A 137,694-nucleotide genomic window follows, 5' to 3' on the forward strand; every position below is an offset into this window, starting at 1 on the left:
CATTCCTCCACCATGTGCTGCATCCTCCCCCCTCCTCCCCCCTCCCAGCCTCCTGCAGACTGCAAAACAGCTGTTAGTGGCGGGCAGGAGAAGTGCAGGGAGGGAGTGGGAGGTGCTGATCCATGGGGCCTGCCGGGGGGCACAAGGCACTGGGGGGGAGAGTTGATGGGGGGCTGCCAGTGGGTGCTCAGCACCCACCATTTTTCCCCCCATGGGTGCTCCAGCCCCAGAGCACCCACGGAGTTGGTGCCTGTGGTCCAGGGTCTTCATAGAGGAAACATGTAAAATATTTGTTCTTTTATGACACCAGAATTTAATTCTATGAAAGTAGAATGAATTATATTGTAAAAATAAAATTGATTAAAGAAATGCTGTATGTACCTTTAAGCAGAAATAAGGAATGTTGAAATACAGGTGTCAGGAAAAGAAACATTAAGGCATAAACAGTGAGTCCACTTAAGCAAATGGTGGAACATTAACAAGAGAGCAGTAATAGTTAGTAAGGAAATAAGATATGCATGTCTAGCCTGGGTAAACTTATCAGATTCTGCTTCCTTTGTTATCTTGTTAAGTTCACGCCCTTTTATCTGTATAAATAAGATAATGTGAGTACCATGCAAGACACAAACTATCTGGGTGTATTAGCAAAGCGCTGTGCTAATAATACAGAGTGGTCTGACAAATTGTGAGTCCTGAGTCTGTCTTTGACAATTCCTAGGATGAAATAGCCTAAATATCTTAAATTGTAGCTTCCAAAAATTCTGTTGGGGTGTGTGTGTGTAGTTTTTCCTTCAAAGGTATCAGAGCAGAATGCACCAAACTAATACCAACTTTGCCCAAACTAAAATGAACAGCAATATACATCCCAGTATTATATCCTTATTGACTGGTCATGCTATAACCATGTGTTGATACACACCACCGCATCTGTACTAAAAGTGTTTTTGCCATGTGTAATAATGCAAAGTAGTTAAAGTTACATCTTATTTGTTTCTCTCTTAGGGCTGCAAAGTTTTACATGCTGTAGTGACATAAGTGCGACAAGCCTTTATTCTACAACAGTATTCAGAAAGCATGGGATACATACTCTAAGGAGACCATCTAACCGATGCAGTCATGCACAGATCTAGGTGAACACTACTAAATGTTTTCTGCAAACATTCATATGTTGAAAGCCAGTTCATTTTGACTGCATCCATGCCTCTTTGTGGTTCACTTTCCATGCACAGCTATGTGAACATATTAGCTGCCAGAATGGTTGCAGAAATTTTTAATGAAAAGAAAGTGTGATGTGAAGCATTTCCTGTTTTTATTTTAACCGGTTTATGCTTCTCTGGTGTTCAGGAACTGCTTTCCAGAGGGCCTGCAGGTGTTCAGGGACATACTGGAATTGTTTAGCCTTGCCAAACAGAAAACAACTGAAGGAGTTTTGAATTTGTAAGGCCTGGTCTACACTTGAAACTTTTACAAGGACAACTATGTTGGTTAGGGATGAGATTTTTTGCCAACAGCTATACCAGTAAAAACCCTAGTGTAGACAGTTTTACTGGTATACAATGGCTATATAGTTTATTTCATTCCACAAATGAGAATAAGCTATACCACTATAAAACTGTACCGTACATAATTGCAGACAAGTGCAAAAGTGAATATTTTGTAAACCAGAATCTGAGAATTACACTCATCCAGTCAGAGAACAGGGAACAGAAACACTCCTTGTGACTCATGTGCAATCAAAACTGACCACCACAAAGTCCAAATACTGAAAATTGGCAACAAATGGCTCACAAGCAGTCTATAGATCAAGAAGTTATTCAATGAGTAGTTTTATCAAATTCTGGAAAGTCAGTCTGCTTGTAGACAATTCATGGAGAGGTAAAAGTCAAATAAATTATTACAAATTATTTGCTCAGCTCTACTGTAATATTTAACTGCTATGCTAACTCAAGCCAGATCTATCTAGCCACACTAGACAGGAAGAGTGCTAGCCACAGCAGACCCACAAAACAGCAGCTTTTAGTAGAATGATAACTGACAACTAAATATTTACTCTAGTAGTTTCTTGTATTGTTTGAGAGGGAGATTAAGAGGATTGCCTCATAATTAGGATTCACCATTGACATGTTATTATATACAAAAAGTTACCTTAAAAGATTATTAAAGTTGCAAAGTCAAATGCTTAAAAATTAGGAAATACCGGAACTAAGGTTGCCTGGGCAACCCCCGTACAGCCCTTGTGCAGTATGTATGCATTATGACAGAGTCTTTAATTACATGGTCACATACTACTTTGCATAGAACCTCTGCCTCACCTAGTGCACAGGAATGAAAATATCAGATTGTGATGAGGTGTCCACCCCACACAGGACTGGAAGGGGTTAAGATGGCCTGGGGAGTGACTGACTCCACAAGCTGTACCTGGAGGAGAAGCTAGGGAGCAGGGAATTGATTGGAAGCAGGATCAGCTGGAGGGCCCTATGAGCCAGAAATCTGGCAAAAGAAGGAGCTGGAGGAGGGAAGGCATCCCTGGAAGAAAGGGAGGTGTGTCTGGGGCTAGAGGCAAGTAGTCTACAGTTACTCCCTGGGAGGAGGGAGTGTAGCTTGGCAAGCCCAGAGAAGTGGGAGAGCCAGAGGTGGGCAAGTATCAGGGGAAAAGCAGCCATGTATGAAGTAGGTCAAACCTTGGGTGCCGATGAGAGGAGCCCTGAGCTGGGACCCAGGGTAGAGGGTGGGCCCAGGTGAGCAGGAAGACAGCCTGAGCCCATTTGATACCCAGGAAGGAGGGAACACATATGGTGACTCAGTTTTGAAGAGGAGGCTGCGGTTTCTAGAGTGAGAGGGGCCACAAAGTGAGACAGAATGGGAGGGACATCACCAACGGAGGGTGCAACACCGGGACAGAACTAGTACTCAGGACAACCAGGAGGAGGCGCCCCCAGCATCACACAAATGATCAACTATTCAGTATTTTGTTTTCCCATTGTTCAGTGTGTGGCCCCAGCCCTTATTCACTGCACACTATTCAACTGATGCTCTGAAGAGACAATTATTAATTTCCTCACAGGCTTTTCTATGGTGCTCATGACTGCAGTATCTGAGTGCTTCGCAAACATTAATGATGTCTTCATAACACCCTGTGAGATATGGGAATAATAGCACTGGCCCTTTTACAGTCAGGGAACCAAGGCACACAGAAGCTAAGGGACTTGCCCAAGGTCACACAGCAAGTTTGTGTAGAGAAGGGAATCTCAAATCCTAGACTAGTGTCTTAAGCACTGTGTCATCCTGCCTTTCAGTCCCATTTCCCCCCTTCCCCTTCTTCTGCCCCAACTCCTTGTCCAGCCACTCAGAGTTCCCTCCTCCTGTCTCCAACCCATCTCTTCCTCTCCCCGCCACTGGTTCCCAGTAATGTCTCCCTTCCCAGGCTCTTCCTCCAATCTTGGTCTCTCCCTGTGATGGGGTTTGCTCTACTCACCACTGGATGGTGCTACTTGATGATGGTCCTGGGGATTAGTGCGGTCAAGGCCAATGCATCTTCTAGCCATTACACCCCATCTGTTTCTCCTCTGCAGTCCCTCTTGGGCTCTCAGGAGCCACAGCTGACTTCTTTGTGATTCCAGCTAGGTCACGATCACGGTTCCCCTTCCAAGGGGGAGTATCAAGGTTCCTGCTCTCCAGCAGTCTCAGGAAGTCTTCTGCTTCACTGCCTCACAGTGTCACTCTCTCAGTGGAGGTAACCCAGGTCTACTTTCTACTCTGGGTTCCAGCTCAGGGACTTTCTACACAGCAGCACAGGTCCATTCCCTGCACCTTGCTGCCTTTCCTTGAGCCACTACCATACCTCCTGACCTTCCCCACTCCTCTGGGTTTGCCAGTCTCTTCATTCCCTCCTCCCAGGGAGTAACTTTAGGCAACTCAGCTCTGCAGTCTCCAGGCATTCCTCCCTCTTTCTAGGGAATGACTGTAGCCCCTTCTGTTGCCAGCCTCCTGACTTATATAGATCCCGCCTGTCACCCACGGGTGAGGGTCTCTCTAATTAGCTGCCTCCAGCCTGTTTGCAGCCTAATTAGCTTATTAGGACCACTTGGCCCAATTCAGGCTCTTGCAGGACCAGTGTGCAAAGTGTGATTTTTTTCAAAGGTCAGATATGGGTGGATTTTCATGAGGGTTTGCAAAAGGACATACCTGACAAGACATGACTTTCACCCCATTCCTAATTTTAAGTGCCTACTCCACAGCATGAGGATGCTAGAGCATTTATTACAAAGTCTCAAGAATTTTTTTATTATAGGCAAAACGTATTTTCCCTGAGCCTTGTCCTGAGAAACAAATTACATTTTCCAGAAGAATTTAGCCTGGGGCAGACACTAGCATATCAGCCCAAACAGTTAAAGTTTGGCAAAGTTATAAGAACTGAATACAGGGACTTATAATGGGAAGTGTCAGGCAACCTTAACAATAGGCAGTGCTATAGCTCTGCCTATAATAATGCTTCGAAATGATCTATATAATGTAACATTTTTTAAAGGAGTTACTGCACATGGGATTCAAAATTAACGATTTAACTGAGGAAGCCATATAAGAATCTATTCTGTTTTCAGTAGCCACAGGGGATCCCTTCAGTTTTCCTATAGACTTCCACCAAGATTAGATTGACTTCAAGAACAGCTCTGAGCTAACTGAACAGCTATAAAGTGACAGTCTACCGGTGTTTCATATGGGTTTCTGCTGAAATTGGATCACTAGATTTACATTTTGTACTAATTGTATAATGTATCAACTAAAAATAATCCACGGATTCAAACAAGGTGACAACAAAAATCCCCACAAATCAGGTTTTTTGCTATACGAATAACTAATTTAAAAACACTGGTCCAGGTTTAGAAACAGAGCAGTGGGTGTTTGGTAAAGGTGAACCACTGGTTTGACAGGGATATTTTCTAGGCCACAATATGTTTCTCTTTGCCTGTTTTTCTCTTTATAAGGGCTAAATTTCCAAAGCTGGGTGCTTAAAACCAGAATCCATTGTTAAATCCCATGCGTACTGATTTAGGTGCCTGACGTTAGTTCTGCTTGAAACTTTAGCCACCAAAATGAGGTCTCTGGTTTTCTGACTTATCCTCATTTCAGCTCCTTTGGATCTATTTTGTTGTATCTATTTTTCACTGATGTCTGTTTTCCCTAAAGCCTCTCTCTCATTGCAGAGAGATGGGCTCTCTGAAGTGACCTGGCACAGAGCTTTAAAATAATAGCAACTGATCCATTGAAAGAAAGACCCGGCTAGAACTAAGGGCACAAGTTCTTCTGATCTTAGGGAGAGGGACCTGGTCATAATGGAAATTCATTTCATGCAAATAAAAGCCACGCAGAAAACTCTCCACTTAATTCAGTTTTGAAAAAAGGCAATTAGAGGCATCTTGAGGAGCATGGTGAAGAATCTGATCCAAATCCCATTGGAGCCAATGGGATTCAAAGCCCTTCTCTCTTGTTTTTCAATGCCATATCTCACCAAGTCATGACTGGCTTTTGTATTTACATTGGGTCTGATGCTGCCCTATGTGGGTGTAACATGCACAGGGAATGGAGGCAGAAACTGCACTCAGTTTCCTTACAAATCTTCCGTTAAGCAGTGTGTGATTGGTCTTCTGTGGAAGAGGCCTGGGGTTACAATCCCTAAACCTGCAGCCCTCCAGGATCTGTTGGACGGAAAGGACATGTGCACAGAGACCCTTGGCCACTCCCTACCTCTCAGCAGCCTCGCTACAGTAGCAGGGGCTCACCCTACTTAAAGGAACCCTGGGAAGCCCCAATTTGGGGTCGTGAGAAGGGGAGGGGAGTTCCAGAGTACCGAGGTGGGCAGGGATGGTAAGCGATGGACGTTTGATTCTGCAGTAACTACTTTTCCCAAACCAGTGGGGAACAGCTGTGGGAGAAATTGGGCGAAGTAAAGCCCCACTTCCTCCATGTCTATGGAACAGCTAGCAAAGGGTTTCTGTGCCATCAGGGTCTGTGTCTGTGGGGACAGGGGAATGCTGTGCATTTGGCACTACTCAGCTGCCATCCCTCCAGACTCAATCCACGGCTTCAAGTTGCTCACTAGAAGCCTGCTCTGGAATCCATTGACGTCAGTGGGAGTCTTTCCATTGACTCCAGCAGGCGCTGGCTCTCATCTGTTTGTGTTTTAAACCAGTGGCTCTCAACCTTTCCAGGCTACTGTACCCCTTTCAGGAGTCTGGTTTGTCTTGCGTACCCCAAGTTTCACCTCACATAAAAACTACTTGCTTACAAAATCAGACATAAAAATACAAAAGTGTCACAACACACTCACTGAAAAATTGCTGACTTTCTTATTTTTACTATATAATTCTAAAATAAATCAACTGGAATATAAATATTGTACTTACATTTCAGTGTATAGTATATAGAGCAGTATAAATAAGTCATTCTCTGCATGACATTTTAGTTTGTACTGACTTCACTAGTGCTTTTTATGTAGCTTGTTGTAAAACTAGGCAAATATCTAGATGAGGTGACATACCCCCTGGAAGACTTTTGTGTACCCCAGGGGTACACGTATCCCAAGTTGAGAATCACTGCACTAGAGGATCACTGAATTAGACGGCCTTTGAATCTGAAAGATTAAGGCCAACATTTTCAAAGCTGGGTGCATAAAGGTAAGCACCCAACTACGTGGTGATTCTCAGAGGTGCTGAGCACCCACAGCCAATGAGAGCCACAGTGTCCAGCACCTGTGTAGTCTCAACAGGTGGCATATCCTTAGAGGAGAGGAAGGTGCCTGTAATCTGCACCAAGGTAAGTGGCAGGCTCTTGGCATATTGCCCAAGAGAGGGGTCCCTATGTGCAAAAATGTGGGTGCCCAGCCTTTACTACACACCCAGGTGCAGATAAGTCACAGCACACTTCTCACTGGTACAGCAGCTCCCAGAGAGGACTGAGCACAGCTACGTTAGAACATGTCTTACGCAATGTGGTGTGTTTCCTGCTGATTTGTGGTTTGTACAGAGTTAGCAGTTTCAAGTGTTGTCCAATGGGCTGTGAGTGAGATGACCTCAATAATGTAAACATCTGCTCAACTCATGTAATGCTCTCACTATCGATGGATGGAAGAGACCTATCAAGGCACCTAGCCCACCTCCCTGCCAGTTCAGGAATAAGGAGACATTTTGCCTTCTAGAAAGGCGTGGAAACGGCTTTTTCAAGAAATAAAGATGCAGAGCAAGGAAAAAACACCTATAATAATATGTTGCAGTGTAGTGGTCCCTTGCTCCCAAGTGGGGAGGGAGACTACCCCTGCCTCACTACAGACAGCCAGTAATCAGTAGTCCGTGGGGAAGCGCTGGCCCTCTGAGGGGAGGAGGAAGAGCACAAACAGTCTTCGGCCCACAGCCTCCTGGCTGGGGCAGACAGAACACAACAGTCTATAAAGGAAAGCTCCGGCCCTCTGGGTGGGACAGAGCCACAAATGGTCTTTACCCCACAGCCTTCTGGCAGGGGCAGACACCAATTAACAGTCTATGGCTCCACAGCCTTCTGGTGGGGGTAAGCCAACAACACAGCACAGATTTTTGGGCCAAAAGGGGGAGTTTGTCACCCCAGGAGCGGGATCAGCAGCAGGGGGTTAGGGGAACCCAGCCCCACCCAACTCCACAGGTCCCAGCCCAGGGCCCTAACAGTGGCAGATGGGTCCACCACTGGGTCAGTGGGGATCTTACTGAAACACACTGGACTTATTCTTTGGCAGCAAAACCAGACTAAAGTCTTGTTCCCCAGGGCTACTCCAACCACAGTCTGGGTGTAGGGCCCCGCAGTCCAGAGGTTCTCCATCTCCTCGGGGTACTCGGCAACCAGCAGTCCCCACAGCTCCCCAGGGCATTTGTCTGGAGGCAGTTCTGGCAGCTCCTCAGGGTACTCGTCTGCCTCCTCTGACCACAGGGTGCACCTCCAATCAGGGCCTAGTCCAGGATCCTGTCGAGATCTCAGCTTCCTGGAAGAAACATCTGCTCCTTCTGGTGCTTCATCACCGAGCTCCAGGGTTCTCCTAGTCCGGTGAAGAGGACGGGGTGGATTTAGCTCCTCCCACCAGAGGGAGTGTCGTGGTCCCTCATTCTCCAGTTCGGAGAGACCACTCCGCCTCACTACATGGACTATATAGTATCTTCTCACCTGTAGCTCTCAAAATGCTTTCAAAGGTGGAGTTTATTTCTGTTTTGCAGATGGGAAAAACAGAAGTACAGAAAGCTTAAGTAACTAGCATAAAGTTACAAAGTCAGTGAAGCATCAGAGTCCAGAAATAATCTGCATGGGACTGGGGGAGTGAGGTCATTTATACTCCTGAATCCTTGGAATAGGTGGATGGAAATAAAGCTGTGTGGAACATTCCAACCTCTCCTCTCTTCCCCTCCCAACACAACTACTGCTGGGTTTGCTACAGATGTGACACCCGGGACAAATTTGCTGAGTTCACAAACTTCTTAGCCAGTTTAGGGACAAATTTTGAGAAAACCTGGATTAAGTTAGAGAGCCAGCTGGAAACGAGGCAAAACTTGGTGATCCTGACAAAGTTTCGCTCTGTTTTCTGATAATTCAAAGAGAAATGTAAAGGAAAATTTAAAGGGATGAGTGAGACTAGAGAAATTCAGATTCCACAGAGCACAGTGATGGACAAGGAACTCCATGCTTACGTCATTCATGTCTGTTGGGGCTCCAAACTACCTCACGGGGCCGCTCCTCCCTTGAAAGATATGTGCCCAAGCTCCAGCTCTCCTCCTCCAGATGAGTGACCCCACAATCAGACTGACATACAACAGTCCCTTTTCCAGCTACTCTCTAGACACCCTGATTCCCACAGCCATGGAAAATAAGTGCATTCAGCTGAACGTCACCATATTTACCTCCTAACTGCCTGAGATTTCTTGCTTTTAAACAATCACCTTCAGTTTATTTCCTATACAAGCTTCTAGTGCCACATTTGCCTACCCCAAACAGGATTCAGCTGCAGAGGGAGAAGATTCTCATTGTGGAGTTATTGGAATGCTAATGGGGGCCTATGTCACGTTCTCAAGGCTGAGGTGAGTTTTGGTGGGTGGGAGAGGAGGGAACCCTGGATTCCCCATGTTACTGACTATGATACAACATTACATTTGGGGAGATGACAACAAGGTCTGGGTAACCCAAACCTTGAAGGCCCTCAGTGTCTTGGTTCACTGCCCTTCAAGTGTTGATACTCAGAGGAGGCCAAATGGGCTTATCCAGAGTGGAATTTCTCCAGGATACAGGAGCTGCCACTTCCAACCTTGTGAAAAGTGCTCTAGGATCTAGGCAGTAGATACCATAGTCAGGACTTCAGTTTTATGTCTCTTTCAAAAGATGGCACCCCCAGTTAACATGGGCACTGCCACATCCTCACCTAACTGCCCCTGCCAGCATGATTTGTGTGCGAGGTCACGCTGGCGGGGGCAGAGAGGCATGCGCTTCAAAATGGTGTCCTCCACCCATGATACCAGACAAAGCCATGTCTGGTTTTGCCTCAGTACCACATAGAGGACAAAACCTCAGAAAAAGAGGACTGTCCAGCTTCAAACTGGACAAATGGCTTGCCTACCTCCAGTACAAGTAGTACATGACATCAGGCAGAAGGCCAGGGCTGGCCTTAGGGAAAATGGCACCCTGAGCAAACTTACATTTTGGCACCCCTGATCCCTGCTGCCTCCCCATCCATCTCCTGATCGCCTTTGGCCCCTGCTGCTGCCTCCCCAGGCTTCCCACTCTCCTGCCCGCTCCCGCTGCCTCCCCTGTGCTCCCCACTCCCCTCATTGCCCCTGGCCACACTTCTACCTCCAGCCCCCACATCCATCCTCCCATCGGCCCTGGCCCCCGCTGCTGCCCCCAGCCCCTCACCATTCTCCACTGTCCCTGGTCCCCTCTGCCCTCCTGGCCTCCCACCCATCGCCCTGGCACCTGCTGCTTCCCCAGGCTTCCCACCCCCTATTGCCCCTGGGCCCTGCTGCCTCCCCCCATTGCTTAATTTGTAATGAAAGAGGTGCCAGGACTCAGCCCTGGCAAGCCCGAGCACTGGCTGGGCGCCCAGCTCTGAAGGCAGTGCTGCCGCCAGCAGCAGTGCAGAAGTAAGGGCGGCACGGCATTAGGGTTGTTAGTGTTCCCGGATTGTCCTGGAGTCTCCATTAAAGATTGTGTCATGCGATGAAACCTCCAGGAATACGTCCAACCAAAATTGGTACAGCCACCCTTACTTCTGCACTGCTGCTGGCGGCGGCACTGCCTTCAGAGCTGGGCAGCTGGAAAGTGGCAGCTGTTGGCCAGGAGCCCAGAGGTGCTGGGGCTATGAACTGCCAAGCCTAAAGGTGCCAGGACTCAGCCCTGGCAAGCCCCAGCACAAATTAAGCACAGTCTCCCCCTAACATTGCCCCGAGCTCCCTTCCGTGGCCTTGCACCCCAGGCCCACTCTGCTCCTTGCCTCTTGACCACAGCGCCTCCCGACCACAGTGCCCACCCATAAGGCTGGCTCTGGCCAGTCCTCTGGCCATCGACACCAATTCCTGCATCACCAGGTTTTTGCTATTTCTCCCGTCCATTAAGTCTCCCTGTGGGAGAAAACACTGTGGGTCTCCTTTGGGGTTGAGCAGTGCTGAGAATAAAATGGCTGCAATCTCTGCAACAGGCAGAGCTCTTAGAAACTGAAAGGCACAGGATGCAGAAAAGAAAGGCATCCCAGTTGCATTACTACAAACAGCATATCAGGTTTCCCCCAGGAGTCCCAAGATCTGCCCTTGCTCATTTTCTGAAAACCCACAAGACCTCAACACAAGGTGTGCAGATAGTCCATTTATTGAAACTTCCTCTCCCTGTCCCCCTCGCCCAGGACATGTCATTCTCACTTTGAAGGTATACAAGTTTTCCCGGATCGCTTTGGCTCACCGCTGTTACAATACTTCTTTAAACATCAGCCCATTGGATACAGGACAATACTAATTACACCCACATGAACAGCTTCTACGTGTACCAGGGACTTTCTGTACTTTTTGCACATGCCGACACCTTGCAGCGATTAGACGTTCTCGGCAGCTATTTCCTTGCCAGGCCTAGCACAGTGCTGTGTGACTGAACTCTGTGTGAAATCAAACTCTCCGGCAGCTGCTTTTAATCACTAAAATCGGCAACATCTTAAAGTGTGTGAGAGTAATCATGTGAGGAAAGAGGGACAAGGTTAAGCAAAATCAAAAATTTCCTTGTCAGCATGTACATCACTCAAGTGAGTCAATCTTCTCCCACCTGCAGGAAGGTGCTCTGCCCATCTGCAGGGAAGCACAGAACCAGGGGTAACAGAAAGAACCTCACTCTGGAGAATACCTTCTGGAAATGTAGAAGAGTTCAGGCGCTTAAGAACTTGATTATACCTGAGTACTTCCATCATCCATCCAGCAGGTGGTGCTGTTGTCAAGCCTTTCCTGCCTCAGTCTTTCTCCACATTTATGAAAGGATGACCCACAGGTCAGATGGAGCAGGAAATGTGCATAGGTGGCTGAACAGCTACATTGTACTTGGCAAGAGCTTTTAATCAATCCATCTTTCCCCCAAATTTATTGGCATATATTTCTTAAACATAGTCATGATGAACCTTGCTGCACCGGTGAGGAAAACAGGGTGTATTCTTTGCATGAAGAATTGCACAGAAAGCAAAATTAGCCAATTGGAGAACCTTGCCCTCCTAGACATCCTGGTTCCATGGAACTGGGCAAATACATAAATACAAGAATGTATCTATCAGCAGGATAACAACACCACCATTATGATTTCATTCAGTCATACCTAGAAAACCAACACCCAAGCACAGGGAAGCTGGACTTTGCTCCTGCCCCTTCCATGCTTATACTGCACTGGAGCTCCTGCCACTTGGCATTATATGCACATCTATATGTATCCAATCTGACTTAAGCAATTGCAGACCCACCAAGTGAGCTACTTTGTGCATTTTCACTCTGCTCGTACTTCAGGGAGACGTTATGCAAATACAACCCTGATGACAGACAGTGCAGAATAGAGACAGGTATTTGAGATACAAATATCAATCACAGCCTTATCTTTATTTATAACCTAGCCATGTTAGCAAGAAACTGAATGAAAGACCTCTGCTTCCAAAAAACAGCTGAGGTCAGACGATGGCCCATTTACGCTGCTTCTGCAGTATAAAGACTTATAGAATCATAGAACTGTAGGGCCGGAAGGGACTCACAGAGATCATCTAATCCAGCCCCCCATGCTGAGGCAGGACCAAGTATACTTAGATCATTCCTGACAGGTGTTTGTCTAAAACTTGTTCTTAAAATCTCCAATGATGGGGATGCCACAATTTCCCTTGGAAGCCTATTGCAGTGCTTAACTATCCTTATAGTTACAATTCCCGCCCCCACCCCGATAGCTAAATCTCCCTTGCCGCAGATTAAGATCATTATTTCTTGACTTTCCTGCAGTGGCCATAGAGAATAATTGATCACTGTTCTCTTTATTACAGCCCTTAATGCATTTGAAGACTGTTGGCAGCTCCCTGCTCTGTCTTCTTTTCTCATGACTAAACACACCCAATTTTTTTAACTCTTTCCTTATAGGTCAAGTTTTCTTAATCTTTTAGCGTGTTTGCTGCTCTCCTCTGGACACTCTCCAATTAGTCCACATCTTTCTTAAAGTGTGGTACCCAGAATTGGACATAGTACTCCAGCTGGGGCCTCACCCGTGCTGAGAACAGGACAATTACCTCCTTTGTCTTACATATCACACTGCTATTAATACATCCCCAAAAGATATTAGCCTTTTTCTCAGCTGCATCACAGTGTTAACTCATATTCAATTTATGATCCCCTATAATTCCCAGATCCTTGTCCTTTGTCTATCCAGTTATTCCTCATTTTGTATTTGCACATTTGATTTTTTCTTCTTAAGTGTAGTACTTTGTCTTTGAAGACAAACCTCTCCCAGCTGGGTGTTTTCCACATGTTTTATAAGCATACTCTCCTCTCCATTATACAAATCATTCATGGAAATATTGAATAGTATCGGATCCAGGACTGACTGCCATGGGACTCCACTAGACATTTCCTACCAGTGTGACAATGAACCATTGATAACTACTCTTTGAGTACAGTCTTTTAACCAGTTGTGCACCTTATAGTAATTTAATCTAGACCACATTTCCCTAATTTACTTATGAGAATGTCATGTGGGACTGTGTGAAAAGCCCTACTGAAATCAAGATATATCACGTCTGCTTCTTCCCCAATATCCACTAGGCCAGTAACCTTGTCAAAGAAAGAAATTAAGTTGGTTTGACATGATTTGTTCTTGACAAATTCATGTTGGCTATTACTTATAATCGATTATCCTTTAGATGCTTGCAAATTGATTGCTTAATAATTCATTCCAGTATCTTTCCAGGTATCAGAATTAGACAGACTGGTCTATATTTCCCTAGATCCTTTTTGTTCCCTTTTTAAAAGATAGGCACTATGTTTGCTCTTCTCCAGGCCTCTGGCTCCTCTTCTCTCCTTAAAGGTTCCAAGATTGCTTCAGCTTGTTCCTTCAGGATGAATTTTGTCAGTCCCTGCTGACGTGAATACATCTAGCTTATCTAATAGTCTTAGATGTGTTTTTCCCTATTCTGGCTTGTGTTCCTTCCCCTTGTTGTTAATATTAATTGTGTTAAGGATCTGGTCACAATTACCCTTTTTAGTGAAGACTGAAGCACAATGGGCATTAAACACCACAGCCTTCTTCAAGTCATCTCTCCTTAGTTCCTCTTCCCTGCTCAATAATGGACCTACACTTTCCTCCCTCTTTCTCTTGCTCCTATGTATTTATAGAACTGCTAAATGGAACTCAGCCGTTTGATTTTGGAGGGCAGAATGGTGTATGGGGGAATTCCCCTAGCGCAGAAGCCGCACAGGAGCAGTATACGAGACCCTACACTTCCCCCCCACGTCAGCCCCGGTGTAAGGGCAAGCTCTGGGGAACAGGCGAGGGGGTGGCTGAAGTCCTTAGTGCTCTATTTTAGACTGCAGAGTAATTCACATGCAGCTATAAGTTAGAGTAACCCAATATTCTTAAGCCACCTTTGACTCCCCATGTCTGGGCTGTGCCTCCTCAGACATGCCGTAGAGAATCAGGCCCTGGGCTAACTACTGAGCTAAAGGAGGACCAAGGTTTGAGAGCACGTCTAGTGCGCAAGAGATACTGAGTCCATGAACTGCTCTTTCCCTGGGATGTCTCTTTACTAGGCTTAGCTGTATTAGGCATTTGAAGCCAAATAAGATCAGACATGCTTAAGCCAGCAGTAGCTTGTTTTAGGCCTGGTCTACATTGGGGGAGGGGGGTTCGATCTAAGGTACGCAACTTCAGCTACACGAATAGCGTAGCTGAAGTCGAAGTACCTTAGTTCGAATTACTTACCCGTCCTCACGGCGCGGGATCAACGTCCGCAGCTCCCCCGTCGACTCCGCCACTGCCGTTCGTGGTGGTGGAGTTCCGGAGTCGACGGGAGCGCGTTTGGAGTTTGATATATCGCATCTAGATGAGACGCGATATATCGAACTCCGAGAAATCGATTGCTACCCGCCGATATGGCGGGTAGTGAAGACGTACCCTTAGAAATACTTCCATCACCACAGCCCTGGCTTCCTGAGACAGGTGCTACTATCTTAGAAGCCCTGACTCAAGAAATTCCACATGTGGCTTCAAAAGTCATCGTTTACCAACGGTTGTTGCCCCACCATGTCTGAGACACCCTCCTCATGCCCTGTGATGGATCTAGGAAGACACAGCAGCATGTCAGACAGCACAGTAGCTCCACTTCACAATAGAGCCTGCTGTACCAGGGGTTAGAGGACAGAAGGAATAATTAGTGGTTTTAAAAGCTCAACAGAGATATCCCAGAGCTATGCCTAGTCAGTAGGCCTCCCTCCAAGGGACAAATAGTCTGTGGACTCAGTCTCTCTTGCTAGGTTTTCCCCTACACAAAGAACAAAGGCCCATGTCACTTTCAGTCTAGAGCAATGGTGGGCACATGCGGCTCATGGGCCACATGCAGCCCATCAGGGTAATCCGCTGGCGGGCCTCCAGACAGTTTGTTTACATTTGCATGGCCGCCCGCAGCTCCCAGTGGCCATGATTCGCTGTTTCTGGCCAATGGGAACTGCAGGAAGCAGCGGCCAGCATGTCCCTGCGGAATGTGCCACTTCCCGCAGCTCCAATTGGCTGGGAATGGCAAATTGTGGCCACTGGGAGCTGCGAGCGGCTGTGCAAATGTAAACGAACTGCGTGGCGGCCCGCCAGTGGATTACCCTGACGGGCCACGTGCAGCCCACGGGCTGCAGGTTGCCCACCACTAGCCTAGAGGACTTATTTCCAATTAAGGAAAACAAAAGGGAAAGAAAGAACACCTACAAAGTCTCCATGCAACAGAGAACAGCGCGCCAGTGCCTCAGTCTGACATCCGGCACCTGAACTGACGCACAAAGCAGCAGCTGCCTCTATAGCAGGCAGAGCAACTCCTCCACATGTAAAGGTGCCGTGTATAGAAACAGATTGATATTTCCTTTCGGTTACATCCATGCATACAACTGGAATCAGGGAGTCTCCAGGCACTCTGTGCAGAGGGGTGGGGCTGGTTAGTTGACATTCGTATGGCACTTAGAAAATATAACGTGGTCTATTAGCTCAAAACCTCTTGCCGCCTTACCTGCTGTGTTTCAAGAGTTCTGAAGGGCTTAGTAAACTGGAATTTCCAATAAATGGGGGAGTGGTAATTCCCTCTTCTCTCTGGGTTTCTTGCATAAGGAGAAGTGGAGAAACACACAGTAACATTACTGAAGGAATAGTGGGCACCGCTAGGACTGGCTGAACAACACATGAAGTTATCTAGCGTCTCTTTTCACACTGGGGTTGTCACTAAGGAGACACAAATTGAGGTCAGTTGGTGATACACTGTGTAAAATTAGTGTAAGTGAGAGGGGCATCAGGGCCAGAGCTTAGGAGAGATATTAGGGACACTCTGTAGCTAGGATTTCCTCTCATCAGACAAACTAGCTGTTTTTCTTTTCCCAGCAGCGGCAGCCATCAGTGGAAGGGGCTCTTTGGCTCCTCTGTTTCCTGTTGGATATTAGGGAGCAGCTAGGGAAAGCCAATCAGCTTTCTTGCCCATGACATTTTTCCATATAAGGGCACAAACCCTGTGGCTGGTTAGATCAAACCTGTGGCAGTGGGGAGGGGTGGCTGCAGGAGATGGGAATAAGCAAGCAACCAAAAACACTTTTCAGCCCATGTATTGAGGGGATTGGCCAAGAAGGGAAGGAGAATAAGAGGCAGCTCCTGAAGTCCATGGCGCTATGATGTTGTACAGCTGCTGAGGATCGGCACCTCAGAGTTTATTCTTCTTTCCTGTGCTGTGGGTGTTGTCAGAGCCCTTTGCAAGGGGATATTATCGCTCTCTCCCAGACACAAAGCCTACATCCATCCTTTGACCCACATCCTGAGAACTAGAGACCTCCTGTCTTACGCCATCCGGGATATTTATAGTCTGACCAGCCACTTGGAGAACAGAGCATTTCCTTTCCACTGTAAACGTTGCGCTACGGTAATAAGGAGCTGCTAGGATGAAACACAAATCTTCCTGTCTTCAGGATTTCCCAGCTCTGCTACTTCTTCAAATGACACTGGCTGGCCAGTTTGCTGCCCAGCAATTCGTTGTATGGAGCTATTATTATTTGTATTACGGTGAGGCCTACGTGCTCCAAACAACCAACCAGGAGAAGACACTTCCTGCCCTGAAGAACTTACAATCTAAATAAAGAAGACAGAGCAAGGGGAAACAGAGGCACAGCCAAATTAAGTGACTTACCCAAGGTCACATTGTAGGTCACTGACAGATCTTGGATTAGAATCCAGGCCTGCTGATTGCCAGGCCAGTGCCTTATTCAGTGGGACACAGTGCCTCCCATGTACAGCTAGTTTGAGTGAAACGTGCTTTGCCAAATGATGTTGCCTCCCTCTTTGGTCATGATTATGAGACAATGTTTTTATTTCAAGGGGAAAGCACAGGGGCAGAGGCCCAGCTCTTCAGAAGCATTTAGGTCCTTAACGCCCACTGACATCAATGGGAGTTAGGTTCCTACATACCTTCAAGGATCTGGGCCAGACTCTCTGGTCAGCCACCCTTCCCTTTGTGCAGCATGTACGGCCTGGGACACCGGCTTTATCCCAGGGCCACAGAGCACCATTCTGTGGGCTAGTGCTAGCACATCATTGAATGAGCTCTGCTGAGGGATTGCCAGTGGCCGGGTTTTCGCTCTCCACAAGAAAACAGCAGCCCACTGCAAGGTGTTGGAAGAACTGGAATGGGTTGAGTGAGCCTGAGCCACAGTGAGCTAGGCTCAGTAAGAGACAATGTTTGTGCTGGGCCTGGAAGAGCTCAGCAAGAGAGAACTAATGAAGTTAATGTGGTAAAAGGTAAGAGTGGTGTGGGACAAAGTGGGCCCGGTGATAGAGTTGCCAACTTTCTACTCGCACAAAACCAAACACCCTTGCACCGTCCCCTTCTCTGAGTGTCCCCCCCGACTCACTCCATCTCCCACCCCCGTTGCTCGCTCTTCCCACCTTCACTCACCTGCTCATTTTCACCATGCTGGCTCAGGGGTTTGGGGTGTGTGTGTGTGTGTGTGCGGGGAGGGGTTGCACGTGTGGTGAGGGCTATGGCTGGGGGTGTGGGCTTTGGTGTTGGGCTGAGGATGAGGGATTTGGTGTGCAGGAGGGGGCTTCAGCTTTGGGCTGATGGGTTCAGCGTGCAGCAGAGGACTCCAGCTGGGGGGTGCAGGCTCTGGGGTGGGGCTGGAGATGAAGGGGTTGGGGTGCAGGAGGTTGCCCCGGGCTGGGATCAAGGGGTTTGGGGAAGGGAGGGGGATCAGGGCTGGGGTAGGTGGTTGAGGCACAGGAGGGAGTCAGGGTTGCAGGCTCCAGGCCGTGCTTACCTCAAGCAACTCCTGGAAGCAGTGGCATGTCCCCTTTCTGGCTCCTACGCAGAGGCACGGCCAGGCAGCTCTCCATGCTGCCCTCTCTGCAAGTGCTGCCCCTGCAATTCCAATTGGCCGCAGTTCCTGGCCAATGGGAGCAGCAGAACTGGTGCACTGGGTGGGGGCAGCATGCAGAGCCCCCTGGCTGCCCTACATGTAGGAGCCAGAGTGGGGAGATGCTGCTGCTTCTGGGAGCCGTGCAGAGCCACGGCAGGCAAGGAGCCTGCCTTAGTGCTACTGTGCTGCCGACTAGACTTTTAACGGCCAGGTGAGCAGTGCTGACCGGAGCCGTCAGGGTCCCTTTTCGTCCGGGTGTTCCAGTTGAAAATTGGACACCTGGAATTCTACCCGCTGACTACGTGCCTAGAGAACGGCCATGTGTGAGTGCTCAGGCACCAGCAGCATGTGCTAGAGATCACGCAGGGAGGCCATGGAGCATTCAGAGTCTCAGCTAGAAATCCTCCTGGGCAGCACTGCATGGCAGGAAAACTACACACAGGATACGCCCCTTCTGGGCCCAAGTAGTTTGCTGGCTGGCCAGTGTGCCCACAAAATTGCTAGGTGGGAGCAGGGACTGTGTTCCACAAGAGGAGGGTGGCCAGCTCCTGTTAGCATGTGATTGCTCTCTGTGCCCTGTCCCTCACATGCTGACAGGGGCTGGTCAGAATCTAGCCCTGTGTAAGGCAGAAATAGGAGGAAAGGTGTGTACAGGGCTTTGTACTGAATAGGGTGACCAGACAGCAAGTGTGAAAAATCGGGACAGGGGGTGGGAGGCAATAAGCACCTATATAAGACAAAGCCCCAAAAAATCAGGACTGTCCCTATAAAATCAGGACATCTGGTCACCCTAGTACTGAATTTCTTGGACTCTCACGGCATATTGAGTTAGGGCCAGATTTTCAGATGTGCTGATTCCCTACATCTCGTGCTGACTGACTGGAGCTATGGGCACTTAGCCCTTCTGGAACTCAGCACGCACCTGAAATGATGCTGTGAATGTGTTTGTTGTATAAGCTCAGATACCAAACACAAGGGCAAACTAAGAACCAGCCCAGTCAGTGTTCAGTGCTGAGCCTGGCACTCGCCTCTTTTAAAAGGGTTTTTGGTGCTCAGGAACGAGTCCAAGCAGGGAGAGCCCTGGGCACTCCCATCCTCTAATCGTCCCACATGGGCACCGTAAACTTCCCCACACCACCCTGCCAGGGGTCTCACCTTTGCTTCGAAGACTCAGTTCTTAGGATGAAAGTTCAGTCACTGTCCTGGTCTACACTACACAGTTAGGCGGATGTGAGGCAGCTTACTACGATCTAATGATGTCAGTGTACACACTACAGCCTTGCTTCCACCAATGTAAGTGCTCCAATACACCCACATCATAACTCCACCTCCATCAGAGACGTAGGGTGTACGTTGGTGTTTAGGGCAACATGGTGTCTTTGTAGACACTCCATTGCTTACACTGGCTGTTACATTCCCGGGAGAGCTGGGTGGCTGGATCCCACTCCCAGTTGGGAGCAGTGGTGAGAAGCCCAGGTGGCTGGACCATGCTCCCAGCAGGGAGTGGGGAGGCAAGAAGGCCCAGGTGGCTTCCTACAGCTCCCAGTTAGGAATGGGGAGTGGGGCGGGGCAGTCCTCCAGGAACCTATGGGGCAGCTGGGCTCCTGGCAGGGAGCTTCCAGCAGAGCTCAGAGACTGGGCTTTCAGCTCCCCACCCTGCCTCTCTGGTGAAGATGTGCACCACCGACCCAACGAGGGTAGTGTGGACATGCACCATCACAGTAACTACTGCAGTGGCTGTAAGATTTAGTGTACACATATCCACTGTGTCTAGTCATTCTGTGTCCAATAGTAACATGGATCCCTCTGGTCCTCTAAGAAATGGACTGAGATAACCAGCTTCTTTCAGGTAGAACAAGCAACCATAAGACAGTTAATCAGACATTAACCTAGGTAGAGTAAAACCCATGACCTGAGAGTGAATGGCTCAGTATCCAAGATGGGAGGGGTTGCAAGTGCTCTGGAGGATAGGATTAAAATTCAAAATGATCTGGACAAACTGGAGAAATGGTCTGAAGTAAATAGGATGAAATTCAATAAGGACAAATGCAAAGTACTCCACTTAGGAAGGAACAATCAGTTGCACACATACAAAATGGGAAATGACTGCCTAGCATATAGTACTGTGGAAAGGGATCTGGGGGTCATAGTGGATCAAAAGCTAAATATGAGTCAACAGTGTAATGCTGTTGCAGAAAAAGTGAACATCACTCTGGGATATATTAGCAGGAGTATTTGTAAGCAAGACACAAGAAGTAATTCTTCTGCTCTACTCCGCACTGATTAGGCCTCAACTGGAATATTGTGTCCAGTTCTGGGTGCCACATTTCAGGAAAGAGGTGGATAAATTTGAGAAAGTCCAGAGGAGAGCAACAAAAATGATTAAAGGTCTAGAAAACGTGACCTATGAGGGAAGATTGAAAAATGTGGGTTTGTTTAGTCTAGAAAAGAGAAGACTGAGAGGGGACATGATCACAGTTTTCAAGTACATAAAAGGTTGTTACAAAGAAGAGGGAGAAAAATTGTTCTTCTTAACATCTGAGGATAGGACAAGAAGCAATGGGCTTAAATTGCAGCAAGGGCAGTTTAGATTGGACATTAGAAAAACTTCCTAACCTAACCTGTCAGAGTGGTTAAGCACTGGAATAAATTGCCTAGGGAGGTGGTGGAATCTCCATCATTGGGGATTTTTAAGAGCAGGTTGGACAAACAACTGTCAGGGATGGTCCAGATAATACTTAGTCCTGCCTTGAGTGCAAAGGAGTGGACTAGATGACCTCTCAAGGTCCCTTCCAGTCTTATAATTCTATCATTGTCTGAGCCAATCAATCTTTAGCATTAAACTTAGAACCAGGAGAAACTAGACAAGACACCAAAAGTACCAGGGTAAAATACTGTCCACAGAACTCTCAGTGCAAGAAACACAGGCCACTTTACAAACCCTTCCAACTCAGAGCCCAGCATATCCCTAAAAAATGTTATTAAAATGCTGAACAGACTAATAGAGTATTAGTGGCTTTGTAATTACCGGTCTCTGTGACTGGGCCTCCTGCACAGTTGGGTGTCCTCTCCATCGCAGGTATGTTTAAGAGACATCATATCACTGATAAGATAGCTATAGCGCTGGCTTCTTCAGGATTCAATGTATGGAGTTCTCCAAGTTCAGGCGGATCTGATAAGGTTGTATATTAAATGTCTAAAATGCCCTCAGACAGACTCTGTGCCAAACGGAGGCTGCCCTGTGAAGTTGTGTAAAGGGAAAAAGAGCTTTTCCTCATTGCATGGGGCTGGGAAGCAAAGGTCATGTGCATGGTTGGTGCCAACAGCCAGTGATGCTAGCTTCCCCACAAAGAGCAAGGCAGGCTAGGGCTAGAAGAAAGTACACCCAGCCAGCTAGAATTCCTCCTGGTAGCTTCTACTGCAGAGTGGTTTTTCTACTCATCACTCTAGCACTGGCTGCAGCTTTAAGCCACACAACAGTGTGGTGCATCTTAGAGGCAGTAACCAGCATATAAAAAGGCCTGAATAGATTAGGACAAAGCTCAGGGTTATTTTTTTCATCAGCTGTTAGAGAAAACATTCCTGCCTCTGGCTGGGCAAAGCTAGGAAAAATGCACTTCAGACCACAGGGAGGGGTGTGTGTGTGTGTGAGAGAGAGAACTGAACATTGGTGAGCCAGGGCTGCTGGAACAATTTGTAGAGTGGGGGTGCTGAGAGTCATTGAACCAAACTGTAAACCTTGTATATGATGGAAACCACTTCAAGCCTGGGGGTGCAGCAGCACCCCTAATTCCAGCACCTATGTGGTGAGCCACTAAAAACAGAAGATGTGTATGTCCCAGCCATTCCTGCCACCAGTTACGCTATATCTTCATTGCAAAGAAAGGTGTTTTTACATCAAGAGAGCTAACAAGAGAGCTCTCTCGATGTAAAATCCTGTTGGAGACAAGGCACTGCAGTTTTTAACCTGGGTGGGTAGTTGAGGCTAGGATTTCTTGGCTATAACTAGCTCTCTCAGTGTAAAAAACACACATCTTTTTTGCAGTGAAGACATAAAGTGAGAGAGACAAAATTAAAGTGACAACTGGAGAGTCATGCCGTGCATTTGGATGTCAAATGCTCTTGTTCTGACCTGGCAGCAGTTTACTCCCAGTTACCCCAGGGAGTAAAGGACCTAGGCAGTAAAGGACCATTAGATTCACACGTATGGGGAGAACAGATTCCAAAGCTACAGAATAAAAAGATGGTGCAAAACCAAGGTGACAGTGAGGTGAATTTAAAGTCTGTTACAAGCTATAATGCCATCCCCCAAGAAGTGGGCCAGCTTTGTGGTGCAGGAAGTAATTTTTCAGGGCACTCCCTTTAATTACAAGGTGAATTCTCAATCCATGAGGACATAACATGACCATAGTTTAGTGGCTGCTACCACACTCCCCTGACAAATACCATGATGCTTTAAAGTTTCCATAGTCCCGCTACCTATCTCCAGGTGAAGGGAAACATCAGCTGACACACCCCAATCCTTCCAAGAACAAAAAAGCAAAGATCAGCATGTTCATGCAAAACCTTTATTTGGACAATGTCTATTGGCCAACAGCGCCACCTGACTTACATGGTAGCATGGAAACAGTGTTTACATTGTGCAGAAAAATACAAAGAAGTCCTTAAAGACATTCATCCTGTGATATTATACAAATATTATTGTCGTTGCTTACCCCGGTTTCCTCCCTTTATCCCTCTGAATCCCCTCTTGGCCTATCTAGAGCAGAGATCAATGGCAATGACTTATTGTTGGCAATGGAGATGACCCACATGTTGAAGCTCTCTCTAGAAATACTTCCCGTTTTACGTAAAGACCCACACACGCACACTGATGCATACTGTCTGTATTTTACATCTCCTTGTTTTCTGCCCAGTTTAGGAATTACTTGTGGGATGTTTCTGGTTAGTTTTTCAACCAGTGGAGAGTTGGACAGCTAGGCTTTCTACTGTCTAGGGTGGAATGTTCCTCATTTATTGTATAATCTTTATGTTCCTGGGAAATTTCATTTTTTTATTTCTTCTCTCTGCTCTGTGTTGGTCACTTCAGACTTCGTGTTCTTTTCCCCCCTCTCCCTGCTCTGTAGCACTGGTAGGCGGGTGCAAACAGTTGGCAGCATGGGTGGTAGTGAGCATTGTGGATTTTGGGTTTAATAGGGACATCGGGATTCATCTTTTTCTATGTTTCAAACAATTTATTTTAAATAGTCATTAGGATAAACAGCTTTGATTTACTCCCACACTGAGGCTTCTGGTGAATATTTTCATGTGAGTTGGAAATAAGAGAATTAAATTGCAAATAATGTTCTAGCATTTCAACCTCCTTAACAGTGTTCTAATGGCTTCAGCAATGTAGCCATTGTCTGTGGGTTTGCAGGCATGAGCCTGTAAACTCACACCCTTCAGTGTAATCTCAATTAAATCAATGGGGCTCCTCACATGAGTAAAGCTTATGCCAATTAATAAGGGCTGCTATATCATGGCCCTGGTGTCTATATAACCAAATTATGGAGAGCAGTTGAGTCCAACCTAGAAGAAACCGGCTGTTGCAGAAACAATCAGTTTATGGACCATGATCCACAGACAATGTACCAAATCTCTCCATTCCATTAAACCCAGTTTATGCTGCAGTTTAGCTCATGCCTCCACTTGCCTCTTGGGTCTAATGGGTCCCATCAAGGAAAGAGTCTGTTTCCAGTTATACCAGCTTAACCTGGGAGATCAGAATCTGAGCTGCAGCAGCCAGTGTACAGTTGAAGGATCTTCTGCTATTCACAATTAGTAATGCAAAATAACTTTACCTTCTTCCTGCCCTCCACACTCACCCTCTTTCTCCTCTCCCCCTACACCTGGTATGGAGGAGTTCAGTCCTACTCCTAATGAAAGCGAAGCATAGCAAACATTAAATTTCTATTCCCAGCATAAGTGCCAGCACTAGAAACCCCTCAGTCAGCAGGCTGCATGTGCTTCCAAGGCAGTGGAACACTGACCATATATATTACTGTCAACTTAGCACATTGAAGAAGCAAAAGCCTTTTTACTAAATTGAGATATTTATATATAAACAAGCCTGCCGGACTGGAGATTTTCAGATAGGCACAAACTTGACATATTATTTGTATTACCTGTAAATTTTAAACAATCACTTTTTTTCCAAGGTTGGTTGGGTGCTGTAGCGTATGAAGCAGTGTACTTACCTCTAATGACTCTGCACTACTTGGAAGTCTCCCCACTGGATCTAAATTGAGGGAGCTTGGTGGCCCTGTACAGGATATGGGTGTCTGACTCACAGACTACCCCGCTGGTACAATCTACCTTGATCTTTGCATTGAATGACCTGAGCTTGTGAAGGCTAAATGACGGTATTTGTTACTCCTGGAAAGGGTGTTCTGAGTTAATTTAATGGCTGGGTGAGCACTCATGCAAGTACATGGCTGGGCATTTCAATTGCCAAATTTCTTTGGCCATTAACAGACTTTTTTCCAGATAGACTCCAATTACTTCAAGGGGACCTAAGCACATACTTTCCTAAATCAAGGCCACACTCTCCTGTCCCTAACTCCTCCCCTCGGCAAGGTTTGGAACCTGCGCTAGAAAAGTAGTGATTCTTTAAAGGAAAATGTAAACCGCAAATGAACCCCAGTCCCGCAGAAGGATGGATCTGTGCGAGTGAGTGCTGAGGCCTGCAGACAACCCCGCTGGCTTCTGCAGAACAACATGTGGGAATAGAGGGTCTGCCCACTGCATCCCTCCATAGGCTACGAACCTGCCTGACTCCCCATTGTTTGTGGTTGGCAAGGGAGTGAACAATAGGGAGAAGCCTGGAAAGGAGCTGCAGAAGCTCACTACTTACCCTTCTTCCCCTGACAGGAGAAAAGTGTCTTGGGATTTGGGGCTCTCACCTTCTTCCTGAAGGTGGAGTCATTGCACTGGCACTGGCAATAACATGACGAGATTTCGAAAGGAGCTTGGTGATGGGAAAGCCTTATGGATACAGATTGTTCACACGCTGAGCTGGAGAAAGTCTGCAAGATTCTATTCAATCAGTGATACAATCACATTTTCTTTGCATGTGTCACAAACTTTTAAAAATCCCATGAAGTTCCTGTGTAACCGAATCATGTGTTACAGATAAGAAAGTCTTGCTGCCAAAGCACAGTATGTGTTTTTGGTCTGTTTTTGCCAACTCACGGACCACCCAAAAATTTATATTTCAGGAATTTGAAATGTTTAAAAGATAAGGTGGTTCTACAAAACAAGAATGGCCAGTAACAAAGCCCTTGAAATTCATGGATAAATTGTCAAAAGAATGACAGCAAACAACAACACTTTAAAAAACCCACAGAAGTGGACAGAAAGGCTTTAACAGCACAGAAACATTGTGCAGGTTAATTCAGTATTAAACACAGCAGAATGTACAGGCCTCTTTATATACTCTTTAATTTTTGTTGAAAGAGCCATATATTTGAATGTCACAAAGACGCAGTCCAAATCTGTCCACCCCCTTCGGTGATGCCCACTGGCTCCAAGGATGAATTTGACCCAGATTTATTTATTTTCATACACTAGCCTAATTCAAAACCACACCGCATAAAAACTGTTTAACAAACAAACCCAGGTACTTTATCAGAGCTGCTCACAGACATCGAGACAGGGCTCCAACCCCACTTTTTGGTAATTACAGTCGTTGGAATGTTATGGCAGCAATACCAGCACGGACGGTTCTCAGCTGTGTTCTCCAAAGAGTTGCTCCAAAAAGAACAATCCAACAGTTGAGTGGAAAATTGTAGAAATTAACCCTGTACTCCACACACATACATATACACTGATTGTTCTTTTCCCAACAAAAGAAAGTGGCAGTACTGGATATGAGGCCATATGGAATGTGCATTAAGATACATAAGTGACTCCTCCTTGGTCTGTCTTCTGTCAAAAGAATTATTCTTCTTAAAATATAATAATAATAATAATACTTCTTTATACTGGCCACTTAACAATTGTTTACATCATAGAAAAATAGACAGTATTCTGTAACAAGAAATATAGTTAACTTTGTTAAAATGGGCTATTTTAACCAGCAATTATTGTGTCATATAAAGAATTTCTAAACCGCAAAACACAAATAGATAATACTGAGTGCAAAACAGCCAGTGGTATTGTTTGCATTGGTTCAAAACATTTAGTTGCCAGCTACAGTAATTACATGTTCTGTACACTGTACTACAAAAGTCTTGATCTTTTAGGAGGTTTGGGGAATTTGCTTTTATTTTCTCTACATGTGGCAAATAAGTATTTAATGAAAATTAATTCAAACTGTGGAAGTCCAAACTGATTTCACAATAAATCAATATTCATTCGCCTTGTCTTGCATTCATTCCAAAGCATCCCTCCCACCTCCCCTACACACACACACACACACACACACGTCTTATGGCCAGAGATTCCTCAACTTATGCAGAGTTTGGGCTTTAGAGATTCAGAAGTTTAGCTTATAAATTCACATTCCTTTAAAAGCATTTTACTAATCTCCTGTGTTTCAATGCACACAGAAGAATAAGCTCCAAAGCCTAGCCACAGTGAGTTTACCATCCCAGCTGAAGACTGTTAAACATCGTTTAGATAAAAACTCTTTGCCAAGTGTAGGCATTAAGTCTTAATGCTACAAAAAACAGATGGTATCCAAGTAAGAGTCAGAGTTTTCTGTGATCTCCGCAAAGCAGATATGTGTGAATACCTAATTTCCTACTGGCAGTGGTAAAGGCTTTATCAGAATATCAAACACCACAAATGGAGGCAATTTCCAAGTGTTAAAACACAGAGCAAAATCAGCAAAACATTCTTAGGAGAGCAGACGTCTCTAGATTCTCATCTGTGTTCAGCTCACACCCTTTCAACCCTGGAGGGATCGTACATATCTGAAAAATGCAAGACAGGAAAACCATGAGTGATGGGTTCTGAAATCTACTCAAGTTTAGTACATGCAGCTGGCAAGAGAAATAAGACACTGTTTTCTTAACTTAGAAGTACAGAAAAACCCGCGCAAACACACTATTCTTTTACAAAAAGTCAATTTAAAAATTGAATAATTAACTTGCAATTATTCTTTTTTTACACTGTGTGGGAGAATTCAGTGCTGGGGCCGGACTGAGAGCCCTGGAGATGCAAGTTCTTGACTGGAGCCTGATTCCTGTCCCATTAGCCCTGATTCTGATCTCACTTATACTAGTGTGATTTGGGAGTAACTCCACTGAAGTCAATGGACTACACCAGTGTAGAACTTGTGTAGATGAGATCAGGATCAGACCCACCAACTAGAAAAGGAGTTTTGCTATTTTGCCATTGAATTGAGTGGGGCCAGGGCTTGGCCCCTAAGGGTGTGTCTATACTGCAGCTGGGAGCGAACCTGCCAGCCCAGGTGGACAGACTCCACTTGCAGGGCTCACACTAGCTCACTACATAGAGTGGTATGAACATTGCTGCACCAGAGGTGGCTTGGGCTGGCCACCTGAACTTGGACCCAGGGGATAGGGTGACCTCGAGCTTGGGTGGACCCAAGCCTCCTCCTGTGCCACAACGGCCACACTGCTATTTTTAGCCTGCTAGGGCAAGTTTGTCTGTCCCAGCTGGGAGGCTTGCTCTGAGCTATGGCACAGACGTACCTTAATACTGCAGAGCAAAGCAGGGGCAGCGTACACCTCCCGGCAATGTGTCTCCACCCAGACCCATATGATCACTTTACAAGGTGGGAATACAGTTCTGTCTCCATTTTTCAGCACTCAGTGTCTCCTGTACTCAGCGGAATAATGTATTTGCGTTAAACACTGGTACTGCAAAGAGAGGCTGTGTTACATCACTGTGGCCAGGCTGTCTTCCTCCAGCATGCAAAACTCCAGGCCATGGTTTTCAGAGTTATTTTGTGTGGACAGAGTGCTAGACAAAAGATGTGATTATTATTAAAGAAAATCAGCCCTATACTTTGGTGAATGCAACAAGTAAACAAATAGCATCATCACCAGATTATACCCATTTTTCTAGCTAAAAATACACAAAAGCTGGTCTATTATATTTTCAGCGGGTTTCAAACTGAAGTTCTTACTCAGGTTCTGATCATGTAAGGGCTTGGCTACACTGCGACATTGTCGCCAGAACTTTTGTCTTTCTCGGGGGGGACTTTTGTAAGTACGCACAAAAGACAAAAGTTTTGCCGATGCAAGCAACAGTGTGAACGTGGCTTTGTCAGCAGGAGCGCTCTCCTGCCGACAAAGCTTATGCCGCTCGCAGGGCTGGAACTATTTTGCCGAGAAAATACCAATAGAGAGTTGACACAGCCTTGTCGCTAAAAGCTGCATAGTGTATACAAGCCCTTTTACATGCAAGCAAATATCTGTATCCTCCTATGCATATCAGCTTGCAGTCCTGGGGTGGGACTGCACTGAAAGTCAGTGGGATGTGTGCATCTAAATCACTTAGGTCCTTGAAAACCACACCCACAGTCTGTGGTCGTGTAACTCCCCCACTGCAGTGCCTGATCCCACAAACACTGGTGCATGTGAGTAACTTTACTTGTGTGTGTACAGGAATGACTATGCAGATTTACTCATATGCACAAGTGCTTGCAGGATCAAGGCCTAAATCAACGGAAAGTTTTCCCAAGTAAGAACTTCTGGATTTGACCCCATGTAAAGATTATAAGAATAAACATTCCTTGCAGCTGACAGATTGGTGTCGTATAATTTTGTCTCCTCTCTTGCCACTCTCTTCCTCCCTCCCTGCAGTATTTACAGGGCAATCAATAAAAGAAACCTTGTCAGCAACTGATATATTTTAGAAAATGTGTCATTCACCTTCTTCTGGCAGCGTCCAAACGTTTGTATTAACAGACAACATGGATCAAAGTCAATAGACGAATACTGTTAGAACTGCTGTAGTCTAAAAGACATTGACGCATGCATCTAAGCCCTACGGATCAATTGTGTGGGAAGAACCCGCAAGGTATGGGCACTTTACCCCATGTAATTTTTTTTCCACCATTTATATGCACCCAGCCTTTTGGTTGTAGGAACTACGCTTTGTAGGAGGAGATTAAGACAAATCTAGAAAGGAATTCATGTTTTTGAATCATGGCTCTCCCAAAATGCCAGAGGTGCTGAACACTTGATACTCCCATCAACTCCCAAGAGAGCTGCAAGTGCGCAGGCCTGTGACAATCAGGGCACAGAATGGTGGAAGCTCCCCCAGCCCGAACACTATTTATTCTCTGAAAAGTTACTCACACTTTCAGCCATCTGAACTGAAGCCAAATGAATTAGGGCAAGATTCTGCCTGGTGCATGAGGGGCAGCAAAAGGACTGGGTTGCGGCTGGACTCTCCAGGGAGAATTTTGGCTTTGTCATACAGCTGGCAGGCAGGCTGGGGGAGCAGATGCTAGAGTAGTAGGTCTGCTACCCTGGGACGGTGCAGCATGCTCCCCCTCAGCACCCAGCCAGTGCAGCGCCTGGGACGGTTTTATTCTGCCCACAGACTGCTAACAACCATGGAGGGCATTAACAGGGAACAGGCACTTCACTTCCCAGTGGAATCCAGAGCTTCTTCCACCTTCCCCACTGTAAACACATGCAGGAGTTGAACAGATGGTGGCTCTTGAGTTGTAGGTTTGTAAATGTCCAAATTTTCATCAAATTTGGGTGCAGACTATCACTATCTTGCTGTCTCTGCTCCTAGGAGCCTATTCATGCATGACAGAGACTGATGTGCCCAACAGGCTCTGAGCACACTCAACCAAATTCACTGAAGTGGGTGGGGTTACACCAGGGATGAAATGAGCTGGTTGAATGTTTTATTTCATGAGACAGGCTCATGTAATCTAAGCCAGTTTGTACTATTGCCCTCCTGCTTACTACTTAGGAATACTACTGCACTTCAATAGCTCCTCCCACCAGATGGATCTCAAATCACTCACCACCATTAGGGAATAAAGCCAGATCCCCCTGGCTAAGTGGGTGACTAATTAGCACCAGCACTTCATGGAAGTTAAGTGACTTGCCCATGGCCACAGTGGCATTTCCACAGCCGAAGAGGGACGTAAGCCCAAGTCTCCTGATTCCCAGCCCTGGCTTTTTCTTCCTCACATCTGACAACAAAAATCCCAAAAGTCTCCCCAGCCCACATCCCCTCCGTTAGATAGCTCATTAGCTTGCTGTATAAAACAACTTATTAGCAAGACCAACATACTAAGGAGGAAATCCTCATCCCACTGCAGTCACTGGTAAAACTCCCACCGGCATCAATGAGACCGGGAACTCACCCAAATGCTTGCAGCCCAGTAATTACAACTGGCCCTACAGCCACTGTGTGTGGGGGTGGCGGCTGGGAGGGATGGAAAGGCGGGGTTATGGGTGCACACTGGACAATGGAATAAAAGCTTGGAAAGGTAAAAGATTTCAATTTCAAGGTTCCAAGATAATAATTATAAACAGTTGGGAGGAGTTGTTTTTTTGAATTGTGTGAAATATTTTTACAGTGTCCTTTGAAGACAATGGCATTGACTTATTCCCATTCATTCAAAATACAGTGAAACCTGTCTTAAGTATGCACTCAGAAAACAAAATCAGCAGCTTAAGAAGTGATCTCTGAATAATGGTGGAGCAGAAATGTACTCGTGTGTTTGGGAATACATTAGGATGGTCTGTTACAACGGTAATTTGCATAATAAGGGGTTGTCTCTTGTACAGTGTTTCATTTTAACTCCAACTCCCTCATTTAAAAATAACTGGTGTGTTTGACAAGTTACTGGATAAAAATAGCAAGACAAGGCTTTGGATGAGAATCTCTGTTTGCTGATTCCTCTAGCCTCGGTGATTGACCTAGTCTGAAACTATGATAGACATCAGGCTTTTCCAGTCCAAGCTGCATGGCACTTCGGCTCTTTTCTATAAAACTCTGCTGGATACGTAGTGAGTCCTTACACCACCTCCCCATTTCATCTACCCTCTTACTAGACATACAGCAGAACCTCAGGGTTACGAACACCAGAGTTACCAGCTGAGCGGTGAGCCACACTCCTCATTTGGAACCGGAAGTAAACAATCAGGCAGAAGCAGAGACCAAAAAAAATAATAAAAATAAAGGACTGCGTTGAACTACTAAAAAAAAAAAAAAAAAAAGGGGGGGGGGGGAGTTTGAAAAAAAGATTTGACAAGTAAGGAAACTATTTCTGCACTTGTTTCATTTAAATTAAGATGGTTAAAAGCAGCATTTTTCTTCTAAATAGTAATGTTTCAAAGCTGTATTAAGTTAATGTTCAGTTGTAAACTTGTGAATGAACAACCATAACATTTTGTTCAGAGTTAGGAACAACCTCCATTCCTGAGGTGTTCGTAACTCGGAGGTTGTACTGTAGGCCATCATGGGACTTGGGTGGTGTGGGATAGCAGAGAAGGCAAAGCATGAAGCCTCTCTACAAAACGTAGTTTTATCCTCCAGACTACACCTCAGAGGCCAAGACCTGAGATTTTCTGTGTCACTTGTATCCATATTTGGGCGTGAACAAGTTAGTGTTTTGAGGATGGGAGGATGCTGGTGGAGGCGATTCCTTCCCAACCCCTGAGCACTATGCCCTGTAGTATAAGACTTGATTAAGGGGAAATGAAGATCAGATTCTATCCCGTTGTGGGAAATGCTGTTACAGCTGCAAAGGAGCAAAGCTCCTCTCTGTGCTCTGCTGAAGCGGCATTGTCCCCACCAAGGAAGGCTGTACCTAGATGGGAACAAACTGTACAATTCAGCAACAGAGGTCAATTCAGCTCTGATTTACTCTGGCATAAACCAGGGCACTTAGATTGGAAGCTCTTTGGGCCAGGGGCTGGTTTTTTTGTTCTGTGATTGGACAGTGCCTAGCACAATGGGGTCCTGGGAAACCACTGGGGCTCTGAGGCATTATAGTAATATAAGTAAATAAATCGTAACGTCTGATCTGATACATCCCTGCAGCAGTGTACACTAGAAGGGCTCCTAGGGAGGCTCAGCTGCTGCTCTCATGCCCAGCAGAAAGTCTCAAGGGAGTAAGACACAGGAAACCACTATGAGGCACAGTAGGCCTGGCTAGTGCAGGGAATTTGCATTTGCCTACGCTGTGAGTCTGGAGTGTACAGTATAGTTCAATGGGGAAGGAGAATCTGAGATGGAGGGGGCATGAAATGAAACAAAGACTAAGGCCTGAACGGTAGGAGCTGGGGGGGCTTCTGATGCTTACTTAGAATTCATGCAATTCACTCCAGGGTCTGGGGAGGGAACAAATAAAATCCCTTTAAAGTCTGGTTAAGTTAATCTCCATTGCCCTACACTGGAGAATTTTACAGAAATTTATACTGACTGGGTTAAATATGGATTGTGAATTTCTTGTGTTTGTGAATTTCAAGGTGGGTTTTCAGCCATTAGAGAGGAAGTGGGGAAAACAAAAGAAACATTAAGTATAGGGTTATTGACCTGCCTACCAAGTACCATGCATTTACTCTTTCCAACCAATTTAAAGTCTCTGAACAGGTGGCATGCCTGACTTTATAAAGAGCTATTGCTACATTTCTCAAGGGTGCCCATTAATTTAATTAGCACATCACTATGTTCAAAAGACCACATGTGAGAGTTGATCAATTCATAAGTTAACTTGGAGTTACTTAAGAAGCAGGCACGACTATCCTTGACCCAAGGAGCAGAGGACTCCAAAGCATATGCTGAAAGATTCAGCCTCGTGTTTTCTCTGGGGATATCAGTTATCTGAAACATTTTGTATAATGTCTCATGAATATTATCTAGACAATTTCTACTCTGAACATTTAACCCTTTCCCCATGGCTTCAGATTAGAATATAGCAGGTTTATAAGTCTATTTTTTATTTCCTCTCAGTCCTGATGTGTTCCTATCTATTGACTATAGAATCGGACTAGAATGGACTTTGAGAATAAAAAGCTGGATATTCATGGAAAGGGTGGGATCATAATGTGTGAGCGTAAAACCAGGGCAGGTATTGTGAAATTTCACTTTATTTTTGACACAATCTTCTGAAACCGTTAGGTAATGGGGAAAGTCCTACAACTTTATGAATGAACTTCAGTAATCAGAACCCAAGTGGCTGCAATAACTTAGAGGATAATGCTCACTGCAAGAAAGCTACAATTCTTTATTGACAACTAATCCTTTTATAGCCTATTAAATTACTATACTAGCAGCTGTAGTATATGGCAGTAGGTAAACAGGAAGATTACTTCTTTTGAGGATACCACAGAGGGAGTAGATGTACGTTTCCTATTAAAACAGAGCCCGACTGAATCCCAGATAATGGTAAAACTGGGCCTTACCTAAACAAAAATCTCGGTCAGCCTTCTTCTTGCCTATCGTAGTTACGTGTCCATTTTCGTCAAGAGAGATAATGCGCTTGGAAACAGCACCTGTGTGCACCATTTTGCGAGAGAGTTCATTACTGCTGAGTGGCGCATAGCTTCCTCTCTCCTCTTGTACCCTTGATGGTTTCTCCTCATCTACTTCCTCCCCTGAATCTGCACTCTTGATACTCAGACGCCGCATACGGGAAACCGAGTCAACCTCTTTCATTCGCACCAAACGATCCATAACTGTTCGGCTAGGAGGAGAGGCAAGTTTGCCTTGTAACGTCTCAATCACCTTTGAGGTGCTTCTAACTTTTTTTTCCGAGCTCGGAATGATCACGTTTCTTTCAGCAAGTTGATGCGTAACAGACTTGCAAGGCAGGTCTGGATCCTCATCTTGCCTGTTGAGACCCGCACGCTGTTCAAAACCTCGCTCAGTTACCAGAGTTTTAGATCTGGCTTCTTGGTCAGTGCTCTGGTATTCACCAGTCCACAATGGGAAGTCTCTCTCTCCAACAAAGAGAGAACTTTCTGTCCAGCCACACTTTCGTCTGCCCTCATAAGAGCTGTCTTTTGTTTCTACTTTGTCAAGTACTGTTCTCCCTACTGGAAATTCAGGATCCTGGCCTCTATTTGCAGGGCTGGAGTGTTGGTGGAGGCCAGTTCTGTCCCCAGGAATTAGAGACTCCACTGCTACCTCTATACCCAGAATCCTTGCAGCTCTTGCCTGCAGTGACTCATTTTGGGGGATCTCCATCGCATTTGCATTAGAAGAAAAATCAGAGTTGTTAGCACCTGGTTCAGGGTCAATATCCAGTCCCACAGACCTCAAATCTGGCTCAGAATGACCTTGATTTCTATTAGTTAAAGATAATCTTACTATAGATCCTCTCTCTAAAGGTTTATCACTCCTGGGAGTTGCGCTTTTGTTCCGTTTTACAAAATCTAACCTATTAGCTATGTAATTTCTATCTTCTTTTGTCTCCTCTAAGTCCGCATGATTGAATGGATTACTCTGATTTGCATTATTTGGACTACTGGACAAAACTCTATTGACTGGGCCTGAACTTGCTCCCTGTTTGTTTGTTCTGTTCTTGGCTTCCTGCTTCCTTGTTTCTGTTATCACACTTCCATCTGCTGGCTTGATTAAACTACTGCTCTCTTTTGCATTCAAGGAGCTTTGTGATCCAGCACAGATATGTGGATCATCAGACTTAAGCTCTGTACTCCAACTTTCAGACTTACTTTTAACTCTCCCTTGTTTAAATATAGGAACTTCTGGTACCCCAGTTTTTAGCTGCTTACAAGGTCTGAGTTCCTGGGTTGATTCATCAGTTCTGGAGGTCCCTATCTTTGTAGGAACACAGTCCTGCTTTGTTCCCTCACTCTCCGCGCCATCTTCACTACTAGTGCTTTCTTCCTGTTCTTGGAGCTCCTTGTTAAAACTTTCTAACTCACTTATTGCATCCCAGGGACGGCGACCGACAGGTTTCAAGAGAAACTGACCAAATAGTTCTTTACTCTTGCAGGGAGCACTTGCTTTGCCCTTGGCCACATCACCCCTGGGAATTGTGCCAGTTTCCCTTTCCTGGGTAGGCATGGCTGTGCAGGACCCATAAGGCTGGCTCTGGTATGCCTTTGGTGAATGTACCTGAATTACGGAGGTGGCAGTCCTTGAAAATGCACTATTGCTGGATGGACTGAGGTTCATCTGACCTTTCATATTGTATGTATTCTGCCTACATCTTCTGTCATCGGGGGATAAACCTGCCTCTTCTGACCCAACCAAAGATGTTGTACAGGCTAAGAATTTTGGAGCCATCAGTTTATTATTTGGTTCACCAGGTTTTATACCATGGAAAAATTGTGAGTTTTTAGGGTCTTCAGTGAAACAGGTCTGTGTTTGCTGGTCTTTGTACTGATCGCCTGGCCAAGAGCCAGAGTATTTGAGTTCCCTGTGTTTTGTAGGCTGAGTAAATCTGAGGTCATTCATTTGTTTGAACTCCTCTGGTTTCCACAGCTCTTGTTTTTGTAACTCAGTTTTATTGGTCATGCTTCCTGTGAGAGCTTGTAACTCCAAGTCAGTGGAAGACATACTTAAAAGACTTTGTTCTTGCAAAGCTCCATTGTTATCAAATTCATTCTTCTTATCAGGGGTCTGTGTTAAGTTATTGTTCCTATCAGTATCTGGCAGATTTGATTCAGATTTAACTGGGATGGACACCAAACAAAATATAGTTTCATTCATTTTTTTCTTTGAACTCTTTTTGCTCTGCATCCCAGTTCCAGGTTCAAACTTTTTTACTCTAGTAACAGTCTCACAGGTGCTATCCATATGTGGGTTTCTTACAGAAAGGTTGCCCTTTGTGTACTCCTGATTAGTTTCATTTTCAAGGGGGTGATTATCTGTGTCACCACTGTCTCTTTGGTCAGGCAGGGCCCAGTTTTCCTGATCTCCGTTGGATGCTGCCACCCACCTGTTGCAAAGTGTGGTGCTGTCAGGCGTTCTCTCACCCTTTACAGTATTTAGTAAGTTTGATGGATCCAAAAAGGCACTATTGTATTGGAGTTTGATAGTTCTCTCCTGCAAAGCAGTAGGATTGGTCCTACATGTATTTTCAGTGTGTTTAGTGTTGTTCTGGTGGCTCTCGGGATGTGCTATTTTAATATGCCGTATTCGAGGATCATCAAAAGGAATATACTGAATGGAATTCAGGTAGTCATCAGTGTGCCTGGAATGGCTTTGTTTTCCATGAGGAAGGTGGTCATCTTTGCAGTGTTCACCCCCAGTTTCCAATGTGCTAGTGGAGGGTCGATGGCTGCTGAGGGTCCTCTCTACTGGATGCTGCTGACCGTTGTCAAAGCACAAGTCATAGTTAGGCACTTCATTGAAGGAATACTGATTCACACTTGGCTGAGGTGGGGACTTGTAAGATGGAGGTGGTATATAGACAGGGGGCTCTAAACCAGAGTCTGGAATGTAAATGTCTTGCTTCGGCTCATTACCTTTGGCTAAATATGAAATGGGCTCATCTATTTGCTGGTGGTCCTGAAAGCCACTGGTTTCTACAGGTGCCCTCATCTGTCGGTGCAGTTCATAGGATGGAGGTTTAAGGGGTCTGCCATACTTGGGCTTGGCCAGAGGAAGAAGTGTTTCCCTGGGTTTTGTGAATTCCAAAGGCAGTCTGTTTTGGGGACCCGAGGGTGCTTTAGTTCCACTTAGGAAGTGATGATTATTCACCAGGGAGGGTATTTCCACACACTTCATGGTCTCTGGTGAAAGAACTCTTGGCAATGATTGTGATTTCCCTTTGTTATGGGAGCTAAGTCCATTGTCTCCCAGGCTCAATGAGTATAGATCTTGAAGCAGTTTCTCTCTATCACCATCAGACATTTGTCTTCCTAATTTTTTAGGTTGGTTCCAGCTTTCTGTTCTTAAACTTTGCCATTTGTAATCACCAGGCACTTTCCAGGTCTCCTGCAAGCCACTTCTTGTCACACTCTCTGTTCCTGCTCCGACCTCCAGCTGACTTTCTTTAGCATGTCTGTACACCTCATGGGGTGGTGCCAATCCTTTCATTTCAGAGTCTCCTTTGTCAGTGTAACCCAGTAATACGCTAAAGTCTTGTCCTCTTCTTCTCCAGTAGGCCAGATCTTTATCAGTCTTGGGCCCCGAAGACCATGCTAACAGATGTCTGTCATAAAACCTGCAAAAGAAATGCAGTGTCACAGGCAAGCTATAAAAATGCAGCCTTTTTCCTTTATGGGGAATTTTATTAGAGGGTCAAATGCTGAGTTATGCCAATAGGGCTTCCGCTCTCAGTTTCTCAATTTATTCACAAGTGTGGAAGCCAGTAAATAATTAACAAGGTTTTGAAGAGATCTTAATGAATGTTAATTAATGTTAGTTAGTTTTAGTTAGGCTGTGCTGGTGACTGAGCAAGATAAGATAAAAGAAGAGTGAATTGTGTGAAAGTTATTACGATTCTTGCAATGTGCTGCAGTCTGCAGTTTTTTTTTCTAGTGCAGGAAAAAAAAATATGTATAAAAAAAAAATTTGTTGTTGTTTTTACTGTCTGTTATATTGCTAAAAAATCTGTAAAAAAAGGTAAAAGGTTTGCTGATTTTTTTTAGTTGAGAGGAGACCTGTCTGTGTGTGTCCTATGGCACTCTCTCTCTCTCCTCCATGGTAATTGAGAAAATAATAAGTATTTATTTTTTTTGCATCCAAACAAAAAGTGAGAACTGAGTTTTTCTTCGACACAACCATAGGACATTAAAATCCTCTCTTAGTAATTAACATACACATTTTCTCCCAAGCAAGGAAGGTGGCTAAGCTATATATACATGCACGTTAGCAAGGCATTTTTTTTATTGGTATGCATAGCTGTTGAAAACAATGTTCACAATGTTGTATGTTGTGCAGATATGTAGAGTCCTATTGAATATATACGATGAAAAGTGAATTGACTATGTTAAACAAGGCTTTGAACCCTAATTTCTGCTCTCAGTTACATCAAAACCTATTGACTTCACAGGGCTGTCCAGAGGTAACCAAGCATAATATAATATGGCTCTAGATTTAAAAAGAGAAGGCAGTAGGGGGAGTTTCTTAACATAAATTTCTGTAAGAAACAGGATTTTACATTACAGCACAAGGGTTGAAAGAGAAGGTGGTTCTGGTTAATTTGATCTTTTGCGTTTGTTTAAGGAATAAGTCTCTCTAGATGTTTCAAATATATCACCATTGTGGTATGAATCATTTTATGTGAATCTAGTTCTAATGAGATTTTAAATATCTGGTTAATTTGTGTGTGTAACCTTTTAAATTTGTTTCTAGCAAAACACATCACTGAAACATGAAAAAGGAAGGATAAAACAAACACTTTAGTTATAGAACTTCAGATTTCTGAATTAAATCCAGCAGACAATATCAGATCCTTCCCATGTTTCCAGACATGGTGTGAAATACTTTGCACAGTATTCCAAAGGAAAATGGATAGCTTTCTGCATTAAAAGTTTATCTTTTAGTTATACTGTAGTTCTTGTAAATAAGGTGTCCAAAAAATCTAACTGCCATTATTTTTTTATGCAACTGCCACCAGCATAACACAAGAGAGAAAAATCAAAATTGACATAAATAGGACAAGAATGTAGCTGGAACCCAAGAAATTCCTTCCTCTTCCCCAACCCTGACTTATATGTACAGTCTGCTCTTGGTTTCTGCCAAAAAAAACTAATAGTCTCACAAAAAAGGTTTAAATAGATAATAAAATTCAGAATTCCTAATGAAAATGTAGCAATCCACATTCAAGAACACTCTTCAATAATTTTCTTTTACGTATGCAAACTTTATCCTATCAAGCAAAATGTTTAAAACGAATTGGGATAAAGACTATTTTTGTTTTAAGTCTGATGGATTAAAACCCATTGTCTGAACAAAAAATTCCTCATATAAAATACAATTTGCAATTTGCTATCTGGATCCTGGTCAATATTAAAAGCTTATATTAATCCATGGGCTATAATGGGACATCTCCTATATTGGAAATTTTACCACAGTTAAACCACTATATCTTTCAGAATGAGGGAGTCTGCAGCTGACTGTATGCTGTCAGCCTTTGGAGATTACCAAGGCCACCTCTGCTACCTTTATGTTTTCTCATAATGCTATAATGCTGTTGTGTAGCTATTGACTGGAGGGACTGTGAGTGACTCTGTCTAGGGAACAGACAAGCTAGGTATTGTTCTATGCAAGATCTGGTAAATGATATAAAATATATGGAGAGATCAGTCATACTAAACTATTAAAACACACCAAGTACAAAATCACAAGCAGTACTTAGCCAAGTCTATATAATATCAAAACCACTGGAGGGTCGTCTAGGCAGTAAATCAACACTGAGTTTAGTGATCACTGTTATTGATGATGGATCAGTGAAATGCCCTGGCTATACGAAAGTAGTGTTTGTGAATAACTACTGGGAAAGTGTTACCTAGATTTCTAGTGGGAATCCACCAGAAAACAAAAGAAGAGTCAGCCTTCAATGTACGAAATTATGTGAATGTTTCCCTAGTCATAATGCATGCTTCAGAGGAGAGAAAATCCTGCCTCATTAATAGCGAGAAGGTAACCACATTTTTTTTATACAGAAGTTGTTTAAACAGTACTTTGTAGTTATAGTAACTAATGAAGTTCTAAACATGATGTAAAACACCATACTGAAGATCTACATTATGTCATCATAGCAACTAGAATGCAGAAAGCATGTTTAAAGAAAGGTAACGTTAGGGCTTTTCTAAACCTTGTAACTTATGTATATTAATGAGACAAAGAATATTATTCAGTTTATATCATGTGACTCTCAGCAATTAGATTCAGGAATGAGGATAGTAGGGGCGTGGTATGGAGAAAAATCCTGAGGAAAAAAATTAAACTACTGGATTGAAATGTTGTTCATGTTGTTATTTTGGTTAGAAGATAGAAATTTTAAAATCTTTCTCTCCTCCAACCCCCCTGTCCAATTTCTCTTGTTAGAAGAAAATAGTAGTAATGTAATAGAAAAGAAGGTCTATGACCCTACTTTGAGTTAAACTTGAGGTGATTTCAGAAGCAGTTACCACATCTCCTATGACAAGTAATAGCTTTGCACTAGTTCACATGGAGAAATAATTTTGTATCCAGGACACTGTGGCCATATCCACATCTGAGAATATAACTGAATCGTTATCATGGAGAGAATGATCAAGAGGCATCTGTTGTGAAATTTTTTGATATCCGGTAACATCACCGCTTACTGTGCAATTCTGCCCTACACTACTTGCAATATAACTGGTGATACTGCAGCAAAAACAAAAACGTTATTCAGTACACCTGCCCTCTGTAAAATCAGCCCTGCTTACCAGCTCTTCAGTTGGGTGTTCAATCACTGAGGCACCAAAAATCACCAGACATTTTTGAAAATGTAGGCCACTATATTTAACAGAATAAATCAGTAATAAGGAAAGCTTGTTAGTCAATCCATTAAGAGCTGGAGAGTAGGGTCAGGAGACTTAGATTTTATTCTCCACTCTGCCAGTAGCTTGCAGGGTGGCCTTGTTCGAACCACTTAACCTCCCTGTGGCTCAGTTTCCTCATTTGTAAATTTGCGCTAATACCCACCTTTGTAAAGCGCTTTGAGATCTTCGGATAGAGGTGCGGTGCGAGTTCTAAATACACCTTATTCGGGACCCAATCCTGCAAACACGTACTCTCTAAGCATGAGGGGACCGAGGGGCGTATCACGTTGGATGGTGTTTACAGGATCATGACCTATGTGGTAAGAATTCTTTTCTAACACAGCTGTTTCTATAGCTCAGAGGATCTCACACTGGGTGTCGGGACCCCTCTGGGGGTCGTGAGGTTCTTACATGGGGGGTCGTGAGCTGTCAGCCTCCACCCCAAACCTCGCTTTGCTTCCAGCATTTATAATGGTGTTAAATATATTAAAAACTATTTTTAATTGGTAAGGGGAGAATCACACTCAGAGGCTTGCTATGTGAAAGGGGTCACCAGCACAAACGTTTGAGAATGACTGCTCTAGCTAGTACACATGTGCTGCCAAGCCCATCTGCTGTCTCTCTATTTTAAAAAACATACATTGGAAATATTCTGGATCAGAGTTTCTTTGATAACTTCCCTAGATGTGGTGTGAATTAGTTCTATCTGAAATTACACTGATGACAAATTTTTAAACACTATTTTGGAAATTTTTAAACAAAAAAGCAACTGTAGCAGTATTTGAACTCAGTGCCTTTGCCAACACTATCCACTAGGCTGCACGGTCTCTGGTCATCATCCATTAGAATTTACAAGTGTGACTTGGTTACACTAATAATAATCACTATGCAGGATCTGGTGTTCAAAACACTGTATGTCCATTAGCTACTTAGTCCTCAACACACCCTATGAACAATATTCTCATGGAGGAGGCCACAGGGCTTTAAATTCACCCTACAACTGTAGGAATTATGTAGTTTTTTTTACAGGTCTCCATAATCTACTATATCCCAGACTGGGGGCAGTTCTGCTAATCACTGATCAGCAGGGATCCTACAAATCCGTTCTCTGCGGAAAAACACAGAATCTTTAGTTTGTATATTTTACAGCAAATCTTTAGTTTGTATATTTTGTGAAAAAATAAAAACATATATCAATTATTAAACTTTACTGAAAATCCCGGTATCACTGGAAGTATCATGCGGGGCTGACTGCCCGAGCCCCAGCTGCCTCGGAAAACTAAAGTTCAGCATTTCCTTTTAATTGTGGAAAAACGTGGATTTTTAGGTTGTTTTAACTCAGAGAACGTAGTTTTTATCACAGAAAACTAGGATCCCTGCCAGTGGTGTAGCTAGGACAGGAAAATTGGGTAGGCCCCAACTCTTGGGTGGGCGGGCAATGACGGGGGAGGGGGCAGGAGAAGGGGGAGGAGGAAGGATGGAGAGCCCACCTTCCCCCACCCCCCCTCCAGCTGGCCCTTACTGCTCAGCGAGCACCAGCGGATGAGACCTTCCAGAGCACACAGGCTGCGAGGCGTGCCCATGGGGCGGATGGGGCTCGAGCTCCGCCCACCCATCCTACCCACGGCTTGGTGTCTATCTGCCTGGGTTCCTCTCCTGCTGGCGCCACGTGCTGCTGCCCCAGTCTCTGCCCCCAGCACTAGTCCCACCCAGACCCACCCCCACGAGGCACGCCCCCCGCCTGGGACGACTCACCCTCTCCCAGCCTGTGGATTTGGGGGGCTCCGGCCCCGATTTGGGTGGGCCTGGATGCTAAGTGGGTGAGCCGCAGCCCACCCAAGGCTATGCCCCTGATCCATGCTGATCAGATGCAGCTCAGGAGGAAAGCAGCAGCTTCCAAGCCTCACCACTATTGCGTCTACGTCCACTGCTCCAATTGGTTAGGGAGGAACCATGTGACCTTAGTTCTACTGTCCCCTGCTGAAAATCAGGATGGGGAGAAGAGCTTCAAACCACCAGCTCCCCAGGACAAGAGTGGTGGAAGCTTCCTAAAAGTGGAGGGCCACCAGTGCCTGAACCATGGCCCCCACACTGCACTACCCCTTCCCCCAAGGCCCTGCGCCTGTGCTGCCTCTTCCACCCCAAGACCCCGCCCCCGCTCACTACTCTCCAGCCCCTCCCCCCCATCGCTCATCCTTACAGCCAGTAAAAAGTGGGGCCCTGGCCCCAGCCCCAGGAGGAAACCCATGGCTTACCAGAGGCTTCTGCTCCACCCCATCTCAGTTTTTCAGCCAGTGAGCTGCAGTCTGGGAGAGGAAAGGGTCAACTTTCCTTAACACTGTTTTAGGGCTCAAGGGAGGGAGTGCAAAGCATAGGCCCTGAAGGGGGCGGTGCGAAGCAAGGGGTAGGGGGCCTCATACGGGAGTGCAGAATAGAGGGGACACCAAAAAATCATTGCCAAAGCGGGAGATGGAGAAACAACCAGACACAAGAGAAGGCCATTGCTTAATGACAGGATGGGGACTGAGTTTCCATCAGCAACCAACCTAATTAGCTACCAATGTTAATTAGATCAGTACTTGAAAGAAAAATAAACTCTGCCCTCTAGAGGTGTTTGAGTGTCCCCATTTGGAAGAGAGAGCGTGTCTGCAAGATCATCCCCCCACCAAGTGATTGCCGCACAAGCTCGAATATTTCTCTCTGGATGCAAGAGAAACACATTGCAAGACAGAAAACACAGGAGTTTAAACAAAACGCGTTCCATAGACAATAACTGCTGGCGTCTGTATGATTTCCTCGCAGGGCTGCTGTGTAGTAGGACTTGCAACATATAAAAAGAGAGGCACCTATTTTTATGAAAAGGCCACAACTACGGCAGTTCAGGCCCAATATTTGGGTCCCTATTTTAAGGGGCAAAAGGGAGCTTTTTAAAAACAAGATTTAATAGTAAACTACAGTGTAAGCAGACAGGTTCTACTCCATTATTTCCCATTTCCTAAGAGGTTAGGGAGGGACACACGGAATGGACACCTAGTCCTGTTTTTTTAACTCTACTCTTTTTAAAAGCTACCACAGCCAGTGTGCCATATTTTCCCCATCCGCACTAGAATTAAAAGACATTCCCACCTTGGCTATGGCAAGACAAGCAAGCTAGTATTTTCTTGTAATGTTGATGTGCCCTTAATGTACGTATCCAGCTCCAAGTCCAACCAGAGTTCTCCCTTCCACCTTCCATATGCTCTGTCCGTGTTTGCCGTTTTTCCATCTCTAGTAGTGTATTACTTTGCTGCTGACGACTGGTCTATCTCCCTCCAACGGAGGGAAATCCTACTCCTAAAAGAACCTCCTCCACTGGCTCCCCATCCTCATTCTTTAAAGACACCCCCCCCCCCCCGGCAAAAAAAAAAAAAAAGAGGCCAAACAAACTTAGAACCACACCTAGACTAGAGATCCTTTTGAGCTCCCTGGATGCCTTACTGCTGCTGCACAGCTGTTGAATTTGCTCCTTTCAGTAATTCTAGCTGGGAAGAAAGAACACTTCTGTGCCCAGATCAACAGCTTACAGGTGACCTGCAAGGGGAGGAGATGTGGAGGACAGAGGAGAAAAGCCTGGCAGCCCGGGGAGGCGGCACTGCTGTGCTACTGAAGGCAGCACAGGTGAGTTAGGCCAGCACTGGAGAAGACTGTCCCAAGACAAGATCCCATTTGCTCACCCAGGACCTTAACACTTTCCAAACCCTTTGGACAGAGGAAGGTGGGAGGAAACTGACCCTCTTTTTCTGATAACCACCCAGTATATTTTGCCTTGCTTTAAATATCTTCCCAGCCTCTTTCCTTTGCTCATTTTTAGCATACAAGTGGCTGCAAAACTTGACCACTCCATACGCATTCTAGACAGAGTCCTTCCTGTCCGTTTTATTCCAGTTCAAAAGGGCACACACTGTACACAACGGGAGGTGCAGTGGTGCAAGCACATTTTATGAAGTGGTGACAAGGGCTTCCACTGAGTCTGAGCTGCTTTAACAGGAACTTACAGACACCGTCTCATATTTACTCCATGAGAGCTGCCTAAAAATCAAGACTGTGACCCTCTTTGGTGAGGGAACGCCCCCAGAAGTAGCTGCATTCAGCTGGATACCCACCAGGGATCGACGCACACATGAGAAATAAGGAGCTGGGTTCTGTTTTACAACTAATCATTTTCATAAGCAAAATCTTTGCTGTGTAAACACCCCAATAGTGAACAAAAAAGGCAATGTGAGCCTGGGCTCAAGCCAAACCCCCCTTGTGACCACACACCAATTGTGCTAACCTAGGGCTTGGACCCAGGGTCCCAAGACCTCTAGGGCTGGAGGGTCTGAACCTGTGTTAAGCTGGGACTCTGCCCTTCCTGGGCTGCATGTGTAGGGGTGCCCAGGCTGTGTGAACTCTCAGGGTAGTGAGTAGGAACCAGACCCAAAAATTCCCCGCAGCCTCCTGCAATAGCAGCTCCAGCTCTTCTGCACTATAGGGAAGTTTTGAGCCTGGCTCCTACTTTCTGCCATGACGGCGCATGCAGCCCCTGCACGCAGCCCCATGGAGGGCAGGGGTCCTGGGAGCAAGGGCCAGAGACCAGCGCGGGGACCAAGTGCTGCCCTGCAGGGAGGGGGAGCAGCAGAGTTCCTGGCTCAGCACAGCCGGGGGAGGGAAGACCCCCAACACCCTGACTGCTCCCCACTCCCTTCAGGGCCGTGCTTGGTCCTGCTCTGGTCCTCTGGCCCTTGCTCCCTGGCCCCCTCTGGGCTTCCTGGGGCTGCGTGTGCAGAGGCACCCGGGCAGTGTGCACTGTAAGGGCAGCGAGTGGGAGCCAACCCCGGAATTTCCCCACAGCCCCCCGGGGATCCCTTAGCCCTGTCTCCTGGGGTGCAGTGAGGGCAGGGATAAGGAATCCCCAAGGGGTGCTGGAGCAACTGCACCCCAAGCCCTGGGGATACACTTCACTCCTCTGCAGCAGGCAACAGCTAGGCTGGGATGTTTGTGTGTTTTTCCTTTGAAACTACATTTTATCTCAAACCTCAAAACAAACAGACAAAAATAAATAAAAAACCAGCCCAACACAAACCCCTTCATTGAACATCCCATTTTAAACATTAAGAATTGCAAAGTTTCATTTGAACAGTTTGCCAGCCCTGGAGACGGGTGTCCTAATTGTCCTCAGAACAGGTGCACATGGGTGTTTTCCTGCCAATGTGACTCAGCCTAGAGCTGGAGAACTCAATTCTCAGATTAGAGCGTAGTTCAGTAAAAAGCCTTCTCAAACTGCAGTCAGTCATTCTACTGAGCCAGCCACCAAAGGAACTAATTACAAGCTTTGTGTACTCATGTGCTCCGTACGGGCACCTGAGTCCCATCAAGAGCACAGGGTGGGCAGTAGAGTTTTCCCACAGTGCACCATGTGGGACTTGACCTTTCAAAGGTCTCTTCCAGTAGGAGGAGATTGGTATATCTCCAATTATTACCATGTTCCTAGGGCTAGAATGTCGACACTGGGGAGTGGCTAGGCACTTTGGGATAAGTTTACTTTGACTCAGGTCTATGCACTGCTGTGTGCACAACAGATCCCTTGATTCAAGCACAGGTCAGAAAATTATTAACCTAGGGTTAAAATGCCCAGGGTTCCTGACGCAGGTCATCCAGCTTGAGTCCTGCTAACCCTAGGTTTACACTGTAGACATAGGATACGTCTACACAGGAACTAGACACCCGAGGTTGGCCCATGCCAGCTGACTCAGGCTTGCGGGGCTGTTTCATTGCTGTGTAGACTTCTGGGCTCAGGCTGGAGCCCAGGCTCTAGGACCCTGCAGGGTGGCAGGGTCCCAGAGCTCAGGCTTCAGCCCTAGCCCAGAAGTCTACACAGCAATGAAACAGCCCCGCAGCCTGAGCCCCATTACCCTGAGTCAGCTGGCACAGGCCAGCCATGGGTGTTGAGTTACTGTGCAGACCTATCCTATGTGACCTGAGCTTCTCCTCCCCACCAGCAAGGCCTTTTGTAAAGGGTGTTACTGACTCATTAAACTGCCCCCTCCCCTTCCCTCTGCTATTTTGATAAAGACTCCACACGACAAAAAGGTGTGTTAATGTCAGTGTGCTGCATGTAACATGTCAGTGCATTGCCAGGCATGGAAGCAAACAAATGCTCACTTATCACAGGTAGAAGGTAAGTGGGGCTGAAGTCATGCTCAGTCATCTGCCAGAGTGAAAGGGAAGAGAGGAGAAAGCCAAGCCATGGCGTGACACAGACACTTACCCCCCTTCTGAAGTATGAAAAGTGGACAAACCCCGGAGGTCTGGGTGGTACCCGGGACCAGCATGCCACCCTTGGCTCCAATGACTGCCTTCACTGCTGCTCAAGTTGCCTTTTGCCAGTGGTTTCTTGTTGTAAATGCAGGCTCCAGAGTCTGTCTCAAACCCGTTCAGCGTTCCCCGACTAGTTCTATTTTCTGTAATCTCAGGCTGGTATCCATCATTTCTGTTCTCGTATGAAGTAGAAGGATTTTTGGACAATTTGTATCCATGAGAAATCAGGAGGTCCTCCACACTGAACATGTTGTGCTGGTTTCACTCACTGCTGTGCCACGAGAAAGCTCTCTCCAGCAGGATCCATCACTGAAAGAGGGAACAGAAGGCTGCTCTAATAAGGAAAGACAACTTAACTCAATCTGCGGGCTACTGGATGCAGAGTTTCATTCTCTTGCCTCAACATAATAAAATACATAAGACTAAAGCACATGCAGATGCTGATGAATCATGTGTTGACCTTCCCTAGATAATATACCTAAATTTGTTCAGCCAGGGAACAGATGCAGAGCTGCTGCTGCTGAGTCAGTCCATTTGTGTGAAGAATTTGGTGATGATTGCAGCTTTCAGATTTTGATAAGTGATCTTGGGAAGCTTTGCACTGGAGATAAGCAAACCCTTGAGAAAGGCATTTTCTCCAAAAATGGTTTTTACTCTGATCAGGTGGAGCTGTGCTTTATGCTGGGAGAGGGGTTAGATTGCAGGGCAGCACAGCCTCCTCCTGGAGCCCTGCAAATTCTATCAAAATTAGCTGGTGAACAGGCACAAAAATAATGCATCACAAGAAAAGAAAAAAAGGTTATTATGTTAGCCCATAAAGGCACTGCTGATGTGCCGCTGTGCCCCCAATTAGACTCCCTTGTTTACAGTCTTTAAAGGTTGCTTTTCGGGGAGATTTCTGTATTGCCTAGGTGGGGCCTGTTGAAATCTGCAATCAGCTAATAGGTGTAATACAAATCAAAGAAGCCAAGTAAACTGCATCTAGAGCCACATGTGTTGTTGCATGATGATTTCCAAAGCAAATGGGATCAATCCAAAGTTAAAAGATTTTTCCTCCTATCTGCCAGCCCTACAGACTCAGGCTGAGTTCTTTGCTGGTTGCACATTGTTATTAGTAATAGGTACTGTCTATTCTACTCTTCTAGCTTGTTATATTTATGGGGTACCAAGTCTTCAATGATTTGGAACTTGGCAAACACTTCTGTAGATGAATAGACTCCAGCGCACCATCTCTCTGCAGTGCTGTTCTGCCACATCACTGAAGTGGGTGGAGGAGACTTGAAACACGCTTTGGGAGCAAAAACATTGAGTATGACACTGAATAGGACACTTGATGGGGGCTTGTATAACATGCTCAGTGTTACATGTCCCCAGTAGTGGCACGTCTGCATAAAGAATAAGAACCTTCTAGAAGCTAATGAAGTTTCTCCTTCAGCTGAAGTGCTACAGGCCCGTGCTTTGGTGCATGAACTCCTGGGTTCTGTCACCAAGGCTGATCTTTACAAAGAGTCTCTACTCTGTGCTAAAGAAGGAACTTCATTCACTGCTATCAATATGAGACACTTTATATGGAGTAGGCACTAAAGGGGAACATGACACATTTACTTAGTGTGTTCCAGAAGTCAGTTTTCAACACAGAACCAAACTTTAAACAGTGCCTGCGCAGACCATGTAATTGTTACTTAAGGGTTTGAAAATAACTCATTTCTAAACCAGTTTAGAACCTACACCAGCCTCTGCATAGAGCCTAAAGAATCTGTCCCCTCTATATGTGGTATTGTACACTTTAAAGAAATAAAACACTTCCCAGTAACATTTGTGGAATGGTGGGTTGTTTTTTTGGCCAAAACAGGGCTCCTCAAACCTACTAAATGATACACTGTACTAGAAGAGTAGAATGATCAGCATAGTCACAGGGATAAAAAAGCCAGCCAAGAGGTACTAGTCAAATTAATGGAAGAAAGGAATGGAATCCCTTTCTTTAAAGGAAAAGACGGTTTTGTTGTTTATTTTTAAACACTTCAGTAACAGGAGGTGGGGTCAGATCAGGTCCACTCAAATGATTTCTCTATTCCTAATTGTTTCTAGAACACAAAGACCTGGAATTGTGAGAGGAGGTAAAAATCACAGAAGACAGAACAGCTGGCTGCTAGAGCTATTCAACCTTTAAAGAGAAAAAGATCCACTGTGACTGCATAAACAATAGAATGCCCACTGGACAGCACACAGGTGCAAGGAAGAAATGTGCTTTTCCTGTTGTTATTGCTTGGGGGGGGTGTCAATATTAACCCTTTCTCTCCTACTGCCCTGGATAGTGGCCAAGTGAAAACAATATTTGTCAGGGGTTGAAGGAGGCAATATGCAGAGAGAGAAACTGGCAATTTAGAAATGGACAAAACCTTTGGACCATGGGTCTTATTCTGATCTCACTTTCAATACTGAGAGTCACAAGTAACTTCAGTGAAATCAGTGGAGTTACACCATGGGAAAAACCCAGTGGTAGCTGGTGCCCAAAATAACCCCTCAAGGTTAATCATATTTGAAAATAAAAAACTGGGATAGCATTGGGGAGGTGTTACAGGAAAGTCCTTTGGTGGGGATATGGGGAAGTGGCAGGGGAAGAGGGGGATGCCCTCTTCCACATCAGTGCCCTGCTCTTCAGAGTGAAAAACGGAGACACTTCACCATAAAGGGCAGGGTGGGTGAACACAGTTCTCTCCTCATCTCAACCTCTCTCCCTCCCTCCTAGATAGCTCTACCCTATCATCTCCCTGCTGTCTCCCCATTCTTACACTCACAACCAAGTCACCCCCACCCTCATTCACTAAAGGATTTAATTGCCCCCTGAACTCAACTCTGTAAACCCAGCACATCCCACTCCTAACTCAGAACCTCCCTAAGCCTTCCCAGCTTCCTTCAACCCAACCAGTGCAGACCCTGCCCCCCACAACGGTTGCCACCTCTGAAGTACAAAAAACCAGGATAACTCGGATGATTTTGAGAGCCCATAAAACTAGACAGCCGGCTGTGTGTATTGAGCATTTCCCAGGACAGCTACTTCAGAAAAAGGGACGATCCTGGGAAAACGTGGCCAGGTGGCAACCCTACCCTCATACCTATCCAAAAGCCCTTCCACTGCCTACCTAACCTCTCCACATCTCATAACCAGCCCTTCAACTCTGAAACCTTTCCCCCCACTTCCATCAGACACACACACACAGGTCAGAAAACTCCTCCACAAGCACAGAACCCACCTCCCTCCTACCAGACATCCACCAACAACTAACTCAGGACTACGCTACACCCACCTGCCCACCCACCTGTACACTGCTGGTCCTGGAGAAGTAGAGGCAGCAGGGAAGGACTGTGGCTGCAGGAAGCCCTATATTCCACATCAAGAGAGAACTGGTCCTATAGGAACCAGTATTCCATGCTTTGTGCCTCCCCCTTTGCTGCCTTGGAGTCTATGGGCTTCAGAGCCAGGACGACTCAGGGCAGCCACATATATGACATCCCGAGTCCAGAGACTGCAGAAGCTTCAGCCTCCCCCCAGTGGCGGCCAATGGCACTGCACACTGCAGTACCTCAGCTGTGCTACACAGCTCTGTCTCCAGCATAGTGACATTATGGATAGGGCTTAGTTCCATTAGCTCCCAATAAGACTAGTATAAATGAAGTCAGGATAGATTCAGAATGGAAGACAGTGCAATGGGTTGAGTGCTAGACTGCGACTTGGGAGACCTCCGTTCAATTTCTTCCTCTGACACACACCTTCTGTGTGATCTGCGGCAAGTCTCTTGGTCGTTCTGTTCCTCAGATGTCCATCATGAAATGGGGTTAGCAGCACTTCCCTCCTTCACAGGGGTATTGTGAGGATAAATACGTTAGAGACATTATAGGCACTTATATTGCTCCCATTACCAAAACAGATAGAAAGGATCAAGCCCCATGTACACATATTGTACATATTGGCAATTTTCCTAGTGTTTCAAAGCCAAGGTTTCTACTTTTCAGGTGGGAGGCCAGTTCCTTTTACTAGGAGTAAGTGGATGAAATTAAGAAAAGGTAGATGTAGGTTGAATATGAGGAAACATTCCTGACTGCAAGATCTCTAATCCTGTGGAACAGTTTCTAATAGAAAGGGGTGGAAGCCCTGATCATTTGGGACATTTAAAATATTGCTGTCCACTTGAAATCTAAGCAGTTTCAGAGAACGAGTTAAAAGTAGTTTCAAGTAAAGCACGTGTCCCTGAGTCCGCCAGCCAATTTGTTGTGGTTTTACACTAACATTTTCTTTTAAAATGTTTTTATCACACTTGTTTGTGTGGATGTTTTGCACAACAAAAAGGAAACCAACTGACTGACCAGATGGGAAAAACAATGAAACCGTCTATGTGCACAGTGATATCAAATGCACAAACTAAGCCAACAGGAAAAAGAGAGAAATCCCCCTCCTTAGCTTCTTTCAGTCAAGGTATCTTAGCCGCTACTTTTAACAATTGTAGATACAAAACTTTCAGACAGACGTGGGAGTTTTAAACTGACAAATCCCTTTAAAAGTAACCAAAATAAAACACTAGTGAATGTAAAAGTGGGGACAATTGGGCACTGGCAAGGAGATGGCCTAGATAATCTAATAAATCTTTCCTATCTCCTTGGTCAATGAAAAAGTAGGGAGGGATTTTACTCCTGGCAATATGACAAAGAACTTATCCTGCTCATTCCCTCTACCACTGTGATTCAGAGGCAGGCAGGAAAGGGTGTGTCCCACCATAGCGACACTGAACTCTTAGAATCACGTCCAGTTCTAGACTCTGGCTCCAATGTGGTAATGCAACGAATTTGGGTCAAAAGTGTTTGTGAGTGTATTGGAAGAGATGGGAGCGATACCTTGGCTCCATGATAGCAGACCAGGAGCACTATTGATGAAGCCTTGAAGTGGATCAGCAGACTGCATGTTAATGAAGAGAACCTGTAAAGCAAGGGGCTGCAGTTCATTAGAGTTTAGTTTAATACACAAGATCTCAGCTTCCTTCAAAGTCTGTGCTTGGCAGGAGAGGGTGGAGCTACTGTGGAGAAGGGTTCCTGTGAATAGCAGATGATCATGAATCTTTCAGCCCAAGAGAGTGAAAGCTACCATTCTGAAGCTGACTGGGGGAAAAAGGTTGCTATCATGAAACCCCATCAAAGAGTATAACACTCAGTAACAATCAATATTTCATCCATATGGACAGGATTAGATTCCTGTCTGCATGTCGTCTCATCCATCGTATACACGACAAATTAAAGAAACAGGTGCAGAAGTTCTCACCCAAGAGCAAAAAGAGAGCAGGATTTAACACCAACATCAAAATAAAAAACTCAGCTCAAGGCAGAGATGAACATGACATAAGAGGGATAAAAAGGAGACTGGCCACCAGATCCATCCACTATTTTTTGCACAAAAAGTTTCCTAAGAAAAAATGGCTTTTTACTGAAAAAAATTTTTTTTGTAAAATATTGTCAACACTTCAACATTTTCACAAAAGTTTGTGTGATGTTAATCAAACTGCTTATTTAAACTGTGACAACATTTAAAAGTTTGATAACTATTTCAAACACAATTCTGGTAACATTTTGATAGAAAAAAATTGATGAGATCCCAGAAGTGGGTTTGAAAAATACATCCATTTTGAACATTGCTATAGTTACAAAATCTCATGGGAAATGTTTTTTTGTCTTTCGGACAGCTGCATAGGCCACTGATGGGGCCTGCTTCAGAACAGGGACATATGCTTGATCTGATTTAGTATGGTGAATGGTATCATATGTTCAACAATGGCACATATACACCAAATATACCTGACAATTGTACTATGCAGGAAAGAAATTCCTTCTTGACCTCTGTGGCAATCTGCTGAGGCACTGGAGCATGAGATTTCATCAACTGGTGATCAGCCAGGATGGGCAGAAATGGTGTCCCTAGTCTCTGTTTTCCAGAAGCTGGGAATGAGCGACGGGATGGATCACTTGGTGATTACCTGTTCTGTTCATTCTCTCTGGGGCACCTGGCACTGGCCACTGTCAGAAGACAGGATACTGGGCTAGATGGACCCTTGGTCTGACCCAGTAGGGCCATTCTTATGTTCTGGTTCAGAGGTAACGTCTTCAAAAGCAGTAAGTGACTTAAGAGCCTAGATCACACTGACTTCCAAGGAAACAGACTCCTAAGTGCCTAAGTCCCTTTTGAATATGGGATTGAGCTTTGCAAAACTTTTCCTTGGGTCTTCAAATGTGATTTGTTACAGAAGTGTATGTAGGTTCTAATATTTGCATGGTTTTCCACAGGCACTAAGCAGTCATTTTACAAGATGGAAATGTGAGATCTAGTTCTCTCACAACATTATAGTTCCTGGATTGTGGAAATACTGTAAGAAGATCAGATCTTGCATTATTTCAGCCCCCAAATAGCTTCTTGAGGCAAAAAAGTATTTAAAACAAGACCTCAAAACACTGAGCTCTCCACGTTGCCTGAACACATTGATTCTATTTGGCACACACCGGGTTAACTTAATGCCCATGGACATAGTCTTGGTTTATTATCCTGTTAAGTTCTGGTTGAGGAACAAATGAAAATTGTGTATATTAAAAAGCAAACGACAGCAAAATAAAGTTCCCCATGGGGGGGGGGTGAGAGACTTGAACTATTGCTCTCTTTTAAAGACTCTCAAACTGGGCCAGAAAGTGGATGTGCAGCAGTTCTAATTTGAGGTAAGATCAACAATGCTGGAAAACAGTTTGTTTTCCCAGAGCTCATTTGTTTTGTTTGCCAATTACATCACCGTGTTCTGATAGGTTTTGCTTCCTGAGGATGCCTGTTATCTCGCCAGTGTTTCCGACTTGTCAAAGTCAGCCGGTCCAACTCCATAGTGCAGTGGAAACATGGGTCAAACTTTCTTTGGCTACCTCTAAGCTACAATGCTCAGAGTCAAAGAAACAAGTATGCACTCACCCATGAAAAAACTGCATTAGAACACACATACATGAGCATAGTTAAGGATTAAAAGCACCAGTACTTGGATACAATGGAACCCCTGGAGGGGGACATTAAAAGAGTTCCTGGTTGTGTATTATCAAACACCAAAATGCTTTGTTTGTGCATTTGTCTTGGGCCCTTTAACATTTCCTTCGCTTTAAAAAAAGAATTGTCATTCTTGCCTGAAGGGCGAGAGAAGATAAATGATATTGATACCCTGGTGCAGTATCACTGAAAGATGCATATGCTGGACCTAATAATGAGTGTATACAAGCAGTATTCATCCTGTGAGTTGAATGATGGCGCCTCAGCGAAGTGGCAGAACTGGAGAGTGCTGCACAGTGTATGTTCTATCTCATCATCCGAGTCTTTGATATACGTTCTCTTGTTCTCGACATAGTCCATTAGAGCCTGAGCTGCAGAAATGCTGGGCACTGACAACTCTAATTGAAGCCAGTGGGAGATGCCATGCCCAGCATCTCTGTAAATCAGACCCTTAACGAGTAACAACCCCTGCTATGTTATATGTTCACACACAGCTCCCAATGACTTCAGTTGCAGTTCTGAGTGCTCAGCACTTCTGCAAATCAGACCTCAGGGTCTCAAGTCAGATGCCCAGAAAATGAGGAACACACACTAGTGACCACCTGTGAAAAGTTTGGTTTAAGTGACTTGTCTATTTCCTTAGAGAGACAAGATGGCTGAGGTAATATCTTTTACCAGACCAAATTTTGTTAGTGAGAGACAAGATTTTTGAGCTACACAGAGCTCTTCTTCAGATCTGGGAAAGGAACTCCCAGCATCACAGCTAAATACAAGGTGGAACAGATTGTTTAGCATAAGTAGATAGCACATATTGTAAGGGACCATTCGAGGCAGAGTGATCCGTTAACACTTCTGCAGTCATAGGACAAAAAGAGGGGGTTAGCGAGATACAGATTGTTGTAATAAGCCATAACTCCAATGTCTCTGTTCTGTCCATGAGTTTGTGTGTGTAGCAGAGTAATGAATTGAAGCGCCCAGGCTCGTCTTTTGAAAGTGTTATGCAAGTTTCCTTTGAGGATGAGGAGTGCTATAGAGTGATTGCTTCGTAAAAAGTGTTCACCCACAAGTGATTTTTTTTCTGTCTTATTTTCCTGTGTGAGTCTCCTTGCCCAGCTAGTTCCAATTCTCCTCTTCTGGCCCCTGGTCTGATCTGCCTCATCGCTCCCCCTCACTGCCTCTCAGTCCCAGTCTGCCTCTCTGGCCCCTTCCAGAGGCAGATCAGGGTTTTGTGGGGCCCTGGGCCACAGCAAGTGGGGGCCCTTCCCCACCCCTCCCACCTGCAGTCCCCTGTACCCCTGCACTCCTGCCAGGGCATAGAGGCTCGCCCCACCCCGCCCAGTACTCCTACTGGGAGCAGGAGCAGGGCACGGTGGCTTGCCCCGCTCCACCCGCCCGGTGCGCCTGCCAGAGAGTGGGGTCAGGGCACAGGGGTGCTCATTTTTCCAGGGCACCCCAATTGGCTGAGGCCTCTGGGCACAGGCCCCGTCCGCCCAGTGGCTAATCGGCCACAGGGCTCTTCATCCAACTTCAGTCTCTTCTCACCCCTTCCTCTTGCCAGGACCCCCACTCCCTGTCTCTGTGTCCCAGTTTCCTTGTCCAGCCAAGCCCAGTCTCCCCTTCTCCGTGCAGCTTCTCATCCAATCTCAGTGGCCAAGGCCCCCTCTAAACAACCAAGGAACTGGCTTCCAGTTCATCCCCCATTTCCCTCACTGGTTGACAGTCCCAGTCTTCCCCCGGCTCCCAGTTGCCAACCAGCCCCAGTCTCCCCTCTCTCATCCTCCAGCTCCTAGTCCCAGCCTCCTCCCCCACCCGAACATCCCCCTCTCTCCTCAGCTCCCAGCCTCCTTGCCCATCCAGTACCAGTCTCCCCCATCATGCTCCATCACAGTTTTCCTCTCCTGCTCCAGTCTTAGTCTCAGCAGACCCCGTCTCCCAATCTACTCCTCTTCGTCCTTTACCCCAGTTCAGCTTTCGTTGCCTCTACATTTCACTCAGACAGCTTCCTCGTAAACTCAGACTTTAAGGTCAGAAGAAACCATCATGATCATCTAGTCTGACCTCCTGCACACTGCAGGCCACAGAACTACTCAATGTGGAATGAATACTATTAACAATGTGGAAACTGAGGCAAAGAGGTTTTGACTGACCCATGGCCACACAGTGTGTCAGTGACACATCCTGAATTAGAATTTAGGATGCCTGAATCTCAGTCTTATGCTTACTCCACTGGACCACGACACCGCTAAAATATTCCTCTGGTGTTTAAGTTCTTACAGCGTATTAACAACCACCACCACCACCACCATCACGGTAGGATGCAGACAAGAGAGGAAGATGGGATTGGGCATCTATGGTACAAGTATAGATCTGGGGGGCAGTCCAGAAGAGGGATATTGATGCCACATAAAGTATGCTAATAGGGTGGATTTTCACAGACACAGCGAAAAGCAGATATTCCTGATATAGAGGTCACCCCCATGACAAATTTCAAGTTGCTGATCCAAAACACGGGGGCACTAGAGCTTCTCAATGAATGAAATGGCTGCAAGATTATTATTTTTTTCAGTAAGAGCAAAACAATGCATTTCTCCCAACCTTGTTCTCAGAACAGATAACCACTTTTAGCTGAAATTTTCGAAAGAAATTCATTCTGTGGCTCATACTCAGCATGGGAAATTTCAGCTCAAACAGTTAAAGTTTGGCAAAGTTATAAGCAACTGAAAATGGGATCTTATATGGAAGTGTTGGGCAGTGCTAGCTTTGGGGTTTAACCTCTTTATTTCTCACTCCTTTTCTTTTATGTAGCAGACAGTGTATTAAAAACAAACATTTTAAATAGGATCTGTTTTTTACCTTGACCATTTAATCTTCTTTTAAATAGTAAAATCCAATTAGACTGTATACTCTTCAGGACAAGGAAGTGACCAAATGCAGTTTAATGTTTTGTTGAACTGATTCAAAATGAAGTATTTTGGGTCAGTTAAAAAAAAGTGAAATATTCTGATTCAGGTGGTTGGTGTCAGATCACAGACACCCATCACCACAAGGCTGTTAGGAGAGTTTCCATTACAACCAATACCATACTTAGGGGTTCAAAGACAACAGACCTAACTGAAAAACATCTCTGATGATTGCAAGTAAAAAGTGTACGTCAAGGTCATTGTAGACTGGAAAATGTAACTTTATGTTGGGACCCTGTGTGCTCTCAGGCATGCACATCTCTCTAATTCAGCTCACAAGAAGATACAAATCTGTGAATTTTGCATTTAACCTTCACTGCAGACAGGCGAGTGCATACATTTTTCCCAAGGAGAAAGCAAAGAGTGTATATGTTCACATTCACTGAAAATCATGGCCCATATTCTACCATCAATTTCTGAGCAGAGTTCCCCAATGAAATTAATCAGGTGTTGTGCCATAATATTTTATTATTAGGCACAATATGGCTCCCAAGAAACTTTGGAAGTGGGGGCAAAAAAAAAAAAAAAAAAGGAAAAAGTGTTACCAGATAGAGACTAAATAGCATATTTCAGAGACTGACTCTTGACATGTAACATATTGGCACAGTGGTGGTCAGTTGAGGCACCTGAGCTGAAGCAACATTGTTAGAAGAGTGAGGGAATGGCTCGCAGGGCATTCTCCACTGGAGCCCCAGACCTTTGGGAACGGCTCCTGCCCAGGTCTGTAACAGCCTGAGTTTGCTAGCCTTCGGGGTATGCTACAAAGCTTTCCTCCAGTGTTCATGAGAAGACAGGTGCTGGATAGGGCTGTTTGTGGTGATGTGGGACTCTGGTGGGAATTGAATGTGCATTGAGAGTTGAGCCATTTTTCTGGTATATATGTTGTTATTGGGTGGCCTGGGGGAATAGATCTGGTCTGTTTAGTTATTTTGTGTATTTTAAAAAGTGTGCCCAGAGCACTGGATAAGCGCTCCTTTATTGTAGCATGCACAAATCCAGATAAGGTAAACACAAAGGCAGAGGGGGAATCTTTGAATATTCACCATTATGATCAGCGCCAAAGAGCCGGTTTTCAGAATGTCGAGAGCTTGCTGCCACGGATGACAAAGCACCACATTACTAGTCTGAAAACAGGCCAAGAGGTTTTTCTTTTTTCTGGTTTCTTTTTAATAAAGAAGGAGTGATTTTTAAACACTGTTCACTGACATTCCATACTGAAGATGTAACAGGTTCCTAGAGGAGTTGGCGGTGTGTGGTAGAAGTATTTCCTCTGACAGTTCTACTGTTGCAATAAATAGTAAAATATTTTATTAAACAAAAAGTAAACAGCCAACTCCCTTCCCCCCGTGCCCTCTCCTCCCCTCCTCCCCCAAAACCCACCTACAAAAGAAAACATGTTTTCAAACTGAGGCACGTGTTCTCATGCTGTTCATGCCGCTTTCCATGGGTAAAATCTGTCAACGCTTTGCTGGAACAAAATAAAGGGAACTTACATTTCTTGACTCTTAAAATTAAGTCCTTGAGAGCCAACAGTTTCACTTTAAATACCTACATGCAAAGCCCCAATAAATTGTTCCCACACTAAACTATGTGGATTTTTTTTTCTAACCAGCAGAAACAGCTCTCTGTTTGGGCAAAACACAGAGGAGAATACAAATAATTGTATTTAGTCATATGGAGTAAGAAATGTTGTAATACGGGATCCATCACAGAGCTGGACTTCTTTGAGATGACAGCGACATTGATTATAAAGCTTGGGCTCCATGATCAAAAGGATTACACACACAAGCATTCTCCTAATCACAGCAGGATCGGCCAGCCATTCAGGCCAGGATTCAAGAAAAACAAACAAACATGTAAACACACACTTTCCCCTCCTCACAAATGTAGTTGGTGGCTTGTGGTGGGGGCTCTGCAGGGTTTGCCCTGGCCTCCCCTCCTTTCAGATACCTCCATAAAGATCATATCTGCTGGAGTAAATAGACTCTGAGCACATCTGTGTCTGCTTTGCTCACTTACTTTCACATGTTACCAGCCTCTCTTGCCTCCCGTTAGCATACTTCTATGTGGAATCAATGTCCCTCTTCTGGACTGCCCCCCAGATCTATACTTGTACCACAGATGCCAAACCCCATCTTCCTCTCTTGTCTGTGTCCTACCATATATTCACAGCAGGGCTTTTGTTGTTGTTGTTAATACGCTGCAAGAACTTAAACACCAGAGGAATATTTTAGCGGTTTCGTGGTCCAGTGGAGTAAGGATAAGACAGATTCAAGAATCCTAAATTCTAATTCAGGGGATGTCACTGACACACTGTGTGGCCGTGGGTCAGTCAAAACCTCTTTGCTTCAGTTTCCACATTGTTAATGTTATTCATTCCACATTAAGTAGTTTAATATTTGGTATTTGACAGTAAGGAAAGCAGAACTTAAGGGCTAGAATACACAAGAAAAGTTATACCAAGATAATATATTGCTCAGGGTGATTTTTTAACCCTAGTGTGGACACTTATACCAGTACAAAGGTACCTTACACCAATGCAGATTATTCATCTTCCCAAACTAGAATAAAACGATACCAGTACAACTGCAACCACACTAGGGAAGGGTTTGTTATTTTAATTGCACTGGTGTAGTTAAAGTGGCAAATCTTTCTAGTGTAGACAAGCCCTTAGAGACTGAATAGGCAAGTGATAGCCAATCAGTACCACAGAGAAAGAGGGACGGTCCTGAATTTTCAAAAATGGCCACAAATTTTAGATGCCAACTTTAAGATATAGGACTGTGTCTTTTGCATGCAAAATCAGTAGCAACTTTTGAAAATTTGGGCCGGTATAGTTAATACTATAAACGTATTTCCCATCTAATATTGTCTGAGTGATCACTGACCAATTTCAATAATGTTCTAATCATGAACTACTTGGGTAATGTACATGCTGTTGCAATCTTTCACTGTCTACTATAATCAGCACTATACTGCACAGAGACATATTTAGCTTATTCCTGCTGTAGGTGTTAAAAGATCCCATCAATCTCTGTAGATATCTACATTGGGATCTTAAAGGTAGGTATAAAGTTGTTGAAAGACTGACCTACCCTTTCCTTTGTAGCTGGACCTAGTGAGTAAGCTTCCCCCAGCATTCCACAAGTCCACAGGCTCTTGAAACAAAGCACAATAGCAAGGTTTTAGCAAGTGAGATAACCCTTTCCACTCATGAAGGGGAAAACAACATCTGTTAAAACGAAACAAATTGGTGTAATGAGTTCAGCAAGAGACCCAGAGGATTTTGAATCCATAGCTCTCGGTTGGGTCAACACACTGTGAAAAGAAAATTACAAGAGAACAATTGTTTCATACGCTGCTCTCCTACCCCTAAACTCCCTCAAGATTAATTAGGATGGACTCTGGCCAAATTCATTAAAATAGAAGATTTGGGCAGGACCTTGCAGCCTGCTCGTAAGCAGCTCGAAAATGATGGAGAAGTTCAGAAATGCATCACCCTCCGACCAGATCTGCTTTTGGCAAAACCAAGTTTGCATGTGCCATGTCATTGCTGTGACAGTCAGGAGAATTATTTTAAAATGATCTTGTCTTAATTAGATAGCGACGCAGAAAACATTTGCTTTTCCCCACTGAACAATAGATCCTTGTTTATTTTCTGTGTGCTCTTTAGGTCGTGAGAAAGCCAGTCAAGTCATGTATCTAACAATATACTACTGTGATCTGTTAACACTCGAAAGACTAAAACCTACAGATTCAGTCGGATTAGTATTTTCTGAGCACAGGAGAATGTGTTTTACAGCCAGCAATTTTGAATAATGCTACAGGAAGTGAGGACACAACCTAGGGCCCCATCCTGAAAACAATGGGCTAGAGTGTGATTTCACAATCTGTCTTGTGCATGTAGTGGTGTGCTACCCTGCCACCAAGGGGCAGTGCAGGGAAGGAATCCTGCCTCAGAGATTCGCCATCCCTCCCTGAGATCCAGGCGATAGTAATTTGCTATTGGTCCTTTCTAGATTACAACCCCTATTCCATGGCAATTCAACTGCACGGGCTGGTGCACTGGGGAAGAAGCATAGAACCAATGTTCCTGTCACTACCCACTCTCCTGCTTTGTGGAGAATAGGGGGCACACAATAAGAGTCGCAGAACCAGGTCCCAAGTGAGTAACAGCCATGAGATTCCTTGCCAATTTGTACTGCAGTAATTTATTCAGAAGTTGCTTATTCTGCTCTTTAACAATTGAATTTAATTGGGTCGTTATTTTCCACGTAACTGTTTATAACAACAACAAATGGTAGCATCTTTTTTGACTTAATGCAGACCCTTTAAAGCAATGAAAGGAAAACGGTTCAGCTACTGCTCAGGAGCGTGGCTGAATGCTTTAGGCTAGAAGGCAAGGTACGCATTGCATTGTCACTAAGATTTGGTATCCTGACAACATGGATCAAAATGCTTGCTCATGCAGTTGTACTCAGATTTTTACTCAAGAGTGTGAGCTGAAGTGTCTTAGCTTCTGGGACTTCTAACAATGGAAAACCTGTTTTTCTGAATCCTTAACAAAAACCCAATCCAGAAGAGATTCCATAGAAACACAGAAGTCCATTGGCAAGGATTCGATGCCCAAATCAGGGCTCTAATTTGTAGTTCTAAGACAATTTAAAATTTAATATTCAGCCTAACACCCAATGGAAAAACAACAGGTTTTTTCTTCTCTTTGCAATGGTAACTGAGTAAAGTGTAAAAGGGCTCGCTTATAATAGAAAGCACAAAGCCTGATGATAAACCTTTGCAGCCTCAGGTTTAAGGCCATGATCCTGAAAACTAATCTGTGCAAGTGGAGCACCACTAAAGTCAATGGGGCTCATAGGGAACAGGGGTAGCTGTATAGATCAGGCCAAGGGATTAGTGCCTATGACTGTATTATCACATTCTAACAATCAGGTTTTTAAAGGCAATTTTAGTTTTTAAGACAGGCATTAACTTGATTGTGACTCTTCATGAGAGTAAAGTTAAGCATGAGTTGGGTCACATTTGCAGAACCAGGGCCTTTTACCTCACTAAAGAATTCATCTCTCCTGGTCAGAAAGTGGGTTACAATGTGGGAGAAGACTAGAACTAACATGTAGAAAAGGGACAGGAACAGAGACAGAAGCCTCAAACTGTCACAGGCAGTACCACACACACACACACACACACACATGCTTTTCAGGCAAGTTTGTAGCTTTAAAAGAGACAAAATAGCAAAGCTGGAAAGAAATTCAAAAGCTAGAGAGTGAGACAGAGATGACTGCTTCACAGTCTGTTTTCTTAGTTTCTTACAAACTTCGACAAAACAAGATTATGGCTCTTCACAAAAAATACTTTGCAAGATTTGGGGATTTAACTAAATGTCTTTAATTTAGTTACAAAAGCGCTGGTGTTTCTCATGTCTACTGCTAATTCACCGGCCATGGGGAGGAAGGAACAAAGATTAGTTTCCAGTAGCTGCCTGGTATTAACTGTCCACACATTTTGTCTCGCATGTATAAATTAGAGTAACTGATGCTTTGTTGTTATGATTCTAGAGTAGAATTTAGTTTTTGAAACATCCAGATGGATCCCAAGCATTAAATTTCTGTTATTCCTGGCAAGAAGCTAATGCAGGTTCTCTTATTAGTAAGCTAGTTCATGTTGCAGCAGAACAGTCATCTCCCTGCTATAAAGTACCTAAATGTTTCATTTTATGGCTAAACTGGTAACATCTTGAGAGAGATGCTTGGAAAATCAGAGACTCTGGGCTGGCTATAGTGCTCAATAAACAATCTTTACAGCATCTCCCTTACAGGGGCTTAGTTGGGAATAATAAACACCATAAGAAAACTCGTGGGATGCAGCAGCAAGGCACCATGAAGGAGACCTGCACAGAGGCACTTAGATTTCACAGTCACAGATTACCAAACCCTAATCCCTAAAGCACTACACCCTCTCCGTGAGGGGTGGTGCTTTCCGCAGCCTGGGTTAACATCATTATTTCTTTGATGCAACATTTTAAAAGTCAAAAATGTAGGGGGAAAGTCTGTAAACTTTGCAGGGCTATCAGTACAGAAACCGAATCGGCTATAGCAGTGGTCACTCACTGAATCAATTAACCAGCAGGTCACCTGAAGTGACCACAGGCTGCAATTTACTGCAGAAGACTCATTAGAAGCATACAGCTGATCTAAAACCTGCCTTGAAAATATGATCTCTTTCCACAGCTGTGCGGCAAGCCAACCCTTTTGCTCTGATCTCTTCGATTCCACCTCCCCAGAGCAAAGGGGTAAGGGGAGCTGCTAGCAGCAGACCTTAGGTCCCCCTATGTCCAAGCCAAATGGGGAACACATACCTCACGAGTCTTCAAACAACTGAAGGAGAGAGCCAAGCTGCTTGTAAACACATACTCTCTGGTACTCAAACAGTTACATCTGCAACTAGCACCAGCACAGACCAAATAATCTACCGCTGCTCCAGCAAAACTATTAATCTGTTTGAAAACAGTCAGAGCAGCATGTGCTGCAAGCTCCGGAACAGAGCAAAAAGCCTATGGTTTGACATGAGGAGAGAAACTTAGAGATGCAGTTTGAATCGTTGGCAGCTGCATGACAGCTTTGCAGTGGATTGGTTCGTTTTTGCAGCATGCTTTACAGAAAAACAAAGCCACCCACACAATTCCCTTGAACTCTTAATTCAGGCTGAATAAATTAAGTGGCTTTAACTTGGAGATGTAGGAAGAGAATGTCACTGACTTACCAAGCGGCTCCCCCATGCTTCCCTCTGTGCTCTGCGTTATTGTGAGCGAGCCCAGCCTTGCATGAAGCAGTCACTGCGGAGCATGCCTAGTGCAGACAGCTTGCCTTGCCTTTCCTCCCCAGCAGCTTAATGACTTTGAAGTGAACCTCAAGCTTCCTGCAAATTATCAAAGATTCCTCCACAACAGAAAACTTTTTTTTTAAAGGAATAAACCACTCTAGTTTCAACCCAGGTGGCATGAATGTTGTGTAATTCCATCTGATCTCTCTTCATTATCACCCCTCTGAACATTCTAGCCATGTGAAGTAGCTTAGCCCCCAGGATTAAGAACATTCTTGTTAATGTGCTGCAGATCTATTATACACACACACACACACACCCTTCAAACATTAATCTTCACAAACATGTGATGCTGGGTTAAGATGAAATGGGGCCCAGATCCAATCCAGTCCAAGGGCTCTCCCCAAAGCAAAGAGCAGCCCACCACAAATCAAATACTCTCCCCCCCCACCTGATAATCATCCCTCATGTCCCACGTCCCTGTGACAGACCCCCTGTGGAGCCCCTTCCTACAGATCTGAACTTTGGCCCCAGTCTTGCAACTTGTTTTGCGTAAGTGGAGGATCTTGCTGTGCAGAAGAAGTTGTTGGTTTGGGGCCCTCAGGAGTTGATGGGTGTATGGGTTCCCCTCTAGCCCAAGGCCTGGATCTACAGCTCCATGAATCCTGCTCTAATCCACCCCTGTAAACGTGCTTACTTGTGCAGCGGGAAGTCGGAGTCCTGCGCAGCACTTCCAGGAGGTAAAGCATACACACTGCATTTGAAAGCTAAATACAAGGGAATGTCTGAGGAGCTATGTGGCTGGTTAGCTTCAAGCAGATATCCCCATCACTCAGAGCAGTGTGCCTTTGCAGGCCTCCTACACAGGCATCTAGCTACGAAGCCGAGACTTCCAAATGCAGTATCCTCCCTGAAAAACAACACCGGGGAAGCAGAAAAACCTGGCCCAAGAGCACCAGCCACCAGTTCTGACAACAGCAGACTTGCTGGGAACATCCTTCAGCATGGGGTATATTGTTTCCTTTGAGAGGACAAACAAAACACCTCCAGCTCTCCTACAGGAGCTGCTGAGTCTGTAAGTGCTATACAGTTAATAAGAAAAACATCAGCTCTCTCTGTGCATGGAAAATCTGTAGGATGGAAGATTATAGTCTAGCAAAGGGAAAATAGGATTCACTTTTAAAATTAATGCTGTCTGACAGGCTTGGCTGGTACTCAGGACAAGAAATCAAAGGGGTCCCCTCCTCCTCCAGAGAAGTGCTTTTGGGGGACCTGGGAGCCAGGATGCTGGTGGCAGGAGATGATAATCATTGCATGTAAGTGATGGCTGGAGAGACAGCCCTATGCTTCCAAATCCACCCACCGGCAGCTTCTCCAAACCAAAACACACAATTATTTGGCTTCTGAAATGCACCCAGATAGGCCTGTTGTAACAGAATCCTGTCCCAGCTAGCTCTGTTTTAATGATACTACTACCAGAGTTGGCCCAATGTGATTTGAGTAATTTAGTTGATGAATTTCATGATCTTTTTTAAAGAGGAATTGGAGGAATATTTTTCCATCATTTGCTCAAGCTATAGAGCCGGGCAAATCATTGGTGAATAGATTCCAGCTTAGTGAAATTTTCCATATTTGTGAGTCATTTCTTTCATTAGTCACTTGGCTTTACCTGCCTACCCAAGGCTCTCAAAGGGCTTTGACCATGTTCATGAACAGAGCCTCACATCATCCCTGTCAGGTACGTGATGCACTATAGCTCCATTACACAGCCGGGGAAACAGGAAGAGAATCTAAGTGACTTGCCCAAGGTCATCCCAAGAGTATGCAAAAGAGCCAGTACGGAATACAGATTTCCTGCTCCCCCATTCTTAAGCTTTAGCCATAAGACCACCCTTCTCCGGGCATTTTCTGTTATCTAACAATCCTTCTTTCTTATCTAACCTGCCAGCACTTAAGCACGTGCATAAACTTTCCACACGAGTACTCCTCACTGACTCCAGTGGGATGTCACTGCCTTCAATGAGGCTACTCACATGCATACAGTTATGTATGGGCTTAGTACCCACAGGATCATGGTCTGTACAGAAAAAGCTGTACTCCTTTTGCTGCTAAATGTCTACACCATGTTTCAGCCAGCTACACTCATCATAGAAAAATTACATGGTCTCACTACAACCATAGGGGTTTTATCACAGATACTCTCTAGATGTGGTAACACAATTTGCCATAGTCAAAAGGGCTGACAGTGGATTGAACATTTAAATCTCTTCACTGTGTTAAGAAAACTGGGAGATAGTTCAAATAAAAAATAACCAGAATCTGACTCTTTTTGCAAAAACCGTTCTGGGATGATTAGCGTCATTTGCATGTGTGTAATCTTATCTCAATCACGAACTGTTTGCTATTCTATGGCAGCTGTTCGCTAGGAGAACAGAGTCATGGGAAGCGGCGTTGTTTACTTCCCCCTTCCTCCTTGGCCTCAACACCTCTCACTTGCTATTGTGGTGTTTACTATGCAATATACAAAACACCTCTTCACTCCAGCGCTGGTAACTCTCCGCTGATTTCATTAGGGAAAGGCTGCCAGGGCATTAAAGGGAGTGAGAATGGGGTGAGTTGCCAATGTAGAGGAGGGGATTGTTATTTATTGAGCACCATCAGGGTGCAGAAAAAAGGAAAGGACAGTCTTTGCCTCAAGGGGTTTACAATCTAAGTACAGTACAGTACAAATACACAATCCACCATATAATCGGATACTGCTCACATCTCAGAGCAGTGTGGATATTTTTTGGTAATGTAATTTTCCAGAATTCTTAGATTGGGGCTTGCTATCAATAGAATTATGGAAGAAGTGCAGAGCTGTCAACTCCAGTGATTTTATTGGAAATCTTGCCATAGTTCCTGTTTTTCTTAAAGTCCCAGCTCTTGGAGCTGAGAATCTCAACTTTCATTAAAAAAAAAAAAAAGGTTCTGAAAAGCCTGGCAATATGAACTCAGTGTAACCTAAATGCTCAGAAACTGGATGGCAAATATTTTAAAAAAGGATTATTTTTTTAAAAGCTAAATGATTTTTAAGCCATAAGGCCTGATGTTTTGGGGCCAGACTCGTGGTTTTTAAATGCTCAGGGGTGGCAGTTCTGGAAGTGCATGTGAGGGATAGATTTGAATGAGAGAGGATAACTTGTGGATAAGGCACTGGACAGGGACTCAGGAAACCTAGGTTCTGTGCCTGGCTCTGACACTATTTTGCAGTGTGACCTTGAGAAAGTCATTTCACTTCTGTTTCCTTTTTCATCCTTTAGACTCTAGATTTCTCAAAGCAGCATTGTCTCTTACTGTGTGTTTGTACAGCACCCAGAAAAATGGGCCCTTCTCTCAGCTGGGGCCCTGTAGCTGCTACTATACTACAAATAGTAACTCCAATGAGAAGATCGGGGCTAAAGTAAGGAGGAGCATGGGACATGGTAAGGGCTGTCCTGGCTGAACAGTGCTTCCCCACAGGTCCCGCTCCACCTTGATTGGTGTAGGGAGCTCCCCCTCTTGGTGCAATTGACTCCAACCTCCGGAGAAGAGGGTAGGTGTTTGGCACTCAGGGGTATGCAGATTCAAGCATCAAAGGGATTGAAAAAGGTAAAAGATAGCGGTGGGAGAAGTGTCCAAGAGGGGGGACATTTTGGAGAGGAAATTGGAAAGAGGAAAGGAAGGAAAAGATGTGAATGGGGGTGGCACTGTGCAGGACCCAAAAGGTGAGGGTGTTGGGGGAAGGAGAGAAGAAGCCATGGAGGGATCCTGAGAGAGGAGTGACATGATCCAGTAGCAGGAGCATTTTGTTAGCAATAGCGTTTTGTACAGACTGCAGAAGGCAGGGCAAGCACAGGGGAGAAGGTTTCAGAATTGCAGGAAGACATAGCCGAGGGCTAGACTAGGACCCAGGGAAGGAGACAAGCCGAGCAGGAGTCCTAGGTAAAGTTGCCACCTATTCACTCAGCTCACATTCTGACAGGTGTCCTTCAGGACATTTAAAACAGTTTCAAAATATCTGGGGGTGACAAATTCCCAGCACAGGAATGCAAGGGGTTTGGTCCTGAGGAACTAGAAAGCAGCATCCATAAGCTGGAGTCAGTGGCTAGTATGGAAAGAAAAGTGCTGCATCTGTAACCCTGGGTGAGGTGTTCTGTCCCATCTAGTAGCACCAAGACCACTTAGAGAGAGCAATTAATGAGTCTGCTCTACAGCCTTCACTAAGAGACATAAGGCTTTTAGCTCATGCAGTAGAGACTCATGCATTTAGCTCCAGAGGTCCCAGGTTCGATCCTGCCCGTCGGCGACAGGGGGTCTGTCGGTGTTACACATCCAAAGCTGGAACATACAAATACAGAAGAAACTGGCTGGATGGGGGAAACATATAAAAGTAATAAGCAGGGAGCACAGACGAGGGAACAAATGCAAACCATGCAACGGCCAGGTCTTTGCGGCAACAGCAGTCTTGCTTCTTTGGGGTACTGGAGCCTAGGTCACTTTTTTGCAATGGTGAGTGAGTGGGAAGCACTGCACTGCTCAATGCATCTCCCTGCTGACTTTCTGCTTCACTTTGGGCCGAATTCTGCTTTCAATGAAGTCAGGAGTTTTACCATTGACTTCAGTGGGATCAGGACTTGGTCTTTAGCAATTCTTTCCCAACTGCTCATTCCCCTAAGGTTACAGTTCATGTTCCACCCTCGGCTTTGCTCATCAGGGTCAGTGCTTTCCCTCCATTTCTGCTAAGCTCGTTATTAGTGTTACATCTCATTTCTGGAAGTGACCTTGTATCAATGGTTTTTGCACACCGCCTGGTTGAGAATGTGATAGAGGCTAGACATGCAGGCCCAGCAAGTGTTCAGTTAATGACACAGGACTGAAAACACTTTGTACGGTTTGGTTTTTTTCCAACGAGTAGGTGAATTGATTTTTCATAATTTTCTCTATAGCTTTTGTTGCTAGTCTATCACTGTATTCTAGACCATATGCTGAAACCACCACATACCTGAGAGTTACCATAACTAACTAGTCACAGATGTAGTATTAAATCCATGGCTATTTTCCCTCCCTCTTCTGTCCTATATGGCACACATTTCAGCCATAATATATTAAACTTTCTTGGAACAGATGCTATTCATAAACAAAATTACTATTATGCATTTGCAGAAAAACATGTTCCATTGCCCATACAGTCAGCAAACACCTGTTTATAGAATTGGCACCTTTTTTTCATTTGGAGCATGTTAGCTTGAAATATTTTACTGTTACGTGGAGGGAAGAGTCAAGACTTGCCACAGAGAGGAGATGTTTTCATTTGTCAGTTCTTTTCTGCTTCTTCAGCAGTATTTTTGACCCTCGTCACTTGGGGATTCAATTTCTTAACAGTTTCAACAGCTTCCTAAACATTCTTTAGCAAGCAGATTAGAAGGGCTGCCTTTCAGTGGTGGGGAATCAGTCAAGGTATTTTTCAGTGGTTATTCTTTTAAAATAATTGAACATGTATTTAGTGTTCTTGAAAAGTGCGGTATTGGAAGCTGTGGGGAACTAAGTTCTGTGTTTAAGTCACTGAACTGATAGAGCATGGGTAGCAGCAGTGTAGGTTCCTTGCACAGCTTGGTCAGCGTGCTTCAGCCCTGACCTAGAGGGACCACTTCAAGGGATCTTTCAAGTTCATTCAGTCTTTGGCCTCCCTACTGAGGCTCGCCGTGGTGTTAGACTTTGTGCCTTGGACACCCGGGTCACTGGGACAGGTCAGAGCATTTGGTGCACAGACAGGGGCACTAGTGGTGGAATTAATACACATTAAACAAACTCCTTTCCCCCCCCCAAACATAGGATTTCAGCTAACACTTAAACTGAAACTGCCTGGAGCCTCTAAAACATGAAATAATAATGGGAAAAATAAGCTCCTAAAATACAGTAGAACCTCAGAGTTATGAACATGAGAGTTACAAACTGACCGGTCAACCACACGCGTTTAGAACCAGAATTACGCTATCAGGAAGCAGCAGAGACCAAAAAAAAAAGCAGCAGCAAATACAGTACAGTACTTGTTAAATGTAAACTACTAAAAAAATTAAGGGAAAGTTTAAATCAAAGATTTGACAAGTAAGGAAACTGTTTCTGTGCTTGTTTCATTTAAATTAAGATGGTTAAAAGCAGCATTTTTCTTCTGCATAGTAAAGTTTTAAAGCTGTATTAAGTCAACGTTCAGTTGTAAACTTTTGAAAGAACCAAAAACGTTTTTGTTCAGAGTGATGAACATTTCAGAGTTATGAACAACCTCCATTCCCGAAAGCCCCAATTTTATAGCCCCATAGCTTGAGCCTCATGGGCCTGAGTCAGCTGACCCAGGCCAGCTGCTGCTGTACCACGGGTCTTTTATCACAGTGTAGACATATGCTAAGTGTCTGAACAAGGCTTACAGAGCCCTCTGTCTATTTATGAAACTTTTCTTTTCACCCTGTGACCATGTCAGAGAAATTCCCTGAGTGGAGTTCTCTGCCCCGTCATTTCTCACATGAACTCCAGAAAATCCCCAATGTCAAGCAATTGTTATCTAGACCTAATATGAACTAAATTGATTACAAGCTAAGTGAGAAAGGGACCAAATCTTTGCCAGAACTGGCCAGCTGAAAATTATTCTGGCATGGATTGGCGGATCTCTCAGCTGGTGTAAAGTTAGCAGAGCCAGCACTTGCGCCAACCACCCCCAGCTTGGTATAGAGGGTGTCAGGGACAGAGGGACCTATTGGCACCAGGGTAGACCTCTGTTCTGCTGATCCTCAGCTGGTGTAGGGGCCCTAAGAAGAGCTCAGATGCAGAAAAAAATCTGCCCTAAATGATAATGACGTCTGTTACACTGCAGCACAGAATACTGCACCTTAGACCTATGATATTGTTTCTAATGTTTATTTTAGAAATGTATTGCTCTGTAGAATTCTGGTCCCTTGAACTAGCTTCATGAAAGTAATATGGAGTGCTGAGCTCAACTCATTAAAGATTAGAAAGACATGGATTGTCTTGTAGTTAAAGCAAAGGGCTAAGAGTCAGGAGATGTGGGTTCTGTCCACAGAACAACGGCCAAGGAAACCATGCTAGCATTTTTCTAGAGAACTGTGCTTAAACCAGTCAGCACTCAAGCCTTGTCTACACTGGCAAAACTACTAATTGTTGACAATGGGTATCAGCAATTGCTCAGCTAAACCCATTGTTGACACCTACTGTTAGCAGTTCATCATTTTCAAATACAGACCAGGTTTCTAACATGATTTCCTGGTCTGGAGAATATGGGAATAAAGTACCAGCAAAAGGTGTGAATCCCATAAGAGTCAGGTGATGAAGGGCCTTAGTAAGTGTGTAGCTGTAATGAGGAAAATAAGTTAGTGCAACAAAAGATAAAAAGCAATAGGCCTGGCCCGGATCTCATTTACAATGGCATAGAGCCCTGATCCTGAAAGGTATTAAGCAGCTCCTGGGAGGTGCTAATGCCTTCAACTCTCATTAACTTCAAACGGTAGTGGAGGGCACTCACCAACTCCCAGGAGGTGCTCAGCACACTGTAGAACTGAGTCCTAAAGCTGAAGTAACTCCACTGAAGTAAAAAGAACAGGAGTACTAGTGGCACCTTAGAGACTAACAAATTTATTTCAGCATGAGCTTTCGTGAGCTACAGCTCACTTCTTCGGATGCATAGAATGGAACACACAGACAGGAGATATTTATACATACAGAGAACATGAAAAGGTGGAAGTATGCATACCAACAGGAAGAGTCTAATCAATTGAGATGAGCTATCATCAGCAGGAGGAAAAAAACTTTTGAAGTGATAATTAAGATGACCCATAGAAGGTGTGAGGAGAACTTAACATAGGGAAATAGATTCAATTAGTGTAATGACCCAACCATTCCCAGTCTCTGTTTAGGCCTGAGTTAATTGTGTCTAATTTGCATATTAATTCAAGTTCAGCAGTCTCTCTTTGGAGTCTGTTTTTGAAGTTTTTTTGTTGCAAAATTGCCACCACTGAAGTAGTAGGGCTCATCCTGGCCTCACCTGTACCACTGTAAATCTAGTCTCAAAGGAGTCACTCCAGATTTACACAGATGAAAATAGGATCTGACCAAATGGTGTTACACTGGTGTAAAACTGGTGTGAGAACAGAATCAGGTCCAATATAGCCACTCACAAAAATGGAGGGTAACTAATGGTGCCCAAACACCCTTAGCCTCCTTTATTAAACTAACTGTACAGCTAGTTGAAAAGAGCAATTCCACTTTCAGAACAACTGCATACACATTCTCAGGTGCTAGAAGTAATTTAACTTATAAAGACATAGCATATATCATGAGAAACTCATCTGTTCACTCATATAAAGAGAGATTGAAATGACTGGGGTTGTGTTTCTGAGAGAGGAGACGTGATGAAAGTATCTAAACATTGAAGGATAAAAAGAAGGTATGGTAGACAGAGTTTCTATTCACCTGTCTCATAATATAAGAACAAGGGCAAAAATCAATGAAACTGGAGGGCACCAAATTCAAAACTAAGAGGAAAGAGGATAAGAGCAAATTATTTTTCACATAAGCAACCGGTTGGACTGTGGATCTCATTGTCACAAGATATCACTGCAGCCCAGAGCTTAGCAGGAACCAGAAAAATTATATTGATAACAAAAACAATTACTTACTATAATAAATATTCAAAAATAGGAGTTTGGAAGGAATATAATCCTTCAAGTTTCAGGGCATAAACTAACCTCTAGCTACAGGAGGGTTAGGAAGAAACTTTCTCTGGAGCAGGTTACCCCATAAATGCCTACTAAAGGGTTTCTTCCTCTGAAGCAGCTGGTATTGGCCACTGTCAATATTGACCAAATATTGGACCAGGTAGACGTTGGGTTTGATCCAGCATTGCAATTTCAAGGTTCCGTGTTTGTTTTCGGAAAGTAAGAGATAATTATATCTTCAAAGATTTTTTTTCACAAAACTGAATTAGGATATCATAGGAGTTAGAGAAGGAAAAGACTAAATCACCTAGTCCACCCACCTGCCAGAGCAAGAATACTCCTCACAGTATGTTACCTAGTACCTTGTCTGGCATAGTTTCACATATCTCATGTCATTGGGCTTCCATAGGTCAATGGGGAGTTTTCCATTCTTCAAATTATTCTTTTGGAAAAAAGAAATCAACAAAATGGCACCCATTGGTATGAAACAATGGTAAATTGGTTTGATACAGTGGTTTCCTAATTTAACACAGAGCACTGCGTCAAAGGCAATGATGCAATAATATCTTTAGCACAGTGTTTTATGTTACAGTAGGAAAGTAACTTGAGTCTAGAACAGTGACCAAGCCGTGAGGTAAGTGCCAGTAATAAAAATAGCTTATTGTAAGTGCTTTGTGCTTTAGATCCTACAGTTCTATAGAATTTAAGAGGGAGGAAACCAATAGGCTTCTATAGAAATTAAATAGAATTTTATAAATATTATTTTATGAACATAAATCCTTTTTGAACCGTCCTACAGATGTTAATGAGGAATTATGCCCCTGATATAGAATCATATGGTTGGTTTAAAAGTATCTATAGCAAGGATAACATTCTACGTGACTCTTCCATAAGGAAAGTAGTTAGTATATGATAACGATGGTGCGGTGTGGAGAAACATGCATCTTCTATAGACACATCCAGATAGCTCTACGAGAGACTGCAGAACCCCTTCAAACCATTAGGCCCTCACAAAAAAGAAATGCACTACCCGAGGAACTAAAGAACTACAATAATTTTGAATTGACAAGAATATTTTGAGGGCAGTTTTTGGTTTTGAATTTGAACTGCTATATTTACCTCAAAATACTAGCCTTATAGATTCAACTGTCATCCACTGGGTTAAACAGTAGACAGAAAAATACAGATACATGTCCTTAACTGAGGAACACTGAGCATTGGACAATCCAATTCTGAGGTGCGTAAAGTTCTTGTTATCTAACTGATATATACCAGAAGTGCCACAATTTTTACAAATCCAAACAAAACTTGACATGGGAGGTTATACAGATTCTGGAGCTGCTGGAAAGAGGCCAGGGAAATGAACCAATCCAAGAGCAGCCCATCAAGACAGGAACAGGGAGAGCTATTCTACATAGTTATCCAATGTCACAAATGATCCTTAATATTTCTATGGGGCCCTAGGATTATGCTTTTAACAAGTTTTTAATAGAAAATCATTCTAAAATTACTGACTGGCAGGTGACACAGCTATCCAACTGTTCCATGGTTGTACTGTTATCTATGCAAAAGCATTGGTCCACTTTGGTCCAATGTATGTTGAACATATGAGTCCAGGCAAAATTATCTCTGGCTGAAGCATACCAGTTGCACAAATGCATGATAGACCAGCTTCATTTTCCCTTGAACCCCTCGTAACATGGAGAGATTCTGCCTTTAGGTGAGCTTCTGCCTTTTAGACAAACAGGTGTGAGTCTCATTGCATTCAGTGCATGGCCTGTGCACATATACAAAGGCAGAATTTACCCCCGTGCACATTACACACTTCCTCCTCTATATACACTTAGGACCAACCGCTAATGTCCCACTAAAATCTTAGCTCCACTCCACTGGAAATGCTTCCCAAGGAAGACCAACTAAGAACTGCATGATCTGGCTGTTTTAAAATAACGTGTGTCTACTCTAATGCCCTCTGAACACATACTGGTGATGACTAAGAGAAATGTATATTAGTGGTGGAAAAGTCATGTTAATTACACTGATTCTTCCCAAGGGTCATGGTAATGTTAGTATAGTATATTTACATAAAAAGGCTAGGAAAGAAGTAGTCACCCTACCAAGATGAAAGTCTTTGAAATCTATTAATTCTTTATACCAATAGCCTTTTGTCAGAAAATTGTTGTTATTACAAACAAATCTTGTTAGGCGGTAAAAGGCATCAGCACAGATTTTGTTACTTTCATGTTATAACTGTTTTTTTTTTTAAAAAGGAAGTTAAGGTGTTACCTTCCATTCTGGAATACAGAGGAAGTACCAGTGCTTAATTAACCGGGACTAAGCATTACAACAATATAATCCTTTATTAGGCAAAGTCTCATTTGGATTAATAAGAAGGAGCCAACGCACACTTTATCAGGCTTTTTTTTAAATCTAGGAAAATATGATTTAAGGCTGCCACTGCATCTTTAACTTGCCCAGGTTATGCCCATATGGTTCTCTTGTAGGGGGTTCAGAACTATAGTTGTACCTGTATACAATGCCATATGTACCGCACTTAGGATCAAAAGGGTAAATAAAGAATACTGTGAAAATCTTAATTAATCACTTCCTTGTTTTTATTGGTTTAAGTCTCAATCCTGACATTGGATGGGTTATAGGCATTGTGAAAAATAACCTTCAAGTACCCTTTCATTAAAGGTTAGGCTGATTAAAGGCGTGAATAATGAGAGGATACACTTGTACTGTACAAATTCTTTTTCTAATCAGATACCAATCCTACAGCAGTAGAGATCACGTGAGATTCAAAAATTAATCTGTTCATTCCTAACACACACATCACTGATATCACACAGAGGAAATTATAAACTTTCTAGCAATCCCTTATTGGTAGTGGACTGACTACAACCTGAGAGGGTGATACTACTCAGAGCAAAAGAGGTTGTGAACACAGGGTAACCGATGGAAGGACAGAATGTAGAGTTCAGCTCTCAAATTATGAGCCCAGTCATCCCCATGGGCAACTCCCCCTTGCAGGGAAAAATGTCCAGGAGGAACTCTGCAAGGTTCATCTCATGAAGTTGCCTTCCCGGTCTCACTTCACGGGGTAGGGATGTCCAACCCCATACTAGGGGAGAGAGTGTGGCCTAAATACCACATGCAGGCTAGGGCTACACAAACCAATCAGGCTGCAAGCTGGCAGTTTCCCAGGCCGCTGCACAGCCAGCCCGGCCCTTTTACATGCTTCCTAGTCAGCCCACTGCACACAACAATACACTAGGAGCCATGCTGTCATTGGGTCTTCCCCCCCTCCCCCATCTATTCCCTACTAACACGACATGCTCTGGTTCAACCACAAGCTGTTGGGTGCAGGAATCACCATGGGAGGTTCTACGGCCTTGTTAAGTAGCTGGTCAGACTACCTAGGATATCTTACACTTTTGAAAGCTGAGGGCCCCTTCAGAAATATGAAACCAGTTGTGCCTCCCTTGAGCCCTGGCAGGCGTTGTTAAAGGCCAACCCCAAATGAGGGTCACAAGGTATGTCAACGCTATGGATATACCAGCATAGCAGTGTTAGCATAGCCCTGTAGGGTAGTCACGGCCTACCCTGACAGAAAGGGTTTTCTGTCAGTGTAGGAACACTGCCTCCTGGCACAATGTTAGCTACATCTACGGAACCACTCTTCTGTTGATGTAGCTGTGTCTACACTGGGGGTTATGTCAGCACAGATCTGCCAGGGTGCGTTTGTTTTCACTCCCTTGACCAATGTTAATACAACCCTATAACTTAAAAGTGCAGACCAAGCTTCAGAATACACTGGGTTCCTCCTCAAGGGATCCTCCCTCTCCTTACATATTAGGATGAGCAGTGAAAGTGTTAATGTTACCATTTAAAGTATGAACACTAGCATCTGGGTTAGCAACCACTGAAATGAATGGAGCAGTTCACATTGTTTCAGCTTGTTACCTGAACCCTCATCAGCCCCCTACCATGCAATGTCTTTCTCAGGACAATTCAGCAGCAGTGAAACATCATTGCCAGAGCTGAACCATCATTTGTGGAAACCCTATCTTCCAGGCAGGGCCGGCTCCAGGCCCCAGCACGCCAAGCGCATGCTTGGGGCGGCATGCCGCGGGGGGCGCTCTACCTGTTGCCGGGAGGGCGGCAGGCAGCTCCGGTGGACCTCCCGCAGGCATGCCTGCAGATGCTCCACCGGAGCCGCGGGACCAGCGGACCCTCTGCAGGCACGTCTGCAGGAGGTCCACCGGAGCCGCGGGACCGGTGACCGCCAGAGCGCCCCCCGCGGCGTGCCGCCGTGCTTGGGGTGGCGAAATTGCTAGAGCCGCCCCTGCTTCCAGGCGCAGCACTTCCCAAAGGGACATTATAGCAAGGGCATTGGAGCCTTCCCAAAGTGGGAGGGGGCTGGAGGCCCACCCTCCTGTTCCCCCCCGAGGCCTCTCTTCTTCCCCCAAAGCCCCACCCCCACCCCACCTCTTCCCCCGGAGACCTGCCTCCAGCCAAGCTGGAAGTCGGAGCAGGACCGGGGAGCCTGGACCCCTCTCTGCTTGGGGCTGGGGAGGGGAATGAAAGCAGCCCCTGCCCTTGTCCCCACCCCCAGAGAGATGGAGGGACTTTGTAGAGTAAACAGAGCTACACCAAAATAGACCAGTTGAGGGTATTCAATTGAGGGTATCCCAGAAAGGGTATTCAGCTCCCTTCAACCCGTGAGTATTCCAAAATGGACATGAGCCTTGAAGGAAATTCTTGGCCAAAACAGTAGTTAAAGACCCCTGTGTGCATTCAGAAAAGTTTGGGGGGATAGATAAGCAACATCTGAAGAAATTACCATTGAAAATAAAATTAACACACAAAATCTTGCAATATGTCAGAACAACACTGAAGATCTAACTTAAATCCACTAAGACCAGGAAATTAAAATAGAGTTAAATCTTTACTACGTCCTTCTTTTGTTGTGCCTTGTAGGAATCCAAGAGCACATGTGATTGTGCACACAGTACAATTTATACTGCAAATGCAAGGCAAAAATGACCTGAGTGAAGAATGGCGAGTGGTGCCCTACTTCTTAATTTCCACCTTTTTTAGAAAGCAAGCAACAGAGGAGTTTGTTTTCTGATCCTTAAACAATGGTCTCCCTCTATTTCTCAATGGTCTCCTCACCATAAACAGCACCACAATTGGCCTTAGTACTTAGCATCCTTATTAGTCTCAACAGAGTCAGTAACGAGTGAATGGTGTGGAAACGGAACTACCCTCGTAGTCTTAGCGGTGGTTACTCCAGATCAGGACTGAGACACATAAATGTGGCAGCCTGGAGAGCTTACATTGCTGCTTGTCCTGTGACCAGTCAGAGCACTTCAGTTTCCAGGCAGGCCATTCTAGCACTTTTGATGACCACAAACATTTCCTTTAAAAAAAAAAAAAACAAATCAAAACACCTCCCCCTCAAAAAAGCCCCTTAAAATTAGCATTAACCTAATTAAGCATTTAGTGTTTACTATTTATTTTTTCTCTCATGATTTGAACAGACATCTCTTGAATCTCTAACAATTACACAAGAGACTAGAAGCACAATATAAACTCATTCTTAGCCCTACATAGTTGTTTTTTAAGTTAACCAAGCATCCCAATGCAATGCTGAATTTGTCATCCATATTCCTCTCCCCTTAAGCTAGGCATAAAAATAAGAAAGTTGTGAAAATCCAGGTACAAAGAGAGAGAGAGAGAGAGAGAGCACCTCACCATTTCACTGCACTGAATTCATCCCAAATACAAAAAGCAAATTATCTTTATGCATGGTGTGCAGACAAATAAATGAGCAGTTGAGAAATGTGTGCGGGGAACTCTCTATTCGGATGGCAGTACCTTTTGCTGGAGATGGAATATCTGTTTGGGTGATCTGACAAAAATCTTTCAACCAGGTTCTTATGCTATAAATGCATTACATTTGGCTAGATTCTTCTCTCATGTGATAAAGCAGTTAGGGGTCCATGTAACAGACACTTTTGCACTTCTCAAATATTTGTCTCTCGCAGGGTTCCACACGAACAATCTGCTCTTCTCATCAAACTCTTCTGTTTGGCAAACTTTAATGCAGTTTACCTAAATCCGTGCTAGACTGTAAAAGGCCTAATTGATTTAACATGCTTATTCCTGATGATGTCAGGTAATGGTTATAACAAGCCACCAGATGAACTGATCTGGTGGCAGGTAAACTTAGGTTTCCAATCAGAGGCTTATAACATTAAAGTCAAACGCTCTTAGCATAGCTCATTCCTGAAAAAATGTATCCAGCCTTGATAAAAAATTTTCAGTGAGTTACACCAACACCACAAAGAAAAAATCCCTGCCTCCCAATAGTGTGCTGCATTCTCATATTGATACCTTAAAGAATAGCATGCAGATGTGGAGATACATTTCAAAAAGGAATTAGAAGTAAATCCAGGATTAGAAGTAAAAGTTTCCATTTAAAAACTAAATACCACAAGTTACAATGTTATCAGCACCATGATTAGAAGAAGGATGAAGAAACTCTTTAAATATGGGAATGACGGAAGAAGAAAAAGTTCTGCTCTCAGTCTTGCACAGTAATGTGCAAATGTAGTGTCACCTCTGCCTATGTGTGTATGTTTCCTGCTTGACATCAGCAGGAAATCTACACATATAGGTTTGCAGAATACTGAAGATGACCACTACTGTGAGCATCTCAGAAGAGAAATTGGCTGTCCATCTGTATACATGCGGTATACTGTATGTTTCCTGTAGTTGGCCACTGTACTCCAGTTGTATTACAAAGCATGTTTCAAAGGGACCATCATTTCTCCTGAAATTACTGGCACTGGAGGAGCAGCAGAGCTAGCAAGCATGGTTTCAGGAGTTTATATATCTTTCAATCCACATGAAATAGGTCCAAGTAGCAATTTTCTTGGAAAGCCAAACACAGAGGTTTTACTTAGGTTGGAAATGGCAAAGTATTTGTATTACAAAAATAGTTACAATGCACTAGATATTTTGCTGATTGCAATAATTACAGCAGCAATTTCCTTTTATCTAGTTCAAAGTCTCAGTTGCTTCAAGTTTAGAGCTGTCGCAGAGCCAAATGAATAATACAGGGCCCACATTCAATGGAGACAGTGCACCCAAACCAGCTGCTGGCAGTGGCCTACTTTTGCAAATCTACAGGGAGTGAGGGAAGGACCAAGTACACCAGGATGCAAGCTCCCATCTACAGTTAACATTACTCTGACTCAAAATAGCCTATCAGGAGTATCACAGGTTAGAGCAACAACTGGATTCTTGAGGGGGATAAGCCAGCATTTACACTGAATTCTACATACAGGCAGAAATCAGTATTACTGCAAAGCTGTCATATATGCCATTGTGTGAGTGCCTTCTTATTTTAAATAAGATCATGTTAACGTGAAGAAACATCGGGCACATTATGAAATTAGGGGAATCAGAGAAGAAAGTTGAGCTGCAGCCAAACTCTTTGAGAATGAAGGTGGCACATCCTAACAGTGTTACCTGTCTAGGAGAGGAATTTTTTTTTTAAATGTCATAACATTTTGTTTTAACTTTAGAAAAAGGTTTTGTAATCTGACACGCTAAAGACCAATTCCCAACTAAATCATCCCTGCCATGGCTTTGTCAAGCCTGACCTTAAAAACCTCTAAGGAAGGAGATTCCACCACCTCCCTAGGTAACCCATTCCAGTGCTTCACCACCCTCCTAGTGAAAATGTATTTCCTAATATCCAACCTCAGCTGACAAAGTCCTAGTGCAGAGGGTCCTAAATATCCAACCTCTCCTCATTTGCCATTTAAGCAGATTTATAATTTACAGAATATTATTATATCTTTACAAGCCAACTGCAGCATAGTTAGTCATAACTAGACAGATAACCACTGTAACAGGAGTGCATACAGAGTGGCATGTGTGCACCACTGGATAACTGAGGCGTAAGTGAACCTTAGTTTTCTAGGTACTTTTAGAGGAGACTGATGAAAGTGTGGCTTTTCTGTGAATTTCTGATAGATCCCTCAGCAGGAAACAATTACATGTAATACCAATTTCCTGCAGAATCTCACAAATCCGTCCCTGCAGGGATTTCACCTTTCAGTGGTCTCCCCTGTACAGTACACAAATCTAATTGGAATGGTACAAAGGCAGATCTGTGAAGCAACACATGTTTTGCACTCTCTGAAGGCTGGAGAAAATAGTCTCTCATCTTTTAATAAAAGAGTGTCGCCAAACTATGCACCCTCCAGTGACCAAGATGATTCTGCACAAAGCCAAGAGGTGGATGTAACACATGGTGGAACAAGCACATACAGCAGGTCCTGCTGCTTTTGAGGCACAAGATTATACTTCTGCCTTGACAGCAAAACTGGTAAGAGTTACGTTTGCGATAATTGGACACTCTCGGGCATTGAAACATCAGTGAAAGGGTGCACTTCCCTAATGACAGCCTGCTAGAAAGGGGAAAGCCTCCTGGGAATGCATTTCAACACCACTGCACTTTCCAGCTACACCATCAGGATAAAAGCGGCTGTCGCCCCAGAGCTCTGTTGGAATGGTTGTCATTCTCCACCAGTAATAGCGAGGGTGCCAGTGCTGAGGAGATCACAGAGTCAAACATCAGATACACATTTAAAAACAAATTAGAGAGAGTTGCTAACTAGAAACAGATCCTCAGCTGGTGAAAATTGGGTTAACTTCACTGAAGCTGAAGGAGCTACACCAGTTTACCCCACAGGATGATTTGGCCCAAGAGTCCAGCTCCTAGTGGGCGTGCATCCATAACTAACAAACTACCACCACAATTGGCACTAACAGGTATTCTTGTTGGCAGACTCAGCAGGGAGAGTGAGGGCTGAATGGACAGGGAAAACACACTACCTTTGCCCCAGGGCTGACCCCTCCCATGGGGGTTGAGGCAGGACAGTAAGGGGACTCTCACACTGCTGCCTGTGCTTTTCTGCTCTGTAGGTGAACAGAGATTTCCAGTCTCCAGGACCCTCAGCCTGGCAATGAACATTCACCTGCACTACACTCACTTAAAGAAACCAAACAAAATAACCCAGGGGTTCTACAGGATTATTGTCAGAATCATCAGCTCACCTTTTTATTTTGGATGCCACTGTCTTTTCTAGTAGCTGCTGCTTTCTTGAATGGCTGCCAGCATGAACGTGGGCCCAGTTTTCAAAGGGCCCCCACTTTCTGCACACACAACATTTGCTCAGGCCCAGGGGCGGCTCTACCTTTTTGGCCGCCCCAAGCAGTCATGCGCGGGAGGCGCCCCGGAGCCGCGGGAGCAGCGGACCTCCCGCGGGCATGACTGCAGAGGGACCGCTGGTCCCGCGTGGCTCGGCTGGACCTCCCGCGGCTGCGGACGGTTCGCGGGTCCGGCGGCTCCGCTTGAGCTGCCGCAGTCATGCCTGCGGAAGGTCCAGCCGAGCCGCGGGACGAGCGCCCCCTCCGCAGTCATGCCTGCGGCAGGTCCAGTCGTTCCGGGGCTCCGGTGGACCTCCCGCACGCATGACTGCGGCAGGTCCGCCAGCCCAGCCTGCCGCTCCTCGGCTCGCAGCGACAGGTTCAGCTGGGGCCCCAGCCTTTTGCCGCCCCCTAGATTTTGCCGCCCTAGGCACCAGCTTGTTTTGCTGGTGCCTAGAGCCGCCCCTGCTCAGGCCTCCAAACCACAGATTTACACAGCCAAAGTGGGTACCTAAGTACACAGTTTCCTGATTACTGTGTGCAGGCAGATGTGCACACACAGACCTTAGGCCCTTTGAAAACTTACTTCTGTGTATGTGCATTTGTCTGTCTTATTCTTTAAAGCATCATAATATGTCTCAGATGTGCAGACACCATGATCAGCAGCTAACTGCACATTTGTGGCACTGGTAACAGAATGAACTGGTGAGCTTGGCCAGTAGCGTTTACTTGTGAGCAATCTGACATATCGCCCTAGCAAAGGAGGATAGTAAACACAAGCCAGTCCATTACAAGATGGCCTGTATCTTAGAAATTCTGACAGGTAAACACCGATGGGACTTGTCCTACTTGGTCATGGTTATAAATATTCAATTGGGTTTATGTCTTTTCCAGTATTGAGCTCTTTATTAACTCCAGCTCAGGTGGACTTGATGTTAACACTCCAGTTGAATCTGATCTGTTTCTAACTGTAGCGCCCTTATGGCTTTATCATTTAGAATGGAATTTCTGCATGGAAAGCACATTGTCATCTAAGACTTAATTTTGAGCTTTAATAAAGAAAGGTAACAAGGTATGTGCTGCTGGCAAAGTAATAATTCAGATCTTCACTAGGATGGGGCTGAAATAATGAGAGGACTAAAACAGCTGGGAAAGCTGTTTAGTTGCAGTTTCTGGGGACCAGACTGTGCCACACTGCTCTGCAGATATGCAAGGAAGGGGGTAGGGTGCCTCTGAGTGGCAGCCAGGAACAAATGCATTCCCTGCCTGTTTTGGAATCCAGAAACTGCTCCCTCTCTACACCCCTTGAAACAGTGGGTGTGGAGGAGATGAGGTTATGGATCTGTCCCCAAGCACTGGCAAGCAGAGCGGACAAGGTGGATGGGGGGAATATACGGCACCCCTGTATGTGTGCCAGGGAGCTCTGAAAGGAATTCTGCCTCTGCTGGGTTTTCTCCCCACCCCAATGCAGAGCGGTGTCTAAATGACACAATAGAGGGGGTGGAGGAAAGGGGAGTGTAGAAGTACAGAGTGTAAAAAACTGTGACCATTTCAGCCTTTGACCTTCTGTGCTGGTCTCTAGCACCTGAAGAGAGCAGAGAGAGGGAACAGTTCTGTGCATGAGACTTGAAGAAAGCATGATGCTATCTGTAGCAATTTTTTTTAAATTGTTCATTGCTTTCTAACTTGGGGGAGTTGAGGGGCACAGGGTGTTATCCCTTTCAGAGAAGTCAGAATTTAGAGGCCACTTTTGCTATTTTCAAAGAGCTTAACATTTACAAGACAAGGCGCTGGCCTACTCTCTGACCACAGAAGCTCATCTTAGTCTGGACTGGCTGTCATAACACCATCTCTTGGCTATTTGGAAAGTTAATTATTTTCTCTCCACTACAGCTGGTCAAAAATGCATTTTTCCCCTCATGAAAAATTTTGAAACAAAATTTCTCATTTCATATGTTTCACTTATCCCAGAAAACTACACATAATGTTTCCATCCAACATTTTGATTATGTTTAATTCAAATGTTTTTTTGAAAACTAAAAAAAAAAAAAAAAAAAGGTTGAAAGGTCAAAATTTTGGATTTTGTTTTTCCATAGATCCCAAAGCTGGAAGGGACCATTGTGATAATCTCATCTGGCCTTCTGTAAATCACAGGCCATAAAACTTCCCCAAAATCTTAGAAAAGCATCCAATCTTGAGTTAAACATTGTCCATGACAGAAAATTCCCCACAGCCATGGTAAATTGTTCCAATGGTTAATTACACTCACTGTTAAACATTTTCTCACGATTTTCGGTCTGAATTTGTCTAGTTTCAACTTCCAGCCATTGGATTATGTTATACCTTTTTCTGTTAGATTGAAGAGCCCACTATTAAATATTTGTTCCTTACGTAGTTACTTACGGGCTGTAATCAAATCACCCCTTAACCTCCTCTTTGTTAAGCTAAATAGACTCAAGGAGCTCAGTCACTATAAGGCAGGTTTTCTAATCCTTTAATCATTCTCATGGCTCTTCTCTGAACCCTCTCCAATTATTCAAAAACTTTCTTAAATTGTAAGCACCAGTACTGGACATAATATTGCAGCAGAAGTCACACCAGTGGCAAATGTAGAGAGGTTATTTTACCTCTGTCTTTATTCAAGATCCCCCTGTTTATTCATCCAAGGATCACATTAGCCCTTTTGGCTATAGCATCACAGCCGGAGCGTATGTTCAGCAGATTATCCCTCTCCCTCCCCAAATCTTTTTCAGAGTCACTGCTTCCCTGAAAGTATGGCCTACATTCTTTGTTCCTAGATGTCTACAGTTACATTTAGCTGTATTAAAATGCTTGCCATTTTCCCTATCCTGCCTTTTCACTACCAAATTCAATAGGCTGAAAAAAATGTTTAGTTTTCTCCCTCATTTATTTCCACTTCTCCCTTTCCACTCTAACTTTTAAAACTTCATCACCTTTAGAAAAGCTACAGTGCTTTCCTCTTGCCACTCTGCAAGTTTTCTAAAGTTGGAGCCGTTTTGAAAAGTCACAGTGTAAAAAGAACAAAAAGGAAAGAGAGAAAAACGTAAAAAAAAAAAAAACAAGAAAAACCATTGTACATTATTCATTATATTGAACTCAGTAACAAAAAGGGAGAAAGGGGGAAAAACAAAAATTCAAAATTTTGAAAAAATTTGGTTTTCAAAAAATGAAACAAAATTTAAACTTAAATGTGAAATTAAATGAAAATGCTAGTTTCAGTTCACTTTGGATTTTTCCATTGAAAAATTTAATCTAGAGTGACATCTTCCTGCAACAAGCATCATTTTTGACTAAATCTCACTTTTTGGCAGGAACATTTTTTGACCAGCTTTGCTCCCCAATATGGAGGATTCAACATATTTTTCCATCACCTCTGGGCTGGATTCCTACAGTTTGTTCTGCTCTGGGTTCCCCTTGAAGTTGATCCAGAAATTGCACCACCTGCTGAAGAAAGCTTCTCATTTGCTTCACATGGAGGTAGAAAGTGTGTTGCTTACCCTTTGAGATGTGCACTCATTGCCAATAAGCCAATGGATGCACCCTTAGGCTTTAATGTTGAGATATAAAAAGCCATGTGGCACATAGCCCAGCTTTCCAGTATCTCACCTGATATTCATGTCACCTCATCTATTTATATTCATAATCTTGTAGATGTTGGGATTTCTCTAAATCTCTAATCCAAACACGGCATTCCCCACTTGAGATCTCAGAAAGAAAGGAGCCAGGGTAAACGTGTAATTTACATGTTAATAGAGGTCTGCTTGAAAGGAGGTATGTGTCCTAGACCAATTAGCCACACAACTGGCAAATTAACTGATATGCATTTTTAAATTGCAAAAAAGACCACAAGTTAAAATCTGTGTTTGTAAAAGCAATAAAGAAACAATGGAAGAGGAAAGGATTAAACTTCTTTTTTATCTGTGGCATTTTGAAGTGTTAATTGATATCAGGGTAAATCCAGGACTGAAATCATTCTACAGCCCTGAAGACTATCATTAAGGCATGTGTATGAAAGGAAGTTGTACTTTAGGCTATCCAAAAGCTTACACAAAGGCATAGTTTGATACAGCTCTAAAAGGAATTACTCCTTGCTGCAATTTGTGTCACCTTTACTCATAATGGAGAGAAAAGATAAAGGAATAGACCTTGGCAGGGCCGGTGCAAGGAAGTTTCGTGCCCTAGGCGAAACTTCCACCTTGCACCACCACCACCCCCAGCTAACGCCGCCCCCACCGGGATCTCCCCCCCACAGCAGTAACTCCCCACTCCCTGCAGCAGCTAACCCCACCTGGGGAGACTCCCCCCCGCGGCAGCTAACCCCGCCCTGTGTGACTCTTAACACTTGCTTGTACAGTCTTATTGTAGGGCCTATTTTAAAGTGTATTGTTACCTTTAGCCAGTCTCCAGTCAAAACTGCAGGAAGTTAAAGCATGGTTTTGTACGTGTGTCTTTTGTGTTTTATTTTAATTGGGAAGCTACCAAATCAGTTGTGGAAAAGTAATATGCTGTCATTGAAACTTTTACAAAATTACTAACGGTACAAGTGAAAACAATGACATCTGATGTGCACTGGTATAAATAAGAGAACCAGACCCAGAAATTCTGGCATGCTTTGAGAAATAAACACTTGTGCAGTATGTAATTACTGAATTACAATTGATAGTGTTTCTGATGCATGCTCTTAAGTTGACAAGCACTCTTATCTTTAGCGATATTAGTTGCCTATTCCACTTTCATACCAGAAACATCTGGCAGCCTTTTGTACTATAAGGGTGAAAAAAAATAACCACCCACTATTAGCAGCATCATTCTTTGCTTGAATTCTTTTAAGCCAACTTTACGCTTGGAGCTAATTTTCCTAACCAAGTTGCAGTACTCTGTGAACAGGGGCTGACTGTATACTAGAGATGCAGGTAGGCCTGTAACTATAGGTGTACAAACATTACCAAAATGTTGTTTACAATACTTACTGGTATATTCAAAATAAATAATTCCATTGGAGTCACTTCTGCATATGTGAATTTGATGCTCTTCATTGGCTAGAACTAAGCACAATGAACCACTCTTACACTAGTGTAAATCTGGAATAACACCATTGAATTTGTCCCTGTGTGGGCAGGCACTGTTCCATTTTGGAGCCCACTTCTACCAATACACCTCAATCCTGGTCTGAAACTTCCTGCGTGTGCTGGGGTGGCCTGCTCTTTTAAGGCCCTGAGACCTGGAGCTGGCCATCTCCATCCTGTTAGCCTGCCTCACACACCTGGGATGGGGGCTGGGGTTAATTAGTAGGACCAGCTGAGTATGGAAGAGCTGATTCTCCCATGCAGAGCAGTAGGTGGGGAAAATGTCATCAGGAAGTTTAGAGAGAGATTGCAGAACATGGGAGAGGCTCCTGCAGGGAAGACCTTGAGACAAGGGAAGTTGCTCCAACTAGGAAGGGCTGGGAGTAACCTGCTAAGGCAGGAAGGACCTTGAGACACCAGAAGAGTTTGGGGCTGTGCCTAGCTTAAGGCTGGAGAGAAAACGTCTGGGTTTATTGTTGAACTTTAGTGTAATAAACCACACCCTAAGGAGGGCTGTTGTCACTGCATTCAAAAAAGCCTGTATGAAGTTGATTTAAGAAGCCCCTTGGAGAAAAGGAAAGTGAGGAAAGTCACCTGCAGAGCAACCTCTGGCCCTGGGGAAGGGCTCAAGAAGCAGCCAGGGTGGTAATACTGCTACACCAATCTTAGGCATATCTCAATTATATCAGTGTGTATGGTGGTTTCTGCCAGGGAGAAATGCTGATTAAAGTTTAAGTTGAGGCCATTCAAATCTTTCCCACCTGTGACCCTGAGTCAGGACTGAAATCCCAGATACTCCACTCAGAATGGGGTAAATCAGGAGCGTCTCCATTTAAGTCAGTAGTTACTCCAGGGTAATACTGGAGTAAGTGAGCAGGAAATCAAGTCCTAGGTCTCCAGAGGAAACAGGCCTTTAGTTCAGAGTCTTTCACTGAAAAGAAGGGTTTGTAATAGAAACAAAGATCCATAGTTTCATATAAATTACCATAATAAAAGAAATGCATAAGCAATCAAATATGCAATTAATTTGTATATGAATCTCTTGCTCCCAACTCTTACTCAAGATAGTTATATAATTGGAAAGCTAGATCAGTGAATGGACTTATGTTTCTTTCTGAAACATTGTATCGGCCCATTTCCCCCCCCCCCCCCCCGCAAGCACTTGATTTGGGAGATGCTTGGACAGGTTATTATTTATGACAGCACAAACTGGTGGTACCAGGCATGCCTCTGCAGTAGGGAAGGAAAATACTAGCACCAGCATCTTTGCACAGCATATGTATGTGATGAGATAATACTCATCTGGCACTGAGCAGCTACTGGAACTCACTAAATCTTTGTTTTGTAATTGCGTGCAGAACAGCTACTGCCAGCATCGTACATGATTATATAGCATGCTGTAATAAATTAAAGATCTCAATAAAGCTCTAAATTGTGTAAAGTTCATGTTATTTCCAGAACTTCGGCTAAACAGTTAGGGCCTGATTCCCCTCTTACTTACACTGTTGTAAATCAGAAATAGCCACTAGGAAGTTAATAGAACTACACAGGTGTAAAATTGGTGCAAGGGAGTCAGTGGCTTCTTAAACTCAGGTGGAAGACATCAGAGATGAATCATTCTAAAAAGCTGTATTAGTATTTATACGGTAACCTATAGTTAACTTTAACTAGTCCATGTTACTGGCATTTGTAAAGAAACTGGGAATCGGCCAGTCATTAGAAATTGTTTATGTCCTGCAACAGATCTTGCCATATAGAATATTATTCTGTTAATCAAACTACGCGATGAGGTATTTCCAGTTCAAAACCCATCTGGATAAATATGGCCAAATTCTGCTCCCTCTTACATTGCTGTAAAATCTAGGATAACTCTACTGACCTCAGCTTGGTCCAGAGTGCATCCCTGTGGCTTTTGTTGGTAAATTGGTGGGACAGTTCATCTCTCATAGCACTAACAGGAGCAGAGTGTCCAGTTCCATGGTGTTCTGGAACTATCTGTTTGAATGGCCACGTTTGAGTGAAACAAAAATGAAAGAGAGATGTGGAAAAATCTCTTTATGCCTATAAAAGGATCACATTGAAACCACAGGATTTTGTATAGGAACCTATTTCCTTAAATAGTAGTAACTGTCATTAGATACATTCCCTCCGTTAAACAAATGGTGGCACAGAAAAGAACTACTATATCCCACAGCCGTTACCTCTCTTCCTCCTCCTCCTCCCCCTCCCCCTCCTCACATGTCTCTTGCCTTCAGAAACTGCAGATTTTGGACACAGAAGAGGAAAGTGATTGCAAAAGAAATATACAATTAAAGGAAAATCTGCAGGGTGGGATTTCACTGCCCTCCTCAAAACCCACCATTTTCTTCATCTGAACTAGAGTAACTGAAACCTTGAACTAATTCTTACTGAACTGCTAAAATATTGTACAAATTCACACTGGAGAGCGGCCACCTGAGGCATACCCAGGGTCCAGAATGAACTAAGAAGAGTGGAGAGTCCAAACTGTTTAGCCCTGCCTTAGAAGCCACTGAGCCCAATCCTGCCATTATCGACCAGCCTGGATAATCCTACTGATGTCAGTCAGGGCAGGAGTTGTCAGTGTCCCTTGTTTAGGGTGGGATTCTGACTGCTCAAGGGCCAGTGGTTGAGGAATTTGGGTGATTCCATTGCAGGGTGTGTGGCAGAAGTCAGTGACTCTGCTCCCTGTGTGAAATGGAACCTAGTTTTGTGGGAGCATCCCACACATCCCAACAGAGTGGAGTTGCCGGAGGATGAAGCAGAACAGGTAAGAGGAGAAATGGGAACAGGGCCACAGGGTCCACCATTGCATGGAATGACTGGCCAATGCCTCCAAGGCAGCAGCTCCAGTTGCTGCAGCTTCAAGTTCAACTACTACCCTGCAAGCTAGAGAGGGCTAGGAAGGGGGAGAAGATTCCTGACACCCCAGCCCCTACGGAGCCCCCTTGGCACCAAGCATGGGGTGGGGGGAAGGGTTAGGGTTGGAGAAAGAAGATATGCAATGTAAATATTAAAGCCTGAGAGACCCCTCAGCCTGAGCATAACCTTTACTATGAGGTTTGTTAGAAAAGGCAGTGGTTGTCATTTATAGGGGGAGTCTGTGTGGTGATTTGCTGATTAGCATGATACACATGCCATACCGAATGGTCTGTGTAGCCCTTCCCTTTCCCTGGCAAAGTGAGGATGTTCTCTGTGGCCCTGGGGATAATTCTTGGTAGGGTGAAGGGCAGGGCCGGCTCTAGGCACCAGCAAACCAAGCACATGCTTGGGGCAGCACATTCAGGGTCAGCATTCCGGCAATTTTTTTTGTTTTTTTCTCTTCTTCAGGCGGCAAAAGCCTAGAGTCAGCCCTGGCAGCAGCAGCGCGTCATGTGCAGGGGGTGCCCTGGGGCCGCTGCGGTTCATGCCGCGAGGGAGCAGCGCCCGCACGTTGTGGCTGGGCTGGGCAGGCGCCGAGCGGGGAACACTCGGGATGGGGGCCACCCCAAGGGGCACACGGAGCCGCCTGCAGGTGCCGCAGGGCAGACACACCCCCCCCCAGCGCCGCAGCTGGGGCTGAGCGAAGTGGCCCGAGCTGCCCAGGGACTGTGGCAGGGCGGCCAGATGCAGCAGCAGCAGGGCTATAGAGGGCGGGGTGCTGCCGTGTGGGACCTGTGTCCTGCTCTCCAGGGCTCCGCTCCTTCTGGAGCTGCCTTACCCTGGCTCCTCAGCCCCCTGCCGAGGCGGTCCCCCAGCTGTGCCCTCCCGCGTCCCAGCCAGTCCTGGAGGTGGGAGCCCTCGCTGGAGGGACCCTGGGCTGAGGCGCAGCCCAGGCACCACACTGCTTACCCTGACCCTGCCAGTGCTGGACCGGCTGGAGGCAAGAGGGGAACAGGCAGAGTCACCACTGGTGGGGGAGAGCCCAGCGCTGGGGTAGCAGGGTGTGGGGATGGGGAGAGAGCCCAGGGCTGGGGCAGCAGGGGGTGCAGGTGGGGGAGGGCACTGGTGTCGGGGGCAGACAAAAATGTTTTGCTTGGGGTGGCAAAAAACCTAGAGCCGGCCCTGGTGAAGGGCAATCCCTGCCTCCCTCACAAAAAACTTGAATAAAGGGCTTTGGAGAGAAGTCACACCACAGACTGCATGCCAGGCATGGAGCAATGCAGCACCCCATGTGGACATGAGCATTGCAGGCCCATAGCTCACCCCCCAGCTCAGTATGTGGCCCCCCTTGCTTGCCCCCAGACAGGCAACACAGAGCAATGGCCAGGGCCCTGGACTAGGAGGCAGGAAACCAAGATTCAAATCCCTGTGCTGCCAATGGTCTGCTGTGGGAGCTTGGGTGAGTAACTTCATGTCTGCCTGTGGCCATTTTCTCTCCCACTCTTCAGTTGTTTATTTAGATAGTAAGCTCTTTAGAGCAGGGAGTGTCTGCCATGATGGCTTTGTACAGCCCTTAGCATGATGGGATCCCAGTCTCAGTTAGGGCCTGTAATATAAATAAAAAGTATAATAATAAAAAGCTGGGGAGTGACCACCCCAGAACAGTGAATTGCTGTATTTCTTCTGCTTTGAGGGCTCTTCCGTGCCTTCACTCAGTTCCACCCTTTGTGATAGCAGGGCACTTGCTCTGCATATGTACATTGCTAATAAAAATATGAATGTTGTTAATGAAGGACATCTAGGACTCTCATATTCAACCTCTCACCCTTTATAGTGTATAGCTGAAGGGAAAGAGAGGTTGTGTGAATGGAGGGATGCTGCACCAGAAAGAACACTGAATGTACTGGTTTGTATACTACTTGAACTTTTTAATGTGACCTGGCAGCAAACCAGTGCAAATGACGTGTTATTTTTCCATGCCTTTGTCCCAAAGTGTGTATTTCATGGGCTTAAAAGAATAGTCTATTAAATGTGATAAATGAGGCCATTTGTCACCAGCCTTTTAGCTTTTCTATTAAAGTATGATACGAGATAATGAGAAGGGCTTGAAGAAATCCTTTGTGGTGTTGGAAACCAGGGGCACATGATATATGGAGTGGATTTTATGCCTCTTCCATCATGTGAATGAGATCTGACAATATTCCCTTCATACCTCGAGAGTCTTTGACAGAGAAATCAGAGACAAGAAAAAAATCACTAATGGACCAAAAATCAGTGACAGGTTTGGGGGTGGGGGGAGCAATAAAGATAAGAAGGAATTCACTTAGTGTGGAGCAAACCTGTCTCTGCTTGGTTTCTTTAACCTCTTATTTTAGAATTTGGTTAATAGCACATTTGTCTCCACAGTGGTATCCCTAATTACCGATTTTGTTATTGAGAAAATCTGGCTAAAAAGCCTCAAGAGATTTAGTCTTACCCCACTGAAAGGAATTATGGACTAGATTTGGCCCTTATGGTGGGGGCTGGAGGGAGTGGTGCTGCAGGACCTGGATTATACAATCCCCATGTGGGGAGATCCTTTTAGGCTCCTTTGTGCCACCAGAGCAGGCCAAAGTGGGCCAGACTGGAAAAGGGAATTCACCCTTTGTTGTTCATCTCTACAGTTACATGCAGTTGCACTGATTCGATGAGCAAATTGGGTGGTTCCACATGCAAATAGCTATTCAGGCAACTGATTTTTACAGTAGGAATATAACCCAGGACACTTGTAGTAATAGGTAATGCCTAGGTTCATTTGGATTAATTGAGCATGGAATCTGAATGTGACCCTTATTTTCTATGCACGTCCCCTGACTGGCACTTTAATCTGTACAGTAATTGCACTTTTACTGCATATATCTCTATACATTAGGAAATGTTCTACTGTGATGTGAGAGACAGATGCATGCCCATAGAAATGCTAACTGAATGTAAAGAAAATTTCATAGGCTTTATTACCATACATTAGGCACTTCAAAAATAGCACTTGTATTTTAATTCCACCTACATTCTAAATGCTGTTTTTGTACCTTTCTCCTGCTCTCACCTTTGCGCTTTCCTCCATGCTATCATTAAAGTGCAGCACTTCCTCCCTTTCCTTCTGCCTAAAAATCAACATACATATACAGAGCAAGATAGAGATATAGATGGCTGTAGCCACGAACAAATAATCAGAGACCAGAGTCTCTGGAAGTTTGAATCTATGTTGTATGTATCAAATATGGTCTGTGTTTGAATTAGATTGTCCCATGAATCTTCTACAGGCTCTGGGTGAGATCCACAAAGGAACTTAGGCATTGCAATGCTGAGCATCATGGTGTCCAGGCTGCAGGAAGGCACCTTGCACTGCTTAGCACTCTGAGTGGGAACCAGCTGTTTGCAGGCAGGTGGCTTAGGTGCCTACGCAATTACTTGCAGGAATGAGGGATGCATCTGTCTCGCTCCACACAAACATTTAGCCTAGTGGTTAGCACACATGCCAATATGTAGGAGACCCAGGTTCAATTCCCCTCTCCCTGTCAGAGGAAGGAACAGGGGTTTCCCTCCCCTCAGGAGACCAGTCTAACCCCTGAGCTATGGGATATTCTGATGTGGGGCTCCCTCAATCCCTCCTGTTGAAGCTCTTGCACTCTAGGTAAGTAATGAAGAGTGGTTGGGAGAGGGGGAATGGACCCAGGGGCTCCTGTCTCCCAGGTGAGTGTCTGTGACCCCCAAAACCTCTTTATGTCAACTGCCAGAGGGCAGAAGGGGTGCACAGAATCCTTGTGTCAAGTATGTGCACAATAATTCACCACAGGGAGGCCTATAAGGTCCCTCTTGAGAGCCAGTAGCCCACTGGGCATTGTAATCATTGTGAAATACAGATAATATTTAAGAACTTATGGATCTATACTGGAAATTATGTTCTTAAAGCCTTGAAGTTAAAGGCAGGTCACCAAGAGGTGACATGCCTGTTCAGCATGAGGCAGTAAATGCTTATCTCTCTGTCTGGTCATTGTCTATTTGCATACTGAGCCACCAGCTGATCAAGAATGCAAAACTGACAAGATTGTGAAATCTACAGGAAGAAACACCCAGCAGGAGGGTGTCTGTTTATGACTAAAGATCAAAGGACTGTTTTGATATATCTGAGGTTGCAAAGAGACACACAGTATCCTTCACCAAAGGGACAAATGGCAGCGTGTTTTGTCTGATGTAAAAAGGATCACAGCAAGGCCTGGCTGAAAACCCTGGAAGGACTTTGGGGTGAGCTTTGCTCTATAAGACACAAAAGTATCTAAGTAAATAAATCTAGCTTCTAGAATGTGTGTTATGACTTTATTTGATATGTACCCCTTTGGCTCTAACACTTCCACTTACTATCATTTGAATCTCTTTGTTAAATAAACTTTTGCTTGGTTTCACTATAAACCCGTAGGCACTGACTCTGTGGATGCTCAGCACTCACCTGCCACAGCTGATCTCCAGCCCGCTCATCAGCTGATGGTGGGGTGCTGCTGCCCAACAGATGATGGGGGCCGTGCTGCCATCAAACAGCTGTTTGGCAGTTCGGGAAGGGGTTTGGGAAGGGTGGAGAGCGGCAAGTGGGCAGGAGCCTTGGAGAGAGGACAGAGTGGGGGCGGGAAGAGCTGGGGAAAGGGCAGGGCCTTTGGGGCAGGCTGGAATGAGGGCAGGAAGGGGCAAAGTGAAGGTGAGGCTTTGGGGGGAAGGAGTGGAGTGGGGTTGGGGCCTCAGGATGAAGCAGGGGTGGAGCCCCCCAGGGAAAAGGAAAAGTTGGCGACGGCATCTGTGTATAAACGTATCTAAATGCTGTGTGTTAAACAGAGCAGTGAGTGGAGGCAAAACTGGTAAGCTGGGGTGTACTGGTAAGCTGGGAGCAGTGACTGACTACTGTGAGTGTTCAGTGGAGCAGGGGCAGGACCCTCCAGGCAGATGTTCACAGGGCTCAGGGTACCTATCCCTAACCCACAGAGGGACAGTGGAGCCTGCGCAGGATGAGAGGAAAGGGTCTGTGTTGCTTGTGACCAGCGGAGTTAGGGAGCTGACCCCTGGCAGCCATAGACAGGCTTCCTCACGCTAAGGTCAGATGGTAGCAAGGTGCCTCACAACCCTGAAGCATCAGAGTGCCCTAACCACTGGACTAGAGGGAGTGAGCACGGGCACGCACCTGGGAAGTAGAAGACTCTGGGTCCGTTCCTGATGCTCCAATTATTTTTTCATTATTTATCCAGAGTGCAACAGCTTCAATAGGAGAGACTGAGGGAGCCCCACATCAGAAAATCCCATAGCTGTGATTGAAGACCTCTCCTGAGGGGTAGGAAACCCCTGTTCAAGCCCTTTCGCCCACACTAGCAGAGGTGAGATTTGAACCTGGGTCTCTAATCACTAGGCTAAAAGTTATAAGTTGGGTACTGGCAGCACCATCACCACCACCTCCTCAGTTCTGAATGGGAGTCGATCCAGTAGGCGTGCTTGGAAGCTGACTAGCAGATTGGGTCCCGCCTGTGACTTAGGCGGGTGAATGCCTATCTTTCTCTGGTCCATTGCTCACTCTGGGGCTTAGATAGGTGTCCAGACAGCCAGCGAGGCAGGATTGTGCATACCCAAAGGTAGGAACACAGATGCCTAAGGAGTTTTTACTCTGAAAAATGTAGGTGCCGTGTGAGTTTAGGGTCCTATAGGTTGGGTGGGAGTTTTGTGGATCGCAGTGGAGCCGAAACTGGGACTTACGTGTCTACACCCTGCATTTAGGCACCTAAGTCTGGGGTCTAGGTGCCTCAGTGACTTTGTGGATCCCACCCTCTGTCTTCTGTACGTGAACAGCACCATGCACATGGTTGGCACTCGATAAATAAGCACACCTCTCCCCTGTTATAACGCCACCCGATACAACACGAATTCGGATACAACGTGGTAAAGCAGTGCTCCGGATGGCGGAGGTGTGCTCCGGTGGATCAAAGCAAGTTCGATATAACACGGTTTCACCTATAATACAGTAAGATTTTTTGGCTCCCGAGGACAGCATTATATAGGGGTAGAGGTGTAGATGTCCAGAGATATTAAAAATCAACTTCCAAAAGACCAGTGTCTACCAAGAGGATTCAGAGGAAGCCCAGCAAAAATGAAGATGTAAAAGCTTAAGAGCTTTGTTGAGTTAGGGCCTAAGAGCTGAGTACTATGGGTCTGATCTTGCAAACACTTCCTAGCAAGCTTAAGACATAGGCTTTGTCTACACTGCACTTTTGTTGTTAAAACTTTTGTCGCTCAGGGGTGTGGAACCCTCCCACCCCGAATGACAGAAGTTTTAACGACAAAAAGCGCCAGTGTGGACAGCCATAGGCGGCAGGTTTGTATAATTTTTGGTGGGGCCCAAAATGGTGGTGCCCCCCCGCTCCCGCCCTGTAAGCCGATATAAAATGAAGCTACAACGCGTCAGCGCCACAAGATTACAAGGGTCAATTAAAAGTGGAAAGTCAGAAGCAGCACTTGCCTACTTCAATATACAGTATTATATTTTGTTGTACCTGTTGTGATGAAGTGGGAATGTTCTTAATATTTTCTCTGAATACTGTGTGGGTGCCTCAGTTTCCCCTGCAAGATGCCAACTGAAGGTGTTGGGGACAAAGATCAGGTGGCCTCCTTGTCTGGAAGAGACACAGAGGCCAGAGGAGGGAGTGTCAGTTTAGAGCTGGCTGGGGAAATGGGGAGAGACTCAGAACTTGGTTCTGGGCTCCCCACCCCGCAAGATGGACCTGACCGAGGGGTTCTGTTTTCTGTACCAACAAGCTCTGTTTAAACTGTGTTCCCATCATCTAATAAACCTTCTGTTTTACAGTCTGGCTGAGAGTCACATCTGACTGCCGAGTTGGGGTGCAGGGACCTCTGGCTGCCCCAGGACCCCGCCTGGGCGGACTCACTGTGGAAAGTGCATGGTGTGGAAGGGCATGCTGAATGCTCTGAGGTCAGACCCAGGAAGGTGTAAGCTTCTTGCCCTGAAGACAGTCTGCTCAGAGAGGAGGCTCCCCCAGAGTCCTGACTGGCTTTGAAGGAGTGGTTCCAGAGCATCCCAGCATCTCCTTCCACCCCATGCACTTCTCAGAAGTCCACACAGGCACTAACACTCCCTCCTCTGGCCTTTGTCAAGAAGGCTAACATCATTTTGGGCTGTATAAGTAGGGGCATTGCTAGCAGATCGAGGGACATGATCATTCTCCTCTATTCAACATTGGTGAGGCCTCATCTAGAGTACTACGTGCAGTTTTGGGCCCCACATTGCAAGAAGGATGTGGAAAAATTGGAAAATCCAGTGGAGGGCAACAAAAATGATTAGGGGGCTGGAGCACATGACTTCTGAGGAGAGGCTGAGGGAACTGGGATGGTTTAGTCTGCAGAAGAGAAGAATAAGGGAGGATTTGATAGCTGCTTTCAACTACCTGATAGGGGGTTACAAAGAGGATGGATCTAGACTGTTCTCAGTGGTAGCAGAGGACAGAACAAGGAGTAATGATCTCAAGTTGCAGTGGGGGAGGTTTAGGTTGGATATTAAGAAAAACTTTTTCACTAGGAGGGTGGTGAAACACTGGAATGGGTTACCTAGGGAGGTGGTGGAATCTCCTTCCTTACAGGTTTTTAAGGCCCGGCTTGACAAAGCCCTGGCTGGGATGATTTAATTGGGAATTGGTCCTGCTTTGAGCATGAGGTTGGACCTTATGACCTCCTGAGGCCCCTTCCAACCCTGATATTCTATGATACTCTAAACTGACCACCAAATTTAAGTTGCGTGTTTTTCCGGTCAGGTGAGGACTCTGGGGCAGGGCTGGGGATAAGGAACTTGGGGTGCAGACAGGCTGCCCCAGGGCTAGGGCCAAAGAGGACTCCCCTCCACCCTCCCTGGCAGCAGCAAGCTCCAGGGGAGGGACCCCTCCTCTCCCCCGCAGTTCACTGCACATGCTCCTAGGGTCCCTCTCAGGTCCAGAAAGCCCACTCGGCTCCCCTATGGTGGGTACCGAGGGGGGAGGTTGCCATCACGTATGGCCTCCCCTGCTGCCACCCCTCACCATAGCCTCACTGGGGATGGGGCTGCCCCTTGCCCAGCATGGTGCAGAAGTGGGGACTGCAGGGTGGTAGCTGGGAAGGGGCACAGTATCACAAAATTCACCTAAGCCCCAGCTGCACAGGTCTAGGAAGCTCCCCTCCCCAGTGGTGTAGCCAGGTTCTAACATCAGGGGGAGCAAACATATCCAATTACTAAAAAAGATGCCAGCCAACATATCCAATTACTAATCAGGTAGTTCTATAACAGGCTGCCCTGACCCCATCACCCCCTGAAGCACAAGGTAGGGGTAGGCACCACCATGTTGTGCAACAAACACTTGACAAAATTACTGGACTTAGTGACGGACAATGCAGGCAGGTGGGTATTATGTCATTCAATCATTCAACCCATAAAATTGCACACATTTTGCCTCAGTGAAATTAAATATCCAGAGAATTACTGGGCCTGTGATGATGATGATGACCAGGGCTTGCTCACCTGTGGCTCCCCCTCCCTGTGCTGTGGAGGCACAGCCAGGCAGGTCTGCATCTGCAGGCAGGCACCCTGCCTCAGGTGCAGCTCCCATGGGCCCTGCTAGCTACTAGACTGGGAGCCTCCCGGCCAATGGAATGGGCTGGGCTGGGGGGCGGAAGGCAAAGGGGGAGATTGTAGGGAGCTTTGGAGGAGGGGAGGCAGTGGGGGAGGGGAGTGGGCTGGCACAAAGGGGAGGGCTCTTTGGAGAGGAGTGACAGGGGCACAGGGGTCATTGGGAGTCTCTCGAGGGGGCAGAGGGTTGTGTGGGTCTCTGTGGGGCAGGGGGCTGTGATGGGCGGAGCCAGCTGCAACCTGGGTCTGCTCTGTGAGGGGTGTTGCTATAGTGCCCTCAGGAAGCTCCCCCCCATCCTGTGTATTTTATACCAGCCCTGGGGTGCCCATTGCTGCTCCTTTCCCCACAACTCCCGGCTGTGTGTGTCTGGCTGCCCCACCCCGCTGTGTGTGTCAGGTGTCTGTCCCCCTCCCCGCTGTGTGTGTCTGTCCCACAACCCCTGGCTGTGTCCTTGTGTCTGCCTGTCCCACAACCCCGGCTGTGTCTGTCTGTCTGCCCGCCCCCGCTGTGTGTGTCTGGCTGCCCCACCACCCCCGGCTGTGTGTGTGTGTGTCTGGCTGCCCCGGCTCTGTCTGTCTGTGTCCCTCCCCCTGTGTGTGTCTGTCCCACAACCCCCTGGCTGTGTGTGTTTGTCCCCACCAACCCCCCCCTCCCCGGCTGTGTGTGTGTGTCTGGCTGCCCACAGCTCACCGTCTGTGTCTGTCTGCTGCTCACAATGCCCAGGGCTCAGCCGCTGCCTGTGGCTCGCTCCCCCTCCCTGCTGTGGAGGCGCGGCCAGGCAGCTCCGGCACCGCCCCCGGCAGCTCCCATTGGCTGGGGTTCCCAGCCAATGGGCTGGGAGTCCAGTCGCTCCTGAGGCCCCTCCCGGGAGCTGCCGCTGCCGCTGCGGTGAGTGAGAGCGCCGGGTGTAGCAATGCGGGGACCCCCAGCACAGGGCCTGGGGCCCAAACATTGGTGGGGCTGAGCCCAGCTCCTGGATTATTGGTGGGGCCTGGGCCCCACGGGCCCATATAACTCGCCGCCCCTGTGGACAGCGCTTCGTCATCAGGAGACGGTCTCCTGGCAATGAAGCTACTGCCCCTCACTGGGGTTGTTTTATTTTGTTGCTGGAAGAGCTCTCTCCCGACGACAAACACCGGCTACACTGCGCACCTTGCAACGGCATGTCTGCAGCAGCCCTGCAGTGTAGACATAGCCTTAGTAATGGGAATAGTTCCCCAGAAGACAATGGGACTAGTCATTTAGAAAGTTCTATGCCTGGTTGTAGTTTTCAGATCAGGCCTTAAATTAACACTTTGGGGCTCAGTGCTGCATTATTAAAGTCAATGAAAGTTTTGCCATTGATTTCAATTGGAGCAGACTCAACCCCTATCTGCAGGCTGCCCAGACTACATCTCACTGAAAGAGTGGAATAGCATTGCTCATACATGAAGTCTTGGTGGTCTTCCCATTTCCCCTCCTCCTCCTCACTCACTCAGTTCCAAAACAAATTGCTGTTGGAAAGGCTCAGACGGTTTTACTTAAGCATTCCTGCTTGTAATATGATCCCCTTTGTATAGGGAAGTGAACTGGTATAATGCATTGAATCCTGAAAGAAATAAAACTCAAATAGTCATAGGAAATATCAAGAAATATTTCATAAAATACATCCTAAACCACACAGTAGATTGAATGCTGCAGATGCACAGCTTACATCAGCCTTTTTAACTGGTGCATTTTCAAAAGCACAATGGCCTATCACTAAAACTAGCAGGCAATGGAGTTCATAACAAATCCATCCTTCCATCATGGACATGTGGGAGGCAAAGGCAGTGGAACGGGTGCCCAGTTATGCAGAGGATCTGCAGCTATACAGATCCCAAACCCGCTCTCATACTATACTTCTGTGGTATCTGAGCCCATGCTGGAGTCCAAACACTGAGGCTGTAATAGCGACTCATGAAGGGATTCTGTCCATCCCTAATGCTGCAGAGCCCCCCCCCCAACACAATTGATTCAGGATAAGAGGATTATGAGGATTTGACTCACAGCAATATACTATTTGGAACTGAAGGAAAGTGGCTCTGTTGTGAACACCTTTAATTGGCTTGTTCATCTTATTAGTTCTAAAAGGGTTAGGAATTAAAAAAAAACCCACCATGAGCCAATACTGCCCCAAGTTACACCATGGGCAATTCCATTAACTTTAGTGAGGTTGCACAGAGTATAAGTCAGGGCAACTTATCCCTTCAGAGCTGGTCAGCAATATGCTTTGCTAGAATAGTTGTAGCTTGTTACGGAGTTCAGGAGCTGTTCAAAATATTTACTTATCTGACTGACAAAACGATATTAAATAACTTACACAGTTAAAGTAACCATGGTTCGGTATAAACAACGTATAGTGCCAAGACTGATGCTAGACGCTATCTGGAGACTAGCAAAACTGATATATACGTATATTGGGTTTGTGTTTGTATAATTTAGTCTCAGTTTGACTGGAATGACTACATTGTATTTGTAGTTAATAAGTAACAATAATTAATAGTTAGCCCTTATCCAGCTTTTCATGTTCATAGTGCTCTACAGACACTATAGAATTAATCACTACAGCTCCTTAGGCAACTATTCTTATCCAGGTTTTACAGATGGGGAAAATTAAGCTGAGAGGTGGAGGCCTCATTTTCAAAAATGGTTTCTAATCTCAATTTTTTTGGATTTCTAATTTTAAACACCTTGGCCAGAATTTTCAAACATAGATGCCTAAGATTAAGCACCTAAATACGAGTGGCCTGATTCTCTGAAGTGCTGAGCACTTACAGCTCCCCTTGTAGTCAGTTCTACCCCTTGGTTGAACCACTGTGATGCACTATGGGAGTCACATGACCACAGTGATTTCCAGCCAGCTCTCCTTAACATGCTCTTGGTCTGGAAACTGTTATAAAAACAACTGAAAGGCAAAGACTTAAACTAGAAAAGATAGAAAAGTTCCAAGCTTAGTTTGTGTTAATAAGGGACTGTTCAGATAATGTAGCACAAAATAGCAATTTAAAGAAATAACTGAAGCCCTTCTCCCTGGATATATTCTTCTGGACAGATTTAAACTTACAAGTCCACTACTACATGACGCAAGTGAAGACAGAGCGGAAAATTAAAGGAAGAGCCTAAAGAATCAACATTGACACTAATGCAGGATGGTTGGTTGAACATGAGGAATGGCTGTATAATGGCTACAACTTCCCAAACAGGGAAAAATGTGTTTCTGCTTAATGGATTGAGGTAATGAAGTATTGATTCTACATCTGAAATTAAACTGTGGAACATTGCATCCGTTTTGCTGCAGATGCCATCCAGAAATTCAGAGAACAGTATGACAAAAGTTATTTTGCAGTTGCTCCATCAATGAAAATAGAATGAAAAGGATGAGAACTACTGTGGTCTAGATATTCAGCACAATATATTAACCTTATGGGAAAAAATTGTAATATATAATGCAGTGTTACAGTGCATTGTGCAAATTCAAAAATGCTTCTGCAGTCATCATCAGCCTCAGGGTTGATTGAATGAAAAGGATGACTGACACCCCACCTTTCCCCAATAACACTCCATGGAGCTCTCGGGAGGATGCATCTCTTCAGTTAGTTCAAAACTATCATAAGTATGTTGGGATTTGCACTCAGTACAAGAAGGGTTTTGATTCAACAGCGCATTTTATACACAAGGGACTCTACAGAAAAACACTAGGTTTACAGAAGCAATTGAAGGTTTCAGAGGGACTTGACAGATTGCAGGCTGATGACACTGGAAATCTGGCCTGATGTAATTAACAAGAAAGAACTCAAAACCACACAAGGACAAGATCAAAAGAAGATTCAGAGACGCAACAGACTCTTTCCATTGCTTTGCCATAATGACTACACCCAAATGGCCTAGAACAGGAAGAAGAGGCTGAATTCTAGGTGATGGATCATAATCCTGAGTCTCTTCCTTCTCTTCTACCATTTAAAAGTGAAGAGTCAGTTTTCTACCCCAAATCTATGTTTGCAGAGGTTTTGTCACTGCTTGTTTGCATCAAAATGGTGGATGATTGAGGAAGTAAAATCAAGGAAAGCAGGACAGAAATTCACAAAAGCCAACATGCTAGGCAGGGAGCTGCCTAAGCTAATCAGTGGCAGACGCCAACCAGAGGGGTGTTTGCTAAGCCCTGCCTTTCTTATGGAGATCTAAGGATCTCCCTGCAGCCTCTCTGCTAGCAATTCACAACCTGGGACCCTCTTTGGAGTTAAGAGCCTGTGCCATTTTTGCAAAAACACAGGTGCCTAGGAAGTTTTTTGCTGAAACAATTTAGGCACCAAGCGAGCTTAGGTGCCTACAAGTTTCAGTGGGAGTTTTGTGAATCACAGTGGAGCCTAAAACTGGGACTTAGAAACCTAATACCAGACCTAGGCTCCTCAATCAGGCTTTAGGCACCTAAATACTTTTGTGAATCTAGGCCTTTTTAGGCAAGGAACAGAGCACACAGAGCTTGTGTTGACTTCAATGAGAGCTGAGAGTATTGAGCATTTTTTAAATCAGGCCATTTATTGAGGTGCCTCACGTAGTCATCTGACCCTGTGGAAAAAACACTAGATGATCCCTCTCGGAGAATTATTACTTAATCAAATTTGGTTTAAAAATTCAGTTATTTTAAGTTAAAACAAATATTTGATATAGATGTTTGTATTTTCACTCAAGCTTGTAAGAGTTACTGCTTATTAATGACAAGAGAAAAAGAACCCATGCTGTTAGCATTGCATGTCTTCAGAAATAATTGACCGTGGACCAAAACAATTCCTCTTCCTGGAAGTCATTAGAACATTAAATTTCTGGGACAGCAATAATACCAATAGAAAACTTGCAACAAAAAAAAAAATCAACTCAGAGATTGTGTGACACTCGGCACTGTGATTGTGGCAGCCCCTTGGCATGATCTGCGTATCAATAAGATCTCAGACCTTTTACAAAATGAGATCCACTAAAATAACATGGGTAAAATATGACTGGCTTAGTCGACAATATTTTGTCTTGATTCATATTTAAAGGAAAGGTGCATTATGTGAGTTAAAAGTAGACTGTTTCAACACGTGAAAAGTGTGTGTGTGTGTGAGAGAGAGAGAAAGATCTTCAGCATGGAATAAAGAACAGGGAGGAGGCTATTTGTGTTTCTTCAAGACGCAGTATTGACAACAGTATTTCTATCTTAAATGTCTACTTTGCACTGAAGTATATATGAGTGATTGCAGCAAAGTTTAGTACACAGTAAATAAAGCCCTTTCTATGCTGACATACACCCTTTTCAACCCTGTCTAAATTGGTAAAATTGCCCTGGGTGTACGTAAACAGAGCATTTAGCCACTAGTGTGAAATGCTGTCACAGATGATAGCTAACTTACAATGGATACTGCAGAAGTCCCTACTCAGAACTAGACGCTCTGAGTGTGCATGGGGCGGGTACGGGGCAAAAGGAGGCATGCCAAGTTATGCTCCATCATGTGTTGTGGCAGCTCTTTGACAATGGCTTGATGATTGCCCCTGATGCTAGAAGGACTGGAAGTTCTAGGTACATTTTCATTTTTAAAAAACCTTTGTGATCTGTGTGTGGCACAGGGATGGAAACCACAAGAGTTATGTTTGTTAGGCTCCTAGGGCTCCCTTTTGGGCACTGCGCTGAGTTGTGCAGTGTAGCTCAGCACAGTGCAAAGTTTAACATCAGACTACATCAGAGGTTTAACAAAAGGAGGCACTTTCTTCCCTGCAGGTAGAAAATGCCAAGAGCATAAACAGCCAAGCTTCAGTATCTGCAAAAGAAGAGAAAGAGGGACAGAGAGAGAATGGGAACACACTGCCAAGGCGCCACACTATTAAGTAAAAGGGAATATCATTTCTGTATCAAAAGGCTTTGACTAGGCACCAAAACTCCAGTGCTTTTGATGTGATTAGAGCCCTGCATATATTCTATTCGATTACTTATATTTTCCCTATGTAAGTCTCTGGCAATTTATACATTTAATTTTAAAAATGGGCCCAAACTTTAGGAGAGTTCAGAATCAAAACCTGCATCTGGATCTGAATTTCCCGGAGGGGCCTTATTTCTGTCAAGTGGTGAAACACCCACTTTCCCCTCACACCACCTAGATTCAGCACCCGATCTGACTTTGAAGTCATCCCTCGGATGAGGGAGGCATTAAATAAGTATAAAGAACTATCCCCTAAGTTTTGTGGCTCTGGGTCACTTCTCTTATTTTTACTGATTTAGGTATTCTCAAACAAGAGGTAGTACATCAACCCCTGGTCTTCACACATGCTTCTGTGCAACTACATTTGCATTGCACCGATACCATCATGACATACCAGGTAATTTCAACAGTCCAGGAGATACACGTCTGATGGATATCCAGGAGTTGGGATGTTGGACAGCACTGGTTAAGAACTGACTGCTCATGACCAGTGATTTGTTCCTCATTGCTGCTTCCTTCCTAAATTCACCCAGCACCACTAGCAATGCAATTCGCCGAACTTCCCTGACTCGGCCTCTAGATGCCTCCTCTGCTTTAAAGTATTTGACACACAATGAAACAACCGGCTCACAGTGTGCCTCGCATTTCAGAGCGGTATGATATACACAAGTAACTGAGGGGATGTCTTCACTGCAATTAGACACCCGCAGCTGGCCCATGCCAGCCAACTTGGGAACGCGGGGCTTGGGCTAAGGGGCTCTTTAATTGCAGTGGAGATGTTCAGGCTCAGCCCAGCGCTGAGACCCTTCCACCTTGCAGGGTTCTCAGAGTTTGGGCTCCAGCCTGAGCATCTACAGTATAATTAAACAGTCCCTTAGCCTGAGCCCTGTATGCCCGAATCAGCTGGCATGGGCCAGCTGAGGATTATTAATTGTAGTGCAGACATACCCATACTCACAAGAATGAAGTACATACCTAAAGCACCCACTTAGTGGGAGTCTAATAATTAGTTATCCATCTACTTCTACTGTTAATCAAAAAGTAAGGCCAGATATTGTTCTCTCTCTGTTACCAGACTTCTATTCACTCCTCAGTCGGAACTGAATCACAAACCAATAGAAAACAAACCAAGTCTTACAAATCAGAATTTTTTTTGTATTAAAGAAGTTTATAAACTTCAGGGTTAAGGGTCTCACATCTTCAAATGTACACATTGTTTAGTGGTGGTGTGTGAAGATAACATGAGGCCTATTATAGCATGTGATCTGTTTTATATAGAAACATATTGTTTGGAACATCAAGAAAATTTGTTACAAGAGATTGTATTGTCACCTAAGATTGTATTCCTTGAGAGACAAAATCCTTTCTGCTGTTATCTGAATTGTTCATCACAGATTTCCCTTACCCCATCTCACCGGTTTGAGCATAACACAGGAACAGATTCTGACACCCGCTGCAGTTCTTTGTACCAGTCTGCTGGCACAAAGCCACCGTACAGATGGCAGACCAAGCTGCCCGAATAATCTTCTAGCATGAGGGAATCACCAGGTGGAGTATGTTTGGGGTAGTGGCCTTTATGCTATCTTCCCCTCCGGTCCATGGTGGAAGGGGTGTGGGTGCGAAAAAAGGTATGGCTAGAGTGCCCCATGCCCTGGCAATCCTTGCCCAGCTGGAACAGCCCCTGAGACTTGGGCAGTCTGAGCAACTTAGAGCAGACATGACCCTGCTCTAAATTGTGCCATGGTGCTGAGCAGCCTCAAGATCTGGGAACTATAAAGGTAGCTTCAAACCACTTTTGCAAACCCTGCCCCCCTGCAGCACAGACACGGCAGATCCGAGGACCTGGGCCCCAGTGTCAGAAGACAGGGAACATATGAAACATATTTTCAAGTATCAGAGGGGTAGCCATGTTAGTCTGGATCTGTAAAAAGCAACAGAGAGTCCTGTGGCACCTTACAAACTAACAGATGTATTGGAGCATAAGCTTTTGTGGGTGAATACATGCGTCTGATGAAGTGGGTATTCACCCACGAAAGCTTATGCTCCGATACATTTGTTAGTCTATAAGGTGCCACAGGACTCTTTGTTATATTTTAAAGTGTATCATTAACAACAAATAATGATCTGTAAGAATTAAAGACAATTAATTCATAAGTACACCGCTACCTCAATATAATGCCACCCAATATAACACGAATTCGGATATAATGCGGTAAAGCAGTGCTCCAGGGGCGCAGGGCTGCGCACTCCGGTGGATCAAAGCAAGTTCAATATAACATGGTTTCACCTATAATGTGGTAAGATTTTTTGGCTCCCAAGGACAGCGTTATATCAAGGTAGAGGTGTATGTGGAAACCAGTTGGGAAGATAAATTGCACAAGAGCCATCATTTTTCTGTGAGGAACGGCAGAATTAGCTTCATGTCCATTACTCTGCAGCAACAGGGCCGCCCAGAGGATTCAGGGGGCCTGGGGTCTTCGGCAGCAGCACTTTGGTGGCGGGTCCCGGGGCGGAAGGACCCCTCGCCGCTAAATTGCCGCCGAAGACCCAGAGCGGAAGAAGCTCGGGGGCCACCGGAGCAAGTGAAGGACCCCGGTCCAGGGGCCCCAAAAAACTCTCATGGGGGCCCCTGCGGGGCCCAGGGCAAATTGCCCCACTTGCCTCCCCCCACCCCCGGCGGCCCTGTGCAGCAAATACCAACTCTCCAACCAGATCCCCAATAACAGTACTACAGTAATTGTTGGTTTAGGCAATAACCTAATGAGTTATAGCAAACCAAATATAAAGAGTAACTATTTGGGGTAAGCGGTGCTGTAAAAGCTGGGTTCAAATCCCAACTGGGTTAGAAATAAAAAATGAGTTGGATGGTGTCAGGTTAGTTCCTGAGAGATGTTTGTCGTATGTGTCAGCTACTGCACTGTTTACTACTAACAATGAAAGGACTGGGACAGCAAGTGTTGCTAGTTAGGGGTGAGATGCTTTTCTAGAGCCATGTGAAGAAGCTTGTAAAATTCATGCCTGCACTAGGCACAATGTTGATCACATTCCTGGACTATAATCCAATGGCTATATTAGTCCATCACCTTCCTGAGCACCATATTCACCCAGTAGATGGTAAATAAACAATGCTAATAATGAATATACTATAATGATTTCTTCTTCAATAGCTTTCACATGAGCATCTCAGAGCACTTCAGAAGCAGTAACCGATTCAGCCTCAAAGCCAGCGCTCCTTTGTGCTAGGTCAGATCATACAGGATTCTGTCCCTCAAATTGCCTCCACCAGGGGAGGGTTCAAACACATGAGGGCAACAGGGAATGTGTCCAGAATGGGTATGTATGCTTGCAAATGGAGTTAGGGGCATGGTGGATGGAGATGTCCTCTTAAATAGGGGGAGGGAGAAGCTGTTTGTTCGCCACAAAGCATGTCACTGGAACATAAGTCACAAGTATCAACTCATCTCTGATGGGCTGGGATCCCCATAATCCAAGGCCCCCTGCAGCTGAAGGTTTGGCAGCATTGCCTAAATCATCTCTGTACATGAATTTACTCACCACTAGTACACAGCCACTTCGCAGTGAAGCACAGCAGCTGCTCAATAGTGTAGTTTTGTGCACAACAGGATAGGGCAGAAAATGAAAGACGCCCAACAACTTGACACTCTGAGGGCATTTAGACTGGAAGAACCTAACTACCTAGGTTGGAAAGTAGGTGGGACTCCAAGTGGTCAGGACCTCCATTTTACATTTCAATCATCTGCATTCATCTGTTACAGCACCATGCCCATCTATGGTGCTGTATATATAACAACATTCAAACAGTAGAAAAAGAGAAAGGCTGGCAATGCTATCAACTAGTTTTGCTGGAACCATCCTCCCTTCATAACATTCATGCACATTTGAGCTTCTCCTTTCTTGGGTAAAGGAGCTTACAGTAAAATATACTGGTTCTCTGAACATACGCATCATCATCAATAAAAAAATAATACAACACACACTCCTCTGGCAGGTTCCCATAAATATCTTCCATAAAAGTTCATTTTTCCACATGAACAAATTGTAAGTATGTGGGGGTTTTTTCCTCTGAATCTTGATACGGAACTTACAATTCTTGGCACTAGCCTGTGAAGTTAAAATGACATCAGCTTGACTTTCTAGACTGAAATTTTATAGTTGCTGCCTAACCACATTTCTTTGTCCTGAGAATATTCACTCTCCTCTTGGCTGCCTCTTTAATATGGCTTACTGTTCATGGGTATCATTAAAAGCTGTGCATGTGTATTCACTATAATTCCCTGTGTTCCATACCACAAAGCCAGCGGTGGTACGGAGTGATAAAGCTGCATTTCTCTCTACAAGACAAAGAGGCACTGTCAGTTTTAAAGATGTGTGTGGCTTTGCCAACCTAATGGCTTTATAGTGGCATTGCATAGTCTGTGGCATGAGAAACCTGACTTTGCTACCCACCTCAGGACTGCTTCTCCCTAGGACCAGTGGAGTCCAGGACGTACTGTGGGAGGTGACGCATGTTGGGGATAGTGGGGGCAAGTGATGACCACTTACTGTATGAATACAGCCCACAGGCTGAAGCCACTCTACCAGCTATCAAACAGAGAAAAAGGATGAACTGGAAGAGAGGGGGCAGTGGGAAAGTTAGCACCTCAAAATGTGGATGGGCTGGAGGATTCAGAGTGCCACCTGTAACAGCATTTGTTTGGTGTTGTGTGCAGTTAGAGAGAACACAAAGAGCAGGCTAGTGAGTGGCAACATGAAAAAAAATTAAACAAGCAATTATCTCAGTAATGGACACTGCCAGTATTTTCAGATGATGTGACCACTGATTTCCAAGAACGAAGACCCTAAGGACTGATTTCATGCCCAGGATCTGTGATAATCTAAACTGTGGAGGAGAAGCAGGGCAGGTACAATTTGTACAGTTCAAACCTCTGAATACAGTTTAAGCTCTGTTTGGAGCACTACGTTTCATGCCTGATTTCAGAATCAAATAGGGTTTCAAGAAAGAGATAATGATTTTTTACTACACCGTATCTTTGAAAGCAACACAGCAAATATAAAGGCACTTAATTATCTGGCAACACTGCATCAAAAATACTCCAGAATAATAGCTCTGTTGTTATTTAACAGCACTAACATATACACTGTAAACATATCCAGTGTGATCCTAGAGTGCACAGCTTTAGCCTTTTGCATGGAGATTACACTGATCAGACAACCCTGGGAGTGGACTGTACTTAACATCAGCAAAACAAATCAGGTTCTAGTTTAGCATTAGGCTGACTTGAACAGAATAAAATCCAGTTTTGTTACTGCACCAAACCCTATTTTATCTATTCCTTAAACACTCAGCCTCTTTTCCACGTGACAGGGAGAGAATCAGTGCTGCTCTCCTCTCTCCATGTAAGCTTATCATTTCATCATTTCACTCCTGTTGTATTGAAATAGCCACAAGACCAGATTAACAGTTAAAGATTGTGAAGCCATTTGCCAAATGCTTCTTGCTCTATTAGTAGCAACATTTTTGCAGTTTTCACACAGACACACACACAGATATATATATATATATATAAACAGATTGCAGGAAATTTTTACCTTGCATGCAAACAGGAGAGATCCTGGTTTCCTCTCATGGATCAGAAGTAGGATAAAAAACCCCCACCAAAACCCTAACAGACTCATCTGCTGAGAGTTCTCTAAATCCCAAGTCTGCTTCAGCTAGCGGCTCTAAGTTTGTGCTCTGAATAGAGGCTGTGTTATTTTAACCACAGGATTTCTAGTCATGGGGGAGGAGAGATGGATTAGGTACGTTCGCAATCTAATGCTTCACGTTTACCTCAAGTGAAATTAACTACTCTAAGCCTGATGTAAATAAGAACTTCTGAGATATAAATTTCAAGAGCCCTCAAACCAATTATGCCTAAACTAACATGTTAAATAACTGTGGAAAATTCCAGAGGAATAAGATAACATACTTTTGTGTTCTTTCCTAAATAAAAGGCATGTGTGGAATTTCATGCTAGATACTGACACAAGTGAGACACAACAGATGAACTCTACAGACTAACCTATATAAGGTACAGTACCTTATACAGTAATGTTCTCAACACCTGTTAGGATGTGTTTCATCAGACATCAGAGCAATTTGATTGATCATGATCCATGACAATTACATAGTTAGATGTAATATTTCAGTAAAGCAAATAGGATCTTTTTAGAATAAAAAGCAACATTTGTAAAGGGGCCTCACCAGGCTCTCCAGTTTTGTAGGTGCATAGGTGTCAGTCGGCAGGAGCAAGGAGATAAGGAGAGCTCTTGAAACGATCATTTGCACTCACAGACAGCTGTAGTCATAGTTAAATGCAGGAAAAAACTTGTGCTCACAAAACTTTAAAAAAAAAAATCAAGCTGAAAAGCTGTATTCATTGCCTGGTTTCTCATAACAGACACAGTGGTAAAGTATCATGGTTTGGCATGGGCTAAGTGACAGACTTCAGTGCTCACCTCAGAAGCAATGATTTACAAAAATTGCAGCCAATAGGCCTCTTTTCTGAGTTGAAAGTCATTTTTGTAAATAAAACATGCCCTTGAATTTTGGACTTAACAGAGGGGAATCATTTGCATGGAAAAAACCAGTGAGAACAAAAATACACTCCAATCTGTCCTTGACAACAAAAACACCACGAACAGAAATTTGGCTCCATTTTGAGTAAACTTGAGATCTAGAAATAATATCATCTTACATTTACATAATGCTTTTCATCCCAAAGCATTCCTAAGTGCTCTAAAAGCATAATTGACTCATTTGTAAACTATCAGCAGACATCATTTCACTCACCATTAAAATATAGCTGCTACTGGGGTGAAATGCAGAAGCTGTTTCCTGGAGCACAGGAACACTACCCCAAAGTTTAGGGTGAGAAGTGGGGAATAACATAGCCAGCTGAAACTACAGTAGGGTTAGGCAGGTAGCAAGTATTGTAATTACCTGAGCTGGAATTTGGCCAATAGATCAAGGTCAATCCCCTAACTCTTGTGGAGTGTGGTGTCAAAACTTCAGCTGGTGTAAATTGGCAGAGCTGCACTGGCTTCATTGGAATTTATGCTGATTTATGACTGCTGAAGATCAAGCCCAAGTGCCTCTTTAATGACCACCAGCCGTCAAGAGCTGCTTTACATTTCATCCACATGAGCTGTCTAGTGACAAAATGCTTCCTAAGAACATGCTGGGGCATTTGTTCCATACACACTCCACAGGAAGTACCACCTTCTGACTCACCAACCCTACTTCCTGCACCAAGCACTCTGCATGTTCCTTGGAAGCCTCTCTTCTTCTGACTGAGCCAGCCTCACGCAATTTAGCTAATTTTTTTTTGGCTATGCCAATTTTGCATTTGGAACAGAAGAGGCTATTGGAACTCTAAGCATCTGAAATGTGAACCAAGCAAAGGCATACACCTAAACCAGAAAATAAAATGATCAGAATCCCCAAATTGATGTAGGATTTTGTGATACTGCTATTATGGTCCATCCTACTCTCTCCATTTTCTCCCAGTGAATCTCCCTTTCCTAATCCAGACACCTCTTTATTATTGCCACAGTCACAGGAAAATCCATGCCATTGACACTTTCTGGAACAGCGTAGGCTTGATTGTCCCTGATCTCTGTATAGGCCCTCAAAAGGGGAGAGGGTGCAAGGAGCTTTCTGGTTCCTATATCCGCTGCACAGAGAATAGGTACAGCTGCAGTCCCTATAATCTCAGACCAAGGTCTCTCCCTGCTAGCATCCCCATGAGCACTAGTCACTCAAAAGTCAGTAGGACAGAAGTGGATCTAATGGTCCATTGACTACACGCCAGCTACTGGAGATAGCTGGGAGCATGAGCCTCACCCTCTGAAAGTGGGGAGGGCACTACAGACTCATCCCCTGCATTTTGTGATTCTCAGAGGCACGTTTTGACTTAAAGCACTATTAGAAAGTTCCACCTGGCTGGTGCAGTTCTGCATAATCTAAGCGTGTGCCTGTGCCTTAATGGCCTGAATTTGCAACTAGGACACATGCCTTGATAATGAGGTTATTAATTTTTCCCTCTTGGGTTGTATAGGCTATAAACAGTCACTCCATCTGGCACTATGCTGCTATTACAGCACAGACCTGAAAGCTGCACGCTGCTTCCAAAGCAAAGTGCCTTTTACATACTTTCATAGGGCTATTCCCCTCCCATCCAACCCTAACATTACAGACCATGGCTGTTTTCTGAGTTTAAACAGCAACAAATTAGTATCCAAATGTGAGACAAACATTCCTCTCAGAACATTCATTATGTTGCTTTGAAACTTATGGGCTGTTAGCAGCTCTAAAGAGAGCCTTTGGGAGCCTGCATCCTGGTCACTGGGTGTGGTTAGAGTAGGAGTGGTTTTGGAAGGTGAGAAGGGATCACTTGTATCTGTAGAGAACCTGATGGGCTAAGGAGGTAATTAGGTCACCAGATGAATAGCAGGGAGAAGAAGGCAAGCAGGATAAAAGGATGAGCCATGGAGCCTGAAGGGGGGTTTCTATTAACTACTGCCATGTTAGTATTGTACCTGGGGCAAAGGGAGCAAATGATAATGAAGACATTGCTGACAGTACCTGGTGAACTATGTATGCTGTTTAATTCACCCACAGGGCTTACCAGCCAGGGTTTCCAGGAGGTAAAGGGGAAACCCATTTACAAGGGCTTAGTCCTACAAGCTGCTGAAATCAGCCAATTCCCACTGAAGTCTATATTATAATGTGTCCTATATTTGAATATTTAGGTATTATATTTTGCATTTCAGTCACTGACTAGAGAAACATGGATGACAAATGAAAGGAAATATGAATGACAGCGAGCTATGTTATCAAGCAATGGCATGTCAGTAGAAATGCCCACACTATACTCACCCTCTCTGGATGAAGAGGATGAAGGGCTCATAGTAGACTTTGTTGATAAAAACACACAATAGGGAACAAGGATGGGTGCACCAATTTTGCCTAATTCGTCAGTCTTGTAAGGTGCACAGAGACTAAGACCAGGACAAAACAGTCATCTGAAGTAGGAAGAAGTTGCTATAAGTAGAAATGCCAACCCAAAGTGTTAACAAAAATCACACATTAGGCTCCAATAATCATGAGATTGCTTTAAAACCATGAGATTAAAAAAAAATTGAGGTATTTTTTATTTATTTGGTTTTTACCCTACAGGGTGCACTTGGGCCACATTTTCAAGCTTTTTTTCTGCAATTATGGGGTCTAGAAACTTACTTTTATTTTAAAAGAAAGCTGAGCTCTTCACATAATCAAAGGACTCCAGAGGCTGGGGCTTAAAAATACACACACAGCAAATAACCCAAGAATCCTGATTTAAAAGGTGAGCGTTAGCAACAACGCAAAGCCATTAGAAGCACAGGATTGGTTTTAGTTGATCAGTCCTGGATCACTTTATTCTAGATGGCAGCCATAATAATTTAAAAAAAAATTATTTTAATTTTTAAAATTTCTAAAATTGCCCTTATCACAACTGTCTCTAAGCACCTGAATTAAAAAAAAATTGAAAACAACCAGCCAACTCCCTAGTTAACAGATATTAACTAAAACTGAATAGGTTATGCAGCAGAATTTCTCATTAAACACAATATGCTGTGAACATCCTCTCAGGGAAAAGCCAGGGAAAACAGATGGACCTGAAGGTCAACCGACCCAGGCTCTGTCAGACCAATGAGGGAAGCAAATTCCAGAGTCAATAGCCCTCCACTGAAAATGCCCTTCCACTATTCCTGGACATTCAAATCTCGAGATTCTTATCGCAAATGCATTGACTGATCTCAATAGAGCAGAGGGAGAGAAGCAGTCCACAGATAGCTAGGCGCCAAACCGTACAGGGTTTGAAAATCAGTAACAATACTTTTAATTGCACTAGGAAGTGAACAGGAAGCCAGTGCAGTCTCTGAAGCACTGAGTTAAGGATGCACCTTATGGCTTGTCCCGCTAAAAAAAGCCTCTGCCTCCTGCACTGGCTGTAGCATTTACACAAGCGGCGTGTCGAAGCTCCGTACAGAGCACATTGCAATACTCCAATGTGGAGGGTCACAGGGTACTGGGTAACTGTGGCAAAGCCCACAGATCACAGAGAAACTGACACCAATACTATGCTAAACAGATAAAGAAGGTCCTTCTTCCACCACTGTCCCCTAGGACTCCAGGGACAATCAGAAAGTCGGAGACTCCTCACTTGTAAGCCTCTTTGCCAAGGGAAGGACAAACATTCTGTAAGGGGCAGACCCCCGCCCCCTGTAACATACTATCCTCACCCACCCAACCAATATCATTCCATCTTAACTAGAGCAAACCTCAGCCAGCTCACTTGCTCTCAGCCCAGCAGTGGGAAAACACAGACCCCATGCTATCCAGGTGCACGGAGAACCAGACTCAGAACTATGTGTACTGTAATTATGCAGCGTAGTGGTAGCCATGTCGGTCCCAGGATATTAGAGAGACAAGGTGGATTAGGTAATATCTTTTATTGACCAATTTCTGTTGGTGAGAGAGAGAAGCTTTCAAGTTTCTCTGTGTGAGCTCAAAAGCTTGTCTCTCTCCCCACCAGAAGTTGGTCAAATAAAAAAGATATTACCTCACCCACCTTGTCTTTCTGGACTGGACATGGCAAGAGACTCACAGCAGATTGCTGGAGGGAAGCCGACATCTTGTCTGTCTTTCTCGAGGGAAACATGAACTATTAAAACCAACCAAATGAAACAATTTACTAGGCACTAGCATCAATGTGTCTTATGAATGCATTAAGGATGGAGCCACTCAGCACAGGATAATGGCTGTTATGGTGGCCATGACATTCAGCACTAGGCCAGACTAAAACTGAATCAGTTCAGCTGAGATATTGGAGACATGCCAGGATGGCCTGAATGCCACAGCTATTCCCAGTTCAGTCATAGTCTGTGTTTCTGGTGTACTGAGCATCTCAATTAACCTATTTTTAAAACAGCACCTCCTGAAATCCCATTCAGATAACACAGCCACATTGCCCCCTTGTCCCCCTTTTTTGTCTTAAAGGGCAAAAAGGCTGCATTGTTCAAGCAAATTAGCTTAACGTAATGACACCCTCCTCCCTAGGCTAAAACACAGCCAGCTAACATGGCTTCAGACGTGTACACAAATACACCCTTGTTGCCCTTTAATACAGGCTCTTAGCGCATGCTGAACCCAATACCTGTCCAGAGCAAGCAGTGCTGACAAAGGCTTTGTTCCATCATTCAGGCAGGTATCAGTTATGTAAGTGAGACGGGGAAGAATTTTAGGGATCTATGATGGTGGGTTCCAGGATTCCGCATAGGAATGCAGGGCTCCTCTGTTGAGTCACCAGAAGATCTGGTGCTAAACCGCCATCCAAAGATGCAGAGTAATTCTGGCTGACTCGTGCTATCCAGAAGTTCCTATAGGTTGTAGGAAGGTTTGGAGCATCTCTCTGGGGCAGAGGAAGCAGGCAACTGACACAGAGAAAGTCCTGCAGGAAAGTCCTAGGAATAGCGGAGCCTGAGGAGAATATTCAGACTGAGGGCTTGTCTATGCCTACAGCACTGCAGTGGTGCATCTACGCCGCTGTAGCACTTAGTGAAGATGCTCTCTATGCGGATGGGAGAGCTTCTCTTGTTGGTGTAGGTACTCCACCTCCCCGAGGCGCTAGCTATGTCGACGGGAGTAGCCTGATGGGACGTAGTGCTGTCTACATCAGGGGTTAGGTCAGTACAACTACATCTCTCAGGGGGGTAGATTTTCCAAGCACTAGGAAAACAGGCACCATTCTATCCGGGCTTAGTGCTTTCCACACACCCTGTGACACAGTTAAACCGACATAAATTTGTAGGCTAGCCCAGGGCTGAGGCTTGTGTTTTGTTCTGTAATTGGAATTACCAGTAAGGAAAAGGGGTACATTTTGCCTGTATATGGTGTGTAAAGACTGTTCAAAGCAGGGTGGGAATTTTGCTTGCTTAGCTGGCTCTTTTGGCAAAATTAAGCAGTTTAGAGAACCTGATAGGGAAAATTTATGACTTTCCCCAGAATGCCTTAGGGTATGTCTTTACTGCAGAGTTATTTCAGGCTCTTACTCTAGTGTTGACTGGAGCTGGGAGAATACCTGATTTTTCAGTTCAGTGGCAGTTCTGAAAAATTGCAACAACAACAACAAAAATTAAATTCATTTGCATCAAACCAAATCTGAATATTTGGTTGATCCAAAAAAGCGAGCATTTGAACCTCGATCTCCTGCTGCCCAGGTGAGTTCCGTAACGAATAAAGGTTATAAGAGGGTAGTTGCTGTTTCTCCTCCTCCAGCCATTTTGTGAGTGGCAAAACTATTCATGTCAAATTTATGAATAATTTCAGGTGAACTGAAAATGCATTTTTCATCAAACTATTTGTCTGAAAAACGTTGCCCAGCTCTAGTGTTGCCCCAAATCCCATTCCCGTCCACACACAAAACCTCTCACTTGAGTTTGGTGGTGCTGTCAACTCACGCTAGTGGGCCTAGCTGGAGGTATAGGCTAGAGCTCAGGTGCAGCTTTCACTCAGGCCGGTAACCCGCTCACTTTGTAGTGAGGATGCAGGCTAAATTACTCAAATACTGATAGTCCTCCACTGCTTTCCCATAATTCCCCCTGTGTGCCTAGAAGGACAGATAAGTTCTTCCACAATTCATTGGGAAAGAATCATAGAGTGGCTGCTCAGCCACACAAAGAACTCTGGCCTATGCCTCCAGAACCCCTAGCGATACATAGGGGTGAGTGCAACACCAGTGAGGACACAGTAACTCAGGTCTGGCTTTGCAGTGGATGCTAATCACCCGAGTGAACTGTGCAGTGAAGCTGTACCCTACGGACCAGGGCAGTGCCTAGCAGATCTCCCAGAGGAATGGAAAGCGTTTATGTTGCTTTATACTTGTTTTGGACTTTAAGTGCCCCAGAAGGGGTAGAACAGTAAGAGACCTAGCCAGCAGGCTATGTCTCTGCAACCCAAAAGACAGTGGCGGCTGAGCGTCCAGGAAGAGAGTCAGGAAACTCAGGCGATGTGTCTGCTGCACAGCACAATGCTGAAAGGGGGCGCTCTGGTAAGGGTGCACAATAACAAACATTTTTGGTTTGGTTAGGCAGAGGAAACAAAGGGATTTAAGGAGGCGAAGTCTGTGGACTCAATCATGGATCACGAGGCTGGAAAAGGGGACCTCTTGGATTCAAGGAATGAAATGACCAAAGACTTGGATTTGCTTGTACTTGAGAGGGTAACTTGGCCCTAATTTTTTTAATATAACAATACCTTATTGTCCCCTGTTGTAATTTGTTCCAGAAGTGACTTCCTATTTGTGGGAGGATTTCAGTTAATATTAATATGCTGAAAATATACTGTTTTATTTTGGCACATGGTCCTGGCCAGCTGTGAGTACTTTATTATTACTTTTAGAGGTGGGTGGCATGTTCCTCCTACATCCTGTTGAAGCTTCTACATTCCCCTTTAGGACAGTGAGGTTCTGAACATATCTGTGACTTATGGCTACACAACAGCTTTCCTCACTTTTTGGGGAAGTCCAATGTTAGGCAATCAACATGGACTGGTGACTATTATAACTTGGAGGTCTTGTCTTTGAAACATTTCACAGCCAGTGTTGTTCTATTATTTCACACTGAGTCCCTACATGGATTTGTGGGGAGCCAGCCCATTTAATAGTGGTGGGAAGGATTTATAGCTCATTCAACATCTAGGTGTTTGTTTGTAGAGCTTGTCAGAAATTTTCCAACAGAACGCTTTTCTGTCAAAAATGCCGAGTTGTCAGAAGTAAAACGTTTGGTGGAAACATGTCTATTTTGATTAATCTTTCAAGGGAATACATGCAGGTTTCAAAACTTGCATGCCAGACAGATAGCTTCCTCTCAGCAACTTGCTTAGCTCCGTGCCAGCTCACCCACCCATCTCCCTGGCAGCCTGGAGGACTGTCCCAGCATCAGGTACTCCAGGACTTACAGGGTCAGTGGCCCTGGTGGAGCCTGTCATGCAGACTACCCCGGTGTCAGAGACTCAAGGGCTTCCAGGTCCCCTGATGTCGAGCCAGGAGCTGGCAGACGAAGTTTTCATAGGATTTACAGGCTCCATAGTAGGAGAGGTGAAGCCTGGGGAGAAGGATTGGGTTGGAATTTAGGTTGTATTATTATTTACCTCGTTAATAGAATCAACTGCCAAGAAGAGGGTGAGTTTGGTCCAACAATGTGTTCAGACTCTCAATCCTGCCTGCTCCCATAGTCCTGTGAGGAAGGTACTATTATACCCATTGTACAGATGGAGAAACTGAGGTAGATGGAGGCTACAAGATATTAGACCTGTTCTTACTCCTGTTGAAATCCAGGGCCTTCCAAGAGGGGGCGGAGGGCAAAAGGGACAGTTGTAACCTGGCATATGAGTTTGACTCACTTGCCCCTCTAGGACTGAGGGGTAGCCAGGCCAAACTTGAATGGCACTGTGACCCCAAAGACCAGGTTGCAATGCCAGGAGCAGGAAGTCGGGCCCAGACCCATAGGCTAGGAGCTGCGACTGCAGGGTGAGCGCAGGGCGGGCTCATTCCCCACCCCTCATTGGTCCTTCCCTCAGTGGTAATTTTTTTTGGAAGGATAGAGGCCTGGTAAGAACATACGAACGGCCATACTAGGTCAGACCAATGGTCCATCTAATCCAGTATCCTGTCTTCAGACTGTGGCTGTTGCCAGGTGCTTCAGAGGGAATAAACAGAACAGAGCAATTATTGAGTGATCCATCTCCTGTCGTCCTGTCCCAGTTTCTGGCAGTCAGAGGTTTAGAGACACCCAGAGCATGGGGTTGCATCCTTGACCATTTTGGCTAATAGCTGTTGATGGACCTATCCTCCATATTTCAGATTTTGCCCCAGGTCTCTCAGAACCTCTGTGCAGTCCTGCTGAAATCGGTAAGATTTTTGCCAGTAACCTGAATGACAGCAAATTGAGATTAGAACTCCCAACTCCCAGTCTGTGTTGCAGCTAGTCCACCAAGCTCTCTCCCTTTTCTTATAATTGTTTCACCCATCTGTTTATTATTAATCATTTGTAGGAGGTTAGGGTGGAGCTGTACAAATAATGAAGCTTTCGGTTTGCTGGCAATTCTGAAAAAAATCAGGGAAAAAATAAGTTCAGGTTGACCTCAAAGTGATTTTTTAAAAAATTTTTGGCAAATTGAAGTTTAAAACAAACAAAGAAACAAAAAAGCCTCGAGTCGAGCTAAGAGTTTCGTTTTGATTCTGAGCTTTTCAACTTAAAAAAAAATTAAAGGAAATTTCAAAACAAAGAGCCATTTTGAATCAAAAAATTGAAACTTTGTTTCAAAACTGTTGAAACAAAATGTTTTTCAATGTTTTTGGAATTTTTTCATTTTGTTTTTCCTGACCAAAACAATTTGATGAAATTGACATGATTTTGCTCAATGTCACTAAATCAGCATTTTTCGCTGAAAAAAGTTGCGGTCAAAATTTTTTACCTGGCTCTAGTTGGGGCCCCATTGTGCTAGGCACTGTACAAATACACAGTAGGAGCCAGTCCCTGCTTTGAAGAGCTTAGTCTAAATAGACAAGACAGAAAAAAACCGGGAAGGCAAATGGGCAGGGAGAGGTCAAGTGAATTGTCCAAGTTCACACAGCAGGTCAGTGGAATTTCCCTGATTGTTTCCTGCGTGAAACCTTGCCCACTGAAATCTAAGTGCTAGCCCACCTCCTGTCTGTCCTGGGTGTTGTTTTCTCAGCAGTTTGGTCAATTTTTGCTTAGCTATCACAGCAAGACAGAAGACAACAAAGCAGTTGATATGGGTGGGGAAATGAATGCAGGCTCAAAATTTTAGCCCATACTTCTAAAAAAAGTATCTACCTATCAGCTGCACCATGAGGTGTCTTGCTTCTGGCTACTTATTAATATTACAGTTGGCCAAATTGCTGACTAGAACATGGCATTAATCTGACTGAAGATAGTGCTGAGGGGAAAATATAATTAATAAAAAACCATTATGAATTAAACACAGAGAAAGACTACCACCAAACCTACACTACCAAACCAATGTTTACCTCCCACACTGCTAACAAAGCATTCAGTCTTGCTGAAACAAAAGATTTCCCATATTAACTGCTACAGTCTCCCTTTGTTTCATCTGCTAAAGAACTTTCTCCCTGCTGTTAAACCACCATCAGTTTGGAAATCCTGGCAATATTTATTCAGAAATTATCCAAGATTAATTGAGTGTGGAAGGTGAAATATCCTATTGCACCTCCATGGCTGAAGAAGAAGCTGAATCATGCCTTTCCTCCACCCAAAATATGGCAGGATAGATCACCACCTCAGTACAATCTTAAACTGGGGGCAGAGTATAACAGCATGACCTCAACGCAGTGCTGGTGCCATTCCTCCTGGGAGGGGCAGAATGCCTCCCAGAACTCTCCCAGCGAAAAACACACAGATTGCTACACCCCTTTCATTAATGGCAGGATCTGGTTTATGTCATTTTCTTTGACACAAAGATGGCTCAACCAGGGCTAAACAACATACAAACACAGCCCCCCCCCAAAAAAAAAATTATCAAGGGTTAGAGCGGACTGCAACACATGCAGAGGTTGTGTCCCTGATCATCACAGCTAATAGCCATTGGTGGACCTTAGCTAATTCTTTTTTGAACCCAGTGATACTTTTGACCTTCCCAACATCCCCTGGCAACAAGTTCCACAGGTTGGCTGTGCGTTGTGTGAAGAACTTCCTTATGTTTGTTTTAAATCTGCTGCCTATTAATTTCATTGAATGACCCCTGGTTCGTGTGTTCTGGGAAGGGGTAAATAGCACTTCCTTAGTCACTTTCGCCACACAATTTGTGATTTTATAGCTCTTTTCATATCCCCTCTTAGTCGTCTCTTTTCTAAACTGAACAGTTCCAGTCTTTTTAATCTCTCCTCAGATGGAAGCTGTTCCATACCCCTAACCATTTTTGTTGCTCTTCCCTGTACTTTTTCCAGTTCTAATGTATCATTTTTGAGATGGGGTGAGCAGAACTGCACATTATCAAGGTGTGGATCTACCATGGATTTACACAGTGGCATTATGATATTTTCTGTTTCCTTATCAATCCCTTTCCTAATGGTTCCTAACATTGTTAGCTTTTTTTGACTGCCACTGTATATCGAGTGGATGTTTTCAGAGAACTATCCACAATGACTCCAAGATCTCTTTATTGATTGGTAACAGCTAATTTAGACCCCATCATTTTATATGTATAATTGGGATTATGTTTTCCAATGTGCATTTCTTTGCATTTATCAACACTGAATTTCATCTGCCATTTTGTTGCCCAGTCACCCAGTTTGGTGAGATCCCTTTGTAATTCTTCGCAGCCAGCTTTGGACTTAACTTTCTTGAATAATTTTGTATTCTTTGCATACGATATTCATGGGGGTTCAGCACCGGGCTCTAACACAGGCCTCCTGTGCGACTTAGGGGACATTACTTTGGGTCAGATTTTCAAGTGCTCAGCACCCACAGTTGGGACCAAACTTTCAATGCATTTAAATAAGAGCCAGACTTTCAAAAGTGCTCACCAGCCAGTGTCCTGAGTTCTTCTGAAAAACTGGGTGCTTATTTTGATGTCTAAGGCTACGTCTACACAACACACCACTTTTGGTGGCATGTAGTGTACACACCTGCTGCTGGAGCTCTTCCCCTCTGCAGGAAAAAGACCCCCCCAGCAAGGGAAGACTGTGGCAGTGAGGAAAGGTTCTGCCAGCTCCCTGCTGCCAGAGCCTTCCTCTGCTGCAGGAAAAGACTCCGGCAGCACACAGTGGCCACAATCTTTTCCCATCATGGGGAAAGGCTCTGATGGGGGGAGGCTAAGCCTTTCCTAAATGCCTTTGACCGCCAGAGGCTTTCCTTGCCTCAGTGAAAGGCTCCAGCAGAGGAGCTAGTGAAGCTTTTCCCTGCTGTCTCTCTCCTGCCAGAGCCTTTCACTGGTGTGTAGTTGCACACTGCAGAGTGGACACCACCTGCGTTTCACTGTGCATGTAGCTACTTGTACACTACATGCCGCCAAAAGAGCTGTGCAGTGTAGACAGCCTAAATGGGAGCTAAGCACTTCTGGAAATTTGTCACTGATTGAGGGTGCTGAGCTACTTAGAAAATCTAGACCCAAATCTCCCTTTGCCTCAGTTTCTTATCTGTAAAGTGGCAGCAACCATCCTTCCTTTCTTTCTCCCTCTGTCCGGTTCACTGAGACTATGTGCTGCTCCTGGCAGGGATTAGCTTGTACTATGGGTATGTGCAGCACCTAGCTCACTAAGAAGCCCTGATCTCATGTGAGGGGCTCTAAATGCCATTGTAATACAATTAATAATACTAAGCATCAAATTAAAAAACAATACAAAGGGAAACGCTGGAAAAGAAACAGTCTTGTTACATTTCTGCCCTTTCTTAATCTGTTCTTTCTTTGTCTACTTAGACCAGGGATCCCCAGCGCGGTGCCCGCCGGGGCATCTAAGTGTGCCCGCGTACTGGTCGGCGGATGAGCATCCGCTGAAATGCCGTCGAAATTCGGCAGCATTTCGGCGGCGACGCCTCTGGATGAAGCTGCTTGTTGGAGGCATTTCAGCGGATGCTTGTCCACCGCCACGGTCCTCCGTGGCTCGTCGTCTCACGCTTGCCAGATGAAAAAGGTTGGGGACCGCTGACTTAGATGATAAGATGATATGCTCCTTGGGCACAAGCATGAATGTAGAGCAGCTAGTACACTTTAGGGTACTCTATAAGTAACAATATGGATAAACAAGCATTTGCACACCTTGCTAAAGTTAACAGCATCTGAGAGGGCAGAAAAACAGGATTTCCTGGGAATTGTAAAGAAAACATGGAACCAAAGTTCCAGGTTACAGCTAAACTGAATGTCCTTCCATTGTATAGCTGCATTCATTCTGTGGTTTTGGAAAGCTGGAATTAACACTTATGACTTTTCAGCTTCAAACACCAAAGCTGCACATACTGGATCTGATGATTAATTCACAAAATAATGCTGCAGAGGGGGTAGCAACCAAATTACACACTGTCTCTGGGAGAGTGAAAATCATTACTACCTGTTGTTAGCGAGAATGGGACCAGTCAAACACTGCCTGCCCCTGGAGGTTTTCATTCTGCAGCAATTCAAAGCTAGTCACATACATATAGGTCACTCACTGATTGGCAGCATTCAACTGTTTAGATGTACTGGAGGAGACAAGGATATTTTGGCAGCCCTCAAATTTTAAATTAGGAGTTATGTTAAAACTGAATAAAAGCAGCTTTTCCTACCAAGTAGTACAATAAAACATGGTAAAATTAAAAAAAATAACCCAGTGATTTGAAAACAAGTCGCAAGCGCCATACTTCACTGCGAAGATCTGTATAGCTGACAGTTAGGGCCTCATTCTGCCTGAGCAGGTCCTGGATGGTGCTGAGTGCCCTTATCTCCAACTGAAGTCATCAAACTCAGCTCCTCATAGATCCTGAGGTAACTGCAAGGGGAGCAGGTTGTGCTGCTCCAGCAGCAGTGCAGGGACCGAACTGTGACTCAAAGTCAGAAAGGAATCCCTGCTTCCCCTGTGCCCCAGGGAGGAAACACACTGTGCCAGTCCTTTTCCTGGCCCAGCATACTCCCCCCTATGTGCTGGGCGGGGCATGTGAGGTGGAGCCAAGGCTAACCCCACTCCCTGCCTCTGCCCACCCTCTTGCATACCATTCATGTGGGAGGGGGAGCAGGAACTCCAGGGAGGCTGCTCTCCCTCTCCCCAGATGCAGGTAGTGCTTGTAGGGAAGTGAGGGGACACTTCCTGTAACCAAGAATGGCTGTAGGAGATGAATCCAGGCTCTCCGACCAGGGGGTGAAAGGCAATGAAACTTTCTGTCAATAGAATCAGTCCCAATCCCTCCCTCTGTCCTGTTTATCGGCTTTTCCCAGTTACTCCATCAAGTCAGCAAACACACACAAGGCCACCGTCCTCACTTGCAGTGCAAAGGCAGTGCAGAGGGGTTCAAGAAAAGATTGTAAGCTATTCCTCAGTTTGTAAGTAAACTCCTTGGGACAGAGACCACGTCTGCGTATATGTTGGCACAGCATCCTAGCAAAATGGAGCCCCTTTCTTGAGCCGGGTGCCTCTGGGAGCCACAGCAATACACATTTTTAATACATACTTAATAATAGACAGTCTGAGAGGGCTCCTGGAACACTTACAAAGAAGTAGTGAACATTCCAGCCAATGAAAAGGGCTTTTGCATATATTATAGCAATACTCAGGCTTTTGTGCATGGTACAGAGCCCAAATATTGTAATATCCTAAGTGATCTCCACAAAAGTGTGTCTTTGGAGTCTGAAGGTGGTTTTATGATGTCCATGTATCTTTCACTGAGCAACACAATGGCTGGAAGAGAGGCAATGCGCTGTAATTTTCCTTCAGACCCACTTTTAACATGCATCTTAGAGAACAGTATCTCTCTACTGATATCTTAACAAATGCCAGGTTAGGATGCATTGTGTCAAAGGATCATGTACCAGGGCCGCCCAGAGGGGGGGGGGCAAGTGGGGCAATTTGCCCCAGGCCCTGGGCCCAGCAGGGGCCCCCATGAGAGTTTTTTGGGGTCCCTGGAGCGGGGTCCTTTACTCGCTCCGGGGGCCCCAGAAAACTCTCGCAGGGCCCGGGCCCCCGGAGCTTCTTTGCTCCCGGTCTTCGCTGGCGGGGGGTCCTTCCTCTCCGGGATAGAAGGACCTTCCCCGCCGCCGAATTACAGCTGAAGCGGGACCTGCCGCCGGAGTGCAGCCGGGTCTTCGGCGGTAATTCGGCGGCGGGGGGGTCCTTCCGTTCCGGGACCCGCTGTTGAAGTGCCATGAAGACCCCCGGTGGGGGCTGCACTTCGGCGGCGGGTCCCGCTTCGGCAGTAATTCGGCGGCGGGGGGTCCCCGCCGTGGGTCTTTGGGGTACTTTGGCTGCGGGTCCCGGAACGGAAGGATCCCCCGCCGCCGACTTACCGCCAAAGCGGGGCCCCCCGCCGCCGAAGACCCCGGGCCCCCGGAATCCTCTGGGCGGCCCTGTCATGTACTGGGGATGGGGACTGAACTGGATACAAAGCTATTTACCTCTAGTTAACCTGTTCTAATTTACTTCAGGCTGCCCACAATCAGAAGTAGCTGCCCTCTGAGAGCTTGCTGGTGGCTTACATGGAATGAGTTGGTGGTCTCGGTTCAGATCCTGAAGAAGAGCTGTCCCTGTTGCAATATGCAGTATCAACAGAAAAGTCATACTGAGTAGGCATGGAAACAGAACTAGCTTTCCTTCCAGAACAGGGCTAAAGCACCAGGCACAGTAGCAGGATGCTGTAGGAAAGCATGGATGGCTATTACCCTTACTGCTTCTCTTCTGTAAAGGACTTTGGTTTCCAAGGCCTGGTCTACACTAAGAAGGGGGTTCGAATTAGGGTACGCAAATTCAGCTACGTGAATAGCGTAGCTGAATTCGAAGTACCCTAGTTCGACCTACTCACCCGTCCAGACGCGGCGGGGTCGAACTCCGCGGCTCCCCCGTCGACTCCGCCAACTCCTTCTGCCGAGGTGGAGTACCGGAGTCGACCGCGGCGCTTCCGGAGTTCGAACTATCGCGTCTAGATCAGACGCGATAGTTCGAACTCCAAAAAGTCGAACTCTCCGCGTCGAACCGGCAGGTAAGTGTAGACGTACCCCAAGACTGTCAGTTACTTTTCACTAATATTCTAGAGTCTGCTTCCATTTACACTGATATAAAGTCAATTGGGTTATCCAAGATTAACACTGGAGTAAATGAGAGCAGAACATGGCACTGTGCACTGAAGAAAGACAGACGTGTATTACATTTTCTGTAATTGTTTATTTGCTTTTATGACTGTGACCTTACTGCAGTTTTGATCTTGTCTTTCAGTCTAAATAAGGAGACACAATTACACTCATTGTTATAATACCTACAGGCAGATTTGTTAAATGTGTGATTAGTAAATTAACTATACATTCTCTATCACTTTGTATTTCTCTTTGTATATTTGTATTAATGTTGATTTAATTGTATTTTATTTGAAAAATAATAAAAAATAATAGTCATTCAAATAAATCCATGTATTCATGTCTCCAGGCTGCAGGCAGAAAAGACACAGAATTTCATATCTCGTTCAAGGATCTTATCAGAGCTGAGCGGGAACAGAATTTTCTGAGATTTAAAAGAAACTTGTGTTCCACAGCAAATGAAAAAACCCTCCAAATTTTTTTGCAGAACAGCTGCCAGCTGGTCAGGCAGGAAAGCAGCCACCCAACTCCCTGGGAAGTCAGGGGGTACCTGGCTGCCAGGTGAGCTGCTGGGGACCCACGGCTTGCCTAGTGGAACTACAGATCATGGGAACCCAGATGGCCAAGGAGCATGAGGCTGGAAGCTTGGGTTTCCAGGACTTCCAGGTAGCCCATCAGATGGACTGTTGAGGAGCTGGAAGCCTGGGCCACTGAGGGCCAAGCAAGCCAGCAGTAAACCAGGCAGGTTTTGAAACATTTCAAAATTGTCATTTCCCAACAGACAAACTTCCCATCAGAAAATTGCCAACCAGCTCTCGCCCTTAGGATGTACAGATTATTATTTATTCTTTGTATCACTGTAGTGCCCGAGCTAAAACTCTGCTTTATAAACACCTCTACAATACAGATTGGCACAGCAGTGTACAGTGCAGTGAGTCCAAAAGGAGTCTTCCTGCTGTATGGTATCCAATGTCTGCTTATTAACATGGCAAAAATCTGTGTGTTAGCAAGCCCATGCTATGCCACAAACTATATCATAGCAACTTCATGGCAGCTGTTATGAGAATCAAGTGATCTGATCAATCAACTCAAAATCCCATGGAAACCAAGCTGTCTGGAAATTATTTTCATTCTCTTCCTCCTCCTAGATGCAACTGCTGAAGTAAAAATAAAAAATTATATAAACTCCCAAGACCCAAATCTGTCCTCAGAGATACCTGTGTGTCTCCCAATGAAAGTTAGTGGGTGTTGCATGTATCAATCTGAGGGCAGAATTGAATCCTGCCTTAAAAAATGGACAGAAGAAGAAACGGGAGATGAGAAGCCGATCTCCATTTTCCACCCGACCCCCTTTCTGGAGGCTTTACATCAGATAACACTGCCTTTTCAATGTGCGGCACAAACCTTAATTGACCAATTTGCACAGCGTCCCTGGGAGAGAAATGTTGTTCTCCTCATTGTACAGATGGTGAAATGGAGATGCAGAGTGGCCACATAGCAAGTCATTGTCAGAACTAAGAGTGGAATTCAGGGAGTGATTCCCAGCTCATGATTAATCCACTAGATCAGCCTGCCCTCAAAGAGGGCCTTTATCTGTGCTCTCGTACACCAGCGTAAATCATGAGTAACTCCACTGTATAGTCAGGTAAAACCAAGGTAAGATCAGGATCAGAGCTAACCGCATATACTGTGCTGAGTGCTCTGCAACAGACAGGCACAAAGCACTGCTAATTACCCTTCCACTGACCTCGCTGTTATCTCTTATTTTTTCCTTTATTTGCTCTAATCCAGTTCTGTCAGGATTTGCTGCCCCTATGCCTGGAATGATCTCCCAGAACCTACTCCTCAAGCCTCATTAAATCCCTTGTAAAACTTAGAGGGTGCCACTAAGGTTACAAGAAGTGATTCCAGTAAAATACAAATTTTCAAAAAGAACATGCACTGTTCACAAAGATGACTCCATGATCCATTTGAGTCATCACATGGTCTTGTTTACGGCAATGTTGCCAGCTCTTGGAATACTTAGTGTTTTTCAAAGGCCCAGTTCCTGGAATCATGTGACTATATGAGCATCTCAGCTTTCATTAAAAAAATAAAAATTCTAGCCCTCATGTTTGTGAAGAAAGCCTTGAACATATGAAACCAGAAGACAAATAAACAGACCCCCCAAATTATTATTTTGTAAAAGCTCATGATCTTCTAACCAATCTTAGGCTCATGACCTATGCATGCGGCATAGTGAATAATGGATTTTTTGGTTTGGAATGAGACAAACCAAAACAACAACAAAAAATCAGGTTCGATTCAACCAAAAATCTTTTCTTTCCTGAAAGGTTTTGTTGAAATAAAAACGCAAAGAAAAAAATATTATTTTCAAGACAGCTGGATGTTTTGAGTTGTCTGTAAACATTATTATTTCAGAATTAACTATTTGGGGTGTTTTTCACTTTTTTTTTTGATATGTGTGTGGGTTGTTGGTTTTTTTTAATACTGAGCAAACATTTATTTGAAAGGCTGTTTTGAATTGAAAAATGAAATTAAATGCTTTGAAACAATGGTTTTTGTCTCTCTTGGGGAAAAAAAAATTCAACCAAAACCTTTCATAGAATCATAGAATCTCAGGGTTGGAAGGGACCTCAGGAGGTCATCTAGTCCAACCCCCTGCTCAAAGCAGGACCAATCCCCAAATTTCACCCAAATGACCCTCCAAATGATTTTTCAGCAAATACAGTGTGTTGCGGGAGGAGGGGGTTACATTGCTGCCCTCTCCTAGGTTCTCAAGCCAGGGAGTACAGCTTTAACATGTGCTCAGTGCTCCATAGGAGCCCTGCTAGTAGAAACGCATTTACTAGGATGATGTACCCTCTATAAGAACTTGGAAGGATAGATAGAGGCTGTGCAGGGGATTCAGTGGTATGGCACATCCCCAGGTGCACTGGCCATGCTTTCAGGCAGTGTGTAATAGTCCGGTACGGGGGCCGGGCCCTCTCAGGCCTATCCGGCTCGGGGCAGGCTCGGCCAGTCCACCTCAGGGTACCTGGCTCGAGGCAGGCTCGGCCCGTCTACTTCAGGGTACCTGGCTCGGGGCAGGCTCGGTCCGTCCACCTCAGGGTACCTGGCTCGGGGCAGGCTCGGTCCGTCCACCTCAGGGTACCTGGCTCGGGGCAGGCTCGGTCCAGCGGGAGCCCGACCAGGAGCGTCCGTCCTCTCCAGCCGCTGGGCTCCAACTGAGTGCTGAGGCCGGGCTTTTATACTTCCTGTCCCGCCCCTTGACTTCCGGGGGGCGGGAACAGGTGGCAGTGGCTCCGCCCACTGAGGGGGTTGTTCCGGTTCCTCTCTCTCAGGGGCCGCCGGGAGCCAGGCCGCCTCACTACACAGTGCCACTTAGTTTTAGGGCTGAGATGGCTGGTGCTGGAACCTCCACCCTTTTGCCGGTGAACATGGGCTGCAGATGTCTTGCAATACCATAGCCACCTTCTGTGCCCCACATTACACCAAGACACGACTGTATAAACCCTGTTTGTATTGAGGCCATTGTTTTTTTAGCAGTGTGTGTGGGGTTTTTTTTAAGTGGAAGAGGATAAAAATGGTGGCATTATTTCCTTCCTAATCTTCCTCTGAAATATTTACCACTTTATCCTGAGCATGGTAGTCACCCCATATACTCAGGGGCCAGATCCAGAGCAGGTGTAAGCAGGTGCTGCAGTTTGTTTTTTAACTTCCTAGAGGCACATTCCTTAGAGGGCACTAGTACCGTATTTTGTCTCTCAGCAGACATACTGCTGGATATCTATATCTAACCATCTGCTGTGCTAGCAATTGCATTGCATGTAATGATATGTCTACCTTCTGAGATAATGGGCATTTTGCAGGCAGGGAGCGTGTTGTGTGGGCAAAGGCTGAGGGATCAGCCAGGGGGCATATACATTTCAAATTGCTAGCTACAGCTCAGATTCTTAAGGCTAGGGAGCTTTGCTGTGTCCGTTTTAACTCAGTAAAGCAGATGCAGCACCTTCAGCAAGGTTGGTCGCATCAACCAGCAGGGAAACACATGGCTCTGTGGAGAATAGCCAAACCCCTGACTGTCTTCTAACATAAACACATTTTTGCATGAGGTGTCCTTGACTCTAGAACTTGGTCCCTTGCTCTGGCTCCACAGAGACTGGATTTACGGAGCTTCAGGGTACGCTGCAAGGCATATCTACTTTCCAAAGCTTTTCCTGAAGAGGTGGGGAGAGGAGTAGTGGAGAGTTTGATGAGAGAGGCTGTAAGCAGCTTGCACATTTGGGAGGATCCAATACTAATAAATAACACTAATTAATTGCTGTGGGACCAGTGCAATCCTTAGATTAAAGTTGCTGCTTCTAGCTCTTGTGCTGCTATGCATATACTGCTGACACTGTTCAGCACAAGCAGCATATTTCCAGCAACAGTATTCGTGTACATAAAGTATATCTTCTAGCTATTTCATAATGGTCTCTGAAGCTTTAGCAGTGAGGTCAAAGGTAAGAGTGTGCTTTGCAAGCCAGAATTAGGGAAGGCCGCATAATTAATAATACTCATTACCACAGTTGGCTGGTATGTGCAATGGCTCTGTTTTTGAGAAATCGCCATTTCTGTGTGCATATTGGTGATAGAACAAGTGCTTGGAGGCACCAGAAGAATGGCCTACTGCAAGGATCAGTATTATCTCCAATATTATTCAACTTATATTTGAATGACCTGCCACATACCAGGTCTTGCAAGTTTGCATATGCAGATGATGTATGCTTTGGCACTCAGTCACATTTCTTTGACATACGTGAGAGTGTTTTGAATGCAGATATGGTGGCTATGAACAATTATTATTGTTGGTGGCATCTGATACCAAGTGGAAGTAAGACTGTGTCAAGTGTCTTCTACTTACATCATGTACAAGTGGGCAGAGAGCTGAATATAGTTCTCAATAGTCAGTGAATAAAGCATGATTCACACTGGCTGCTATGATGGATAAAACTCTCACATATCGTAACCATCTTACAAAGACATCGACTGAGGTTAAATTGCGCAACACCCTGCTTGGGAAACTGGCCGGAATGACATGGAGTGCCAACACCCAAACGTTATAAACTTCAGCGTTAGCACTCTGTTATTCAGTGGTGGAGTACTAGGTCCAGTATGGGCTTGCTGGGCTCACACAAGGATGATCAACATACAACTTAATTGCACCATGCATATTATTTCAGGCACACTTAAATCTACTCCTCTACCACTGGTTACCGGTTCTCTGCAATACTGCACCACCCAGTCTTTGCAGAGAAGAAAGCATAGCAAAACTGGTGATAAAATTGTGTGATATGCCACATCTACCATTAATTAAAGACTTGTTTAATCCACCACATGGTTGTCTGCCCTCACAGTGCCCATTGTGGGTAAGTTTTTGTGAATAGGGATTTACGGTAGAGGACACATGGCGAGCTTCATGGTTCACAGAGAAAGTAACAAATAATTATTTTGTCTCAGACCCACTCAACATCAACCTGGGTTTGATTTACCACGAAGGCAATGGAGCCTTCTCAACCAGTTTTGTACCAGACACGGAATTTGTACTGAAGCGGAATTTTGGTGGCATTTTAGAGACAGTCCACTTTGTCAATATGGCCAGCCACAAACCATGACACACATTGCTGAGGACTGCGATGACTCAACTTCCTGGAGGTCTTTGTGCCTTGAACATTGTTGATCAGAATACTGTGGCTTGGCTTGACTGGACAGCATAGCCAAATAAATAAATAAATTACCACAGCATCTGAGCACTTCCAAAACATTAATGACTTTATCTTCACAATCCTCTTGTGAGGTAGGATAGTATTGTCATCCTCATCTTACAGATGAGCAATTGGTGATTAAGAAGTCTATGGCTGAGCCAGGAATAGAACCAAGGTCTTCTGACTCCCAGCCCAGTGAATTAACCATAAGACTATCATTCTTCTATACTTAGGACCCTATCAAATTCATGGCCATGAAAAACACGTCACGGACCATGCAAACTGGTCTCTCCCTGTGAACTCTGGTCTTTTGTGTACTTTTAATCTATACTATACAGATTTAATGGGGGCAAACAGTGTTTCCCAAACTGGGGGTCCTAACCCAAAAAGAGGAGGCGGGGGAGTCACAAGGTTATTGTCCGGGGGTGGCTCTCTATATTGCCACCCTTACTTCTGCATTGCCTTCAGAGCTGGGGGGCCAGAGAGCGGTGGCTGCCGGCAGGGTGCCCAACTCTGAAGGCAGCGCTGCTGCCAGCAGCCATGCCAAAGTAAGGATGGCATGGTATGATACTGCCACTCTTACTTTTGCACTTCTGCCTTCAGAGCTGGGCATCAGGCCAGCAGCCACAGCTCTCCAGCAGCCCAGCTCTGAAGGCAGCGCTGCCATCAGCAGCAGCACAGACGTAAGAGTGGCAATACTGCAATCCTCCTACAAGAAACTTGTGACTCCGCCACAATCCTCTTTTGCGTCAGGCCCCCTACAGTTACAACACTGTGAAATATCAGAGTTAAATAGCTGAAATAATGAAATTAACAATTTAAAAAACCCTACGACCATGAAATTGACCAAAATGGACTGTGAATTTAGTAGGGCCCTATCTATACTACATGGAACTTATTTAGAGCATTATCAATTTAATTATTTTAATGCATCCATCCCCTAGCAGATTGTGGGCTGCTGTATAAAAAACAATCCCAAATAAAATATGAGCCAAAAACTCAAGCCAACTCAGATGCAGCTGTCCAGTAAACCTGAACTAATAAAGAAAAGTAATCTCTCTGTCTCTCATGCACACACTCCAGGGCCGGTGCAACCATTTAGGCGACGTGCTGGGATTTGGGGGGCGCCATTTTCTTCAGCAGCAACCGCGGCGGCTGGATCTTCAGCCACCCTGGTCGCCGCCGGCATTTAGGCGGAAGGAGCTGGGGCAGGGGAGCGCAGGGAGGGCCGCCTGCAGCAAGTGGGGGGGGGCAGCACGCAGGGGAACTCCCCGCCCCAACTCACCCCTGCCCCGCCTCCTCCCCGAGGATGCCGTGGCTGCTTCACTTCTCCCGCCTCCCCGGCTTGCGGTGCCTAAGCTGATTGGCACCGCAAGCCTGGGAGGCGGGAGAAGTGAAGCAGCCATGATGTGCTCGGGGAGGAGGCGGGTGAGGGGTGAGCTGCTTCACTTCTCCCGCCTCCCAGGCTTAAGGCACCAATCAGCTTAGGCGCCGCAAGCCTGGGAGGCGGGAGAAGTGAAGCAGCCACGGCGTGCTCTGGGTGCTTGTGCGCGAAGCAGGGGGGAGCTGGGGTGGGGGGGTGCCTCAGGGTGGAGGGTGAGGGGTGGGGAACTGCCGCAAGGGGGGCGCCTCAAGGCAGAGGGGGGGAGCTGCCGTGGGGGGGTGCCTCAGGGCAGGGACGCTGGGGGTGGGGGCGCAAGGTGGACGTTTCGCCTAGGGCGCGAAACATCCTTGCACCGGCCCTGACACACCCACATGCATACGGGGCAACTGCTCCAAGGTGTACAAAACTGGCCTAAACAGAAAAAGCTGAGCTCTGACTAGATCCCCTCCTCTGAACCAAGAAAGCTCTACAGCTCAGCTAACCTCAGGCAGAACCTTGGGCTGGAGCATAAAGATAATTGGGCTGGTTTCTAAACCTTTAGGAACATAGTGGGATGGTGATTCCTCAACACTAAGGGATTAGTGTCCCAATTCAGGAAAGCGCTTAAGCACGTGCTTCAATCCTATTGACTTCAATGAAGCTTAACAACATACTTAAACATCCTTCCTGAATACTTCCCCGAATCAGAGCTTAGTTTATTAATGTTTTCTTTGCATCACATTATTTATTAATATCTCTATTACTTGGCGTAATAAGATAACAGCCATCCACAATAGTATTCATCCAATCACCCCGAGCAAGTCATTTTTTTGACAGCTGAGCTTCTTTATATTGACATGTTTGTATAAGAATGAAAATATCACATTTGGAAGTCGTAACTATCATCGTTATGGTGAAAAATGTGCAAGAAGATTTTGTGCTCTGGCTGCTCAATTTTTATAACAATTTTACAACCCTATAATTGACACCTATAATGCGACTGTAGTTTATAGTCATGAGTACTCTCTAGTCAGCGCAGTAAAGGAAGTTATCACCATAGGAATAGGATAATACTGTACTTGTTCATATCAGGGTGCTGACAGCAAAGCAAGAAAAAGGGGGTGGTTTTTTGATTGCTCTCTCTCTCCTTTCTCTTCCTGCCTCAAACAGGAGGAATGTGTCCTCAAAATGACCTCATTTCAACATGAGATTTTAAATGGTTTAAATGACTGAAGTAGGGAAAAGATCATTTGAGCAAAGTAAGATATTGAAAACAATGATGCACAAAGGAAGCTGAAGTGAAAATATAATTCTCTTTTCAATGTGTGGAGATACAGACTCCAAATTACACACACTTGCTGCTGATATGGTTTCCAGATATGTGAAAACACTGTCCAACCAACCTAGAGATTTCAATTGCAATGGTGGCTTCCTAAGAATCTGGAACTACCTTATATAGCGCTGCAATAGGAGACTGTATCCAAAAGAATATCGTTCTTTATTCCCTTAGTGATAGGTAGGATGGACTGCAGCACTAGGAGATACCAGGGCCGCCCAGAGGATTCAGAGGGCCTGGGGTCTTCGGCAGCGGGGGGCCCCCGCCGACGAATTCTCACCGAAGACCTGGCACTTCAGCGGCGGGTCCCAGGGCAGAAGGACCCCCCGCCGCAGGTCTTCGGGGCACTTGGGAGGCGGATCCCGGAGCGGAAGGACCCCCCACCACCGAATTGCTGCTGAAGACCCAGAGCAGAAGAAGTTTTCCGGGGTCCCCGGAGCGAGTGAAGGACCCTGCTCCAGGGGCCCCGAAAAACTCTTGTGGGGGCCCCTATGGGGCCCAGGGCCTGGGGCAAATTGCCCCACTCCCCCCCCCCCTGCTCTGGGCGGCCCTGGGAGATACTACAGTGTATTTGACAACGGATTTGTTCCTGCAGTGTGCTGAGTGCCTTCTACAAGGTTCCTAACACCCACAACTTCAGGACACCATTTCAGGACTTGGGGCTTGTTGTCTATACTATGAAGTTAATCTATTTTAATTGTACTGGTATACTTAAAGCAGTACTGGCCTCCTAGTGTGGAGTTGAGGGGCACTAAGTACATCTCAAGCTCCTCAGAAAAGAAGAGTCAATTTACCTCAGAATGGTGCTGAGAGGAATAATTCACCTGTTTGTTAATGGACCCAATCTGCAAGGCCGTAGGGCCCAGAATTCCCATTAACTTCAGTGGGAGTCCCATGAGCAGGTGGCATTCCTACAGCATTCAGAAGAGGCAAAGTAGTAAGCGTCACTATTTATTATTAGTATTCTCAATGTATCTTTTTGAAATTCTCAGTTCAGAGATAAAACGAGGCGTCCTTGTGGCACCTTAGAGACTAACAAATTAGTTTTGCCTAAACCTTGCCTTGTAGAGTCAACACTAAGCATGGTACTCCACATCTTCAAAGAGCTGGAAGCTCAGTTTGTTCTGGCAAATATTTTAAAGAACTAGAAGAAGTTGTAAAAAAGTGTTTGGTTTTTTTTTGGGAGGAGGGGTGTTAAATAATGTTTTTCTGAAATAACAGAGGAAGGCAAGAAGGGAAGAAACACCATAATCTGGAGGGGAATTCAGAATGCCAGCAGATCACATAGACTAGCACAGTATTGCACTACATAACAAGACCATCATGGTGGCCACATTGCTGAAGCGTAACCCTGCTTCAATTATCAAGCATGCACTGAAAAAAGAGTAAGAAGAACTCAGTACTCTTTTCATCCCATCCTATGTAATGGTACTGAGCCTAATCCAACAGTCCATTCAGACAGAACACCATGGATTTAAATGGGAATTTTGCTTGAGTAAGGACTGGAGGAGCAGGCACTTACTTTGCTAAGTACTACACTTAACTAAAGTCATGTGCACTGAAAATGGATAAGGAGAAGTTGCTTCTATAGATCTCTGACGGGGTGTAGTTGCCCCACACTGGACAGGAAGGGGTTAACCCCACACTCTGGGCAGAGGAAGCTATGCCCCCTCACCACTACTGGGCATGTGCTGTACGTGCTGTGTCAGTATAAAACAGAGCAGCCCGGCTCATTCTAGGCTCACCGCTGGAGAGGAAGGACACACGCTGCTGGCTCCAGCCCAGGAGCAGCCGAAGCCCCAGACTGTAGGAGCCAGAGATGCCGACACCCAGGCAGGCGCCTGGATATCTGCAGATGCCCTGTGGAGGGTTGGAGTCACTGGGGGTAGCACAGCCTGAGGAACCCAGAGACCCTGGAGATGCCCAGGACACTGCAGCAGGGGATACAGTACAATGAAGTCCAGGGGAACTAGGCAGTGGACCGTTGAACCATGTTTTGAATCTGTGTGTTTCGGCCAGATCCCCACCAACTCAGTGGCATGCCCACTTGCCACTACCAAGGCCCTGGGCGGGAACCCAGTGCAGGGGGACGGTCCACATCCCCCTACCCTGGCTGCAACCCCCCGCATCCCAGGTGGTGGCCCACTTCCCCAACTCTAGCCACTAGGCTGCATAGCCCAGCTGAGCAGACCAGCTTCACTGACTCCAGCCACTAAGCTGCATAGCCCTGCTGAGGAGACCAGCTTCACTGACTCCAGCCACTAGGCTGCATAGCCCTGCTGAGGAGACCAGCTTCACTGACCCTAGTCACTAGGCTGCATAGCCCTGCTGAGGAGACCAGCTTCACTGACCCAAGTCACTAGGCTGCATAGCCCTCCTGAGGAGACCAGCTTCACTGACCCAAGTCACTAGGCTGCATAGCCCTCCTGAGGAGACCAGCTTCACTGACCCTAGTCACTAGGCTGCATAGCCCTCCTGAGGAGACCAGCTTCACTGACCCAAGTCACTAGGCAGCACAGGCCTGCTGAGGAGGGCAGTTATACTGACTATGGCTATAAAGCCATACTGCCCTCAAGACGAGGGTGACCATATTGACCCTGGCCATTGGACTGTACTGCCCCAAGGCTAAAGGCAGGCAGGCAGACTTAACTATGGGGCGGTGACACCCTTGTCCTGCCCCCAAAGAGGGATGGGGTGTACTTGACCCGCGACACGGTCTTTTAGAAAATTGAAACATTTAAACCCCTATTGCATGGACTTTGCTTCATTCTTTGCAGGAAAATTGTGGAAAATTGTTCTGTCGTTGCTCACAATATTCTGAGTGAATTGGCAGGTTTCCTTAAGAGAAGGCTTTGACCTAATGCTAACTAACACAGAAACTTTCCATTTTCCCTACCTCTTTAAAGCTGTGCTTCATCTCTTGTTTCTGGTTAGATGAGCAAGGGGAAGAGAAGGTGATGAATATTCATCTTTATCATTTTGAAGTGCTACAGAGCAA

At 45.1% G+C, this 137,694-nt stretch overlaps 1 protein-coding gene across 15 annotated transcripts; it reads right to left on the bottom strand.

Moving 5' to 3' along the window:
* Nucleotides 1–25,604: 25,604 nt before the first annotated feature.
* JCAD (junctional cadherin 5 associated) lies at nt 25,605–115,662 on the bottom strand. 15 transcript variants are annotated; one of them, XM_039524215.1, is made up of 7 exons: nt 115,614–115,662; nt 113,294–113,439; nt 60,019–60,081; nt 58,308–58,391; nt 46,854–47,212; nt 33,542–37,275; nt 25,605–27,103 (listed from the first exon to the last, which is right to left on the bottom strand). In XM_039524215.1, exons 5-7 carry the CDS (start codon nt 47,150–47,152, stop codon nt 27,069–27,071), a joined length of 4,068 nt encoding a protein of 1,355 aa, XP_039380149.1. In that variant the 5' UTR covers nt 47,153–47,212; nt 58,308–58,391; nt 60,019–60,081; nt 113,294–113,439; nt 115,614–115,662; the 3' UTR covers nt 25,605–27,068. The 15 variants fall into 15 exon arrangements, with proteins under 15 accessions (XP_039380149.1, XP_039380148.1, XP_039380151.1 ...); XM_039524214.1 differs by lacking the exon at nt 58,308–58,391; XM_039524217.1 differs by lacking the exons at nt 58,308–58,391; nt 60,019–60,081.
* Nucleotides 115,663–137,694: the final 22,032 nt, after the last annotated feature.

Source organism: Mauremys reevesii, linkage group 2 (assembly GCF_016161935.1).
Source record: "Mauremys reevesii isolate NIE-2019 linkage group 2, ASM1616193v1, whole genome shotgun sequence".
In the NCBI taxonomy this organism is placed as follows: domain Eukaryota; kingdom Metazoa; phylum Chordata; order Testudines; family Geoemydidae; genus Mauremys; species Mauremys reevesii.

Bases quoted from the DNA above. Each gene is read 5' to 3' on its own strand.
- JCAD (XM_039524217.1), bottom strand. From the start codon at position 47,152: ATGTTCAGTGTGGAGGACCTCCTGATTTCTCATGGATACAAATTGTCC. The intron at 37,276-46,853 runs GTAAGTGTCTGT...TTTCTTTTGCAG, and splicing joins TTTCATACTTCAGAAGGGGG to GTTTTATGACAGACATCTGT. The intron at 27,104-33,541 runs GTAAGGCCCAGT...TGCATTTTTCAG, and splicing joins TGACCGAGATTTTTGTTTAG to ATATGTACGATCCCTCCAGG.